The following is a 121,896-nucleotide window of genomic DNA, read 5'->3' as shown; positions in this document are numbered from 1 at the left end:
GCAGAATGGTTTCAGCACAGCAGTATACTGAACTCATATCTTAGCATTTGCAGTGTTTGAATGAGTGGGTGTTTATGAACTAGAGCAAATATTTGTATAGATGATTCTACTTTTGGATTTGTTGATTCGATAAGATTGGAACACACCTGTGTGTATGTTTTCCTCTTGTGCCACATAGCTGAGGCTCAACTCCAGAAGGCCATATGGGTCCTGCTGAGCTTCAGCCTGTTCCTCCTGCAGCCTTTGGCCTGCTGGTCCACAGCAGCTCAGCACGGCTCACCTCAACACACATTGCAGGGGCTGTCTGCCAGAACGCAATACAAACTAAAAACACACAGACTTTGGTGTCCTTGAGTTTAAACATTCTGCGGCATTGGAAAGCATAATCATCTTGAAACCACTCACCCGCCTCCCTGTCCTGATGGACTTCTGCTAGGTGTTTCTCTGTCATATATGGAAGTCTATTTCTGCCACATGAGAAAAAAAAAAAAAAGTAGGTAAATCATAATAAATACATATAAAGTTATGAAGTAAAGTCAATTATTACAAAATTTGATGACTTGGTGTCATGATTTTGACATTTTATCTTAATTATGACTACTATGTCATATTTTTTATTTGTCCTATATGTCATAATTATGATTCACCAAAGCATGATTTTTTTTTTCACTCATATAACTGAAATGGGCTTCCATGGTCATCATACTGGAAATAAATCACTTAAATCACATCAAATTTTGAAGCATTTCCCTAATTCATCACCTGGTATCTGGTCTCCTGTCTTAAGGTAATATGAGTCTAGCTAGTCCAGAGACCTGTTTGCAAATATATAATATTATGAAAATAAAATTTGAGTCTTGCCAGACCTCACTCCCTCAAATCATACTTGGCAGGTACAATCTATCGCAAGAGACATGAAAGGAAACCAGGAACAGAAGAGCAGAAAATAGTCCTTTCAACGAAACGAGGGGGAGGAAGGTTGCCATGAAGAAAAGGTCCACCAGGAGCGGTTCCTGTCATGCACTCGGGCCATGTGGAGTGGGGTGGGGAACCAGGAACAATGAAGACAGTCATACAGTGAGGCAAAACAAGGCCCAGATGTTTCCAATCAATTCCCTGTACGAGATAAGGTTTCATATGAAGCCATAGAGAAACATGCCTGATAAGATTATTTAACATGGAGGACTTTCAGCCTCTCCCCTCCTCTCCTCATCATTTTGACTTCACTGTGACTGTACGCCCTCTTTCGTCGTCCAGTGTGGAAAGACTGGATGAACAAAACATCTAGGTGAGCCAAGTTCTGGTTCAGGGTGGGGGAGTGCGCGCGCACACACACACACACACTAGACCAGATGTGTATTTAGGGATGGGCAAATGCAAGGTTAGAACGTGACTGGAGGAAAAGATTTGTATTACTCTCATTGTTCTCAGGCTTGTTGGAGTCACTTGAAGCACTTTTAAATCTTATTTTTGTGAGCATGCGCAGAGCAAGGCTGCTTTCTGAACACATAGTTGACTTTTCCGTGAAAGATTCAGCTCATAGCGTCTTGTTGCACGAGTGGGTGAGGTCCCTCAGGCGCACTTCATGAGAATTTGGAGCTGTGATCTAGTGTGAGCTGGAGCGCTGCAGAGCTCCTCATAGTGGACAATCAATTACAATGCATAAAATGCCTCCACTGTACGCGCAATCCCGAGCAAGAGTCTTCGCCAACACTCTTCAGCGCTGGCGAAACACGCACTTTTAAAGGGAGTTTACCATAACAGCAGAAAAGATGCCCTTCTGCAAGAGGACCATAGTCCCTAAAGATGTGTGCAAGAGCGGCGGCAAGAGTCGCGGTGCGATGTTCACGGATCTGGTGGATGTGTGCGGTTTGACTCTGTGCGCGGTGCTCCGGCAGCTGTCGGATTTATCCCGTCAGTCGGTGAGCATCCTGGAGGAGCTGGAGGGAGAGCTCGCCTCCATCTGCTACCGCTCCGGAGCTCTGGAGAATAAACTTATCAGCCTGCAGAAACACATCTCAGCTCTGGCCACCAAGCCGCCGGTCAAAAGTAGGAACTTTTCACTACTCTTGCTGACTTAAATACGTACGTGGATGACTTGTTTGCTCACTTAATTGTCAAGTTCAAGGTCTTCTTAACTGCATGTTTACATTCACCGTGCAGCATAAAACATCTCTTGACTTTCGTTTTTGGGCTGCTGAGCGTATTTTGAGAACAATAACGTCTTTATTAATTCTATAGATTTTGTGTTCAGTCTCTAAATGTAGCTGTTTCTCCTCTGGCTGTAATGTAAATATGTAGAGATGGAGGGATAATGGTCCAGTTGGGAAGGAGCAACAAATGTTCTTTTGTTCACCACGTGAACCTTGTGTTTCGTTCTACCGAATAAACCAATTGCCAAGTGACCAAATAATAATAACAACCCTTGTCAAGACACTTACCATGGTAAACTGTGGTTTCTGCCAATAATTGCCTTAGTTTCAATAGTTCTCGTTTTTCCTAAGGATCATATGGTCAAATTTGACCCTCACTGAAAAATGGAAAACTATTAAAATTCAAATTACATTATTGTTGAAAATTACACTTATAATATTGAATATTAATGGAGTAACACAGTAAAAGAATTTGCATCAATGTCAGCAAAAGGTGTCAGTTTTCCTGGTTAATTTCTATCACTTTTGGCATTTCATCATATCTAATTTATATCAACTTCTACATTATTTCACTAATCCTCCAGTGTAACTCTGTCAATTAATATTGATTCATTGCAAAAAAAAATTCAGTTCCTCTTGTGCTAAACAGTTTGTTTATGTACTACAGGTGTTTAGGAAAGTGCTTTATGTTTTTGCCATGTAGTATTTTAGGAGAAAATCACAGCTCCATTGTATCCCATCATGGAGAACAATATGTAATATGTGCCATCTTAGAAAATATAAAATATTTTTGGGTCATACACTTTAAAAGAATAAAAAAAATTAATTTCATGCCAAAAGGTCAAAGGTCATAACTGGTTCTTCAAATGCATGTTGAAATTGAATTCTAAAGCCACAGACAGAACATATTTTAGTAGGCCTAGTTAATTTTATGAAATATTTCTAACTGCGTTTATTGTGTTATAGTCTTTCCATCATTTTGTTTAACTGACTTTTTATAACTATTGCCAGTTTTAAAGCATTAACAATAATAACTGTTGTAACTATGGTGTTTCAGAAACTGTGGTCACCATGAAAAAATGTATGTAGGAGAATGAAATCAGCTGTAGTATCTTTTTGTAGATTAATTTGTGACGTGCCTTCTCAGTTTTGACTGTTATTACTGCTAGTGTATCTAGGCTGTGTTGGAGTGGGAGAAAGATTCTGTAAAACTGCAATTGTATGTCACTGCCACAAAAGCACTGAACAAACAAGAGATGGCCTTATTGTTTAAGCAGAAGAAATCAGTGTCATTTGACAGCTATTCAAGTATTAGGATAATGACCAACACTTTCTCTTCTTAATGAACAGTAAACAAATGCTTTGTCCATGCCACAAAGACTGTTTTTTACCAAAACATTCACACTTGGCTTTGTGTTTAACTTTCACATTATAATGTGTTGTTTTTAAATCTTTCCCATTTGCATTTGAGATGCATTTGGCATCTACTCCCCCTGACACCTCCCACACTGCTCTGTGCACTGAAACAGGATAAACCCTGCCAACTTTCTCCATCTGAAGATGTGCAGAATATTTCCTCCGTCCATTTCCTTTGTCTTATCAGAGAAAGCCTCTCTGTATTGTTTAGCTTAACCCTGAGCCCGGCACATTTGGCAGTCCTTCTTTTCCTCCGTCCTTATCATTTTACAGTGGCAGACCACAGTAGAAACAAAGTATGGAGATTATCCTCCAAGTTCAGGAGGAGATCACTGGTACTGTATTTGTTTAAAATTGTAATGGTGAAGCATTAGCAGTTTGAACTTCTGCCATGCTTTGACATGTTGAAGATAAATGATGTGGATCTCTGTATGCAGCGGATTCTTTGGCTGGGAACTGTTCTCCACTGCGGTGTGGGGACTGAGGTCAGGCCCCTCTGGAGACTCTTTGATGGGGACAGGAGGTGAAGGGGCAGACTAGAGGCTTGTTTTTACAGTGACTGAACCAATTGCATTAAAACTGACAGTTGATTCAGCTCTTCCTGAGTGAGTGTCAGTCAACTCCAGTGATTACGGCCTCATTCCTCAGGCAATCACGTGAAAGTCACAAGATCAAGTGTAGGTATACTGTACTGTGTGTGTTAAGGCAGAAGACAGAAGGATCAAGTGGATTTAAGGAGTTCTGACCCTTAAACATTTCCTCTCTCTCTCTCTCTTTTTTTTTTTTTTTTTTGGTTATATATTTGGGCTTTTTTGCCATTATTTGACACGATTGTGGAGAAACTTAAAGGGATAGTGCACCCAAAAATGAAACTCATTTACTCACCTTCAAATTCTTCCAAACCTGTCTGAATTTCTTTCTTCTGCTGAACAAAAAAGAATATATTTTGACTCCCATTTTTCCCCATACTGTAGAAATCATTAGGGGCCCATCAACTGTTTTGTTTCCCATATTCTTCTTTTGTGTTCAGCAGAACAAAGAAATTCATATAGGGTTGAAACAAAATAAGGGTGAGTAGATTATGGCAGAATTTTCATTTTTGGGTGAGCTATCCCTTTAAATGTTTAAAAACACTAATAATTTTATAGCACTGTCAAATGTAGTCTTCAATTAGCAAATCAATTAAAGGCACAATCTGTATTTTTCGCCGCTAGGGGTCGCTAACCTCTTCAAAACAATAACAGAGGCGTAGATTGATGACGCAGTGAATGAACGTGGAATCATGGAACCTGTTGTCATGCCGATGGATCTAATAATGTTTATGGGGAAATAATGTTTATGGATGAGTGAATGCATTCATGTTTTTAAAGGTGCTAAAGAGGATGTTTTGTTTTATACATTTTTGCAATATAACTTGAAACTGTCTTTACTAACTGATAAAAGACTATTTATTAGGTGCACTGAAAGGAATAATATTAATATACATAATCTGTGCACAAGGTAGGGCCTTAAAAACATCAGCCAATGATCACGTAAACGATTGGCCCTCTGGCTTGTCAATCACTGCCATGACGTTCCTTGTGAGAGACGAGCGTTGCTGCGTGCTCCAGTAACTTTCCACAATTCACAGGCGCCGCATGCAATGTTTTTGTCCGGAGACAGGAGTAACAACTGCAGATTATGAGTTACCTGCGGTGAGTCCGACATAATGAATCCACGAACACGATACAGCGAATGCCGGTGGTAAACACTCGGCGTTCCCTCAAAAGGTTGTTCTTACGCATGGGCTCATTTCAAAAACTCAGTAACAGTCTTTGGTTTCTCAGTCAACGAAAGATCCTCTATAGCACCTTTAACATGACTGTGTTATGAAGCAGGGCGTGGCCGAGAATCGCGGGCGCGATTGCTAATGAGAGACAGATATCAGTGCCACACGAGTCCCAGGGGATATAAAGAAACGAGGACATTTCATTCTACCGAACTAACTTATTTGCAAAGCTGAATACTTCTCATACATGTCAGTTTACTTGACGAATTAAAATTGTGAGGTACACAGTGCTGTTTCACTTGGTCTCACGTTACACTATCATACTAAACTGCATTTGAGTGTGTTGAAAATTGTAATATTATTCTATTTCTATGTACATGTATTAGTTTGTTGGCTGTATGAGACTAACAGTAAGCTAGATCAACATTAGAATATCATACTGATGATATTCTAACATTTCATTGTGTTGAGCTATATAACATTGATTAGTCTTATGTAGCCTACATTTGCTTACCTGTCTAATAACGTGCACGAGCAGCGTCTATTTCAAAGTGAAGTTTGTCGCAAAGCTCCGCCATCTCAAAAACGCCACGCCGATATTGATCCTCGTTCTATTTCTCCTTTTGTCCCAAAGTTTGCTTGCCATGGTCCATAATGTTTTAATAAAACAACAACAGTGTGCCACTAGACGGTACGCAGCTGCCCATGTCTGTTGCCATGGTTACCATGCAGTACAAGCGGAAACCAGGGATAATGCAGATATTACGTCATTGAAGGGCGACAAGTGACAAGTGACGGGCACTATTTTTAAATTGTGAATTTCTCAGAATTTACAAATTCTTGGAAGCATTTAGGATAATCTAAGTACACAATTGAACGATAGATTTTTGGACATTTTAATATAAAAATTGTACATATTGTGCCTTTAAAATAACTGATGTAAATTTTCATACTGTATCCACCTTATTTTGGAAAGTGGAAGTAAGCTAAAGAATCAGAAAAATAACAAAGTTGCATTAAACGGTATGACTTTTTGCGCTACAAACCAGTGTGTTTATCATTATGATGATGAATTAAAATAATATAGAATTTTAATATAAAAGAATTTTAATATATTGAATATAGTTTTTGGCCATAACATGAAAATGTTGATGATATCATTGTTTGACGTACATTGGTGGACTGTTCTTCCCAAGCACCACCAATAAGCAATTCGGAAGTTTTTGAAATTTACTTTGAAATGAATGAACATTATTTATTTTGAGCTTTATGAGTTTCTCCCTTGCTGAAAGTTTCATGTAACTGTGAATGGTTATGTGCGAAGTGTCATGGATCTGGTGCAGATTATGGATGTAAATCTTGAAGTGACTATCATATTAATGTTTGAAGATTTATACACAGAATATCCCTGACTTTTAGAGCCGAAGTGCTCTGAACTGAGTCAAGCCATTGCTTTTTTTCAGTGTCTTTTATAGTCTGCAAGATTAACTGGAATTTTAATAAGAGTGTGTGAGAGAGCAAGAGAGGATAGATGGAATGAGTGAGACGGAAGATCAGAGAAACAGAAGATGGAAGGAGAAAGCAAGTGGGCCAGAGTGTTCAAGGACAAAGTAGCAAGTATAAATTCAGATGAAATGCAAAAGAAACTTCATTGTCTTATTTTTGGCCTCTTTTGCTCCTTTTGCTCTCTTGGACTGGGCTCCTGAGTTGCCATAGAAATGATCCTGTTGCTTTAAATGACTAAAAAACCCATGCAGACCTTTTCATTTCACAAACTAGACCATAGTTACGAGAAATTGTCACCTCTCATGCTGTATTATGACTCAGTACAACCCAATATTCCCTTCTCACCTTGGATTATTTCTGACTCTGGCCTTTAAAAACAAAGATAAAAAAAAGCACAAAAGGAATCGATTTGTCTGAAATGCAACAGTTGCGCAACAAGTCCAAGAGCTTCCAAAAACTCTATTTATTTCTACCTTTAATGTGCTTATCATTTCTTGGGTTAGCGCCGAGAAAAGGTAGAAAGGTCGACACAGGTATCGACACTAAAGATGTCTCGCAGCTGTGACAAATTCAGTAACTTTGTGCGTGTCTGTCTTCCAGATGCCTACAGACATAACTGGAGAAAAACTCAGCTCTAGCACATTCTCTCAAGCCAAGGTTGTGCTGTGCAGACATTTTGTGTGTGTTTTTATGTTGAACATATGTAAGTCACTGCTCGCCTTTCCTGTACTGGCGTCCCATCTCTAGGCAGTTGTGCAGCTCTTGGCAAGAAAGTGTTTGGCTCTGAGACTAGACCAAAGAGAGTATGTGTAATACACTACAGTCCGTCCAGCTCTTACTATGACACAATAGTGTTGTAATGTAGCAGAGGTCGACATGCTTTTGGCCCCCAGACACATTGAAACATCACTAAAACAGATACACTTTTGCTTAACTGCATTTTAAATGTGACAGTTCTAGTGTTACAAAATGCATACTCTTGTGAAAAAGAAGTGCGCTTAATTGTATTAAATGTGCACTTATAGTGTACTTCAAATCTTAAAAGTATACTATAAAAATAACTTCTATTGCAGATAATAAAATGTTGAAGTAAACTAAACTTTGAACATTAACTGAAATGCCACTTAAGTGTACTTAGAGAGACTACACTTTCATGAGTGTTTCTTAACACACTTAAAAGGTTAGTTCACCCAAAAATTCTATAAAAAGTTACTTTTTATGGAAAATAATGCATTACATTACTTTTTTGTTACTTTTTCTCACCTAGACTGTTTGTTTGCTTTACATTTGCCAAAAATAGAACAAAAAAGTTCTATTTTTGGCAAATGTAAAGGCCCTTATACACCAAAAGTGAAATGAATAAGCTTCAGGCTGATCACAAATGTGATGTTTATCTAAAATAATTTTTGTTGAATTGGATCATTGAAGGTCAGCAGCAAAGAAATTGGTTAATAAAGTAAGATTAAATACATCAAGTATATCTGTTTAATTTAATGTATTTAATTTAATTATTCTGAGATTGCATTTCACTGTTTTGTTATTCATTTGGAGGAAAACTGAACTGTTTTTGTGCAAGTGAGATGAGTAAATGCAAACATTTAGTCTAGAATTAAAATAACCGTCATGTTCACACAAAACGCCTCGGCACCTTTACTCCCGATTTCTCTCAACATGTTGACAGGAGAGCTGTCAGTCAATAAATGGGAAAAAAAGTAAATTGCGTTACTTGTTTGAAAAAGTAACTCAGATATTTTGTTGTAAAAGTAATGCGCTACTTTACTAGTAACTTGAAAAAAAGTAGTCTGATAATGTAACTCAAGTTAGTTGTAATGCGTTACGCCCAACACATCATTAAAATAGACCATGTGACTGCAGTGGTTCAACCTTAATGTTATGAAGTGACGAGAACACTTTTTGTGTGCAAAAATCAAACAAAAATATCGACTTTATTCAATAATTTCTTCTATTCCATGTCAGTTTCCTACGCAGTTGATGTAGTACACAGTGCAGCACTTCCGGGATCTACGTCCGAACGCTGGCTCAGCATTGGCCAACACTGTTAATGCTTTAAAGAAGTACACTTGTTTTGATGTGTTGACTAAAATACTAAGGGGCAGTCGTGACCTAATGGTTAGAGAGTCAGATTGGTAACACTTCACGGGGCAACTTTTTGAGCAATGTTGCCAAGTGATGTTGCTTGGGCACTTTCCCATTGAGAATGGGCAACAAATTTCGATCTAAAGTATCCAGATAGAAATTTGTTACCCATTCTCAATAGGAAAGTGCCCAACCAACATCACTTAGCAACATTATCCAACAACATTGCTCAAAAAATTGTATCATCACCTTTAGGTTGCAGGTTCCATTTTCAATACCGGCAGGAAATGACTGAGGTCTCCTAACCCCGATTTGCTCCCTGGGTGCCACAGCAAAAATGGCTGCCCACTGCTCTGTGTGTGTGTGTGTGTGTGTGTGTGTGTGTGTGTGTGTGTGTGTGTGTGTGTGTGTGTGTGTGTGTGTGTGTGTGTGTGTGTGTGTGTTCACTACTTACTACTCCTTATACATACTTGGATGGGTTAAATGCAGAGGACAAATTCCAAATATGGGTTACCGTACTTGAGCTTGAGTAGTCACTTTCACTAAAGCACATGCATGTGCAAAATTGAGACTTGATCATTTTAACTGTAGTGTGTTATTTGATATTACATTTAAAGTTAATACATAGTTAATTTAAAAGTACTAAATTGCAGCTTCATCATTGCAAATGTGTAATTACAAATATATTTAAAAGCATGACATACAAGTTTCAATAGACATACATTAAATTTTAGGTTACCAAAAATGCTTGCCATTTTTATGAGATGCACTTAAGTCCTACTTAAGTATGTCAAAGAAGCACTATTAAGTCAAACTAATTGCACTTAATAAAATAATATTTAAATGATTATACATTTCCTTTAAATGTAATTAACATACAATTAAGTGTCAGAAAACATTAAATTCAGTTATTTTAAATAAAATATTTCCATAACAACAAGTACTCTTTTTAAAAGTATGCTAAAGTGTACTTCTTTTTCACAGGGGTACGAAATTTTAGCTGTGCTTTTAGTTAATTTCTCCATATATATATTTTTTCTTTCCATTCTTGATATTAATACGTTTTGAAAAGAGGCTGGAAAATGTCACACACAATGTTCACACACTGTGTGAATCCCGTAATGTGTTTACTCTGTCTTCTCCTTTAAGATTCCTATCGAGAGAGAGGAGCTACATTTCCTCTGGGCCATGACACACACACACACACACCCCACAGACTTAGACCAGCCACTGACATTTGAAAAGTGTTTGTGTGAAGTTTAGCAGCTGTTTACTGTTGCATCATACTGTAATGTGTTTCATCATCTCCCTCACCGTTTTTGAGCATGATTAAACATAACTATTGTGAAAAGCTGTGCCAAAGCAGCTGTTTATGTGGAGGTAGCTGGAGATGCACCAGAAATATCCATACCATCTCATAAACCATCCACGAGCAGACTGAAACTATTAGCCACTTGTTACCATGGCAGCCAGACAACAGGTCTTCTTTTATGAGTACTGAGCATTAGCTTTGACTGAAGTGACCTCATGTTACCTCAAAGGGGGAATAATTCTGGGTCATGTGACCTGTGATAGATTCATGTAGCAGCTGCCATTTCTATGGAGACATTTCATACTGGGACTTGATTGGTGGAGATCTTTCCAATTCCAAGCAATGCTGCTTTACATGTTGTGCACTTTAGTCTCAGTCTCTGTTCATGGTCTAAGCACCAGGCAGCCAAAGAAAACAAAATCCCTCTGTTTATATTGTATGGACTTCAGATGACCCACCACTCACAAGGGTAAGATAATGAGAATGAATAAACATGGCAGTGCTCGAAATGTTACAGTGCCTTTTTAAAATTCAAATCTAGTAGTTTGTCTGCATCTACACCTGATACTGGTACTGTGGTGTTTTATCAGCACACAATTACTTAGCAATGAAAGAATCGATATTTAGTTGGAGAATGGCTCCTTTTCAAGATCAACAAATGGCCTGAGCCTGGCAGTGTTGTAATAGGTGAGAAATGATTTCCAGATGTTGTGGAGTAAGTGGAGTGGCTTATAGGAGAGGAAAACATGGAAGAACCAAAAAAAAAAAAAAAAAAAATGAAGAGTAAAGCTGTAGGATCCATATGATACATATTTATTTTACTGCTAAATGCAAATTAAATGCAATACTCAGAGGATTTGAGTAAATGCATTGCCTTATAGTTGCTTCTCTCTAACAGTAGTAATTGGGGTTGGTATTGTGTTGATGAGTGAAGTCTGCGGTCAAGACAGTTCCTGCATCTTTGTTGATCCTGGAACAACATTCCAATCAACCAATCAGATTTAAGGGGTAAATTACAGTTTATGTCAGATTTGGCTTACAGCCAGGGTTAGGTGCTTCTACATCAGTGTTATTCACCTCATCATTTTCTTCTGATTTTAAGGGATATGTTATGGTTAGGGTTAGGCTTAGGGATAGGGTTTTTGTTCCAGGATCAACAAAATATGTTTATTCAAGAACATGTTTTACTTGGCAAAACCACTGCGAACTGGTTTGGTTAAAAAAACAAGGATATTAGTAGATAAAACCTGAAGTAAGCAAACTAATGTCCAAAGTATCGTAAGAAATCAGGTTGTCCCCTGAAAATGGGTCACTATTTGGACCCCAAGTGATCCCACTGACTCTTTTAATGGGGACTCTCTATAACGCCTGATTACAATTTCCACAACGTTGTGTAACAATGATTACGATATATAATTTGAACTACTTTATAATGACCATTAATGTTTTAGTTAGCTTAAGTTCTAGCATAACACAGATACATGATTAGCCTGATAGCTTTACTTGTACACTACACTTTTGCACATACCCTACATGCATTCACGACATTCTTTAAAGTTTATGTAAATGTTAAATGTCCAATTTTTTCAGTTATTAAAAGAACTATGTAATAATGTTTAATTAAGCTATTTGTTTATTATTAGGGGACAAGCACCGAAGGTAGAAACCAAATTTCTTTCCCTCTGATTCCTTGGCTCAAGACGATTCGATTGCACCCTATGACGTCATTTTCCGTCTTGAAAATTTTCCCGCCATTTTGATTTTTCCGAAAAACGTACTTTTTCTAACTCCTCCTAGCCCGTTACCTTAGCAGGTTAACTATATGCTAATGCCCAAATGTCAAAATTTTGAAAGAAAGTGCCAAAAAAATTAAAACAAAGTCGTCCATGGGTCATTTTTTATGTTCTCATTCATATAATTGTTAGTCCGGGGGAGGGGAGCACGAGATTTAAAGGGGCCGTGCAACCTAAATCGGTGCATAGTTAATAATGCCCCAAAATAGGCAATAAAAAAAAATGAATTAAAAAAAATCTTTGGGGTATTTTGAGCTGAAACTTCACAGACACATTCAGGTGACACCTTAGACTTATATTACATCTTGTAAAAAGACGTTCTACGGCACCTTTAAATAAGTCCTGCTTATTTGGCAGTACATGCTATCTAAAGCATGGTGCTCCAATAAAAGGCTCAAATGACTATGAAATCAATTTACATCCACCAAACACGTAGCTGTCACTGTTGACAGACACTGTCTGAAATGTCCATTATGGTGATTAGTGTTCCATTAGTGAATTAGGTATATTCATTTCAAATCAATTTTCTTTTTGCATTAGTTCTAGAATCATATTTCGAGATAGAGTGCAAATTGCCGGTTGCCGGTTGTTGCCTTTAACAGCATAAACAAAGTTCAAACAGCTAATATAACCCTCAAAATGGATCTTTACAAAGTGTTCGTCATGCAGCATGTCTTATCGCGAAAGTACAGTGTTTATTTGGATGTTTACATTTGATTCTGAATGAGTTTGATAGTGCTCCGTGGCTAATGGCTAATGCTACACTGTTGGAGAGATTTATAAAGAATGAAGTTGTGTTTATGAATTATACAGACTGCAAGTGTTTAAAAATGAAAATAATGACAGTCTTGTCTCTGTGAATACAGTAAGAAATGATGGTAACTTTAACCACATTTAACAGTACATTAGCAACATGCTAATGAAAAATTTAGAAAAACAATTTACAAATATCACCAAAAATATCATGATATCCATCTGCCATTTTTCGCTATTGTTCTTGCTTGCTTACCTAGTCTGATGATTCAGCTCTGCACAGATCCAGACGTTAATACTGGCTGCCCTTGTGTAATGCCTTGAACATGAGCTGGCATATGCAAATATTGGGGGCGTACATATTAATGATCCCGACTGTTACGTAACAGTCGGTGTTATGTTGAGATTCGCCTGTTCTTCGGAGGTCTTTTAAACAAATGAGATTTATATAAGAAGGAGGAAACAATGGTGTTTGAGACTCACTGTATGTCATTTCCATGTACTGAACTCTTGTTATTTAACTATGCCAAGATAAAATCAATTTTTAATTCTAGGGCACCTTTAATCTCAAACTAGTTTGGGCATTTGTAGGGAAACTTATAAATATTTCAATATTTATAAGGCAGAAGTTTCAAATATAAGAACAACTATTTTTTATATATTTCAACTCACAAAAATAAGTACATTTATATTTTTTAACTGCATACACCACTTGTCTTCAATAAGTGGTGAGAACTAATTGTGAAAATATGATTGTATTTGGTCAAAATACACCAGTGCTGCACAGTGTGCTGGCTACTGTAGGCTTTTAATTGTACACTTAAGCCTAGGATATACATTATTTCACACTTGTCAAATTTGCACTGGTTTTGACCACTGGGGTATGAACGTCTGGAGTAGTGTTAGAACCACACTGAAGCCAAAAGTGCACAATGTGAATTACAATAACCCCTATCAATTTCATTTATAAAAGCCAATTATTTATATGTCTTCTTGGGAGTTGTTCCAAACATCTTAGCACTGTACAGGCAGGTTCATCAGTGTGTTCTGGAGGAGAGAGGTGTCAGAATGCAATAAGAGAACAGACAGTACCAGCACTGAGGCTCACACTGAGTTTTAATTCTGGTGCCATAATGAGGACCGTATGTGTGAACGCACCCCTGTGCTGTGAAGCTACAGGCCTCGTGCTCCACCCAGTCCACACACACACACACACACCTGCCTGTTCACACTGTGAACATACACAAATATGTGTGAACATTTCAAGGATTATGGCTTTTAATTATACACTCATCACAGCGTGATAGTAGCCGAGGCATCTGATAAATGCATCAAAATGATCGCAGTGATTCAGAGTGCAATGATTTTGTTTAGTGGTTTTTATTCCTCATCTCTAGCCAAATCACCAAACCCACATTCCTCTGGTGGGTCCAGCATGTTTCTGTGTAAACGGGTTCCACTGGCCACTAATTTCCAGTCTTTGGAGCACTTCCGACCACAACACAAACACAGGGAATAGAGGCAGATGCCATCACATCACTCAGAATGTCAAATTCTGCTGTGGATTTAGAGTGAAAGAGAGTAGCTTGCACTTTCCTTCAGCCAGACACCATGAAGTGTATAAAATTTGATATTACTGCCAATGTAGTGATGAATTAAAGTGACAGGCTGTGTTTCAGTATAACATATATGATTTTCTTTTATATTTTCTACTCAATTATTGTCCTAAACTTATGGAAGGGGGAAATCAGCTTTGATTTGTTGTATGATTTGTTTATGATCCGTACACATTTTGTTCATCAAGATAATCTTCACTTTACGAATTTTGAAGCCTAAATACAATCAACAGATGTAAAAATCAAAAGTTAAGCTATAAACAAGCTATACCACAGTCGCATGACTTAAATGTCACCATCATTAATCTTCCGAAAACGTGTTCAATCTTTATTTAAAGCTGCAGTCCGTATTTTTTATTTATTTTTTTGGTTACAAATGATCCAAAATCAATTTTTGAGCAAGTACATAACCAGCCAGTGTTCAAAACAATCTCTTTACCTTAGCCTGATTCACAACGGTAAACTTGTAATAATGTTTTCTAATAAGAGCGGTACTGGTGGGTTTCCACTGGAAATTCGAGCATGCAGCCGTTCATCTTTGCATCATTACTTCTTAATTCTTACTTCATAATTTCATACAATCTGTGATTCCGAAGTACAGTATCCACACCAATGTGGTGACTGACAGCAAACATTAGATTCATCCGCTCTGAGGAGCCGTGCACAACCCATGTAAAGACGATAATTCCACAAATAACTGCAATTGCAGGTTTCAAACAGAGATGGCGACAAAGAGGCAAAACTTACGGGCTGTAGCTTTAAAATCTGCAAGCTGGAAAATTCAAATAATAATAGTTTGCATGAGCAGGATTATAAATGCAACAAGGATGTAAAAGCGGACTAGTGCGTAGATGAGTTTACCTGTTCGGTGTCCAACAACCTTTATAGTCCCATTTAGTCACTTAGTCACAACTTATTTAGCAAAAACCTTTTTCAAGACATGTGAAAGCCTAAAAAAGTCACAAGTGGGGTTTTACTGATGTATTCTTTACGTCATAAAATAAAATGTTAAAATGTCTTCAGCTTGTGTTAACCACAGACCTTTTTGTCAGGCATTTAACCGAAAACTCATTCAAAAACCAAAAATGCTGACTCATTTTTGAGTTTTCCTACTGCACTTTTTATCTGTTGATATCCAGCTGAAATTTAATTAGTGCGCTTTTTTTCATTTGTCTGACTTTGGGCACACATGATGGTTCATGTTTCTTCATGTGAACAGTTTATGATTTAGATCAGTGATTCTATGAATATAATGAGCTCTGCTCTGATTGAGTCACAGACAGCAGAAAAAGCAATGCTAAATGGAAATAATCATGCATAGCTTAAATAACAAATCAATAGCTTTTAAAATGGGGGAGATCATCTTTATTTGTTGTTAATATCAGGCTGTGTGTGTCCAATCAATCTCTGCGATAATTAGTCAAAGATTTTCAAATGATAGAAGAAGTCGAATTAGACAGATGCCAGCATGGACAGATTGTGTGATATTGAACTATGAACAAACTATGCAAGGTAAAAAAAAATAAAAATGCTGTATTGCATCACTATTTGATGTAAAATCCATTGTAAAATCTTTCCTGAAGCACAACCATTTGAGAATCACTTATGTAGATGCTGTAGATCCATCAGCACATGATGTGAGAACAGCAGGTGTTTCATAGTGGTGATACAGTGTGAATGTGCTGTTTGCTAATTTTCAACTGTGTAGCTTTGTTTGTGCGTGTGTGTATGTGTGTAAGCTCTGATTTGAGTCTGACGCCGCAGAATTTGCTGCAGTGAGGATGGAAAGCCACCGAACTGATGAGAGAGAGCGAGAGGGAGAAAGTGTGAAAGGAAATGCAGCTGCATCCTCTCGTCCTGACTCACTGTGAACTCCTGTGTTAGGTGTGTGTGTGTGTGTGTGTGTGTGTGTGTGTGTGTGTGTGCGTGCTCAGAGTATGACGCCGTCCATGAGAGAAAACGCACATTCCTGACTTGTCATTTATTCAGCACAGACAACTTTACAGAGCATCGGCAGGCAGGGTTTGTGTGTTATCGGACTGTACAGTGATGCGTTGGAGGAGGCGGAGGTCTCCGGGACAGGGCAGGCAGGGGGAAACCAGGGGATCGGAGGCACCATTCACCATGCCCTTCTTCAGAGGTAACAAAGCTATTAGTGTGCTCATCTGTGTACTACTCTTAACAGTGTTTGGTGCATGATTTGTAACGTTCGGTGCAATGCTGTGTGTTTGTATGTGTATGTGTTGTAGTTTATAGTCCTGTGTACTGATGTGCTGCAGTCTCAGGTAAGCGCTGCTCGCTCATTCATCATGCACACTCTTTTCCATCACACACACTGATCGGCTTGCCCACTTTTTACACGTACACAGTTTACTATTTAGCAAACTCATTAGCTGTAAAAAGTTTATGTGTATTACTTTTTAATGACTTTTTATATTATATTATTTAATATTTTAATTTAGTTGAATATTTTTAATATTTAATTATAATAATGATGATGATAATAAATGTTTTATTTATGAAGCTATTTTAATTTATAAAAATTACATTTTTAATTGGTTGATATTAGGGGTGTAACAGTACACAAAAATGATGGTTTGGTACATCCCTCTGTATTAAAGTCAGGTTAGGTATGGATTTGGTACAGCAGGAGGGAGAAAACTAACCATAAAATAGCTTTTAATTGTATTAATTGTATCTCTGTCTTTAAATAAATTTAATTAAAATTTACTTAAGGATAAAAAAATGTTTCTCTGCTAATGCTGTAAACTATATATAGATAGCCCTTTCTTGCACTTTACTATAATATTAAAGGTTACGATTAACAACAGAGCCCAAACTATTAAATTCAGTTGCTATTTATTTTTAGATATAATAATCAATACTCACATAAAAATTGTATGCAATCATGTGAATTGAATTTCAAGGCAGTTTTTGCATTAACTTTTAAATCTAATAATAAAAATATGTTTCTACTCCAATTCAATGTTAAAATATATTCATTTACACTAGTGGCCATCATAACTTGTTTTCATGACAGATTTATTTAAACATACACTCTAAAAAAATGCTGGGTTAAAAACAACCCAAGTTGGGTTAAAAATGGACAAACCCAGCGATTGGGTTGTTTTGACTCAGCTGTTGGGTTGAATCTTAAACCCAACCTGCTGGGTAGATTTATTTAACTCAACTAATGTTTAAAAATTACTTTATTGATCACTTAAAATGAACCCAAAATAATATGTTTAATTAATAATAATTAAATAATAAACATGTATTAAATTGCTTTTTAATGAATGTTCACCTTTTGATATTATTGTTGCCTCTAGTAATTATGTGTCTGATTTTTAATTTCCAACATATTTTGGGCTCATTTTAAGCCAGCCATATAGTCATTTTTAAACAATAGTTGAGTTAAATAAAAACTACCCAGCAGGTTGGGTCAAGCATTTAACCCAACCACTGGGTTAAAACAACCCAATCACTGGGTTTGTCCATATTTAACCCAACTTGGGTTGTTTTTAACCCAGCATTTTTTAGAGTGTACATTAAACATATAAATTAAATAATCAAAACAGGTTAAGTAAAATATAATGAATATCTAGGCTAATATAGTGCATATATGTAGCGAAAGAGTTCATAACGAGCTGTGGACACTGAATAGCTTTTCTGAGGTAGGCTAAATGCTACATTACATATTGTTTACAAGCTGCATTGACGTCTTTCTGCGGTTGAAACACTGATTGAGCGATTACACGAGATATGAGATGTTTCAGTAAGTTATACTGTATCTTTCGACATACCTTGAGATGTTCATTTAAGTTTGTTCTGTACTAGTATTAAAGAGGAAGAGATGATCACGTTCACTTGCTCTCCACGCAACCCCTTGAAATGAGGCGCCTGTACAGTGATCTGTCACGCCACATCAAAGAGTGACAAAATGGCATTTATTGTTTGAATTTCGTGATAAAATGAACAGAATTTGAGGGATGAGACTTTGTTTCTTATTGAAAGTGACAAAACACAGAGCTTATTGCGATTATTGGTGGTTAAAAGTGGTTAATGGGCTTCAACTCTGAACCGAAAGACACAAACCGAAAATTCTCTGTACGAATAGGAGTACCGTCACACCCCTAGTTGAAATAGCTTTTATACAATTCTCAGAAGTTTAACATTCATTGAAAATGTTGTCAGTGATACAGTAAGGCCAAGAAATGTTAACACTTTTAATTTGATATTTCAACAGACATTATCAACCATGGAATGGTGTTGATTTTCTGGTGATTTTCTGGCTTCTTTCCTCCATCTCTTACATATGTTAACTAGCGAATGAGGGCTGGTATGTTGGTCTCATGGCTGCACTATCAGTCTACTGTTTATCAACCAGCCAGGCCTCATATTTCTGCTCAGTGACTCAACATCTGCAGTAATTGCTTTGTGGAATAAAACAGATAGAAAGCAGCAGAATAAAGCAGAGCATTGAGCTGTGCCCTCTGGGCATGGGACATGGAGACCTTCAGCGCCAATCATCATATGACACTATCAGATGGGAGTATTGCAGCCAAAACCAAATTTTTATTTTTTCACGTGTGCACTCAGTAATGGACTGAACAGTTCACGCGGGTATTTATCTTTGGTGCAATTAAGCTATTTGCGAGTGAGTACATTTGTTTGGTCTATGTAGTTAAACCTGAGAAACGTGTTTTAATTAGTTTAGCTGCTTGTGTTTTCTTTTTAGGTACTGAGAGACGGATTTGAGAACAGGATGTTTTTGGCTCTCTGAGTGAGATTCTTGCATTTCATTTGATCCATATTTCATGAAACGGGTTTCTCAAAGTCTTCTGATTGTGGTCCAGGCAACGGCTCCAGAATGTTGAAGAGCTGAGATGCTCTTTCATTCTCTCTGTTTGTGTTACTGGATGAGATTGAAAGAGAACTTTAGTGTCTGGTTAATACTGTATTGTTTTACTATTAACTCAAAACAGCCGGTTTTGTATTGGTTTCTGCAGAAACTGTTGTTACACATTGATTGCATGTTTTTTTTTTAATGGAATTTAGCTGTCAGGTTTCATTTGAAGTTATAGGTCATTCATTACCTATAAAAATTACCCATTGGGACTCTGTATATCTACTGTAATTTGGATTCTTGATCACATAACAACAACTGGCTCTGTACTACATTTTTATAGTTTATATGAGTACCCATGGACTGCAATAGCGAGGAAACAATTGTTCTTGTAAGTTTTTTTTTTTTTTTTTAAACAAATTTAGCAAGGATGTATTAAATTGATCAGAAGTGACAGTAAATACTTTATAATAAAATATACAAAAAATCGATTTCAAATAAATGCTGTTCTTTTGAACTATTCGTCAAAGAATCCTGAAATAGTATCACACTTTCCACAAAACGATTAAGCAGCACAACTGTTTTCAGCATTGATAATAATAAGAAATGTTTCTTCAGCAGCAAATCAGTATATTAGAATGATTTCTGAAGGATCATGTGACACTGAAGACTGGAGTAATGATTCAGTTTTGCCATCACAGGAATAAATTACATTTTAAAATATATTCAAACAGAAAACATGCATTTTAAATGGAAATAATATTTTACAATATTACTGTATTTTTATTCAAATAAATGCAGCCATAGTGAGCATAAAAGACGTCTTTATAAAACATAAAGCCAAACTGTATGTCAATACATTCAAAATGTCTTTTGAGTGAATATTTGATGAAAAATCACTATGGATTTTTGTCATATTCAAGTAAACCAACCTACCTGTAAGTAACTGAAAGGCTTTGGCTGCACTATTTTTTGCAGGGAAAGTAGGTTATGTAGTCTGGGACCATTTCTTTACTCAGTTTAAGTCTTTATAAACATTGAGGTCTGGTCAGATCTGTGGTAATGCTTTGAAAGGATTTTACAGAGTTACAACAGTGTTTTGAATCTCTAAATGTTTCTGGTAGTATTTAAATGAGTGAGGTAACTCTGGATGGTTTGGAATTAGATTATAAATGTGGTCCAGGATATGTGGTTGTTTAACTTCTTGAATTCCTCGAATTCCTCTAAGGTGACATATAAGTTGCTTCTGACTTTTTTTGCGCTCCTGACTAATGGCATCAGCTCATATTTGGCAGACGCAACTCAGCGCAAACCCCGGTGTTTGTTGTTGTCATCTTTGTTTATTTTTAGAGGTAACTGCTGAGTGTTCTGCCGCTTTAGTGCCATGCTACGACGGACATGCTGGGATAGCTAAATCCCCAGGCCTGCTGACAAGACTCAATAGTATGTGCCCAGTGTGGGTCTTATAGCAGATTTGTGGATTCTTTTATCGTGATTAAAATTTAGATAAGAAAAAAACATCCTAACAGGAAGGGAGATCTGAAAACATGTCTACAGAGAGTCTGAATCATCTGCTGTTTGTTGGAAGTTTGGTCGTTTTCTCACAGCCAATCATCTCCATGGAAACAGACAGAATGACTTTCAGAAGTCAGTAGGATGGTTGCCTGATGCGAAATCACCTGGTGTGAAAAAGTTTTAGTAACCGCATTACATGCATAATGTCTCCATGTTGTCTACATTAACGAACGTCATGAGCCAAGTTGTGAACTGATGCTCAACACTCATGCTTGTAATTACATCATCTTCCACTTTAAAGCACTCTGCCACTCTTCCCTTTCCTCCATTTGCTATGATGTCATCCTCTCCATTTTGTTTTCGCTGGTTTTACATTCCTCAGTGAGTTAGGACTGATCAAGTATCTGGTTGAATAAGTGTGCAGATGGTGTGCTTATGTTTTACTGTATTATAGTGCTGATGTGGAAACGCCTCTATAACTTCCACTTGAGTTTCTGAAATATAGGGATGAGGGGGATGGGAGTGAAGGTATACAACGAGTCAAGAAACGGTGCTGACGGCCTGGCCCCACTTTCCAGGCAGGAAATGAGCACCGTGTGGATTGTGTAAGTGCTAGCGTGTGTCTTTTTGCACGTGTGTTTGTGAGGCTCCAAGGCGCAAGAGGTGCATGGGCGTCCCCCGACGGCTCGTAATGCTCAGCAGATGTTTTCCACCTTCCATGTTCGTATTAATCCAGTTATGTGGACAACAAAGAAGCAATCCAATACAGCTCTCTCTTTTCCAGCACAAAACAAGCCATTGCTCCGTTCTCACAGCGCTGATAGTTATCTCAGCTAGGCGGCCATTCCAGAGCAATAGCGTTCTCTCCTATTCCTCTCACACCCTCTTTCTTCCCTATGTGTCTGCACTCCATTGTTCCATTTTCTCAAATATAAGCCTGTTCCAGCTATCGAATTGTTATTGAAGTTTGCCCAGTGGTAAATAACCCCTTTGGAGCAACTGAAGTTCTCACTTTCAATACGGTCTGCAGTGAATTATGGGTATTCCTTCTTTATAACAAGTCCATCAAGTTTCTTCACTGTTTGCTTTGTTTACATTCTCCAAGAGGGTTGAGGCAGAGGGCGAGAGGAGCACCGAATCGCTTTTTCCATTAAACCCCTTTCATTAAATCCCGTTCCAAGATGAGTTTTGTTTATTTTGGGAGATTTTCAGGGTTAAACGGAAAGAGTTGACCACCCAGACCAGTGCTAGGAGACTATGGAAAACTTTTGTTCATACACCAGAGGGTTTGGATCGATTTGGACGCAGGTCATTCTCTTTACGCTGTTCATTCTTGAAATGTTTTCGTCTATGTGATGAATTAATTCATAAGCTATGTTTTTTTTTTTTTTGCCTCAATACGTGCCTTTCATTCCGCTCATCCTTTGAGTCTGAATCTTCGTGCTGGCTTCTTGTCCTGGCACATGCAGACTCATCTTGGATGCTGCAGGCCCACATTAGGAGCTTTTCCCTGACCACACACACCTCCCAATGGTGCAGTGAGGCTGCGGCCCTATTCTTTTTTGCTGGTTAACCCAACTCAGCTTCTTAGATCAGAGAAAATATCTTTTCACTGCTGCAGGGAAACAATGGCATCACTCAGTGTGCGTCAGTGCATATTGATAAAGCACAATGAAATGTTTATTTGCTGTTCTTTTCAGGTGATGTAAGGTTAATTCTTCACTCTATATTCATATTCATACACATATACACACACACATGTGTGTATATATATATATATATATATATATATATATATATATATATATATATATATATATATATATATATATATATATATATATATATATATATATATATATAAATATATATGCCTTACAGTTAATACATTAATATTTTTAAAATGAGTGTGAAATGAGCGTTGTGTATATTTGTGTCACTCTTGCATGTGTGCAATATAGCTGTCTCAATTATATCCTTATTGTGGAATCTCTGACACACTGACACACACACACACACACACACACACACACACAGGTCAGTGTCAGATTCAATAGTGGTGACAGAGGGATTTGTGAGTGGGTGTATGGGAAGGGAAGGCCTTTTCCAAAATGCCCTCTAGCTGGTTTGAGGGACACACACACAATAAGGTTTTTAGAGCATCACTCAGCATGTGCTCCATTAGCTGTAGGTCTGAGTGAAATGTTTAGAATCATAACATAATCAGTATGGAGTGTGTCTGTGTGTGTGTGTGTGTGTGTGTGTGTGTGTGTGTGTGTGTGTGTGTGTGTGTGTGTGTTTGTGTGTGTGTGGACCCATGAGGAATTGTGTGTATTACATGTGTGTTGTTGCTCAGTAATGTAACTGTTACAGTGTCACAGCACAACAAGCAGTGGACTAACTGGTTTAGTAAATACTGGAGAACCTCCAGTGGAATGTAACCTATCATCTTAAATTCCCCAGAAGTGATCTTGATCTGCACCCAGTTTTCATACACACAAAATGTTGCAGTCTTTTCTCTAATCTTTCTTTTGTTGCATGATCCAGTCATTGACTGATAAATGGATAGTGCACATCCCCCCCCCAATTTTTAGCGAATAAATGAGTAAATATTGTGTAAATTAATATTAAATCATATTAAAGTGATAGTTCACCCAAAACTGAAAATTCTGTCATCATGTACTCAAACTTTTATGTTCTTTCTTATGCTAACACACACAAAAAGTGAAGTGAAGAACACTGGGAAACAAAAACATTGGAGCCCAGTGAATTCCACTGTATGGTCGAAAAACAAAACACTGACAGATTTCACTTACTTCCTTTTTTATGTTCCACAGAATAAAGTAAGTCATACAGGTTTGGAACAACATGAGGGCAAGTTTGGTGGTATATTCAAATAAGAAATATCTTGATTTTTAGTTGTTGTAGCTTATTTTAATGCTTGTTTTGTTTTGTTGTTTCAAAACATTTTAAGTCATTTTGAGTCATTTGGACATTTGCTGAGGCCCCCTTGTGGGCCATGGTCTTCTAGTTTAGACCCACTGATGTTGAAACAGTTTGACTGTCTTGCTAAAACACTGATTACAATCACATGCCTCTGTTGACCAGTGTTTGAATTCTCAAAAACAGCTGACTGAAATCCCAAATGAAAAAAAAGTACACTTCCATTATGTACTTAAAGTGCTCTATTTTCAAGCACTAATTTTGTAGTTAATATATTAAAAATTATTCTTTAGTACTTCTTAAGATACTATTAAGATTATCTAAGTGTACTCAACTGTGCTATTTTGAGACACCATGAATATGAACTAAAATGTGTACACCTTGTGTACTATAAGTGTTAACTAAATAATTTTTTTTAATACAGAGTATGTTAAAAGCACATTTTAGTTCAAATTCATGGTGTTTCAAAATGGCACAGTTGAGTACTGGTTCTGGTGGGGAAAGAAAGGGAGGTTGGGAGACAGATATAGGAGGAGGGAGAGTGTCTGACAGGCTTAACTGAGTTTATAGGCAATTGAGAGGAGATAGGGGCATCTTTATATACCGGAGAACAGATCAGCCCAGTGCTTTACTGAAAGACAGGCCAGCTGGAAGCCTATGCACAGCTCAGTCAAAGAGTCACACCACCTCAGTGTGTGTGGAGGAGGCCTAACTCCTCCTCCTCCTCTCTCTCCAAACTTGTGTGTGTGTGCAGGCCTCAGTTTCTATATGTTTGGCATACTATTGGACTGTTGTTCAGCTGCATCTTTTGATCCTTGTGAACAGGTTGGTCCATTTGTTTACATATTTGATGTGTGTATACATTTATGTTTGTGTACGTGTGTGTGTTTGTGTGTATTCCTGCTCTTTTCGGATCTGCAGTATATGGATTGTTGCAGTTTGGATTTGCTAAGATGTGCTGATAGCAGAATACAGACAGAAATACACACACTTGTGTGTTATTTAAGATTATATGAAGTGTTATATTGCTAATCCAGCAAGAGTTCATTGATTTTAAGGCTGGCTCACATTTGTGCGGTGTTGCATCAGCTGTGTATTAATTACTGTTTAACTGTCTTTGGTTTGTTGTTTCTTCAGCGCGGTTCATTATATCTGTCCGTCAGTCAGTTTTGTGGGCGGGATTAGCACACACACCTAGAGGCAATGAACAATGGGCATGTAAACAGCAGGTGTGTGTTTATATACACTAATGTGAACTGTCGATGTGTGCATGTATTTAAATGACATGCTCTGTTGTTCTCTTGCATTTACTTCCCATTCTGCCCCCCACCCTTTTTGTTTGACCCCTTCAGTGGCCGTTTGTCGATTATTATACAGAATAAATGCAATTTCCTCTCCGTCTTTGCTGAAAGCAGCATCCCGACACACATTGCTCTCTGTAAAGCCCTTCAGAGCTCTGATAGTGTTGTGTTTTACTGCCTGATTGGCTTTCTGAAATAAAAAGAAGAAGCTCAGTTTGAATCAGTGACAGGGGCCAACTCTTAGTATATGAACAACATCTTTCATTAGAGAAATGGGTGATTGTGTTTAAAAATAACCAGTATTGTTGTATTGTTTCCCCTGGTTGGATATACTTCTTTGCCACTAAATAGTTAATCTTTTGTTTTTATTTTCTATAGAAAGTCTGACACCTTACCAAAATCCAAGCTATTTAGTGTGCACATTATAATCCCCCCCTCCCTCCATTGGTCTCTTAATAAATGTTTTACAGGTGTCCTCCTTATAACAACTGCTTGATTAATAAGAGATTACATTTTTTTCATGCATCATTTATACTTCTAATAACAAGCTTAAATCTCAGTTTTATGCTTCAAAAGAATATTTCAAAAACATTTTGCAATGAAATAGATGATATTAAATTAAAAACACATGATTTGACATCATTGTGATCAAATTTCCAGGAAATAATTGTAATGAGCATAAACTGTGCTGAGAAATCTGTTCTTTGGAGGTGAAAATATTTTTGCATTTCTACATCAGCACCTGCAATTCTATTCACAGCCACTAGAGGGGATAACAACACTGCTTATCACTGCTTTGAACTCTATGTGATCTGCCTATATTTGCCCTACTCATGTCCTTTTAACTTTGGTCTTTATTTTAAATCTCTGCATAATTAAGCACCTGGCATAACCGATGGATGGTTCACCCTCCTACATTCGTAAAAGCTGCCATGTACAGAGAGATCGGGTGAACAACAGACTCAGTGGCCCCGGGCTTTGGAGAGAAGCCCTTTTTTTACTGAGAGAGATTTTAGTGTCTGCACTGCTGTTTACACTATGAAGAGGAAGACAGAGAGAGAAAGAGGCAGAGAGCATTTGCCTTAGTAGGATATAGGCTGAAGTAGATTGAGGGATTGAGTTTTTCCTCCCTTTTAAGGGATTATATGCCAGAGTGAGGGGTTGTGTGCATAAAATTGTATTGGAAAGTGTATTTTAATACTATTTAATAGTCTTGCCATGAGGGATGCAGAAGACTGACTTCATGCATGCACGCATGCTCATTATTATAGATATGTGTACAATGATATATGTGTACAATGAAAAATATGTCTGCCAGGATGCATTCACGTTTTGCTACCAACAACCTAACAGGAAATGAGAGAGATTACGCTGCTTTTGTTCCATCTTCTGTTTACTGTATTGTGACTCTTGGGATCTGGAAAGAAAAAAAAAAGACGCAGTTCTTCATCAAATGCTGTCCAAGATGTAGCTCCAACTGTTGTGCCGTTTGATAAGGTCTGTGCAAACCAGTGGCGTGCTGTGGTGTTCTCAAATGAGGAAGTTTTTTTTTTTAATGTAAATTCATGTTCCAGTTACGCTTGATGTTGAATGTTGACACAATTTCCATGTTAAATAAATACATAAGCATTACTTACACTATCAAGAAAACAACAACAATCAATGCAATTCTGTTTTTAGTATTTTTACATTAACAAGGTAATTAATGTTCCTTTTTTAAAACAAAGTATATTTCTAATCAATGAAGTGCTTTTTAAAGCATTAACATTTATTCCAAAATAATAACTATAGAGCACAGTAACAAATTTCATTTTTATATATATATTATTTTGTTAACTTGTTACTTATTTTCAGATCATCAGTCATCAAAGCTCAGTAAACACCTCATGTGTCATGATGGTCACAGGCACGGAGATGAAGCCTACCTTTAATTTCACCAAACAGATTTCTCTCTTAAAATCCCTCACAGATCATGCTTTCAAGTTTGAATGTGACGTGACATTAAAGCTACAATATGTAAACTTTTCTCCGCTAGAGGTCGCCTATTCAAAACAAAGGTGTAGCTTGATGACACCGAGTTTGAGTGCGGAATCTTGGGAAATGTCATCTTTACCTCACAGCCAGTAGAAAAGAATCAGGATAGGACTCGGGCAGAAATCCTGTTCATGGATCAGATTATTAACGTTACTGTAGTCGGAAGCAGCGCAGAGGCTGCGAGAGATTGCTAATGAGAGACGAACGCGACATACACCTCGAGCAGCGGAACTTTTATTATGCCGCTTCTTCTGGTCAAGCGTATGAGGTAACACAGCGCTGATTATCATATTAGATACATTTGACTGTGTTGAAAATGTTATAATGTTACTCTGTGCGTTCGCTTGGCGGCTGCTGTGAGACACTTGTTGTACACTGCAGTAAGCTAGACCGATTTTAGAATATCATATTAATAAATGCTGGGTGGCTTATGTTGATAAATGGCATGCAATTAATTTTAAAATGTATTGTATGATGGAGAAAATGCTGTATTACTTTTTCTATGAGACATGGTAAAAGCATGGTACTCTCGGAAAATCAAGAAAACTACTGTAGATTTAAACAGTAAAACTAAACGTGTAGAGCTATATAACAATAATTCGTTTTCTGTCTATAAATGTAACCAAACAGTTGTTCCTTTGTCTATTAAAACATGTAATATATTAAAGCATCTTTAGTGTTTCCATGGTTTCTATACAATAAAACCGGAAACCGAGGGTAACACGGATAAGACGGCATTGACAGGCGACTCCTCACACGTCCCGGAGCCTTGGTTAAAATCGCAAATTTTTTCATGATTTACAATTAGTTGGAAATAGTTGGAAAATTGGAAGTACTCAACTGAACAATATATATAACACTGGCCTAGTGGTTTTTGGATATTTTACTGCAAAAAATCTTACATATTGTAGCTTTAAGCTGTGACATATAAGTGGGTGAGTTGACTTTCTTATTAATTAGTGTCCCTATTAAAGGGTAAGTTCACTCAAAAATTTAATTTCTGTCTTTAAGTACTCACCCTCATGTCGTTCCAAACCCGTAAGACCTTTGTTCATTTTCGGAATCAAAGTGCAATGGAAGCAGTTCCCATTCTTTCTCAATTACTCCCCACCAAACCCACAGCATGCTTTAGGAGGTCTGTTAAAACTCATTGGGCTCAGGGGAGGCAAGAGAGACGCTGCCTCCCACTGTTACCATAACCGCTGGTGTGGCATTGGGACTTTGACTTATAGACTTTTTAATGTCATATTTCATAATATTTTATTTTTGTACTGTGGATTATTTTCTTATCCAAATTTTTGGAGGAGCTTCTGCTTCCCTTGCCTGCTCGGACAAAGGGCTTCTGGTGCAAACTTCACTGGACATCTAGATTTGTGTGATTCAGGAGGGTGGTGGCAGAAATCAGTTATTTGCAACTTTTAAAACACTGAACAAGACAAGACAGTCCCGCCCCAAACAATTACACACTTCAGCTCTAAATGCTGTTTGTGTTTATGGGATTTTTCAGTGACTTTTTAGATGTTACATCATTACTTAAAGGATTAGTTCACCCAAAAATGAAAATTTTGTCATTTATTACTCACCCTCATCCCGTTCCACACATGTAAGACCATCGTTAATCTTCGGAATGCAAATTAAGATATTTTTGTTGAAATCCAATGACTCAGTGAGGCCTGCATAGGGAGCAATGACACTTCCTCTCTCAAGATCCATTAAATTACTAAAAACATATTTAAATCAGTTCATGTGAGTACAGTGGTTCAATATTAATATTATAAAGCGACGAGAATATTTTTGGTGCACCAAAAAACCAAACAAAAAAAACAACTTATATAGTGATGGCCGATTTCAAAACACTGCTTCAGGAAGCTTCGGAGCAAAAATGAATCAGCGTATTCAGTAGTTTGGCGGTTTGACATGAGATCCGAATCATGATTTGACACAGAAGAATCATAACGCTCCGAAGCTTCCTGAAGTAGTGTTTTGAAATCGGCCATCACTAAATAAGTTATTTTGTTTTTTGGGCGCACCAAAAATATTCTTGTCACTTTATAATATTAATATTGAACCACTGTACTCACATGAACCGATTTAAATATTTTTTTAGTACATTAATGGGTCTTGAGAGAGGAAATGTCATTGCTGGCTATGCAGGCCTCACTGAGCCATCGGACTTCAACAAAAATATCTTAATTTGTGTTCCAAAGATTAACGAAGGTCTTACGGGTGTGGAACGGCATGAGGGTGTGTAATTAATGACATTATTTTCATTTTTGGGTGAACTAATCCTTTAAGTTGGTGGCAAAAAGTGACTTTCTTTGAGTGTGTCATTGAATCATTCATTCAACCAGTTTGTTCAAAAACACAGATTCATTCAGAAATGACTGTCTTTATGATCGATTCTGTAACAAACTGCTCTGAGACATAGGTTGAGGATCCAAACGCAGCTTTTATTGGGGCAGTCCAGAATCGTAATCCATATAACAGGCGAGGGTCAAAACCACTGGGCAAACAATACAAACAAAGACCGTGTCCAAGACACAAGCAAACAGGGAAATCCAGGGAGACAAGCAGAAGATCAAAATCATGAGACAGAAAACAAGAAATAATGCTCAGAAATGCAGTGCAAGACATACGAGACTTCACAAAGAGTGACTGAGTTAACCAGGTCTATACAGACAGAGTTAACAAGGGTAAAAGAGAAACAGCTGAAACTAATCAGGGATAATGAGTCTGGGCAAAGGATTCTGGGATGTGTAGTTCATGGTGGAATGACAATGTTCTGGAGAGAAGTGCCCTCTGGTGGATATCCTGGGCACTCCAGCTGGTGATCGTAACAGATTCACAACTGTGTGTTGCTCAGTGATGTGTAGCAGTTCTGCTTTGGCCTTTTTTGGAATTATTTTCATTGGTGGAGCAAAAACAATAAAGGTGTGTTTAAAAATATTATAACAAGAAACATTATACTCAATATTAATTTCTTGTTTATTGAACTGTTGAATAAAATCTCACTCACAATCATGCTGTTTTTTTTTTCTGAACACTGCTGTGATTACATGCAGCGCTGCTGATATTCATGAACATCAGGACTCTTGCTTGTATTCACTTGCTCACTTGCAACTAACTTTACTTCAGTATTGTGACTTATTTCGAGTGAAGCCATCAAACTGACGTCATCAGAAAACCAATGCAATTCCAGAGAAGAATAAAGCAAATTTTCAGATTTTGACTAAAGACAAACTTTTTTCTGTGGATTAACTTGAATGGTTAATTGTTCACCACAAGTCTAGTAATGTGTGCTAAGAAAGTATATAGGGCTAATTTGATTACATGTGGACTTTAATCAGATATTAACAATATATATATTGCTTGCAACCTAAAATGTGGGCACAGATGAAGGTGAAGCATGTCATTTCAGAGTCACAGGATCATCTCAGTTCAGAGAAAGGGGTGTAAAATTGAAGGAGGTGTGCAGAGATCGTATGAGAAAGAGAAGTTCTAGCTTTAACCTCCAGAGCAGTTCTAATCCTCTCAGATGGCAGAGTGGAGGGCATTCTTTCTTTGGGTTTATTCATCCCTCTCTTCTCTCCTCTCATGTTACACTGTTTCTTCCTGCCTGTTGAAAAACTGAGAGGCTGATTGAAGGGCCAGGTGCTGTAGAGAAGTTGCACAGTATAAAGTCATCCTGATTGCCTCTCTCCACCCACCGCGCCCACCCAGGACGCTAGTGGCAGCGCTCGCAAAGCTACTGTAATCAGATCAAATGTGCAGCTTGTACATTGATCTGATAACATTCCGAATCAGTGCACTAATTCCCAGCCTTATGTTCTCTTTTAAATGTGTTTTCTCTTTCTTCTCTCCTTTTCCTATTCCTACTTCCTAGGCCACACAATTCACTCAGAGGCCATCTTTTTGCCGTGTTATGCTGTGTTTGTGTTTTGCCTCCAGATGGTGTAGGCATGTTTATGTGGCAGAGTTTTATTTGTGTGTGAATCTGAGGTCTTCAGAGTTTTGGCTCTCATCGTATAACAGTGACTGCTCTCACTACCTCATGAGCACCATAAACCACTTCTCATCCATCATCCCTCCATCTCTCTCTGCAGTACTCATCTGTTTCTGCTTAAATACATTGCACATTTTCTGTTTTGTTTGAGTTCCTAAGGTTTTCACTTCATCTTATAACACCCTCCATTTAAACAATATTATTTTAAGTCTTAAAGCTCCTCTGTGTTGGGAATGCGAAATGACTGGGAGGGGATTATTCATTTACTGCAAACAAATCTTCCAGCAGCTCCACATAGTTTCTGGGTTTTCTTCGTAATTAGTTTTGGTCTGGTCCTCCATATTCTTTCTTTCTTCAATAATGTCTGTGTGGTGAGGAGCTTTAGGAGGCCACAACCCCCTCCTCACTAATCTCTCAACAATATTGTTGGGAAATGGCTCCAGAGGACCGAGTGAAAAGGAGGGACCAAAACCAGGATAGGAGGAATAAAGTAGGCGTTCCCTCCTCCAAGGCCCGGTTCATGGGGTTTTCACAAGGTCTGCCATGAGTTAAAAAGCAGAGAAGAGAAGGGGGGCTCTCTCTCCTATTTCTCCTTCCCTTTTTCTCTTCACTCCACCCTCTTTCCCTCCCACCACTCCTTCTTTTTCCTTCTGTCTCTAAGCCCCCTAAATGTGACCGCGTTCTTCTGCACCCCTCACCCTCTGTTGCAGCAGAGCAGAACTGCACATGCTAGTGTCCTTTTCCATTTCCTTTGTCATTTTGTCCTGTGGGAATTGGAAAAGAGGGTCCTGGTCTATGATCCAGGTGAGTGTTGAACCGGTTTTGGGAAGAACTTTGTTTTGAATATACTTCCTAGCCAATATCACTTGTCAGAATGAGATGAAATAGTCTGAAAGTTTTTTCTACCAGTGACCATTTTAATTTTGTTTTTCATGCAACTTGCAAAATCTTTGTGGTGTGTCCTGGCAATTACTTCCACAGGTTGACAAATTGAGTTTGTGGGATTTGATGAGGCTGTGACAGCGAGTGAGAAGCGTAGATTTACAGTCATGTTTTTATGACTGACGGCTGGCTAATGACAGAAAATTCCCAGCATCTAGGCCGTTGGAGAACTTTGTCTATATGGAGCTGATGATTGACAGGCAGTGTATTGTAAGAGCCAGAGGGAAGAGAGATGTCATGTGAGATCTTCTGCGCTGCTGGAGTAATGAAACCTGCTGTGCTATCAGAGTTTCACCTCCCTTTTCTCATTCTGTTTCCCGTGTTGGAATGAAGTAATGATTTTCAAGCAACTCTGCAGGTTTGACAGAAGGTGCTGAAACTAAAGATGCTGACACAGCTTTTATGATGATTGAGGGAGCAGAATTATGTTATGGTCATAGACGAGTGTGAAGAAAAGCCAACTGAAACTATGTTGGTGTGCTAGTAGAGATGCCATACTAACACACAGTTTTGTCTCATGGGGAAAATCTCATGATCATTCTTCTGCACTATGTCTTGTCATTAACTCATTTTCATTATCAGTCCTGCTGGACGTATGATCATGGAAACACAGCATACAGATGTTCCCTAAAGCATTTTACTCTTTAGCTGTTTGGCTGTTTCACTCACTGTTAGTGTCAATGTCAGTCAAGCATTTATATGAAGATCAACAATATTGTTGTTGTCACATTTAATCACAGTAACAGTTGGTTGATGTGCTGCACTGGTTCACATTGCAGCTGGAGCCACTGCTGTCCAGGTTCTTCAAATAACTTGGTGAACCCATAATTAATAATATGGGGAAAAAGCTATGGACACTCATAGAAAATAAAGCCTCTTAAAGGGAATGGGATAGTTCACACACAAAAAAAATTGGTGCTTCAAAAAGTCCATACATACTCCATATCAATCAAGTGGTTTAATCCAAGTCTCCTGAAGACCCTGCTGAACAATCCAGCATAAACCAGCATGAATTCCATGTTGGTCCAGACTGGTTTATGCTGGTTAGAGCTGGTATAGAGCTGGACTAGACCAACTACACCAGCATAGCCATGGTGTTCTCAAGCAAAACTGAGCTGGTGTAGCTGGTCCACCAGCACTCCCACTTCCCATGCTGATAACCAGCAAACCAGCAACCAGCATCCTATGCTGGTCCCAGCATGCAAAACATTCCTTATGGTAAGCAATGCAGGATTTTGCAGCAGGGGAGACACAGTCACTTTATAGATCAGACTTTCAGTGGAGGGACAGACATCTCTGAGATTTCATAAAAAATCATCATTTGTGTTTCAATGATGAACTAAAATCTTATGTATTTGGAACGACATAAAGATGAGTAAAAGATGACACACTTTGCACTCTATTCCTAGTTTATTTACAGTAATCAAACTGTGCAAAACAACAGTGTTGTATTGCATGGTAAAAAGTTCCCTTGTCCGTTTTAATGTGCTTTTCATATAAAAAAAAAAAAAAAAAAAAAAAACAGAGACCCCTGGGTCTGAAGTTGAAGAAACACCCAGATATTACTATTGAAAGATATATTTTCTGTATAAATGCAGTATAATTTCCATACCATATTTTTATTTTTTTTATCTCAGCTAAAAGTGATAAGCGATGAGTTTTGGATATGTTTTTATGGTAACACTTTACAATAAGGTTCATAAGTTAACATAATAATGATCTGCACTTCTACAGCATTTATTAATCTTTGTTAATGTTAATTTCAACATTTACTAATACATTAATAAAATCAAGAGTTGAATTTGTTAACATTAGTTAATGCACTATGAAGTAACAAACTATGAACAGGTGTCCCCTGAATATGTCTATGAAGTTTCAGCTCAAAATACCCCATAGATTTTTTTTAATTAATTTTTTTTAACTGCCTGTTTTGGGGCATCATTAAATATGAGCCGATTTAGGCTGCAGCCCCTTTAAATGCTCACGCCCCCCCGCCCACGGAGCTCGCGTTTGCCTTAAACAGCATAAACAAAGTTCACACAGCTAATATAACCCTCAAAATGGATCTTTACAAAGTGTTCGTCATGCAGCATGTCTAATCACATAAGTATGGTATGTATTTGGATGTTTACATTTGATTCTGAATGAGTTTGATAGTGCTCTGTGGCTAAAGCTAACATTACACACTGTTGGAGAGATTTATAAAGAATGAAGTTGTGTTTGTGCATTATACAGACTGCAAGTGTTTAAAAATGAAAATAGCGCCGGCTCTTGTCTCCGTGAATACAGTAAGAAACCATGGTAACTTTAACCACATTTAACAGTACATTAGCAACATGTTAACGAAACATTTAGAAAGACAATTTACAAATATCACTAAAAATATCATGATATCATGAATCATGTCAGTTATTATCGCTCCATCTGCCATTTTTCGCTGTTGTCCTTGCTTGTTTACCTAGTCTGATGATTCAGCCCTTGTCTAATGCCTTGAACATGAGCTGGCATATGCAAATATTGGGGGCGTGCATATTAATGATCCCAAGTGTTACGTACAGTCAGTGTTATGTTGAGATTCGCCTGTTCTTCAGAGGTCTTTTAAACAAATGAGATTTATATAAGAAGGAGGAAACAACAGTGTTTGAGACTCACTGTATGTCATTTCCATGTACTGAACTCTTGTTATTTAACTATGCCAAGATAAATTACATTTTTAATTCTAGGGCACCTTTAACTAATGTTAACAAATGAACCTTATTGTAAAGTGTTACCGTTTTTATTTATATGACAGGGAAAAAGAGGTAGAAAGGACATTTCTGTGAACAATATTTATTTTTGCAATTACATGTGGTACTGCTGGTGGCGCAGAACAATAATTGCTGAAATATTTAGTTTAAAAAGCTGTTTGGCATTCTATTTCACAGTCATTTCACAGTTAAGAAAGTTCATGCCTCAAGACAGCCTAAATAATTACAGTAAATATTTATATATTTAATGAGTGTAAATGAGCTTTATTTTTTCAGAGGCAATACTACACAGTGGCACGATGAGTGGCAAAAATTAAAAAGACAGTATTTTTGCAAATTCAGCCAGCACTCACTAAAAAAACACTCACATACCTGCTCAAACCCAGACAACATAAGCCTGCAAGCCGACTGACACACAGTTCTATGACTCTGTTTATATGTGTGAAGATCTAGCATTTGGTTTTTCTTATTTTCTTTCATTTGCTTTCTGTCTCTGAACAGCGTGTCTTTTGTTAGATTCTTCTTACTGTGTTTAACAATGCATATGTGTGTGCTTCTGTGGTTCAGAGAGCGAGAACATTTCTGTGAGGGTGCATGTCATACAGATCACACACACACATACACACAGTTGAGAAAACAGACATTTGTCAGCAGTCTGTCATCAACGGTCTTATGTAATGGAGTATGTGAGTGTGCAAGTGGAGGGGACAGATCCAGGGTTCCTTACATAACTAAATGACTGGGGCACCCCAGTGATTGTGCCAGGAGCTTCTAGATTGGGGAGGACTGCTTCTCTGTGGAAATGTGATTTGATGAAACAGCTCAACAAAAGATCTAGATGAGGGTTTTTCAAATTTGAACCCAATGTGGCTGCAAGGGGAAAAAGTAAAATGAAGAACAAGAGTGTTGTAGTAGTTTAAACTTAACTACATGGGTTTGATTCCCAGGGAATAAATAAACTGATAAAATGTAAACCTTGAATACAGTGTAAGCTACTTTAGATAAAAGCATCTACCAAATGTCAAATTCTGTAAATTTTACATTTAGTTTTTTTGGAAATCATGAGATTAATAACAATTAATTTATTCTGTTGACAGCCATAGCTTGTTTCTTCTGAGGTTTATACATATAATCCAGTCATATGATACAGAGAACAAGGATTATTATGTTTATATTTCAGATATAATATAAAAGTCTTACATTTTTAAACAGATTAAAATAGAATTTATTTCTGTGAATTTTCAGCAGCCAATACTCTCAGTTATCAGTGTCACATGATTTTTCAGAAATCATTCCAGCTGCACCTTCCGGAGGTCGCATTTGTCGACTACATACATCATTGAGGTTGTCTCATTTTGGAAAGTTACCATTATAGAATTGACTGTTATTCCTTGTGAGGTGTAAATTACTGTATTTTTATCCTTACCTTGGAATATAATGAAGCAGCCTCAATGACGTATGCGGCTGACAAATTTGACACTCGGAGGGTGCAGCCTTTAAAAATGAGAAACAGAATCTAATATGCTGATTTGGTGAAACATTGCATCATTATTATCAATGCTGAAAATAGTTGTGCTGCTTCATTCCATTTTTATGGAATCTTTGATAGAGTTTTTATTTCAGGATTCTTTGAGAAAGAGAAAGTTTAAAAGAACAGCATTTATTTGAAACATTATAAACTTTATAAATAAATAACATAGTAACATTATAAATGTCTTTACTATCACTTTTGAAATTGAAAAGAATGAATTGAAAGCATTCTTGCTGAATAAAAGTATTAATTTCTTAAAAAAAAAAAAAATCTTAAAGACCCCAAACCTTTGAGCAGTAGTGTATTTTTTATTTTATACAAAGGTCTGTCTGAATACTCAATTCTGATTGGCTGGAAGCTATGCAATAAAACCGCCAGCACAACATGGATTATCCCTTACTTATTCCCCTTTATTTGTTTGTATAATTTGGTCTCTACAAACGATATATAATATATAGCTGCCTTTTTTTATTTAGGAAGCAGGTCTGTCACTAGTAGGGGAGTATCATATTTGGGGGTCCGTGGCATAACAAGGTTTGAAAATCCCTGGTCTAGATCACTAATTTTCTGGGAAGAACTCCTCTTTTCCAGAACCATCTGCATTAATTCCACCCATTCATGCCTAAGGATGAGCTTTATAAGTTTAGTATTCTGTATACCGCCATTTTGAGCTTCACACAGACATGAGTCAGAGCCCATATTTCCAACTTTCAAAGATAAGATTTGAGCATCTATCAAGCCATAAACAATAGTCAATTATAAGTTAATCAACCCACAGCTCTGGGTCCCCTTGCTCTGTTAGTTGTTTTTACTCGCAAGAAGCAAATCCTCCTGTGCTTCCGTCTCTGGCAGCAGGTCAGCTGTCCTCGTTTGCATAGAGACTTTTGATGTAGGATTTGAGCTGCTCCACCCCACTTTCTCCATCCTATCATAGCGTGAGCTGAACGACAAACCTGATGTCCCTTTAAACCTCCCCTTCTCTGCATGCAGAACACACTCCTCCTTCTCATTCAGATAAACTGAGCAGTTTAGCTGGAATTACAATCCCCTAATCCAGCTCTGCATGGAAGAGTTTAAAAGAGACGAACACACAGAATAATCAAATGAAATGAATAGAATGAAATGAGAGTTTGAAATACATAAATAGATAAAAGAGAGTCTGAGAATGAGATTACGGCACTAAAGAATGGTTTTACAGACGATTGTCGAGCACAGAGGAGAAATGTAGAAGTGCAGCCGGAGCACTGAACTGGTGTGTGTGTGTAATCCAGCGGGTGGATGGACAGTTAGGGGTTGTAATCTGCCATGTTCTTGCCCCTCTATATGCTGCCAGACTTTGAGTCGGATTATTAATCCACAGCCAATTATTCCAAATCTCAATCTGTGGCCAGATGTCCGCTGCTCTAGATTCAGCCCCCTGATGATAAATCATGGACCATCACACATACACACACATCTCAGTGACAATAGGACATCTGATTTCATGCTGAAAACAGGGACTACAGGATTGGGGCCGAATTGTAGTGTGGCTTGACAGCACTGATCTGAACGCTGGATCTGCACTAAGGTACCGTAAAACCCGATTTATTCCCTTTGTTCTGTTTCCTGGATCCATCAATCAGTGTTTTTCACTGCACTGTGCTTGAGATTCAGTTTGTGTGGAGGATGTCACAAATCTAGATATAGTAAGATAGTAGTTTATTTGTTCTGAGGTGTAAATCTGATTTGGTTAGCTCTTGGTATCTGAAGGGTGAGGTGCTCGCACACTCTGGCAGAATTTAGGTGCGACTAGCTCTTCACATTCCAGAGAGGAAATGTGACGCCATGCATATCCACTGATGGATCCCAGGGGCCGCTTTTTTTATTAAGTCCTAAAAAAAAATTCAGAGAGATATTCAGTAGGTGTTAGTGAAGTATTTATGTATTATAACATTTACATTGTTGTGAGTTAGCTTTTATTTTTATATTTTCAGTTTTCATTTTAATTCTAGTTTTTTGATGTAGTTGTATTTATTTATTTATTTTTTCAAATATTTCTAATAGCTTTAGTTTAGTTTGTTTTTAGTTTTAGTTAGCTTGTGTTACTGTAAAAGTGTGAATTTCACAGGGGTCACTCTTGAATGTGTGTGGTCTGAGAAAAGGACGAGAAGAGATGACAGCAGAGTGGCTCTGATCTCATCTCACACTCTCTCCCGTCAGTGAAAAACAATAGGATCAGTGCAGCTGTGAAGCCAGCTGTCACTTTCAGCTCGAGAGCAGGAGTACAGTGATAAGTCAGACAGCTGTTACTGTACAAGCTCTAATCGTCCTTACTGTTTCTCTGTGTCTATATGAGATCTCAAGCCTTCTTTTCTCTCTACTTATTTAAGCACATGTCCAGTTAGACATAAAAATCAATACTAGCAGATTCAGTGCTGGGAAGATTGGAGCTGATTGTGAGCCTTTTATACTGTACTTAAAACAAATTTGATTTTGACCCTCATTAAAATCTTGCTCATTTGCATATCATTTGGATTAAAAAATACATCTGTTTTCCTGTGATGTAATGGGGTGAAAAGAACAGAGAGCGAGAGCTGTGATCAGTGAGATGTGATGTTTTGGTTAGAGTTGAATTGAGTGATCTGGCTTTTGGTAGCAGTAGGATGTGCTGATTAATGTTGCAGGTATTGCAGTTAGTGTGAAACTCCCCTTTGGTCACATCATTGCACAACAAAAGTGTTTGGGATAGTTCACACAAATACAGTGTACAAGTATTCAGACCCCCTGAAATTTTTCACTCTTTATTATATTGCAGCCATTTGCTAAAATCATTTAAGTTAAATTTAAGTTTTTTCCTCAGTAATGTACACACAGCACCCCATGTTGACAGAAAAAAACACAGAATTTATGACATTTTTGGAGATTTATTAAAAAAGAAAAAATGATTATATGGCATGGTCCTAAGTATTCAGACCCTTTGCTGTGACACTCATATATTTAACTCAGGTGCTGTCCATTTCTTCTGATCATCCTTGAGGTGGTTCTACACCTTCATTTGAGTCCAGCTGTGTTTGATTATACTGATTCGGACTTGATTAGGAAAGACACACACCTGTCTATATAAGACGTTACAGCTCACAGTGCATGTCAGAGCAAATGAGAATCATGAGGTCAAAGGAACTGCCTGAAGAGCTCAGAGACAGAATTGTCGGGCCGTGGAATGTCTGAGAAATGGCTTCCTGTAATCTGGTGATTGTCTGTGTCTTTCACAAATGTTTGTAGAAGCAGTCTGCTCACCTGGTGCTTGATTTTATACACATTCAATGATTTGGAGGGGTGTCCCAATACTTTTGGCAATATAGTGTATCATTCAGTACCATGTAAAGTAAAACTGTAAAAGTAAAACTGATACAGAATGTCTAGTATTTGGTTTGTCTCTCTTTTGATTTAATGTTAGCAGTGCTCTGGCTGTGTGAACTCCACAAGTGTTTATTAAACCTGATGGTCTTGTTCTCTTACATGATTTTGAGATGATCTAAAGAGCATTTTGCGCTTCAATCGGATGGTCTGTACAAAGACTCACATGATCTATGTGATTCGATTATTTGATTAGTTACCTAGAAATGTTTGAGTGTTTCTTTGTGTTTCAAAATCCTAAAACATTCTGTTGAATTCCTGGCTTAAATTAGAATCACAGATTTCAATGTGGTGCCAGTCTTTTGGACCCCACTGTAAAACAGCAACATAAGTATTCATGACTGCATATGAATGTGCATGAATAGTACATGAACAGTCTTTTGTATGTGTAATGGGGCAGTGTATGTTTACTCAGGTAATGTTATTGTCAGTCAGTGTGTTTGACCTCAGGTTGCCCTGTGCAAAGTGCTCAACAACTGAGCCAGTCTTTGCCTGTGCACTTCCTCTGCCCCTTCCTTCCTCTCCCTCCTGTTTTTAAAGGAAGACTGTTTGATCAATGCAGAGGGTCCTGGAAACACTGACATGGTATTTGAGGTGAAAGAGTAAAACTTGTCTGTGTTTGGGTTTGAGGGGGAGAATGTCCACAGGTAGGAGGGGGTGTATTATAAATGTTTGAGAGAGCTGAAGGAAATCTGAATCCAGTGGAAATGTATTAGAAATTGTGGTTTTATTGTGCAGAAACTTTGTGTGTGTATATTGGCGTGGACATTTTTTTAGGTTAAATTTAATATGAATGCAAGGGAAGCATATGTATTAGGTGTTGTGACAAAAAAAGAGTTTTAAATGACTTTGACCTTTAAATATACTTTTTTATTTTTTCAATTTAAAATAGATTTAAATTACGTATATATAGAGACAATTCACACTGCAGAGCAACTGCAAAAGACACTTCGTTAGGTTTCATCAAATCAGAGTGTCAGTTTGTCAAATCAAATTAGTACCCCAGTGTGTCGGCGTCTGTTGGCATTGGTTTAGCTGATTGTACATGTTCAATCAGCGTTTTTAGGTCATGGAATGTCTGAGAAGTGACATACTGTAATTTGATGATTGTCCGTGTTGGTTGGCATCTGTTGGTGCAGTGAATTGGCCTTAGATAGCCACACTGCTAGACATGCCAACTACCTGTGCTGTGAGTGTACAGGTTTGGCTATAGTTTTGAGGGCCAATTTTCCTACTAATATTGTGAAAAATCATGATAACCTACTTGTGAGAACATTTTATGTGTCCTATAGTTAAAAATGTTCATAAATTGCCCATATCATGTTTATATTTCAATGATGTGCACTGGCTTCTGTGAGGGTTAGGTTTAGGGGTTGAGGTTAAGAGATAGAAAAGATAATTTAACCTGATTTATAAACGAGATCCTCACTAGTCCTCACCTTTGTGTATTATCAACATGCACAAGGCAGGCTGTGGTCACTGGAGTGTGTGCTCTGCTGTTTAATCATTGTGCTGCTGTTTGCAGTGTGTGTGTGTGTAAGATAGAGAGAGGGATGAGTGTGTGTAGATCTGTTCTTTTGGGTTAACAATATACATGATTCTCTGTCTGCTGTTCTTATAAATATTCTGTTGCAGAGTTTTAAGCTTCATATGGAATTATTCACTTAGATAAACTCACTTCCCCTGTCTTTTATCTATTTTGCAAGAAGGCCGTTGAATCTGTGTGTGCTACACTGCGTGAGTATGAATGCATGAGAGCATGTATCGATCTCACTGCATCTGGTGGTCTGTGTGAGCAGGTGAGTGTACATATTTGTGGATGTGACCTCTGTATGCGTGTGTGAAGGGGCGGGGCACGTGATGTTTACCAGACAGATGTCTGTGATGAATTGATAATGGAGAACAGTGTTGTGGCTTTGAATGCTAAACCTCCAGTCTGCAGTAGAGGGAGGGACCTGCCCTCTCCACTGCAGTGTGTGTGTGTGTGTGTGTGTGTGTGTGTGTGTGTGTGTGTGTGTGTGTGTGCGTGTGTGCAGCCAGCAAGCAGCTCGGACAGCAAGCTGCTCTCACACGCAGCCTAGGCTCATAACAGGATTTTACACTCGTTTATTATCCTCCACTATTTATTACTCCGTCGCTCAGTTCCTGTCTCCTCCTTTTCAGGAAAAAGTGGGCTGACAGTCATCTGTCCTTGGAAGCATCCTTCCTCCACTGATCACTCATTTTTTTAACACACACATAATAGCTTATGTGTTTGTTTTTGGTGGTGATGTTGCTGCAGTCGCCTTTCTCACCAAGAGTCTTTCTTAATCTGCCTTTCTCACTCATAGCGTCTGTTTTTACTTACCACGTCTCCTTTCTCTCCCTCCACCTCTTCTCTTCTCAATATTCCTCTCCAGCTCTCTGCCTCTTGTGATTCTCATCTCTCTCTCCCTCTCTTTTCCCTCACTCTCTTCGTTTGCCGCATCTTTGCTCCTCACTCTGTCCTCTTCTCTATCATTCCCACCCTCATCTCACACACTTTCTCTCACTCTCTCTCTCTCTCTCTCTCTTCATTGGCATGACTGTGCTACAGCGTTGCGAAAGCAATGACCATTTAAAACAAATACAATAAGTCTCACTAAATATCTGAAAAATGAAAACAAGGTTAAAGTTGCCATGAAATGGAAATAAACCCCGCCTTTTTCTAACAATCAACTGCCTCCATCCAATCAACAATCAATGGATAGAGCCAAGTCCCCGTCCTACATTTTTTGCTGGTTAGGCATACCTGGTTAGGTATGTTTTTGGCAGCTGGTTTGAGCTGGTGGTAGTTGTTAAGGACCAACAAAAACCAGCTCAAACCATGCTTCAAAACATACCTAACCAGCATATGCTGTTTTTTTTCAACCCAAAAATGAAAATTCTGTCATAATTTACTCACCCTCAGACCTTTGTTCATCTTCTGAACACAAATTAAGATCTTTTTAATGAAGTCTGAGAGGTTTTGTGTCTCTCTATTGAGATCCAACGCATTACCACTCCAAGGTCCAGAAAGGTAGGAAAGACATAAAGTTACTCCATGTGACTCCAGTGGTTTAAACTCGGTTTTATGAAGCGACGTGAGTACTTTGTTTACGCAAAAAATAAAAAAATGATCACTTTAATTTACAAATATTATCCAATGCGTGTTCGCGCTCAGTGCTTTCACGTGAACATAAAACACGTGCATCTTGATGCTCTCGTGAACGTGCGTTGGTAAATTATGTTTTTTTTTGTGCAAACAAAGTACTCACATCACTTCATAAAACTGTGGTTAAACCACTGGAGTCACATGGAGTACCTTAATGATGTCTTTTTCCTACCTTTCTGGACCTTGGAGTGACAGTTGCATTGGATCTCTATGGAGGGACAGAAACCTCTCAGACTTCATCAAAAAGATCTTAATTTGTGTTCCGAAGATGAACGAAGGACTTACGGATGTGATTACGGACGACATGAAGGTGTGTAATAAATGACAGAATTTTCATTTGTGGGTGAACTAACCCTTTAATATCTTTGTCTTATAGTCACATTTAGGAAATTAGAGCCCCGCAATAATATATATAGTTAACATTTTGCGATGATACAAGCGAGATTTGCTAGTATATATCGCTTTACATGAGTGTACTGTATGTATGTGGATATTGATTTAAGTATATTGTATGTACAGTATGCAGATTAAGTTGGATATATTATATATCCAACTTTATGTATAGAGCTGTTGAATAATATAGTTTACAGTTTGTGACAATGTAAACAAGCAGATTTTGAATTGAGAAGGTATTGAATTGAAGAACTGTTTTTGTCCATAGGCTACAATGAAACCAAACAACACTGAACCCCAATGACTTTCATTGCATGCACACAAAAAAAACAAAAAAAACAGACATTTTTAAAAATATCTCAATTTGTGTTTCACAGGAGAAAGTCATAGAGGTCATACAGGGTGAATAAATGATAGCAGCATTTTCATTTTTGGGTGAACTCTTCGTTTTTTCCTATTATGTGACTCAGTTTTGTTGAATGGTTTGGTGATGGTCACAGTGTAAAATATTGTTCATGTTCTCTGTCGCCCCTCTCTCTGTGTTTCTCTTTTCCCTTCGAACCGCAGCGGCTCCACCTCTCCTCAGAATCACTCAGCAGTGATAAAGCATCCACCTCCCTCCTCTATCTACACCCTCCCTCTTTCTCTCTCTCTCTCTCTCCTCGTTTTGGCATTCCCTACATCCATACGTTCAGCCTTCCCTGGCTCTCAATGAAATGAACGAAGAGCCTGTACTCTGACTGGCTGGAATCGAACTGGATTGGGCGCATGCTCTCTGTCTTTCTCTCACACTCACACTCACACACACACACACGCACCCTCACACACTCACGTTCATGCAAACAAACAGACTCAGTCTCGCCGACTGCTCCGTGTCAGACGGGCACACGCACATGCATGCACTGCCGTGCTCACGCACATAGACGCACCAACACACTCTCAGTCATTGTCAATCTGTGTGGCTTCAACCTTGGGATGAGGTGATGTTTTGGGACAGGAAACACGGAGCTATGGGCAATTCCCAACGTCGGGCCAAAGGGAGGCATAAAACCAAGGGGGCAACAGGTAAAGCGCACACACACACATACCTGTGTCACAACTAGACGTGTGCACGGATTTGCTCACATTCGAACTCTCGCACATGCACACTCCACAATGCCACAGATGTATTTTTCTGTCACTTCAGGTGTTATGCATGTCATCTCGTGTGTGTGTGTGTGTGTGTGTGTGTTTGCACATGAGAGGATATCAGTGACTGGTTTCATGTGACTAATCAGTGTTGCTGCTGTAGTCTGGGTCACCATTGGGTTTAAAACCACTGTTCGCCCTCTCGTTATCGCTGTGAGCTCTTTGAAACCTCTTGCTCTTTCTTCCCTTTATCGAGAAAAGGAAAGGACCAAAGAAGTGTATAGCAGCACACAGACACAGAGGACAGCCGGAGTCAGAGAGGATCAGAGAGAACGAGGAACAAAATAAAAGATGAGAGGGGAAAGGGGTGGTGGGAAATGGATTGGGAGGAGAGAGGTTTAAGACAGATGAGGAGTGATGGCAGTTCGAGAAGATGCTCAGGAAGGGGAGATGAGAGAGAGGGAGGAGGGGGGTGTGGATATGGGGAGCTGTCACTCTATCTCTTATCTGTGAATTAGAGAGGACACATGCAAGCACACTAAATGGGTACAAGCGAACATACACCGTCTTTAACACTATCACACTTTATCAAGAACATCCTAAAATGCAGATAAATTTCAGTGCTTTAATGACGCAAATGCATACATGTGTTAAGTAGAGATGAACCTACTCATGGCAACAGAGCTCACCAGCTGAGTGAAACAAGGCAGCTTCGAGGTATATTTAAGGAACAGAATCAAGCATTTATCGCTTTGTCTTGCAGTGTTGGCTTTTTTCATTTTGCTTGGCTGGTTTCTAATTCAGAATCCATTATGCAGTGTATTTGTTTTTTGTACTGGATGGTTCCCAAATATGTTCTAATTTATGAATCCAGCATGCATATTGTGTGGTGTAGTGTTCAGTGTAGTGTTAGAATAAAGTGATTCTGTTTGTGATTCTTATACTGAATTTTAGGCCCTGTTTACACCTGGTATTAAGATGTGTTTTGGTCGACCGGATCACAAGTTGACGACTCTAAATACAGTGTTAAATGGGGTCTAAAAAGTTTTGAGATTGTCCACTTTTGACCACTTCCGGGTAGCCGAAAACATATTGGTAAGACCACCTACACTCCTCCTACTGTCTCCGTCCGCATTCATATGTAAAAGGCTCAAGCTTATTTTGTCCATTAGATTAAAATAAAAAATACCCGCCCATAGACCCACCCCTCAAAGAAATCGGGAGAGAAGTGGTGGAATGTGGACAAAAGAGACGGATTAAAATACCAGGTGTAAACGGCTATGTGTCTGCCTCATCTGCTTGTGATCCGATTGACTTAATACCAGGTGTAAACAGGGCCTTATTTGATGTCTAATTCTGAATCTGATTCTGAATCCAGTGTCTGTTAAGTGTTTTTTCTTCAGAGTACTGGAAGGTAATTAAGAAAAAAGGACAGATTTATTTTTTGATTCTGATTACTGATACTAAATTCTGATTCTGCATCCAGTGTACACAAGCAGTGAGCTTTTTTGGTTGTTTTTGATGTTTTCAAATCAGCGATCTATGGAACCTTGTTTCTGTCACGGAATAAATAATTTAAAAGATAATTGTGACTTTTATCTTTCAATTCTTTTTTTATAAGATAAACTTGCAATTGCAAGAAAAAAAGTCAGAATTGCAAGATATAAAATAATTCTGAGGGAAAAAAGTCAGCTCACAATTCTTATATTTTCTTACAATTGTGAGTTTGTATCATACAATTCTGACTTTATAACTCGCAATTGCATCTTATAAAGTCAGAATTGTGAGATATGAACTCATAATTGTAAGAAAATGTCAGAGGTTTATATCTTAGTATTCTGACATTATAACGAGTTTATATTACGCAATTCTGGGGAAAAAAATCAGAATTGTTAGATAAAAAGTTGCAGTTACCTTTTTTTCTTTTTTATTCAGTGGCAGAAACAAGCTTCCATAGTGATCAGAATAAAGTGATTCTGTTATTGATTCTTATTCTGAATCTTATTTGATTTCTGATCGCAATTCTGAATCCAGTGTTCACTGTAAAGTATATTATTCTAAGAGTACTGAAAGGTTCTGAATCATTGAATCATAAAAACTGATTCTGATTCAGTTTTAGATTCTGATTACTGATACTAAGTTCTGGATCACACTATGGCAGTGATCCTCCTCATTGTGAATTTGTATTATAATTGTGGTTCTTATTTCTGATGTCTGTGATCAAGTTATTGATGGCCTAGCACAGTTCTAGTACTCAAATATTCAAATGCGTGTGTTTGTGTAATGTCTGGAGTTCACAGTGCTCTGTACACACATTGCTTTCTATACAACATTGTTTTCATTCATACTTTTTCTCCTACTCTGACGTCATGCTCTCAGTGAAGGTCCGTACCCCGACATGAACAGAGAGAGAGAGCTCTGTGTTGCTGTGCAGCTGTTGTCATGGCAACGGACAGGTGGTATTGCCAGTCAATTGAAAGCCTGTTCAATGCTGCCTGTATAAGTGCGTGTGTGTTCCCACACTGCGTCAGTGTTCCTGTGTCAACCTCTGAGACGTCTTAGTTCATTTTATCTCATAGAACTATATAAATGATCATCTGTATAGAAATTGAAATTCTCAACATTCAATCAGGTGATCAGAAATACACGTTTAGTGTTCTTAACAGAAGTGTGTGAAAATACTATTGAGTTATGCACATCCACACACTGAAAACTGTATTAGACAAGTACAACATGTGCCGTAGTTGAAAGAGCGTTTTTCACACCAATGGTTTATCGGCTTTGATTGTTTTGTACAAAAACACAGTTATATCTGGAGTGAATATTTGTGTTTTTGGTTTTGTGTATGTGAGATAGTGGACCTAATCCATGTGTCTTTGACCTTGCATGTCGCAAGCTGCTTTGAGACATAAACACAGCTGTTGGTCAGATAGCAGTCATATACTGAAACTTTTAATGTTTTATTGTGTAGGCTATTTGTTACTTATTTTTAAGCATGTGTGTTGTATCTGTATTTATTTGATAATAAGATTTTCACCATACAACATTTAACTTTTAATTTTGTCAATATTAAATCATAATATTGTGTTCAGGGTCTAAAATTCACTCCCCATTGCCACACCTGGGAATGAACTGAGAAGATTTACAACCACCCCCAAACAACTACTTATTGGCCATGGTATTTTGGATTATTTTTTATTAAAATATATAAATAAAATATTTGTACTTTTCACAATCATATTAATATATTTTAGTAATATATTTTAAAAAGAAACTTGTTCCTGTGACGATAAAGCTGAATTTCCATTACTCCAGTCTTCAGTGTCACATGATCCTTCAGAAATCGTCTAATATTCTGATTTGCTGCTCAAGAAACATATCTGATTATTATCATCAATGTTGATGCTTAATTTTTTAGTGTAAACTATAGAGTAATCATTTTTTTTGGGATTCTTAGATGAATACAAAGACAGTACAAAAGAATGGCATTTATTTTTAAATGTTTTGTAAGTTCAATTCAATTCACATTTATTTGTATAGCACTTTTCATGATACATATCGTTTCAAAACAGCTTTACATGCATGTCAACATTACAACATTACAATTTAGAGAATGCAGTTAGCTAATAATGCAATAATTTAGGCAATTTAATTTACAATCACTGTTGGCAGTTTAGCAATGAGCTCCTGGAAATAATGAATTACATATCAACAATAATTATGATATATAGAAATTTGGGAATGTATATTTGGGAATAATATATATATATATAAATATACACCGATCAGGCATAACATTATGACCACCGTCCTAATATTGTGTCCATCCCCCTTTTAATGCCAAAACAGACCTGGCCCGTCAAGGCATGGACTCAACTAGACCCCTGAAGGTGTGCTGTGGTATCTTGCACCAAGATGTTAGCAGCAGATCCTTTAAGACCTGTAAGTTGCGAGGTGGGGCCACCATGGATCGGACGTGTTTGTTCAGCACATCCCACAGATGCTCAATTGGATTGAGATCTGGGGAATTTGGAGGCCAAGGCAACATCTCAAACTCACTGTTGTGCTCCTCAAACCTGAACCATTTTTTCTTTGTGGCAGGGCCCATTATCCTGCTGAAAGAGGCCACAGCCACCAGGAAATACCGTTTCCATGAAAGGGTCATGATCCGCAACAATGCTTAGATAGGTGGTACGTGTCAAAGTAACATCCACATGGATGATTCCCAGCAGAACATTGCCCAAAGCATCACACTGCCTCTGCCAGCTTTCCTTCTTCCGATCCACATGATGTAAAAGAAAACGTGATTCATCAGACCAGGCACCTTCTTCCATTGTTCTGTGGTCCAGTTCTGATGCTCACGTGCCCACTGTTGGTGCTTTCAGCGGTGGACAGGGGTCAGCATGGGCACCCTGACTGGTCTGCAGCTATGCAGCCCCATACGCAACAAACTGTGATGCACTGTGTATTCTGACACCTTTCTATCAGAACCAGCATGAACTTCTTGAGCAATTTCAGCTACAGTAGCTAGCTAGTCTGTTGGATTGGACCACACGGGCCAGCCTTCGCTCCCGCACATGCATCAGTGAGACTTGGCTGCCCATGACCCTGTCACCGGTTCACCACTGTTCCTTCTTTGGTCCACTTTTGATAGATACTGACCACTGCAGACTGGGAACACCCCACAAGAGCTGTAGTTTTGGGGATGCTCTAACCCTAGCCATCACAATTTAGCCCTTGTTAAACACAATGAAATCCTTACGCTTGCCCATTTTTCCTGCTTCTAACACCTCAACTTTGAGGACAAAATGTTCACTTGCTGCCTAATATATCCCACCCACTAACAGGTGCTGTGATGAAGAGATAATCAGTGTTATTCACTTCACCTGTCAGTGGTCATAATGTTATGCCTGATCGGTGTATATAATAACAGTGTATATTTTACCACAGACATGTTATCTTATTAGATAAAAGTTTGTTTTAAGGTCCTTAGAAGATGGATGTGCCACAGTAGCTGTTTGGGTAGCACTTTATTTTACAGTCCTGTTCCTCATGTACATACTATGTGCTTATTAATACAATAACTGGGCAATAACTAGGTACTCACCCTGAACCTACCCCTAAACCTAACCTTAACCCATGTAATACCTCATTTTAACCAGTACTTTCTTAGATAAGTACACTGTAAGTACACGCAAGTGCAGGTACTCTAAAATAAAGTGCAACTGATGTTTGTAATGTGTATTATTAAATATTATATTGTATTTCTTTATATAAATTTACCATCCACAGGCAATGAACTCCCCAAAGCCAGTTTTTACTCCTAGTTGTCCTACTTGTCACTGTCTTGTTAATTTTGGACCCTGTTAGTGTTTTGCTTGAGTAGTTGGTTAATGTTCAGTGTGGTTGTGTCCTGACTCCTGTTGGACTTTGTTGGCTTTATAGCTGCTGTGATTGCCTGTGAGCATTTCCAGACGTCTTATTGGCTGGTTGACTGTCACCTCCAGCAAGACAGGAAGGCACTCGTGAGCATGGGAAGGAAAAAGCAGTGCTGCGTTGACAATAGAGTGGGGAGGGGGACAACCTAAAACTCCGAGTGCTCATGTATCCTGCCTCGCTCTCTCCTTCCCTCCCTCTCTCACTCAGTGCCTCATTCCCACCTCACATTTTGGTAACTCTAGAGGTCTATGCCGCTAGACTTTTTCTTTCTCTAACTCTCCTTCCTTCTATGGATGTTATTATGGAGAGGCTAGATGTCTTCAGAGGAAAAACAGGTAGGGTTAGCAATCCTGTGTTTTCTGTATGTTCTTTGCAGAGCCACGAGTGCTTAATAGGATCATTTCTTAAATATTTTAAACTCAGAGACTCACCGTGACTGCTGGAAGTATAAAGACGCTGTATAGAGCGACAGTGAGGTCAGACAGTAATGCAGGAGGACGTCTGTCAGAGGGTTTCTTTGAGATAGGAGATCATCTTCTCTCCTGAAGCAGGATTTGTGAGCTTACACTGTCAGCATTTGTGTTGTAAAGGTTGTAATCTGTCATATTTAATACAGAGAGTGTATGCTGTTAGTCTGCACTCACTGTTGATAACTTCAAAATAGTATGTTTTGGTTGACAAATTTAATGGGATTGATGTAATATGAATGCCGCATGTGAATGTACTGTTTTGTATGCCATTGTATGTGTGTGTGAATCGCACCTTGGTCATGGGATCATAACACACCTCTGTGAAAGTGATCCTGGGTCACATAGATTCATAACAGTCTCACATATATACAAAACATGCTGAAGCTCAAGACATGGGGCTGGTGCCCATTTGCCATTCCAGTTTTCACTTTCCCTTGGGTTCATATTTCAGCACTGAATTCCAGCATAGACCCACAAACGCGGAATAATAAGCATAACACACTCACACGCTGTACTTTACAGACACACACACAATGCCAGTTTTGAATACAGACCTGCAAACATGCAGAAGCTGAACACATAAACGGTTTTCATGAAAACATACACAAGAACATTGAGTTTCCATGCTTTATGGGAACGTTCCATAGATGTAATGGTTTTTATACTGTACAAACTGTATACTCTATTGCCTTACACTAACCTACCCCTAAACCTACCCATCACAGAAAATTTTCTGCCATTTTAGATTTTCAAAAAAGATCATTCTGTATGATTTATAAGCTTGTTACCACATAGGGATCAAAAAATGTCCCCACAAGGTCAATATTTACTTGGTATTACAATACTTGGGGGGACATTTGGTACCCATAACGTAGGGAATACCAGGACCACACACACACACACACACACACTCATATGAAAGGCTTTCAGCTCACTGGCTAATTATGCATGTAAAATGAATGGGAGAGAAAATTAAGCCTCATAGAATTTTTATGCAAACGAGTTTCTAAATGAAGCCTTTGAGTCCAGGCGGCCACACAGCCTGACTGACAGTCTAAATGCCTGAGAGGAGAGAGCTGCAGCGAGGGTTAAACTACTGTCTGTATGTGTGTGTGTGTGTTGTGCTTATGTTTTCCAATATGCATTTCAGACTTCTGCCAAACCTGTCTTTATCAGTCATCTATTGATCCTGCCACTGACAGAAACGTTACAGCAAAAGCCAGCTCCTTAGAAGCACAAACTCTCCCCCTCTCTCTGCCCATCCTTACACTTTCACAAAAAACAGTCTTTATTTGTGGATTTTCACAGTTTGCTTCTTTGCACATACCTTGCCTCGCACGTGATCTTTACATTTTTGTCTCTCACCTCGCACCTTCTCTCCATCTTTTGTCTCGCACCTTCTCTCCGTCTTGAGCCTGTATACAGTGCTAGAGGCTGGAGGAGATTAACAATATTTTTATTGCTGTAGTCAAGTAATAATGTAGTTAGTATTAATATTTAAAAAAAATTTGTGAAAAAAACAATTAAAAAATCTGTTCTACAAATCAGTTGCTTGACACATGAGTTTGTTCTGGTGTGTCAAGCAAGCATGTTTGAGCTTCCGTTTACCATATTTGATGTGCTCTACGTATGTGCATTCATCAATGTTTATATGTAAATTAAGCCTAAATTAAATCTGTTGAGCAAATAAAGTGATCTTGTCTCTTCAGAAGACTTGGATTATATCTCTGTCCAAATTGATTACTTTTCTTTTTTCTTTTTTTGATGCATGAAATGTTTGGTTGTGGGAACTTTAAAGGTGCCACAGAATAGAAAATTGAATTTACCTTGGCGTAGTTGAATATCAAGAGTTCAGTACATGGAAATGACATACAGTGAGCCTCAAACTCCATTGTTTCCTCCTTCTTATATAAATCTCATTTGTTTAAAAGACCTCTGAAGAACAGGCAAATCTCAATATAACACAGACATCAGACGTTATGCAGGTAAGCAAGCAAGGACAACAGCGAAAAATGGCAGATGGAGCAATAATAACACATGATCCATGACATGGACATGATCCATGATAACATGATATTTTTAGTGATATTTGTAAATTGTCTTTCTAAATGTTTAGTTAGCATGTTGCTAATGTACTGTTAAATGAGGTTAAAGTTACCATCGTTTATTACTGTATTCACGGAGACAAGAGCCGTCGCTATTTTAATTTTTAAACACTTGCTGTCATTCTTTATAAATCTCTCCAACAGTGTGTAATGTTAGCTTTAGCCATGGAGCATAGCCTCAAACTCATTCAGAATCAAATGTAAACATCCAAATAAACACTATACCAAAGTCCCTTTAAGACAAGTCATTTCACTCGGCGGCCATCTTTGAAACGCCTCTCGGGCATTCTGGGCATTATGCAGCTCCTATCTCTTTGAATGGGGAAACATCAGATTCTCCAAAACTGTTCGTCAACCTTACGATTAAATTTCATATTTGAAATCACCAATGAAATCTAACAACAACCGACTCATAAATTTAGTTTCTAAACGCTCGAATCATGACAAAAAAACTCTATTTTTTTCAGGCTGGATCAAGCTAATGCGCATGCGCAGACCTAAATGCGCGTCTCTTCGGAGGCGCGCTTCTGACTGTTTCTATAGAAACCGGTGACTCTAACGGCCGCTGAAGTGACGCGATGACTTTACCAGTCGGCGATTGGCTCTTGGCTTTAGAAGGTGGGACTTATTCCGCCATATTGGGGCCGTGCGTTGAATCGCCGCATTTCTAATTATGCCCCAAAACAGGCAGTTAAAAAAATTAATTAAAAAAAAATCTATGAGGTATTTTGAGCTGAAACTTCACAGACACATTCACAGGACACCTTAGACTTATATTACATCTTGAAAAAAAACATTCGATGGCACCTTTAATGGACAAACATGAGAGAATATAAAAAATATTTGTGTTTCAATGATGAACAGAAGTCTTATGAATGACATGAGGGTCAGCAATTGATGACAGAATTTTCAGTTTTGGCCAAACTATCCCTTGAAACATTATAAAAATTGGTAACGGTCAGTGTCGCTCTATCTATATAATGATGGTAGTACCATGTTTTGAATAATTTGCACGGTGCATTACCATGGTAAAAAAAAACCTCATGGTATTACCATGATAATCTCATGATACTTTGTTTTTATAAACGCCACAGGCTTTCTCCATAACCTCTTCTGTCTGTGTATCTCTAGAGGAGATCAAATTCGATTAATCCACCCTCACATGTTTCTTCCTGAGCAGAAAGGAGCTCTGAAGGAGTCCCTTCTTGCTTTACTATTTATTGAGCGCTCATTTATTTACCCCTCAGTAGGTTAGTATTGAGCAGAACACCTTTTGTGTCGGACAAACTTTAGATTGTTTAATCCTGATGTCAGCACATTAGAGCTGCGTCCTCCAGACTTTGTCTGTCTTTGACCTCTGTGTTCAGGCCCATGCGAGTCCTTCCCTGAGGAACGAGCTGACAGCTCACTCCCTCCGTATCTACTTCTCCTGTTACTCTCATTCATCTACACCTTCAAAGATCTCTTTTCATCACAGACTGTGTGTGCAAGCTGTGACAGGAAATGGATGAAGTGCAGTTTCCTGTCAGTACTGTTGTTGGGACAATAGACCCTGGAAGTTATCTAAAGGCCATTGGTCTCTATTCTTCTTTATTGTGTGTATAAACTGTATGTCGAAGTATTAGCAGTGATTATTACATGGCTCACTGGAATACTTTATTTTAATTGGTCAGTTGAGGCATACTGGGATTGAATATTTTTGTATAATGACTGTTAAACTGACCGTTAATTAACTGTTGTCCCAGGCAACCGACTTCCTACATAGCTGTGCTAGTTTCATGTCTCTCAGATCACTCTTTCTTCTCATGTAATGAAATCATTTAAACTCGATTACTATTTATTTATTTATTTGGTAAGTAGCTGTGTAAGTGGAAAAATGTACAGTCAGATATGACATCAAAACCTGGAGAACTAATTTGCCACTGGTTCCGTCGAGATTTTCCTATGTGGTTTATAATGGGTTTTTTCAATTTATGAGTGAAATAAGGTCTGTGGTAAACATAACTTGATGGTACTTGAACATTTTGCTCAGCAACATAAGCTGCATACACCCATATCGAATCCTTTGTATCCTAAAAGGTGCATATTAGTAGTACTAGTACCTTGCTACTATGAACCTTTTAGGGTAGATAAGGTACAAGTTCATTTAAGGGTACTGCTCCAGTGACAAGCTGTCGCACCCCTAAAGGTACAATTTTTGCTCATTTTTCTGAGAGTGTACATACTGTACACACACACACACTCTCTGAATGCTTATTCACACAGGTATAATGTGTGGTTTTGAGCAAGTGCAGCATGTTAAGATCCTACTGTAAATAGTAGGGATGCAACAATACAGTTAGCCCACGGTTCAATACATACCTCGGTTTTTTAACCACGGTTTTCGGTTCGGTTCGGTTCTGATGGCTTGACACATAAGTGTTTTTTTTTTTGTTATTCTATGCTTAGGCAATAGGAACAGTAAGAGGTTAAGAAGAAACAATAAAAACGATTTATTGCAATACTCCTTTATTTTACTTAAAAGCAAAGAAAAGTCCACTAGTTTCTAGTGTATTGTATAATATAAAATAATTTTTATTTTAAAATTAACACCGACATCTCACAACTGTTGGTAGCCCATGTACAAACTGTACAAACAAATTCTCCAAAGCTGTTTACCAAGCTTTCGATTAAATTGCATATTTAAAATCACCAATGAAATCTGACAACAACTGCCTCATTTTTTTTTTTTTCCCAAACGCTGGAATCATCTAAAAAATCTGTACTTCTCAGGCTGGATCAAGCTAATGCGCATGCACATACCTAAATGCTCTTGTGCCTCATTTTGGAGACGCGCGTCTGACTGTTTCTATAGAAACCGGTGCTTCTAACGGCCGCTGCAGTGACGCGATGACTTTATCAGTCAGCGATTGGCTCTTATTTAGAAGGCGGGACTTATTCCGCCATATTGCGCGTTACACTTGCGTGGACACAGCGACCCCATTGGAACTCAATTGAGGCAAGTGAAGCCCATTTTTAGCGATTTTTAGCACTTCCTTTCCGACGCGCAGACTCAAACTAAGCTTGATGACGTCAGCAACCTGTCTGACAGATGTAAATCTTCTAGTAGCTGTGCGTGCAAACTGCCATCGTTAATCTTGCAGAGACGGCGAGCTTGAGCGGGGAGTTCTTTGGCGTGAGTGAGCAGGAGTAAGTATTCTGATTAATTAGTTTGTATAGTATTTTAAAATGTAACGCCAGTACGCCATATTAAGATAATCTCCCCGATTGCTTGCGAGCTTCTCCTCCTGTCTGTACGGTAATTTCTCTACTGTGCGACAGAGAGTCGAGTGGTTATGACGCAATCGTTAGCCTATTTTTACAAAAACTGTTTTCATAATGTAACATAGAAGGTAATGGAGCCCTTTATACATTGTCGTGTATGTTTAGAAATAAATAATGGACAAACCGCCGCTCGCCATGTTAAAGTTTGGAATGATGGTTCAGCGCCCCCTAACTTTAGAGCATAGTGATTGAATATATACTCGCGGGGAGGAGTACTCGTAAACTTACAGACACACACAAACAGTCAATTCGGAGAGAAATAAAACGCACAAATTATTTAAACGTAAAACCGAAAAAAAAGCAATTCACAAGCGCGTATTGAACCGTGGATGTCGTACACTGTTAGCCTGGATAAGTTGAATTTACTTAAAAAATTTGAGGAAACTGGTTGCCCTAAAAAAATTAAGTAATGATTAAGTAATGTGAACTTAATAATTCGAGTTCATTTAACTTAAAATGTTTTGTAATATTAATTACTTTGTAGTTATTACAACTAGTATATTTAAGTTCAATGTACTAAGCAAGTTAACTTGCCACCAATCAAAATTCATCCATGCCTCCCATCATGCATTGCTGCATGAATAAATTATGAGCTGAATTGTCTTAGTAATTTTCTTTATTCTCACTATTTAAATTTTGCTGTTTTTCTGTGACTTTTTAGTAGCTTGTTTTCTAATGTTCAGAGTTGATCTGTTTATCAGAACATGTTGCTTGTCACCGTCGTTGAGATTCACAGGCTGATTCTTGATGTCTGTGTGTGCCTAAAATATAATTTTTTTTTTTTTTGTGATAAGGACAACTTTAAAAAAAAAATAAAAAATTGTATTGTAGAAGTTGATCCTCAGCTGTAGAATCACAGTGCTGCTGTAATCAATAATGTAAATCTAACTCAGAGATTGGGCTCTAAATGAGTTCAGTGATTCAGATCAAATAATGATTATGTGAAAACATAACCAACATCACCTGATCATCTTTTAACTTTGCTTGTCTGGTTGGTTTTAAGGCAGTTAAAATTACCCAAACAAAATCTATTATTAAAAAGTTAAGGGTCAAAAGCTCAACTAAAACAAACCCTGACCCTCCATGATGGTAACTTGAAAATTGTGATTTTCTCCTTTGGTGAAAAACTATAAAAAGGTAAATGTTAGGAAAAAAATGTAACAAATGTTCCAACTGCTCATCAACAGCTCCTTGAATTCACACACACCACGACAAAATGGCGTCATTACCTGCCGCAAACCAGTGTGAAGGAGGCGTGGTCAGGAGAAAAACTTCATTATTTAAGTGCATTTAACTTACATTTATTAACACATAAAATATAAGTAAATTCTACTAATTTGTGGGTGTATTTGAATAAGTAATGCAACCAAACTTAAATATTTTAAGTATATTGTAATTATATTTTTAAGTAAATATAAAATCCGGGCTAAGAGTGTACCGAACGGTTCAATATTATATTGAGAATTGTGGCATAGGAATGTGATTAAATGTGGTGCCTGTGAAAGCTCAAAGAAGCCTGGGATTTGCTGCCCAGTTTGAAGTCAGGTTGAGTGGATACTTCAGGACCCAGTGCCAAAATAAACCAGGTCATCAAATGACATCATAATAATGCTTTCCTGTGAGATTGTTCTAGATTTTTGTGTCAACACAGCAAGGGACGGAAAATAGGGCTCACCTTTGCCAATCAAAACAATCAAAACGTCAATTAGACTACTAGCCTTCAACCCTGACTGATTCCCTTATAAAAGCCGGCATGAAATTATACAGGTTTTTCATGTAATGCAAACTACTGATTTCACATGCTTTCGCATTTCTTTTTTAACACATTAAAGTATGTTGTTCACAATAAGCAGTGGTAGCACTAGAATGAACCATAGTTTTCTTAGCAGATCAGCTTGTAGCCAGTGTGATTCATTCTCTGTTTGGACATCATTTATAAAGCTTCTCCAAATTAGAGTTATGATGGTGCAAACTGCTATAAGCAGCAGATCAGGCTTTGGCTCTCACACCACAGTATGACTGTACAGCCATCACCAAAAGCAGAAATGGCAGCATTTGTAGCATGATCTTATTCTGTTTTTGGGTGAAAAATGGCTCTTGCCCTTACTTTTGATTTAGTCATTTCTGGCCCACTCATGCTCGCACACTAACTCTCTGCTTCAGACCGGTGGATTTTCTGTGGGGATTTTAAAACATTGTGTCAGCTTGTATATGTACGTATATCTGCTTCATCCTGCTATCTGCTTTCTTAGATGATATCCCACTTCCTTTACACAGGCTGTCAGAGCTTGTACTGTCTGTTCTTTAAACTCTTTTTACTTTTAGTGACACAGCCGTTTCCTTAAAGAGATTTTCTCATCTCTGTTTAACATGTTTTTCCCTGAGAAGAGGACCTGTGAGAAACACACTATCCCACTTTCTGTGCATGTGTGATCTGATTCTGCTACTTAGATTATTTACAAGGTGAAGACATTTGCACCAAACACTGCATGGAAATCATATGGGACGGTTTATTTGCCAACCACACTTTCAGTGTTTACTGAAGTACTATTTATTTGTGTTTTATTCCAGTGCTTTAAGGGATGTGTGGCTACCAGATCTGATTTGAGGATGAAGGGTGTAATTTTCTTTATTTTGATTACAAAATATTTTATATGAATTGTCTTTAACTGTTATGTACTAACATTTAAATTAATCATTTGATACAGTACACTTATTGTGTACATGCATGTGTTTACATTGTACTTATATTTAAAAAAATACTTTATTTTGATTAACTTTAATTAATTTCTAAAGTCACATCTATAATTACACTGTTGACCATTCCCTTACACCTTAACAAACCCTAATATGAACCAGTTGCAATGTGAAAAAAATAAGTACACTGTAGGCTACCTAACACTTATTCATGTATTTATTTATTTATATGTAAGTACATAGTAGTTTAAGACACATAATATAAAGTGTGACAAAATACTTTTATTCCAGGAAGCTTAAAGGTGCACTTTGGAACTTTGAACTCTCTATTGCCATCTGTGGTTGAAACATAAAATTGCATGTTATTAAAAAAAAAAAAAAAAAAAAACTCAGTTGTGCTTTGGCACTGCATTTCTGCAAATATAAATTTGATGATCATTGATAGCAATGATAAAGTCCTACAAGACTTGTGGAAAATATGTTGTGTGGGCAATTAGCATATTGTCACAGATCCCTTGTTCCCCGGACTCCATTCCCCATGATCCTCTTGTCTTCTCACCTGCACTCACGTCCCTTGTCAGCTCCTCATCATCACTCATCATATACACCTAGACTTAATCATCAGCACTCCCTATATATATGGACTCACTCCCTTCATTCCTTGTCTGTTCTAAATGTTATATTGATATGTTTAGTTCTGTTAATCGCCTTCGTTGCTAATAAATACCTATCTTTGTGGATATCTGTGAACGCCTTATCTTTACAACAGCCGTACGTAACACATATCTGCTGCCAAAGCAGCTGGATGTTCTTTTTCGTTTATGAACATGATTATAAACACAAAAAAGATGAATTATGTTAAATTTTTCCACGAAATCCAACCGATCCAAAATCATTATTGAAGGCTTATCGCAGTGAGTCGGACCATTTTAAACACTTAAAGGGTTAGTTTACCCAAAAATGAAAATAATGTCATTAATTACTCACCCTCATGCCGTTCCACACCTGTAAGACCTTTGTCAATCTTCGGAACGCAAATTAAGATAGTTTAGTTGAAATCCGATGGCTCAGTGAGGCCTGCTTAGCCAGCAATGACATTTCCTCTCTCAAGATCCATAAAGGTACAAAAAACATATTTAAATTAGTTCATGTGAGTACAGTGGTTCAATATTAATATTATAAAGCGACAAGAATATTTTTGGTGTGCCAAAAAAACTATATAATAACTTATAATGATGGCCGATTTCAAAACACTGCTTCAGGAAGCTTCAGAGTGTTATGAATCTTTTGTCGAATCAGCGGTTTGGAGTGTCAAAGTCACGTGATTTCAGCAGTTTGGCGGTTTGACACGCGATCCGAACGCTCCGAAGCTTCATGAAGCAGTGTTTTGAAATCGGCCATCACTATATAAAAAATATTCTCGTCGCTTTATAATATATTGTAGTATTGAACCAACCCTTTAATATAAAATAGAACTTTTGAGATTTTGTTAATTTTTACCCACCTAAATTTTCCAGAGTGCACTTTTTATATGCAGAAATAAAGATATAGGTATATGCAATAAAGGCCTGTTCACACCAAGAATGGTAACTACAACGATAACTATTTTAGTGGCCACACCAATAGATGACAACTTGCTGCAGTTATGTCATCTGCCACTTTAAATGCTTGAGCTCTTTAAAGTTGGGTGGATTCTGATTGACTATCAACATTCATTATATTATTTTTGAAAATTATTTTGAAACAATCATCATATTCTGTTTCTTTGTTGATAATTGTGCACAAAGGACACTGAAGCTTTAATGTGTCATTTTGAATAAAGGTCAGGCCTAATAAAAATGAATCACTGCATTTTATTCTGTCAATAAACAGAAAAACGGCTTCTGCAATCTGTGCTGTAGCCTCTTGTCAAAGTGTTTTTGTAATGCTGTCTAATCTTCACTCTTATGAATAATTTAACTACATTTGGGACTCATCTGCAAGACAGTTTGTACTTATGAAATCTTTGTGTTCGTGAGTAGATGGATAAGGCCAAAGGGTATATGAGGGGAAGAGTATTGGAGAGGATGAGAGGAGGACCAGGGAAGGATTAACTCCAGAAGGCCAGTGGTCACATTTCCTATCCTCCGCACACTTCCTCTTTGGGAAGTGTGCTAGCATGTGCGTGTTTGTTTATCAGACATACTGACACATAGACACACTTTCACTAATAGTCTGTCTTTTAGCACTTGTCATTCACACACGCTCACTGGCACCAGAGGAAACAGACGGGGAGGGGTGAAGCAGTGCAGAGCGGGCCTTGAGGAAGCGGCAGTCACTACAGTCAGCACTGCTGGGACCAACACTGCAGCATATGCAAACACATCACAGCCTCACCAGCACTTAGTGCCATGTTTCTGTGGAAAACATGTGGAATGGAGGAGGTGTCATGGAATCTGTGTGTACTAACTCGTGGGCTGCTCACCACTGGGAAAGAGGAGCTTGTGGTCATGAGAGAAATTATGCCTCTGTTGTGTGCGTGTAATGACTAGAGTCTATCTGTCTATCTATCTATCTGGATTATAGTCTGTGTGCTTTGTGTTCTACTTTTGGTTTTGTCTGTCTGTGTGTTTTGAGTTAGTTATCTTATTAATTCACACCTATTTTATGTATTTCTAGCCTTGGTTTTGGTTCAGTCTTTGTCCGTTCTCGTCGATGTACTGTATATTTGGTTGTTCTGTTTTAGTATTTATATAGTAAAATACAGAGTATTTTGTTGATTTTGAGTTGTAATAAAGAAAGGAGTGCTTTGATTGAATCCTGCTCTTTTATTTCACCCTGCCGCAACCAAAGCATGACACAAGTTTATAAATTTCCCTTAATACTGAATTTAGCCGATATAAGTTTTTAAAACTGAAAGTCTTTGGAGCCATACAAACAGAACACTTTTTTTTGAATTTCACTGCACTGCTTTGACCAACAACAACATCAACAGACGGCAAACGGGTTACATGTCTCTAGGTCTAGAGTGTTTTTGTTTTTTCTTTCCAATGCCCTGCATCTTCTGTGTGTGTGTGTGTGTGTGTGTGTGTGTGTGTGTGTGTGTGTGTGTGTGTGTGTGTGTGTGTGTGTGTGTGTGTGTGTGTGTGTGTGTGTGTGTGTGTGCTTTTGTTTATATTACATTGTGGGGACCAAATGTCCCCATGATGTAATATAAACCTGAGTTCACCTACATCGTGGGGACCAGCCAGCGGTCCCCACAATGTAAATGGGTTTATAAATCATATAGAATGAGTTTTTGTGAAAAAGTAAAAGTTTGCACAGTTTCCTGTGAGGGTTAGGTTTAGGGGTAGGGGCAGGGTAGGGGGATAGAATGTACAGTTTGTTCAGTGTAAAATGCATTGAAGTCTATGGAAAGTCCCCACAATTCACAAAAACAAACATGTGTGTGTGTGTGTGTGTGTGTGTGTGTGTGTGTGTGTGTGTGTGTACGTAATCCCTTATAAGATTCCCATGAGGAAACAAGCTTATAAATCATACAGGATGTGTTTTGAAAATGTAAAAATGCAGAATGTTTTCTGTGATGGGTAGGTTTAGGAGTAGGGATAGTGTAGGGGGATAGATGGTACAGTTTGTACAGTATAAAAACCATCACGTATATGGAATGTCCCAATAATGATTGGAACACTAGTGTGTGTGTGTGTGTGTGTGTGTGTGTGTGTGTGTGTGTGTGTGTGTGTGTGTGTGTGTGTGTGTATATTTTTGTTATTTATGAGGACACAAATTTGTATAATGACATGGGTATTATGTGAAATATGAGGACATTTCATGAGTCCTCATATTTAAAATAGCTTTAAAAAACATACTAAACAATGTTTTATTAAAAATGTAAAAACACAATGTTTTCTGTGATGGGTAGGTTTAGGGGTAGGGGTAGTGTAGGGAGATAGAATGTACAGTTTGTACAGTATAAAAACCATTACGCCTATGGAATGTCCTCACTAAGATAGCAAAACAAACCTGTGTGTGTGTGTGTGAGTGCGTGTGTTTTTTTGTGACATATCAGGACACATGTGTATAATGACATGGGTATGACATAGGTATTACAAAAAGAGGTGATTTATGAGGACATTACCCCATGTCCCCACTTTTCAAAAGGCTTATAAATCATACAGAATGAGTTTTTGTGAGAAAGTAAAAATGTGCACAATTTCCTGTGATGATTAGGGGTAGTGTAGGGTGATAGAAAATACGTTTTGTACAGTATAAAAACCATTACGCCTATGTAATGTCCCCACAATTCACAAAAACAAACGTGTGTGTGTGTGTAAACGTTCTGTGTGAATGGCCCCTTTCTCCTCTGGGAACACAGTCAGAAAATTTGATGACTTTTACATTTTTGTCCAATAGAACACTCTAGTATAAGAATATCTCTCTCTATAAAGTATAAATATTCCTCCTTCTAGCAATAACAAATTGCAAATCATGATTTGTTTGTGTGTCTTCAGTTGTGTGAACTCTTGTACATAATTTCCTTATTTTGGCTGAGAATGAGAATTCATTTTGAAAGTGTCTTCAATGCTTTCATCCCTGATGGTATACCTGATGGTATACGCTGTCAAGTGTAGCTTTGCTGGGCTGTGATGAAAAAAAAAAAAAAAAAAAAGGACTAGTCGGGCCAGGCCCTTTGATATCTCCTGCCCATCTTCCACACTGTACATACAGTTACCATGGAGAGAAAGACAACAGAGAGACACATTTCCATAAATGTGAGCTGTGTCCATGTACTGTGCACATTTTGGTTTACACTTTTGTGTTGATTTCACACTTGCATCGCTTCCAAACCTCAAACCTCTTTCTGTGCAGATGTGGCAGCTGAGACTGGATGTTAGTGTTTTCATCATTAGCTGATCGATTTAATTAAGTGAGCGGCTGTTTTATGTGATCACCGTGAGAACTGAGATTGTTTTTGTCTCGTACACACCATCTGCTGGTGTAAATCACCTTCATTCACTGCAGTGTTTCGCAGATTTTTATTGGTGCTTGACTAGGTGTGGTGGTGATGTCGTCATGAACCTTCTCTTAACTCCATCAGACATCTTTAGATCACTATCGCCTCACGTTCGGTGCTGCTGTGTACATTCTCTATGTGCACCCAGTAAAAAACCCATCAAGGGCTCTAGTCCTGCTTGACGGTGTGGAAAGGCTTCAATCTCACACATCAGTGAAAGGAAAGAGGGAAAGATTGGGTGAAGGGCAGAAAGAGTTTGGATTGGGATTCATGCCACTACAATTATCCTGTGAGAGTAATTGCTTTTGGCAGCACTCTGTACGATCACAGAGCAAAAACACAATTTGATCCTGCGTGTATGTGAGAAAATTGTGCAAACCGATATGGTGAGGGACATCATTTTACAAGTGTATTCTATACTCATATTGGATCTGTGCAAGCATCTATCATCATGTTTCTAAACACGGCACTTCAACCCCCACGTGTGAAGTAAAGCGCCCAGTCGAGCTCGGGATAAAATTATGAGAACATCTGAATAAAAAGGTAATCGCTCATTAAAGCTCCCAGCATTGGCTAAGTAGAGAATATTTAATGGAAGTTGATCTCAATTTTATGCACTATTTATTAGTTTATGTACATATAACCAAGGGGTGTTTGAGAAGGGAGGCAGTGATTCCTCAAAATAACTGGGATGAGAAAATAATTGAGTCAACATATTATGAAATATGAGATGAAATGGTGTATAAAAGTAACACTGTCCAATAGCGACACATTCTATTTAAGCTCCTATATTGTGCCGTGGATGTGAGGGAAGACATGTGAGAGCTGATTGGCTGATTACCAAGTCAATAATGTTGCCTTCATCACTGATTTCATCTAAGATTTCGTCACTGTCATGATCATTTATCAATATGGTAAATGTAAGCTCAAACACATCGAGCAAGCATGGTCGAGCTTCTGTTTACCATTGCTGGCGTGCTATGCGCATTGATCAGTTTAAATATGAATATAAGCCTAAATTAAATCTGTTCATCAAATCTGTTCAAAACACTTGGATTAAACTGCTCAATTCATATGATTTTATTAAAAATAATTTAATTTGGGTTTGACGATGAATGAAAGATTTATGGCTTTGGAACAACATGAGGGTGAGTAGTATCGGTGAATAAGTCACGTGTTATTATTAAATAAAACTAAACATGTACAAACTAGAGAGATTTATCGCTCTGCTGATTTTATGGGGCGATATGAGCCTGTCGCAGATATCTGCATCAGCGTATATGCAGCATATATGCCACTGATATGAACATTTTCGACACGCACTTGCAAATCAAATCTGTCAACGCATCTATAATATGGTTTGTTGAAAATAGCAACGTCTAAAAAAGACAGACAGAGTTCAGCTAATGTATATTTTACTCGATGAATATGCATTCCCAATACGTTACAACAGCGATTATCAAAAAGCGTGGACAAAACAGTCATTCTTTGTAAACCTGGTTCACTGCGAGTGCAGTCATTTACGCCGTCATCACTCGGGTGTTGATAGCGTGCGAGCGCAGGTGAGACATGAACAGCACACGATGCTGTGTCTAAACTAAACTCATTTAAGCTTTGCTAATTTAAACATTCATGAGCAAGATGCAAAAGAGAACTTGCCTAGCTGTGAGAAGATTTGTGTGTGCGCTCATCCGAAGTTTTCTAATTCCGAGTTCTCTTTAAAGTCTTGCGCTTGAACAGAAAAATTCACATAAACGTAATGTTAACATGCCAATTTTGGCAAGTATCCTAGCAAACATAGTCGGTTATGTCTTAAGTGAACGTAACAGTCAAGAAATACAATGCATGTATAGTATGTACTGGATCGTGAATTATGTCTTAAAGGGAAAGAAGCCTAATATTCCTGCTGTCTGTGCTTTTAATGTTAATCAAACAACAAATAACTGAATAGCTTTTGTAACTTCAATATTGATTAATCTTTATTTAATTTATACAGTGAAGATAATATGCAGTGTTATTTCATATTTCATATTCTAATTGTGTAAACAAAGTTTTACTTGTGTCCCACACAGCCAACTCCCCAGAGAACAGCAAACTCTGCTCAGAGAACATATGGTCCCTTTCTACATAGAGTTAAAATAACACTGAAGCAGAGTTAAAGTTAATGAGATAATATGCTCTTTGTGGAGTTGTTTAATCAGATCTTGAGAGATTTAATGTCTTTTATCTTCAGTTGATTTCATCTAAGGCTGTGGCTGGAAGTCCTTTGTTGTGTTTCTCTTCAGTGATTATGCTTGTTAACAGCAGGTGTTCATCACTAATGCTCAATCATAACTTAATCACTTAATTATCTCATTAACTTTAACTCTGCTTCAGTGTTACTTTAACACTATATAGAGAGGGACCATATGTAATCTTAGCAGAGTTGATTTAACTGGGGATTTTGCTGTGCAATATCCATGCAAAACAGCAAACTTTACATGTGCAAACGTGTTTAGCGTACCATTGCAATAAGCAGAGATCCTTACAACACACAATTTAAATTGAGCAGTTGAACTTTTTTTACTGTTTTGTTGACTGCATTTTAGTTTGATGATGAATAGGCTGCAATATCAAGTAATGCTAAAAAATATATGTAAAAAATGGTACTGATGCCAGAATTTAGATTTTTGGGTGAGCTATCCCTTTAATTGTATAAATGTTTAATATATCCATCGGGAGATTTATGTCTTATTGAAATATTAATTTCATAAAATACCTTAGGAGAAATATAAACATTGACAATTGTAGACATATAGCTAATAAAAAAATTATAGAGCTAAAGAATTTGATAAAAAAATATTTGACTTCATACTGAAATATTTGGTTTTTGTCTGCAGCAAAATCTTGGCAGTTCTGAGCACAGTTTGAGACATTGTTGAGATCTCTTCTAAAAACCCTAGACAAAGGTATAATATATGTACAATTACTGGAGATTTTTTCTCCTCTGGGCTATAAGGCTTTAGTTACAAATTCTTCTCAACTTTCAGCACTTTGTGCTGTTTATGTGATGTTGTACCAGCAGACAAGCCTGACAAATATCCTCCGGATTCATTCTGCACAATGACAATGAGAAGAAGTGAGACAAAATGCCTATAAATGTTAAAGTGGGTAACAGCAGCAGCCTGGTCGTTTCACTTTGTTTATCTTGGCCGTTGTCTTCTTTTAACTGGATATGCCACTTAGAAGAGCAAACAAACATTATATAGAGTTTCTGGAGGCAGGCCTATAACCAAAATATACAAAAAATATGCTTTAAATCAGCACATCATGTTTGTTATGGTCTGCATGACATGCTATTTCTGCATGTGAAAAAGCCAAGCAGTTTCTCAAATAGCTTCTGTCATTAGAGTCGTCATGTAAGGGTCTTGCTGCAGAGACGTCATGCCATGTTTAATGTCCTGTAGTTCAAAGATTCAGCTCATGCAAGTTAATCAGCCACTAATGAAGGTGAAAACATTGGGCTAATTAAGCATAGCATGCATGTGACTGAGTACAGATCAGATGGTGCAGCAGGAAATGGAAATATGGAAAGATTTTTTACAATAGTCAGTAGTTTAAATACAATAATCATGAAACCGTTTTTCTTAATCTTACTGTGGTTGCACCACTACAGAAGTAATTAGGAGTGAGTTTTTCCCTTAGTTTTTTTTCTGTGGATTGAATGTATTTTACTGATAGCCCAAATCAAATGTAGGCTACATGTAGGTTGTTTGAAATAAGGTATACTGAGCCTAGATTTTTATCTTAAAAGTATTGTCTGATCCAGACAGAAAACTTACCATGAACATCAGCCCAGGCTAACAAGTCTTTCACTTATTCACCTTTCTCATTTTCTCATTCCTACAAAACACTATTTCAGTCTTTGTACAAAATTTTCATGTTTAATTGAATGTTTTTCTTGCTTTTTCTTTGTAATTAATTTTGACGTTTATACACCATTTTTTTTAGTGTATAGCCCCTTCTGTTTGTCCTGATGCTCAACATGTTGACTTTGCTTTGAATTCCATCAATCTTTATGCTTTGAAGATCAGTCAGCATTACGTAAGAGGAAGAAATAGCATATTAATTTCCTCTTGGAGAACTAGTGCTGAAGTTGTAATTAAGTGTGCTCAGTTAACCTCTCGGGAGACAAGTGAGTGTCCTTTTTCATCAGTGTCTTTTCTGTCTCTCTGCTCTCTGGCAGTAAGCTTTAAATAAAGATGTGTTGTTGTTATGCAGGATTATAAAAGTAGAAAGTAAGAATCATTTTGCCCTCATCAATGCATTAAAACCTCGCTGTGTGACGTTTTGTCAAAATAGGGGAATAATTTGTTCTTTGGCTATTATGTTGATTATCAGTCATAATGTAATCTCATATTCGGATTCTTTTCTATTTAACCAAACAAGTTTCATAGTTCAAATAATGACAACTCTCAGAATAGTTTTAGCATGTTATTAAATATGACAAATGTTAAAGGTGCCCTAGAACCTTTTTTAAAAAGATGTAATATATGTCTAAGGTGTCCCCTGAATGTGTCTGTGAAGTTTCAGCTCAAAATACCCCATAGATTTTTTATTTTTTTAACTGCCTATTTTGGGGCATAATTAGAAATGAGCCAATTCAGGGTGTGTGGCCCTTTAAATCCCGTGCTCCACACCCCAAGAGCTTGCGCTTGCCTTAAACAACATAAAAAAAGTTCACACAGCTAATATAACCCTCAAAATGGATCTTTACAAAGTGTTCGTCATGCAGCATGTCTAATCAGCGTAAGTACAGTGTTTATTTTGATGTTTACATTTGATTCTGATTGACTTTGAGGCTGTGCTCAGTGGCTAACGGCTAATGCTACACTATAAGAGAGATTTATAAAGAATGAAGTTGTGTTTATGCATTATACAGACTGCAAGTGTTTAAAAGTGAAAATAGCAACAGCTCTTCTCTCTGTGAATACAGTAATAAACGATGGTAACTTTAACCACATTTAACAGTACATTAGCAACATTTAGAAAGACATATTTACAAATATCACTAAAAATATCATGTTATCATGGATCATGACAGTTATTAATGCTCCATCTGCCATGTTTTGCTATTGTCCTTGCTTTCTTACCTAGTCTGTAGATTCATCTGTGCACATCCAGACATTCTGCCCTTGTCTAATGCCTTTCATCCAGACGTTAATACTGGCTGCCCTTGTGTAATGCCTTTGAAAATGGGCTGGCATATGCAAATATTGGGGCGTACACCCCGACTGTTACGTAACAGTTGGTATTATGTTGAGATTCGCCTGTTCTTCGGAGGTTGTTTAAACAAATGAGATTTATATAAGGAGGAGGAAACAATGGAGTTTGAGACTCACTGTATGTCTTTTCCATGTACTGAACTCTTGTTATTTAACTATGCAGAGGTAAATTCAATTTTTGAATCTAGGGCACCTTTAATGTATTGGGTCTTGCCAGACTACATCTGCTATGTATGATGCTGTTGCTGCTGCTGATTATCGCTGCAGCTACAGAGCAAGTATGGACTTGCTACTGCTAATAGATGCACAGACACGCTGCGAATTTGAATCTGTGAATTTGTAAGATATGCTGCTGCTGCATAAATATACATTACATTTACATTTTTACATTTAGTCATTTAGCAGACGCTTTTATCCAAAGCGACTTACAAATGAGAGTAGTAGAATCAATCAAATCAACATGAGAACAAAGTGCTGAGTGAAGTCACAGTTATGTCAGTAAAGTGCTCATAGCAATTTTTTTTTTTTTTTAATAAATACACAGATAGGAGAAGAATATTAGTCAAGGTAAGTGCTGCTACTACTACTGGGTCAAGTGCTGACGAAAAAGATACGTCTTTAGCATTTTTTTGAAAATGGCTAGACTCAGCTGCTCGGATAGAGCGTGGTAGGTCATTCCACCAGCCAGGAACAGTCCCGGAGAAGGTCCGTGAGAGTGATTTTGTGCCCCTATGTGATGGCACCACAAGGCGCCGTTCACTTGCAGAACGCAGGTTTCTGGAGGGCGCGTAAGTCTGAAGTAGTGAGTTAAGGTATAGCGGTGCAGCGTATATATACATACATAAATCCCATAGCAGTTCTAGGCAGGTGGAGCTGACCAATCAGAAGCCTTTTAAAAAAGGTTTATTACTGGTTCCAGTAGGCTAACAACATTGTCATTTTATTAAGCATTTTTTTACTATTATTATTAATTCCATAAGCCAAAACAATACAATGAGATGTTTTCAAAGTAAAAAGAAACATTGAAGCAGTGACCTGCGTAGTATGGCATTCTGACACCTCTGTTCCGTACAGAACTGTGCATGTATCTGTATGCATGTTGTTATAAGCCCTGTTAGCACAGTTATTAGCAGCAATATTTTGGCTATATCCTTAATTGCACAGACTGGCCTCACATTTTCAAAAAAAGTTCAGTTTCAGTGACCGGATACTGCGTTTGCGTGTGGACGAACGGCCAAACCGCATAGAAAAAGCTGCGGTTTTGAAAATACCCGTGTTCGAACGATCGCTGTCCAGCACTCTTCTTCGTGAGCATTTGAGTGTGAGGTTTAAATCTAGCCTAGAGCGCCATCTGCTGTTAAAACTAAGCTCAGAATTGATTTGAGGGAGAAAATATCAGAATCGATCCAGAATAATTGTATCACTAATTGAGAATCAATGTATTGTCCCAGCCCTAGTAATGATGTGATTGCTTGAAGATTGCATGTAAAGGACCTATCACCTTGCGCCCTCTAGAGTTTCATAACTGAAGTTGAATAGATATTTCAACAGTCTTTATGTAATATGTAAACACATTTTTCTGAGCTGTCAGAACTAAATCTGGTCAGATAACTAACGCTAACTACATTAGCATCCACAACAAAAGATGATAATGTTCCATTTGTTATTAAATGCCTTGAGTTCTTTAAAGTCAGTAGATTCTGATTGACTGACAATGCTTTAATCGTTGATTCCAAAAGTGATTCCAATAACATCCTTGGTGTGGACTTCCCTATTCTCATAGAATTAGAACAATTATTAATAATTTATTGTTATCATTATGTATTATCATTCTTTGTGTGAACGATCTTTTATCTTTTACTATCTGGGCAGATCTTTACAGATGTTGCAGCACTACCATAAACCAAAAGAGTAAAAACATTGTTTGTTTTATCAACGCATGCCAGCATGTTCTTTCTCTTGGGTGTCCAGTGTAATTTGCCAACACAAAAACATATTAGGGTTGTAATAAATTAATTGTAATGATTATGAGATTGCAGCCTTTTGATTGCAGATCTAGTGTACGGTTGCTTGGTAGGATGTCTCCACCTTTCTAATACAGTAGTATGCAAATATATAAAAAGATATGCACAATGCATCAGTTTTTATTTATGTATCTTTTTCCTCCTCTCCCTCCTTTCCGCATCTCTCTCTCTCCTTTTCTCTTGCTCTCACTTACTTCCTCTATCTGTATCTCTTGTTCTTCTCCCCTCCCTCTGTCTCTCTCTCTGCCAGCCGCCACCAACTTGGACTCGGAGAGCAAACGAACGGCCCACTTCCAATCGTCATGGCAACAGCATGTGAATGTGTTCGGCTCGTGGAGTAGGCCGGAGTGTGTGCAGGAACTGCACCAGGAGGCTCAGCTGAACCTACAGAGTCTGCTTCAAGGTAGGAGAGTCAACTGCAGGCGCTTCATCTGTGTGTTTCGGTGCCATGAGAGGTTGTGTAGCCTAATCGTCTCTGCCTGCCTGGAACTGCCTATCATGTGTTTTCGTTTTGTTTTTGTGGGTGTGTGTTTTGCTTTACCTTGCATGCGTGCTGTCTGTGAATATCCTCCACGTCCATTCCCATTCCGTGTTTCCCAGTGCGTGTAAGAGAGGCACTATTTGTTTTTCTCCTCCTCTGAGCATCCTCATGTTTCCCTCATCTCGTCTCCCGTCATTCCCCCTCTATTTCTGACTCATACTTTGTTCTTCTTTATGATCCATTAGATTAATTTCCATTTGTAGAGAATACACACAGTCTCCCTTTCTCTTTTTGCTTTTTTCCTTCGCTGAATGAATATATCAATGCTCGTGACTCCTGCCGCTCTGCGTGTGTGACTGTACATGGTTGAATTTCCCTCTTTTATCTCTTTCTTGCTTGATGCCAGCTATTAATATATATCTGTGAGATATGAGATGCTATTCTGGTTTAAGTTCCCATCAGATCGACTGGGCAGCTGTTGTTTAAACAACAGTGAGTGGGTGGTCAGTGTTTACGAATGTGTGGCACTGTTCTATGTGCATAAACAGCAATTTGCCATTGCATATACCTGTCTGCCATTCAAGGATGTAGCCAAATATCAAGACTGGGTGGAGCAAGAAAAGTTTAAGAATCTGTCGTTTGACTAAGAAACCCGTTCATTGACTATTAATCTGAATATTGAGGGAGACGTGTTCCCCTCAGTGTCTATAGTGTTTACGGCCTGACAGAATTTCTGCCTAGATATTTATTCCTTGCAGCTTTGAGAAAATTTGCACAAAATGTTGTAAACATAGGACTTGTTTTGGAAAGCTCAATTAGTTGCAAAAGAAAGTCATGTTTTATCTAAAGGCTAACTGCCAGCTAATCTTGTTGACTATGAATATGTGCCAATGATACATTTGTGTATTGGAATAGTTGGTTGCTTTGATCTTTTTGTTGCATGTTCATCTATTTATAATTTCCTAAAAATTATTATATTATATTATGATTCTTTTTTTTCCCCCTTCATAACAGAAAAATAGTATGGCTATCATTACAATATTTGATGGGAAAACAACACTGTGTCCTGTCCTTATTTTTCGCTGTCATACTCATATTATGTTTGCAAACTAAGAAGCACAGCAACATTGAAGAGATCAGGCATCAATCGTGCTTAAGCAAATCAGAAGTATTGTAAATATACCCCCTCCCCCATGGTTATAAATGATTTGTGCTCAGTTATGAATGAGAAACAAAGACCAAATGGAAAATAGACCAGACACAAAGTGCCCAAATTGACAAGAAAAGGGGCATTGTTGCTCTTGACCTCTTCCATTCCTCTACTGCATACACAAGACAAGGAGTGACCCATATTTAATAAATGGTTGGTTTTCAGTGAGCATCTTGTTAAGCGATGCTTTGAGGTCATTCATGGCCACTCATACACGCTTGAGTGGTTGGCATCTTGTCTAGGGAAGCCATTTGATTGGCTGATAAGAATGGAGATTTTTGAGTCCCATTAGTTTTACTGACTGGCCCAAGATCAGGTCAGGGTAGGGGAGGGTGTGTTTGAAATAGCTTCCCACACACATACACACACACTCACTCATTCTCACTGTTACTTCTGGTACCCTCTCCATCATCTTTGAAGTTTTGATATAGGCCTTTGAAGCCTACCCTTTCACAGAGGCTTGTGTGATCCAACCACTGTTTTGGTGAGTTTTGGTCTAGTTTACTTTCTTCTCTCTTGGTTGGAACTTACTTTAGTATGACTTTCCATGAATGCATAGCTGCATCCATTGTATTTCTAACATTGTGCAAATATTTATATTAACATGATCAACTTTAAAATCTCAATACGATTCAAAAGTTAGGAGATAGGAGTTAAAACATTTTGTGAAATATTATTACAATTTAAAAGAACTGTTTTCTATTTGAATATAATTTAAAATGCAATTCACTCCTGTGATGCAAAGCTGAATTTTCAGCATCATTACTCCAGTCTTCAGATTCACATGATCCTTCAGAAATCATTCTATGCTGATTTAATGCTCAAGAAACATTTCTTCTTATTATCAATGTTGAAAACAGTTGTGCAGCTTAATATGTTTTGGAAACCATGATAGTTTTTTTAGGATTATTTGATGAATAAAAAGTTAAAAATAACAGTAATTATTTTAAATATTGTTTTTGTAACAATGTAAAAGTCTTTACTGTCAAATTGATTAATGTAATGCATCCTTGCTGAATAAAAGTATTCTTAAAATTTTTTTTTATTGACCCCAAACTTGAATGGTAGTGTATATACAGTGGGAAGGTTATTGCTTTTATAAAGCAGAGCGTTTGGAAAAGTGAGGATAGTTAAGTATATTAAAGAGGAATTTGGTGTGTGGTTTGTGTGTTGAATGCTTTGCATGTTAGCCTGTGTTTGCAAAAGTTGGTCTTGTTACAACTGCAGGAAACTAATAGTCATAACACAACCGTCTTTTTTATATTTCACTTTGCTTTCCATGGGATTTTACACATCAGATTACATAGTTTGCTCCATTAGTCTTTGCAATGCATTCAGCGCATGTGTCTCCTTGAGTAACTTGAGGTCTAAGGCTAACTGCAGGATTGTCTTTCTGTGTATTTCATTAGTGTGGCTATTTGAAAGCCATCTGGTCAAGTATCATTCCTGGAACAGAACTGTCTCCATATGACATGATGAATAAAATGCCAACACATATTCAAAAGTTGTGCATGTGGCAGTGCACAGCTGTAGGCAGTAGTTTTGCTGCAGTCTCACTCTTGTTTTAGTGGAGGTTTAGGATTTCAGTGTGCTCTGTTCAGCTCTGTCTCAGCATGTGAAGAGGACTCTACTCAATGAGGCTAAACTTGAGGCTTGGGGCTATTGTTGACTCCGGAGGTATGCCATTGTTTTAGACAGCCCGACATTGCTAGGCAACCCCAAGTCTAAGAGTGCGGCATCCCACTTCAGAAAAAGAGGGAGCAACCCCCCCCCAAAACACCATCACACACAGACCATATTATTGAGGACTATTATTGATAGACCGAATGTTTTTTTTTTGATAGACTGACTGTTAACATTAACAATTTATAGAGTATAACGGGGATAAAGGCACACCTTAAGAAAAATGGCTACCATAGTTTATGATTGCAGAAAAAAAGACATTTTATTGAACATTGACGGAGCAACAAATTTTGAGTGAAAATATTTACATTTACATTTACATTTAGTCATTTAGCAGACGCTTTTATCCAAAGCGACTTACAAATGAGAGTAGTAGAATCAATTAAATCAACATGAGAACAACAGTATGTAAGTGCTGAGTGAAGTCACAGTTATGTCAGTAAAGTGCTCATAGCGAATTTTTTTTTTTTTTTTTTTTTTAAATAAATAAATACACAGATAGGAGAAGAATATTAGTCAAGGTAAGTGCTACTACTACTGGGTCAAGTGCTGACGAAAAAGATACGTCTTTAGCATTTTTTTGAAAATGGCTAGAGACTCGGCTGCTCGGATAGAGCGTGGTAGGTCATTCCACCAGCCAGGAACAGTCCCGGAGAAGGTCCGTGAGAGTGCCGTTCACTTGCAGAACGCAGGTTTCTGGAGGGCGCGTAAGTCTGAAGTAGTGAGTTAAGGTATAGCGGTGCAGAGCCAGCTGTCGTTCTGTAAGCAAACATCAGAGCCTTGAATTGGATGCGAGCAGCTACAGCTACAGCTACTGGCAGCCAGTGCAAATATATCATAACATTGGTTTGTTTATATAAAAATCAATGAGATCCCATAATTTAATATAGCGTTACAGCAGTAACAATAAATTAATTATTTAATATGATAAGTTAATATATTTTTAAGTATGGTTTCATTATAAATATGGTGATTATCTCTAAGGTGGACACTCAACTTGATATTTACCATCTCGATCTAACCATGTCATGTCCACAAATGGAGCATTTTCTCTTACCTTACCCCTCAACCCTCACAGAATCATGTTAACATTTTTTGATTAAAAGCTAAACATGATTTGGGGCGATTTATGAGCCCCAAAGTAGTGAAGACAACTTAAATGTCCTCACAAGCCAGTAGGCCCTATTTGACATTTGAAGACATTTTTGAAAACTCGGTTCTCACAAGTGTAGCCTAACCAGTACACAGTTGCTGATCAGTAGAGGACAAAGACTTGGATAAGTGAAGGACAGTGTTTTCGTGTGTGTGTGTTTTTGAGTATATAGTGGGAGGGGTTAAAGAGAATGTTTTGGGGGATTAAAATGGCTACAAGAATGGGGTGGGGTCTTGTGAGGGGAGTCCTTGGAATGAATGCAATGGTAATCATTCTGTTTACAAAAGCCCTAGGGAACATTTCTGACAAAGAGGGAGAAAGATTTCATTAATTGATTTTAGCGTCTCTTAGTGCTTTAAAACCAGCATGTTGTGTCTGTGTCTACTCAGATTTTGAGGAGCAGTTGTATGATAACAGAGTGACAGGACAGACATTCAGACACCCTTCCTCTCAGAGCTCGGAGGATACGTCAACCACTCTCAGCCGATCCCCTTCCTCACTCAACAACAAGAAGACGGAGTTCGTCTTTGTGGTAACTACTTGTATGCTTTCTTATGCTTTCTCTTACACCTAAAAAGTAGTAACTTTGGGTTTTATTGAACATTTTGATGTCACTGGATTCTGACTTGTGTGCCACCAACAAACGTATTTGTTTGCTGTAAAGCATTAATGTTTTGTAGAAAGTTTGCAAATCTAATCAGATGTGGTTTGTCCCCTCAGTGAAAACAGCTACAAGCTTCTCTGTGTCAGTTATTTTGAGTGTGTAAACAAACAGTTGTTCAAACATCTTGCAAAATCAATTACTAAGAAGGAAAAATACCCAGTTCAGTGTTTGAATATAAGGGAAATTATTTATTAATATAAATGAAATAATCATTCACTAGTACCAGATCCCAATTTAACATTTACCAGTTCTACTATAAATGGTTAAGCATTTGAAATATTATATAATTCATTACAAATACAAATTCTTTCTCTCTTTAGCCTGCAAATAAGCAGGTGTGTGAGGATGAGACTACAACTTTAGGGGTTCGGGCACAGGACCCAACCCCCTGTGGTTCAGAGAAGTCCCTTCTAGGCTGGAATGCCTCACTGAGTCCACCTGTTGCAGAGAAACCTCGCTGGTACCTGGGCCGACATACTCCCGCTCACCTTGTACCCATTGAGATCACAGGTAAAGGTGACTTGGCACACTGTCATGTTGAGTATATCTGCATATGTTTTGAAAGTCTTTTTAGAGTCTAACAAATCTGGCCTGTTTGGAGGTGTCATTGACGTGTAGTTTATGTTCATTTATCGCTCAACTTTATCGCAAAAGGTTTTACAACAATTTCCCAATTTATTCGCTGTATTAAATTTTGCCTTTTTAATGGAATGAGTGAATATTATGGAATGAGAGTTTTTATTGTGTACAACTGATGTTCTGTACAATTTGGGAAAAACTCAATCATGACATAGACTGATCAATAGTGTCTCCCCACTAAGAAAGCCCTAGGTCACTTGAAATTGTTCTGGATGTTTCTGGTCTTGCAAATCATAATATCATCAACATCATCACAGACAACCCCATTTCTTAGTTCTTACGCTCTCTTTCCTAAGAGTTTACACATCAGATAAGATTGCTTGCATTCACATTTTATATGTACTTAAAATGTTAAAGCATTTGCTCCTTTCTCAAACTTTCACCCTATTTTTTTAAAAGCTCTTGTTGTAGTGGTGCTCTTGCTCTCCTTCCCTCTTTCTCTGTGTCAGCTGTCCCACACCCATCTCTCTAAATCTCCCTCTTGACTACCTTCCTGTTCCCCTCTCTGGCCTAGACACAGTGGAGAGGTGGCTGGATCCATAAACACAGATAATGCTGTGCTTAGGCAGCCTGGAGTCTGATTCCCAAAGTGGTGCTGTTCTTCACCCGCTAAAGATAATGAACAGGTAGCTGTTGCCATGGCAACATGCAGCTCTCCCTCCTTTGCTTAGCTAGGAGGTGCAGAAAAAGCTGCATAGAGTGAGAGACAGACAGAAAGTGAGTGAGAGAGAGAACTGTAGTGGAGGGGTGGGAGCAACAGGGACGGAGAAAGAAAGATTTTTTTTCACCTCCCTTTTGTTGGTATTTTCATGAATGAAGCCAGCTCACACGTTGAGTGCCAATGAGGTTTCGTTAGGTTTTTTCCGGAGAGCTGTTTTCTGAGAGACATGTAAAGAACATAGTTAGAACTGGGCTTAATTAGTACATTATGTTCAGTTCCTTTCATCACTGTGGAATGGAGGACCATTTATCACAGCGCTCCCTCCTGCACCGGGATTAAACGCCCAGTCCGATGCAGTTCTTGAAAATACATCAGCATTGTATTATCCCACAGAAAGGAAAGAAAGTTACATAGATCTGCCATTGGGTATTCCTTAGTCAATACCCAGCTCATGTTTTGATGTATTATCCAGTGTCCATTGTCTGATTTCATTTCTCCAGATCAATCAGGCACCATGATCAAGTCTCCAGCTAACCATCTATTTCACGTTGGCTATTGCTTTTATCCATAATATACTTTTTCCTTCATAAATTTACCAAAATGCTTGTCATTGCATACTCAGGTCTGATTAGGCGGTCATGGCTAATGTTTTTCAGCCCAATCATAACATGTATAGAATAATGTAGCTTTTATGCAACCATTTTAAGGTCATAAAAATAATTCATAACAACAAAATTTATCTGACTGAAGACTGTCAGTTAGCCTGACAGCTGGTATCTCATATCTTGCCTCAGGCCAGAGCTTTGATAAGCACTCTGCACGGCACAGCGAACTGCGGGCCCCCTTTAGAACTGATTCAGCGGTCAACCCAAAAACCATTCGCCGCCCGAGGAGTGTGGTTGCAGGCCCTGATGTCACGCTGCACTGCCAAGGTGACTAACAGGAAGTTAGGCAAGTTACTGACAGGGTTTCAGAGTGCAAAAAGAAATAAACAGGAAAAGGACAATGGGCACTGACCAATGACTTGTATCTAGAGTAATTTGTAAATCTAAAATTTAATGTTTGTTAGAGCCACATAGATGCTTTGACAAACTGTCACACAAATTGCAATTTGTTTTAGTTAACAATGTTCTGATTGAAATACATCTTTCAGAATCTTTACAAAAATTCTACTTATCTAAGAATGAAGGACTAAATCCTCTTTTTAAACTTTTTTTTTAAACTATTTTGTTTTTAGGTGACAGCAAAATTCTTGCTGTTGATCTAATACAAGGTGCCTGTTCCCCTGGATCCTCTCAACCCAGATCTTTGGAGCCTACCACCGAAAACACAGGCCAACAGCATATTCCCCTTCGGAAGACACAGAGTGACTTGGAGTACAGTGTCCCCCCATCCCCGAAGACCTCATCAGGCATGATGGATCATGCCACACTGATGTGCCCAAGCCCCTCCTGGAATGGCCCAAAAGGTTCCACTTTCTCTCCTTCCTGGAATGACTCCTACAACTATGCTTTGGTTACGAACTCTGCTTCCAAGCAGCCAATATCTAAAACTGGAATGTTAACACCTGGAGGTGAAGGAGGTGGTCTAATCTGTCCATCCCAGACCAGTTCAGGCCTCTCCATGAGCTCAGGGTCACATTCCAGTTCTTTCACCTCCATCTCGGAACCATGTGGACACCGGGTGTACACAGTGTCCACACAGGGCAGTGGGGTTGCTATAGGGAAACGGAATGACACCGAGGGGGCAGCTTCCACTGCAGGCATGGGAAATACCAAAAGTGAGCAGGAGAAGAGATCAGCCAGATCCAATATATTCAGGTTCCGTGAACGTTCACTTTCAACACCAACAGACTCTGGATCATTTTGCTCAGCAGATAATATATGTTCTCCAGGTGAGGCTGTCCCTGTCGTTCCAGAGGGTGAGAATTATGCCCTGCTATATCCGAGCAATAGCTCGGAGGATAGCACGAGCACCGATAATGTTTCTGTGACCACAGGTTCAGACTTTCTTCCAGATGGTCGACTGAGGACACGCTCACGTAGTATCTCACTAAAGAAATCTAAGAAAAAGCCACCGCCTCCAGTACGTAGTGTATCCCTGATGAAAAACCTATCAGAGGTTGGAGGAATGGGCTCTTACCACAGTGAAGGGCACTTCAGAGATGGCAGACCCAAGAGTCTCTTTATCCCTCGAGATCACCATATTCAAGATTCATTCCAGCCCGAGTTCCTAATTGCCAAGCATGAGGACGACACAGGTCAAGCCCACAGTAGTTTGGAGACATCTTCTGATATTTCTCAGCCTGCTGACAGGGAAACAGAGCTTGGGTTTCCTCCTCATTGGCAGCTCAATGAGTGGAAGTCCAACAACGACCCCTACCGCTCACTGTCAGGTTCAAGCACAGCCACAGGTACCACAGTGATTGAGTGCATGAAGGTGCGGGGCAGCTCAGAATCCCTGAATTCACCCTCAACCTCACGAGCCACATCTCCATCTCAGCTCTCAGTTGAGGCTGAGACCAAGGTATCCCCCTTCAAGCCCCCATGTCTCATGTCTCCATCTAGTGGCTACTCAAGCCAGTGTGAAACTCCAACCCCAACTATATCAAACACCCTCATCTCTGGACCTTCGCCAGTTGGCTGCAAGATGCGCCCAAAAATTCCAGAGCGTAAATCTTCCCTCCCAGCTTCTGCAAAGGATAAATCACGATCACGTCTATCATTTGAACTACCTGCGAACTCTCAACTGGATTTGTCCTCTGTCAAACCCAAGCCTAAAGCCAGCCGACGCCATTCTGACACATCTACAGCCAACAAACCAGGTAAACTGAGCCCCAGTCAGTCTTCTCTGCCTGTGGTTACCACAACAGACTTGCGAAACATCCGCCTTCGTTCAGTAAGCCGCTCAGAACTTGAGGACAGTCCTGATGGCTCCTCTGACATAATAGAGGAAGAGCAAATTCGAGATCTCAGCCCTCCTATCACCCCTTCTAATACAAAACAGTCAAAGCCACCAGTTGCAATGAAGCCGCCTCTACCTAAACGACCCATGAATTTGATGCTTAAATCTCCCTCATCCTCCCCGTTGGCACCTGAATCTCCTCCATCTTCCCCTGTGGACCGACCCATGCCTGTAGGTAACATCTATATGGTTGTAAGAAAGCCCAAACCTAAAAGACCAGCTCAGTCATCACTCAGCACATCTGCAATAGCCCCTCAAGAGACACTCCACAGATATGTACTTCCTCTTCCCGAGTTGGACCTGGAGCATGGGATTCCCATTGAAGAAGATCTTCCATCCCCAAGTAGCCCAGAGAGAGAGGACAAAAGCAAGACCCTTCCAAGTAGAATGACAATATCCTGTTTAGCAGAATTAGACAAAAGAAAGCCCAAGGTACCTCCTCCAGTGCCGAAAAAACCCAATGTCCTCCTTCTGCCCTCTCCAAGCACCCAGACCAATGGTGGGGCAGAGAGGCAAACTCTACTTTCCGACAACATCTCCCAGTCACCTACAAGTCCATCAGCATCTGAGATTGAGGGAGATTTGCTTAAAGATGAAGATCAAGATGATCCTTCAAAGCAAATTTTACATGGAAACCATAACAATTCTGAAAGTTATGAGACCTTTGAAAGTCAGGAGAATGATGTGCTAGTTGAAGAGAATAGTTCAAAAGATTCAGGTTCTCATCAAATTACGGAAAGAGAGACACCTCCAGCAGAGACAGTAAAAGGTTAAAAAAAATTTTTACATTTTCAGTTAAGATGTTAATTTAAACAAATGCTTTTTTAAGGTATTTTTTAGGTAAACAAATGTTTTTTTTTTTTTTTTACCTAAATTTGTGGTTTAATTTTTGTTCTTTTAAATATGCTGCTCCACAGAAACTTATGCAGAAACAGAAATACTGGAAGAACACAACTCTGCAATTGACAAGACCGAACTACACATTACAGAGGAAACAGACGATGATGTATTTGTCCACACACCCACAACTCATACCACCGAGGACCTCTTCACTATCATACACAGGTACAGAATTTGCAGTTTTACATGCACACTAATTCATTTAGCTATTTCTGTCTGACCAAAGTTACTCACAGTTTGGCATAATAGAACTGATAGCTAAAAATTATCTTTGTTATATACAGTTGTCAACAACAAGTGGATCAAAAAAGCTCATCAGAGTTGTCCTAAGAACTAAGTGATCCTAAGAAGAAGGTTTTAGGACAACTTTGATGAAAGGTTTTGATCCACTTTAAATGTTGACTACTGTATTTAAAAATTCCTAGTCATTATATAAAAGTCATATTGTTATACCTGCTAATTTAAATAATATTTATCAATTAAAGATTTATTAGAATTATTCACAAATTAACAACTCTTAAGGTAAAATTTTGACTTTTTACAGTTTATATACTGGATATGTTTCAGAGAGACTGTTTAGATTTTATTATATTTTTCTTCTACAAAGTACTATTGCTGCCAATGTGGAAATAAGTTTATTTCACAGTAATAAGTTTTGACAAAGTATACTTTGCTTTTTTATGTTGTGCTTTACCTCAGGGTACGCACACAGAAAGCTGCCTATACTGGAAGTGTTCGAGTACTGAATTGAGTTCTCTTTCGTGGCTTAACAGACTACATTTTACGACAATATGTTACTGATTTGGATGTTAAGTTTGACCTTTTTGGGTAGGATGAAAGAGCACATCTGTAAATGAAAGGGGTGCATAATTCATATTTACATGATAAAATGAGTGCATAAAACAATTATTGTATCTCGAATCTTTTCACAATTGTTGGAATCCAAAATCAAAATAGCAAATACAATATGATTAATCACCCAGCCATATTTGATACCATCGTAAGCTCTGTGAATTCATTATAATCAAATATATCAAATACACTATGTAACCAAGTGATACAGTATGTCAGTGTGTAAACAAATTTGTCAGTGTAAACAGGTTTCTCAAATGAACCTGGAGGGCCACTACCTTGCATAGTTTAGTTCAACAAACTGAACAAACTCACCTACCTATAATTTTTTAGGAACTCTGAAGCCCTTGATTGGTTTAATTGAGCTTGCTCAGGTGTCTTTGATTAGGGTTGAAGTTAAACTCTGCATAAACTTTTACACATAAACATTTGTATTGTTCTGGCTTTCCTAGGTCAAAGAGGAAAGTTCTAGGTCGCAAGGAACCTACAGATTCATTTGGAAGCAAGCAGTGTCTGGTCTCACCTGTGAAAAGCAGTAGCACAGACCTTCGAACTCTGGGCCTTGGGACTACTCCTAGGTCAAGCTCACGAAATGAAAACTTTATGGCTCTTCTCCAGAAGAGGAGCAGCAAAGCTAGCAGTGGGACCCGAGTTTCTGCCATGGAGTTGCTGAAGAGCACAAACCCCTTGGCACGACGAGTCACTGAGTTCTCTCAGTCACAACCAGAAGGGAGTGCAACGAACACACCAAAACCAGCTCAGCAGGACCAGTGATTCCACTTGTAGAGAACCACATGCTGGCTATCAATATGGCTGGTTTTCCGTATACTCTACTGCCCATTTAAACGGTTTAATTTACAAAGACCTCATGCTGAAGGAAATGAAGTGGGTTTGAGTTGTTGCTTTCAGACAAGGGGATCACACTGATGATGTAAGATTATTGTGGAGTATTAAAGGAATCAGTATTAAAGGAAACTGAGCCCACCACTGATAGAAAATTCTGGCGTAGAAATCTGCTATTTTGGAAATATGAATGCGGTGATGAAACTCTTGAATGGAAATATTTTCAGATTGCTCACTATTTTGGGAGCCCAGCCTATATTTGTGGCCAAAGTCTGCTCTGCCCATTTCAGTGGTGGACTAGAAAGTGTCTTAGAAAGTAGGATAATTGTGTTTTAAAAGACTGCACAAACTCGCACAGAGAGAGGAGTGTATGACGTGAGTTGGAAACATTCCACAGAGGTTGTAACAAAGTTTGGTACCCCTAAAAATTGAAGCACTTTCACCAGTACAGGAACTAGTTTACATGACAAAAAGCTATATTTGTTATTTTCCATTGTTTCTTTTTCGGTGTTATTTTTTCAAAAGATATGAAAGGCCATATAAATGTCTTGAGTTTATTTAATCTGTACAAAACTATGTATACGATATATCTATATATATATATATATATATATACACACACAAAAATGTAACTGCTTGATCAAAGACGCAAGGGACACAAAGCTGTCCATATCTGTGACAATTCTTGGGAAACTGCCTATTATTTTATAAGCTCACAGCACACAAAGGATTGAAGTGGTCATATTGAACCATTATCATGCAATACACCCTAATGATCTTCCCAAACTGCCAGAAGTGTAAACAGGCAGCATATAGCTAGGATTGTGCACAACATACAAAAAAATCAAAATTGACATAGGCAAAACTTACCTTAGAAAAGAACATTTGTGGATGGTACAAAATGAGGGAAAAACACAGGAAGTGGGAGACAAAAGAGAGGACACTGGGCTGCAGAAGAGGGGATAGTAAGTGTTACCACAGAATCATTGGTTTGGTGCTGGCCGTACATTGTGTCAAATCTCTCAGGGGTTTCTTTGCAACCCATGAAACCCATAATGGCTACTGGTCAAATTATATAATCTCTTGACAGAGATTTCACTCAACTCAAAAAAGTATCAGGGAGGAGATTTGCTAAAGCCTATGGACAGTAAAAGATTACTGGATTCATGTGTCTCTCATTCTTGTCTCCACTTTTTTTTCTTCCAGAAAATCATACAGCGCTAAAGACCACAATTCCAGATCATATCACAAGACGGGATCATTCAAATCCAAGTGCAAAGCTTCTTACTTTGTCCATTTCAGACTATGCATCAAAGCTGAATCAAACCTGCCCTTCTGTCTGCACTGGCAGTGAACGCCTGTTAATGTTAGGAAAGGGTGAGGCAGAGCTCAATGGTTTTACATTTAGATTAAATTTTTGACCAAAAAGAACATGGTAGAAAATAGTTTTTTAATGGTTGCCCTCCATGTAACTGCAAGACCGGATTGTAGATCGATGTTTGAATGCACAAAGACTTTGCAGACTTTGATCAAATGTGATAATTTACTCAAGAACCTGAGAAGGTTATCTCTGGTAACTGACCGCCATCCTACTTTAAGGGAATTTTGGAGACTACTGCAAACTGAGAATCTACAACAGGCAGCCACAGAGACTGAAACTTCAAGAGACTGCTTCTTCTTACCATTCCGTATGAAGCTCCCCTTCCTCGTGTGACTGTTCTTCTGGCTCCCAATCAGACAATGGACAGAAACCTGGTGCTATTGAGCCGGAGCGCCCTCAGCAGTCCAGGAGAGGAAGTGCTTGGCAAAAATCTGTTCTAACTCTGTTCTAACTTCATCTTCTCAGACTAGTCGTTCAGGTATTCCGACAATATGAAAAGCATAACGCGAAAAAAGAGACAGAATACCGCCACATTAAAATAGTGTGTTTTAAATATTTAGTGAATGAAAAAAAAAAAAAATCAGACCAGTGTTTATTTGCCTTGTACTCTGGCGTGAAGCCTCTGTGTTTTTAAATGCCTTGGTATTGCACTTCCGTAGAAGTATGCAGAGTTTCTTTTACTCTTTTTAGGATTTACTACTATGATATTTATCACTCTTGTGTACTCTGTGCTTAACCCTATCAATGTCAACAGTACTCTCACAGGTACAAGCAGAAGAGAGAGGGAGGGACAGTGGGAGAAGGGGGAAAACAAAATAGAGAACTCAAGAAATGTACCTTAGTGGACTGTTCGAAGCCCTGTGCATCATTAATGTAAATCCCAGAGAGGGGGAGACAAGTATCCATTGGAGAGACATACTTTATTATAATCACATTAGTAGTGTTTGACAAACTGACATGAAAAAGTGAGAAATTCTGACTTGACTCGAGCCATTTTCTGCTCATCTCCTCTTTCCTCATATAACCTATAGGGATTCATTCTGAATCCCATTTCGGTATACAGAAGAGAGTCAAATGTGCCAACTAAGTGAGAAAAAAGGGAGTCCTTAGTTTATCAACCATCTGTTTGCTTTCAAGCGAAACCAACAACTTTTAATCAATTCTTGTCATCGCAAGTTGACAACTCCCTGCATCACACACTTAGTTTAGTAGTCTAGCACAAAGGCCCTTTGACAGATTGCCAGATTGAATGGGAAAAGCTTTAAAAATTTCAGATTGCCCTGTTCATTGGGAATGAAAAAAAAGGGTAACAATGAGAATTATATTTTTGTTATTTTTTTTCCTTGGAAAGACATTTTAAAATTTGCATATTATAGACCTCACCCTCCAGCGGAAACGAAGGTTGCTGCGAGATCTCTAATCAGCTGCAGTATGTCTTGCCTATGTGGTAAAAGGTATATCATTAAAATAAATTATTTTTCTTGCATAACAGTCCTTTGGAGTTGTGGTGTTGTTTTTCTACTTAAAAGTATAGTACATACATTCTACTTTTTTTGTATATTTTATATTATATTAAAAATCCTATTTTTAGAGTTGTTGTTGTTGTTGTTGTTTATAGGTCATTTTCCACAAGATTTTGAGATCTTAGATCAGATTTCACTTCCAAACTGAGAATCACACAAAACATTTTATTAGAAATTGTTATGCAAACTTAGACAAACTTATGCAACCACTTCCGTTATGAGAAACCTGAGCAATATTGCCCCCTTGTGGGTTTTACTATTACTGTTCAATATAGGGCTGTTTATCAAACTTGCAGCGGTCACCTCAACCACCGCAGCAGTTTCATAAACACCTGTTTTTTGCTGTGCACTGGAAAATGTTTCTGATCCATTAGCCTATTATGTGCATTCAAAAAAGGTCACTGAGGTATTTTTTAAAATTTTGAGTGAAACTGCCTTTCAAAATTTTGAGGTAAGATTATATTATGCTCACCGATATGTCATTTATTTGATCACAAATACAGTAAAAACAGCATTATTATTATTAAAATAACTTTTTTCCATTTTAATATATGCTAAAATGTAAATGTGTGTGTATATATATATATATATATATATATATATATATATATATATATATATATATATATATATATATATATATATTAGGGGTTTAATGTAGACAAAAATTAGGGTTTGGTACTTACCTCGGTATTGAAGTCACAGTTTGGTACAGATTCGGTACAGCAGGAGGGAGGAAACTAAACAAAAAATTGCTTTTTTTCCCCTTCTTTTTAGTAAACAGTGGTTTGCTGAACAAACTGTGTCTCTGTCTTTAAATAAATTCAATAATAATTAAAATTTTATAACAAATATAACAAATCTATCTCTGCTATTGCAACTATACAGGGAGCACTTTCTTGCACATTACTACAATATGCTATTAAAGGTTACAATTAAAAACAGAGCCCAAATTATTAAATTAGCCTAAGTTGCTATTTATTTTTTAGATCTAATAAAAATTGTGTGCAAACATATAAATTGCATATAAGGCAGTTTCTGCATTAACTACTCCAATTCGAAGTTAAAATATATACAGTGGCAACTGTAACGGCATTTATTGTTTGAATTTCATGATAAAATTGACAGAGTTGGAGGGATGAGACTTTTTTTCTTATCGAAAGTAACAAAACACAGAGCTTATTGTGATTATTGATGGTTAAAAGTGGTTAATGGGCTACAATTCTGTATTCTTCGGTATAAATACAGTTGTACTGCTTAATAATTTTGTAGAAACGGAGATACTTTTTTCGAGATTCTTAGAAAGCACAAAAGAACAGCTTTTATTTGAAAGAGAAGTCTTCTGTATTAATGTAAAAATATTCAATATATCCTTGCAAAATAAATGATATGTCTTCAAGAAAGCATTATTTTTACAATTTGGTTGCTTTATTACATCGTATTACATATGTAATTGTATTACATATGTAATACAATATGACTGATCTGTACAGAGTACAAAAAGTTATTTGTAGACCATTTATGAGCATGCATTAAGTGTGTCCTCACAGAGGACTTTGAGCGTGCTTCTTGCAACTTATTTTACTGTAGAGTAATATAAATTTTTGTAAATGTGATTATATAAACTACGATAGGGACTGTAAAATGTTAAAGAAATCAGTCTCAAAAAGGCTTTTTTTTTTCTTTTCTTTTTTAACACACACCTTTAACTACTAAAAAATGTGATCAAGTCATAGTACTTATTCTAGTATTTCATTCAGATCAAGCAGGTCATGGAGCAAAGTTCAGTTATCATACTGCAATTACTACCAACATTAAAGCTGAACCGACTTGAACCTTCAGACCTTTTTATGGCATACGCAGTTAAGGAGGTTGGAATGGGAGGATAAGTGAGACCTGATCCCAGCCCATGCTAATGCATTCCCAGTGCTTCCTGGTGCTGCATCAGACAGAAGGCTGTGAGCTTGTCAAACTCTGAGCTGCCAGTGGCACATTTCCTGTTGTTGACAGGCAAAGAGAACAGCAGAGCCTGCGCTGAGCTGCATGTAAGGACTCGCATTTTATCAGCTGGAGTGCACACAAGACATTCTGAGAGCACCCTTTCACAGGAAGAGCTGCTATCACTTCTCAGATACACAGACGCAGAGGAAGCACTGACACTGAACCTCTTACCAACGGCCCAGAAAGAGAAGCTGCTCCACAGATGGACTGACTCCCTCCATCAAGAGTCTGACTGATGAAAACAAGTGGGATTTGCTTTGTTCTTTGTTACGTTTTCACCTGATCTGAGTGTATCCAGGAGGTGTTATGGTTTTGTTCTACATGGGATCAGGTAAAACCTCATCTACAATCATGCAGCCTGAGGACCCTGTTCGCCAGGACATGCAGTTCTACTATGTGGTGAGTGGGGGAATTACCTACAGTCTTATACAAGTTCTAAGGCAGGGTCAAACTATATGATAATGTTTTATATTTAAAAAGTACTGTAAGAAGTGTAAACTAAAGTTACTTTGATGCTGTCAGTACACAGAAACATTTTCCTGCAGAGACTCGTATTCAATTACACGAGCTCTCAACCATGTGCCCAATTGTAAGCAACCTACATAAAGGTTGTTCCACTAAAATATTAATATCTCTGGCTGTAAATGTCAGTAAATATTAATTATTTAAAGCATCATCTTTAACAAATATTAATATAACCCTTTAGGGTCAGCAGTATTGGTTAACATGCTATAAAGCAGGTTGTCTGTATACTACTGCACTTTGATCCATGGGTTGATCTCTAGGAACAATTTAAAAATGGATATAAAGCTAATATGTACAAGTTTGAACTAAAGGCCTTTTACAAAACTTTGAAATGTTCAGTATGTACATGTTTGTAAAAAGTAGCCCGTATGCATTATAGTTTGGCTGCTAATGTACTGTAATTGTGGCTGGCGATGCAAAGATGCAAAGATTGCAGGTTCAGCTATGGATGCCCTGCATGTGGACCGAAGAGCAGAAAATCCTGGCACCGTTGTGCTGGACATTTAAAATGGCTCCACAAGGACCGTCCTTGCAATTCATGCAAAAGGTTTCTGCCAAATGAGCTGTAATGAAGTTTAAGAGAATAAGCGATCAATTCAGAATGAAGGCTTTGTTTCTAATGGCTGCTTTAATAGGTTCTTCACCCGTTGGGTCAAGCCAATTCGAACAGCGCAAATTTAATTAAACTCATTGGGACATCAAATAAGCTAATGAGCCAATATATAGACTACACACTTACCGAAATCTCAGGATTTGCGTCAGCTGCTCTGATCATTTTGTTGCTCTCGGTGGTAAAAGATTAGGAAGTTGCTTTAAAACGGTGCGCAGTGGAAAAGTACAAAGATTTGATGGATTGGCCAACATCTTGGACAGTGTGCAATATAATGAAGACCATATGCTGTGAGTGTGGGGGAAGGGGACCCCTTCTTTTTCATTCTGCTGTCAGCTGTCTACTGATAGCCATCAGCATTCGTTAGTAGAAATAGGACAGGTGCAAAACCAGCTTTACTGTAAACATCTGCGCTAATTTATGCCCCGTGTCCAACAGCATTTCTCACAACATACTTGTGTTGTTCAGTTGTTCTGTCAAAAACAATTAACACTATGCCATTGCATTGCAAGAGCGATTATCTGTTCATTAGCAAAGGTAAAACATGCAAGGGTCTGTTCTCTTAGGAGACAAAACAGGGCCAGTTTTCACATACTTAAGAGCTTCTGGATAATGATTAGAGTCATTCTCTGACGTTGCACATTCCTGCAGTGTTAGTTAAGGTAAATCTATGTCTAATGTCAGTGCTTGATCAATGAGGGGCTTATGCTTTATAGAGGTGTCAATTTATTTATTGCACATGGCCAAATATACTTAAAACCGGGTATGGAAATATTATTGCCAACAGACTGTAGGGAAAAAAAGTAAAATATTTGCTGGAACATTGGAAAAATCTGCATTGGGGTGTTGGAAGGATTGGAGCCAGGCAGAAGAGGATTAGATTGTCCCTCTGTGTCCAAATTTACAGTTTGAACCAATAAAAGTAGCAAAAAAAAAAAAAAAAAAAAAAACTAAACTAAACAGCACACAAGCTCTTGTATTAAACAGCCAAACTCTACCTGGGTTAGATTAGGAGGCTTACTTTCACAGATAGAAGGATACAAAGTCAATTGGTCAAAGATGATGTCTAAGCACTTTGTGTCCTAATGCAAGGATTCCCCAAACATTTTTTATAGGATCCATCTGGTGTAATTTCTATTAAATTTCCACAAACTTTATCTCTATATCCCAAAATCTTTTGATAAAATATGAGGGATAAAATGCATTTGTTGCTCTATTATTTTTTACTTTCTTTGTCATTTCATTAGATTGAGTATATCTGCTTATCAATTTCATGTCATTATAACAAGGTTTATGGTAAGCTTAAAAAAAAAGAAAAAAAGAGGGCTATATTTTTTCTTCATTGGTAGTACAACATGTGCTGATGCATTGCAACATAATATAATGATGTCCTGAAATGAAACTTGCAGTTCAGTAAGTGACTCATATGCTTGATTCAGTAGCCACTTTAATGAATTCAGTGATTTTGTTCAGTGAAGGATTTGTCAGACTGACCAGTAACTGAGATGGTGGCCAAATTCCTAATGCCGTTTTTGCTCCCTTGAAGGGCCCTGTGAGAAGGGGATACCACACCTAGGGTAGTTCTAAACAGTGAGCATCTTAACTCCTTTTAAAGTTAGCAAAAAGTACATGCCATGGTCAAAATTAATTTGACCATTTATTTTCATGAGATCCAGTGTGGCGAGTCCTTGCAATTCACATACATTTAAGAACAATAATATAACTAATATATATATATATATATATATATATATATATATATATATATATATATATATATATATATATATATATATATATATATATTAATTCATGCATGAAAACTATTTTAATATTTTGTTTAAATAAGTTTTGCAGGGAAGAAATAAAGTAAATGACTAAAGAGGTTTTCCAAAAAAAGGGGTTGGACCTTGAGTAGAGTATTGTCAAACCTGGTTGCTTGTTGATACCGAAAAATGAGGCTTGAAAATCAGTAAACAAGACAAAGAACAGAAGCTAACTGCAGGGTAAAAATACACAGTCAAACAAAACAAATGAGCAAATGAGATAATTAACAAGGTGATTAACAAGGCACTGGGGAATGGGATGAACCAATGAAACACATGGGGAAAACAAGGTCAAAAGGAAAACAAGCCCACCCCCACACAAACACACCTCCCAAAAGTCACGAACTCATGCCAAAGAGAGTCTAACAGGGGATAGAGGGCGATCGTCCTGGAGTCGTGGCAAGTGATCAGGGAGGCGCCAATAGCTCAGTGAGCCAGAGAGGTTCAGATAGCTCAGGTGACCATGGCGGTGCCGGTAGCTCAGAGAACCGGGGAGGTTCAGGAAGCTCAGGGAGGTGCTGAAAGCTCAGGGGACTATGGTGGCGCAGACAGCTCAGGGACCAGAGGAGGCGCTTGTAGTGCAGGAACGCGTGCCTTAGGGACGGCCTCCGTGGCCATGTCTGGAAGAGCAGATGCCTCTGGAACGGCCTCTGTGGCAGTGTCTGGGAGAGCAAGCAACTCTGGGTCAGCCTCAGTGGCCGGGTTGCAGAATACAGGAGCATAGGAATAAGGAACGACCACCGTGGCCGTGACGAGGAGGCTGGTGATGGCCATAATAACCCCAATGAAAGAGCAGGGTGAACTGATCTGGAAGCTTGGCTCGACCACTATGGCTAGACTATGGCAGGCTCATTGGCTAGAGTGGACTCTGGGTTGAGCTCTGGGCCCAAAGTAGCAGGCATGTGTGCTGCCCAGACACACAATAGCCAGAGCCATTACATACAGCGCTGCAATCTCTGTACTTAACTCTGGGGCAGACTCTAGATTGGACTCTGAAACGGGACTGAACTCAGGGGCTGGAGCTATCTCTGTACTGTGCTCAGGGGTTGGAATTGTCACTGGACTGTGGTCAGGACCCAGAGCTACCACTGGACTCTGGTCAGGGGCTGGAGGCATTACTGGACTCAACTGGGATACTTACTCTCTGAAGCAGATTCGGGGACTTCACTCTCTGGAGCAGATTCTGTGACTTCACATACTGGAACGGGCTCAGAGATTTCACACAAAAGAACAGACTATGAGATTTCACACACTGGAACGTACTGGTGAATTTGCCCTCATGGGAACCGACTGGGCTGAAGTTGGGGGGCTTGAGAGTGAAAGGTTTGGGATGCTGGCTGCTTGCACTAACATCAGTGGTGGATCCGCCACGCTAGATACTAATCTCTTCAGCTTCAAGACGGATCTGGTGGCAGGCATGTTTGAAGGCCCTGGCAAGGCAGCCACGATGGATGAAGACATTGGTGTGATGGCCATGACATGAGGAGGCATGATGGGTACTGTGGGAGTAGGGTACTTTGTCTGCAATTCCCATTGTAAATGGAGAGCCGCTTAACAGCAGAGCATAATCCAAGTACTGAACAAGGGTCCAGCTAAAATTAAGGTGATGATATACTGGGTAACTTTTTGAGCAATGTTGCCGGGCGCTGTTGCTGAGTGATTATTCTTGGGCACTTTCTCATTGAGAATGGGCAACAAATTTCTATCTGGATACTTTAGATAGAAATTTGTTTCCCATTCTCACTGGGAAAGTGTCCAAGCATCATCGCTTGGTGTCATTGCCCGGCAACATTGCTCAGAAAGTTGCCCAGTGTATCATCACCTTTAGAGTCCAAGCCACTCCAAAAACAGCCCATCAACTGCACATCAACCTATGAAGCCATATGGCTATACCTGAGGAACTCCACGGAATTCTCCACTGAATGACCATCCTGATAAATAGAGCATAGTTACTCCTCTGAAAAGCTACTTCTTGTCAGGTAATCCATATCTCTCTATTATTTGGCAGTCTTGTGTTCTGTCACACCTGCTTGCTGGTTGATAGGCTGCCAAAAGATCAGGCTTGAAGATCAGTTAAGTAGTATTTAATAGAAATCAAGAAACAAACAGAGATAATCCAATAAACAGACAACAACTTCCAGGTATAACATTAAAGGATTAGTTCACTTTCAAATAAAATTTTCCTGATAGTTTACTCACCCCCATGTCATCCAAGATGTTCATGTCTTTCTTTCTTCAGTCGAAAAGAAATGAAGGTTTTTGATGAAATTCCAGGATTATTCTTCTAGTGGACTTCAATGGGCACCAAACAGTTGAAGGTCAAAATTACAGTTTCAGTGCAGCTTTAAATGATACAAGACAAGGAATAAGGGTCTTATCTAGCAAAACGATTGGTCATTTTCAAAAAAAAAAAAAATGTAAATGTATACTTTATATAAACAAATGATCGCCTTCCAAGTGGTTCCGCCAAAACTGCACTTTCGTATTCTTGAAAAAGCTTACGCTGAATGTCCTACACCTTCCCTATTCTACTTACGGAGCAAACGCAGTGCCAGTTCCATTTTTTCCGTTTCGCTAGATAAGACATTTTTTCCTCGTCTGGTATCGTTTAAAGCCCTTTGAAGATGCACTGAAACTGTTTTTTGACCTTCAACCGTTTGGAGGCCATTGAAGTCCACTATAAGGAGAATAATCCTGGAATGTTTTCATCAAAAACCTTCATTTCTTTTCCACTGAAGAAAGAAGGACATGGACATCTTGGATGACATGGGGGTGAGTAAATTATCAGGAAAATTTTATTTGAAAGTAAACTAATCCTTTAACACAGGACAAAGAACAGAGGCTAACTGAGGGTATAAATACACAGTCAAACAAAGGAGCAAATGAGATAATTAACTAGGTGATTACCAAGGCACATGGGAATGGGATGAACCAATGAAACACATGGGGAAAACAAGGTCAAAGGAAAATGAGCAAACAGAAAGTGAACACATTAGCTATGTTTCCCTCCAAAGTTGCAAATTTAACTTATGTGCAAATTTAGAATATCGCATAAAACATTTGCGAATAAAGCACAAAGTTTCCATCCAGTGAGAACAAAATCGTCACTTCCTGATAAATTGCTGCTAAATATCACTAAGAAAAATGGAAGTTGCTGCAGTAGAAGCCACTGTATATAATAATAATAAATATAAATTACTTGCCCATCTTGCAACGAACAGCAATAAACGCTGTCTACTTGTTTCTATATGTTTCATTTTTAATTTAGAAAAATTAATACTTTATTAAGTCAATCTCGACTTCTCTCTGGTGGTGCATACCTTTTTTCAGTTATTTAATACAATTGACGACAAGCTCACATGCAGTCAATAACTGAACCAAGTCCCCACCCCACATTTTTTCTTCTTTTGATAATCTGTTTCACTCAGATGTACTTTCTTAAAGCTGTACTTCAAAGCTTGTCACCAACTTCCGCTGTGAGCTATCACATGACTCAAAACATTTCCAGTTGAAAGGTTTTTATCATATGATTGATGAACATTAAAAGAACAAAGGAGGTTTGACAGTCTAAGAATTTCCCTTTCCTCCCCTCTTCCTGGTACGTTTCACAGTCAAGCCCATTGAAAGTTATGCTCACTAAATGATGGGAGGTTTAATGGAGGACACCAATGGACTTAACTATGATTTTAATTGGAAATAATACTACTGCATTATCTCAGGGGATTTGTGGAAAGTCCATTCTGTGGAATGTGAGAATTCAAAAGTCTTGTCTTCATTAGAGATTCAGCTTAAATCTTCTGTGTTGTTTGGAATTAGAAGAGAATGGCTTAAGACCTTTGAGCTGCATCACACACAGGTCAAATGTTGCCAGAAAGAGTTTAAATCCTTGTATTCTCTTGAGAGTCTACAGTCCTTTGGACCATTCTTAGATCAAACTGAAGTTTCTGACGTAAAGGACAAAGAGGGTTTTCTTTTTTCAAGTGTTTTTATAGACCATTATGCACTCATAACTGAATAATTTTAAACCTCAAAGCAAATTCAATCTTCTTTATTTGAAGTTCAAAAACAGCATCTTCAGACAGTGTGTCACCATTTCATGTCACAAGCCTCTGCAAGCTAAAAGGGAATAATTTTATGTGTTTTATTTAAAACCTCCATGAGAATAATTTGGATAGCTAGGATTGAATTTACTTGACCAGCAGAGATAAGCAATAATGAAAGTCAAATTAATCTAGAATGTAGGGCCAGAAGTCAAGAGGTGAATTCATGCATTAATGGAGTGTATTCAACCAAAATATATCTAACAATCAGTATTACATCACTGGAAGCTCATAGAGAACACTAGGCATGTGTAAATTGTCATAGCTAATTGACTGACTGATCAATAACAAGCAGAGAGAGAAAGAGAGAGAGACATTTCAGACTATATAGTGACTGCAGCCTTCAGCAATATTGTTATGATGTCTTTCATGATTGTGACCCAAATGTGATTTCTATATGGCAAGATTGATTGTCGATACCATTTCTTCATGTTTGCAAGGACTGGTAATCCACATGACATGAATAAATCTGTTCCATGATGAAAAGATATATTTGGCTGTTGTTTAGCAGATGCGTTCTATCTAAACTGAGCAAGGTCAAATTGGGCTAAATGTTAAATCAAATTACCTCAAATTTAATTTTTGTTGTTGCATGTGATGACCTCGAGGTAAATTTCGCAGTTCATAGTGACAAAAACAGGTGTTTAGGAAAATGTGTGTTTAGGTTGAAAACACTAGCACCACCATTCTCAGGGGTATTATTTATTGTGGATGTCAGTTAGTGGTGTTTGGTGATCTCTTTCCGAATAATAAGCAGAGCAGTAGAGAGTTGTGCCGACGGGTGGAGAATGTCCTGTTTAGAGAGGCATGGCATCTTTGCTGAATGTTTTTGTAAATGGCATTTCCTCTGTATGACCTCTAGGGATATTTTGAAGAACAGATTAATGTTATGATAAAGCAGAAAAGATGAGAGGATTGAGAGGATAAAAGGAAAAGGAAACCAGACAAGTTCTGACTCATGTTATGCAATCCGTCACCCTGTAAGGTGAAATGAGACCACACTGGCCCACACACACCTTGAATTTCTGATTTACTGTAACACGACTGATATAAGCCAAGTGAATTTTTAATTTTTTTTCATGATTTTGACTGCTCTATTCAAATTTAGTTATGTGTCACTTTGTGTTTCCAATTAAAATTGTTGAAGATTAATAAAGGGTCAGTAAAAAATTGTTTAAATATTTTTTAAAGGTGCCCTAGAACATGTTTTCACAAGATGTAATATAAGTCTATTGTCCCCTGAATGTGTCTGTGAAGTTTCAGTTTATTTTAATTAATTTTTTTAACTGCCTATTTTGGGGCATCATTAAATAAGCGCCGATTCAGCGCGCGGCCCCTTTAAATCTCACGCTCCCCACCCCCACTCTATATACATTGCATAAACAAAGTTCACACAGCTAATATAACCCTCAAAATGGATCTTTACAAAATGTTCGTCATTCATGCTGCATGCATGCTTCGGATAATGTGAGTATAGTATTTATTTGGATTTTTACATTTGATTCTGAATGAGTTTGATAGTGCTCTGTGGTTAAAGCTAACATTACACACTGTTGGAGAGATTTATAAAGAATGAAGTTGTGTTTATCAATTATACAGACTGCAAGTGTTTAAAATGAAAATAATGACGGCTATTGTCTACGTGAATACAGTAAGAAATTATGGTAACTTTAACCACATTTAACAGTACATTAGCAACATGCTAACGAAACATTTAGAAAGACAATTTACAAATATCACTAAAAATATCATGTTATCATGGATCATGTCAGTTATTATTGCTCCATCTGCCACTTTTCGCTGTTGTCCTTGCTTGCTTACCTAGTTTGATTCAGCTGTGCACAAATCCAGACGTCCTGCCCTTGTCTAATGCCTTGAACATGGGCTGGTATATGCAAATATTGGGGGCGTACATATCAATTATCCTGACTGTTACGTAACAGTCGGTGTTATGTTGAGATTCTCCTGTTCTTCGGACGTCTTTTAAACAAATCAAATTTACATAAGAATGAGGAAACAATGGAGTTTGAGACTCACTGTATGTCATTTCCATGTACTGAACTCTTGTTATTTAACTATGCCAAGGTAAATTCAATTTTCCATTCTATGGCACCTTTAAAAGTCTCTTATGCTCACAAAGGCTGCATTTATTTGATAAAAATAAAGTAGAAACAGTAATATTGTGAAATATTATTACTATTTAAAATAACTGTTTACTATATTAATATCATTTAAAGCCAAATTTTCAGCATCAGTACTCCAGTCTTCAGCAGTAACACATGATCTTTCAGAAATCATTCTAATATGCTGATTTGATGATGAAGAAACATTTCTTATTTTTATCAATGATAACAGTTGTGCTGCTTAATATTTTTGTGGAAAGTGTGATTTTTTTCAGTATTGTTTGATGAATATAAAATTCAAAAGATAAGCATTTATTTTAAATTTCATTGTCACTTAATTAATTTAATGTGTCCTTGCTGAGTAAAAGTATTAGTTTCTTTCAGAAATGTGACACATGACTTGACCTAATAGAGCTGAGCTAGATGTTAGTATGGATATATTTATTATGGATGTGTAGTGTGTGTGTGATTGTTCTGCTGTTCTATATTTATTTTTGTAACATCATTGTTGACGATGGTCAGGTTGAGTCTGGCAGTAATAAAGATTATTAGATCAACCCCTATTTTTGAGTTATGCTTAACCTGAGCATTACTCCAGATATTCACTGTTCTCTCTTTCTGTCTCTAGTATTTGCTGATATACACACAGCTTGTCATTGCAAAAGAAAACCATACCAGTAGAATTCAGAGAGCTATAAACATGGATCATTGCCCATGTTTATGACTGTACTGCAAAGTAAGCATGAGTTGCTACCTTTTCCCCTTCAGCATGTCTAGACAAAGCTTTGACTCTGCAGAGGACATGATACCTACTAAGAAAAGTATGAGGGTGACAAGAAGAACAGGTGAATGTCATGATTCATAAGCAACTCGTGATTCAGAAAAAAAAAAAAAAGTTGTGATTTTTAGGTTTATTATTTTAAAATATCTTTTATATAGTTTGGTAGAAATGTATTTTTGATGGTTCATGTGTTGTAGGACTTGCCAACTTTGACCTGTAGTGGGCAGTGTAGTCTATAGCTGTAAGTCAGTCGGCTTCCACTAAAGCCACAACACAAACATTATAACCAGTCATTTCATGCTGTGTTGACTATTGGCTTACCTGATAAGTGTAAAAAAAATCATCATAAATCAGATTTTTCATAAACATCACGAGAAAGTGTAAATTTAGTTCAGATATGCGTCATTCTTCCCTCATCATCCGAGCATCCGCACCAAACCTGCACACACTGGATTTTACTCCTGTCCATTCTATTGGGACAGGTCTGTTCCTGTTCTTGTCCATCCTGTATCAGAGTCATATGACCCTGTATATTCACCTAGCAGCACTATGTTACAGCCAAAACAGGAAGAGAGCATCCTTGATGTTAGGGTCAGAGGTCAAACACGTGAAACTGAGGGACACTTCTCTTTTAATGGCCGGATATAAACATTTGCATGTGTATGGAAAACCGCTGGGACAGTCATCACTTTTTTTCAGTGTAGAAGGAGAGTCCAAAGTTTTTCACGGTGTGTTTCTGCCAATGATTTATTAGATCTCACTTATAAACACAAATCAAAATGAAAAGTTAGTTTTTTTTTATTGAAACACGTCACTGAGGACGAATATTTTATGAACCTTACACGGTCCTCTCTAAAATCAGCCAAAAAGGGTTTTTGTTCAGCACCCTTCTTAAGTGATGAAGGCTCTTTTGGCAGTCCTGATGTTGTGAAAACAGTATGACTGTGGATGGATGGTAAAAGGGATGAAGACATCTGGACTGTATTTTCATCCCTGATGGAGATGGAAGAATCCCCAGAGAGCTCAAGCACATCCAAGCCCTGCAGATGGTAAATTAATGGCAAATCCAAGACATACCGCACACAGCCTCACACCACATTCCCAACGCATTATTCAGAGCCTCACATTTATCAGCCTGAAATAATATGTCTACTTTTGGTGCCACTGTAGTTATTTTAGGTCAAAGAGGTCTAAAATACCAGGAGAAAAGCTATCCGTTGGCTAGGCATTTGCTAAGCTGGCATACGACCCCTGTCAAAAGTACAAGACAGGGATAAATATCATCCAAAAATCAGTCAACTAATGATCTATAGGTGATTTATATGTTGCTAGTAAAAATGTTATTCCATCAGAATACACAAATAAATCTGGAGATATGGTGTAGTTACGACATCTTCCAGCAGGGGCTCACTGCTTCACTTGTTCTAGGTCCATATTTGTCTATAATAATACTTGGTTTTTACCTTTGTCTTGTCCAGTTGTCTATTATTTCCTGTTTGTTGTGTGTTCAGGCTTGAATGAAGACTAGTCTGGATGTTGCTAACAGTAACTTCTATCCAGGAGCTACTCACTAATGTGCTCAATCTGTTAGTCTGTCAGCTAGCTGCACAGAACTGCTCTTAATAGGATCATTAGCTGAGCCGTCAGGCACTGACCAAACAAACATCACACAACACGGGCACTACTAGTGATAATGCGTGTGTTTTGCATTCTTTTCTTTATTTATGTTATGCTCAATTTTACTGAATTGGTTTTCCTAGTAATTAATATGTACTCGAAAGAAGCACCACGCCCATCCAAACTACTTAGTTTATTTAAAAACAAACAACAAAAAAAGAACTAATAAGTTTTGACATCGTGTTAGGGTGAAGTCATGCCTAGAGCAACAGGTGAGTCAGAGCCACTAGCGCCCCTTCGAAACAAAATGGTGCATGACGCCCCTAGCACATGAGCGCCACAAGTTTGTACAAAGCCTGATGATCATGTTATCCAGCATGATTTGAGAATCAACTGATGCTGCAATGGAATCAAGCATATTTTTTAAAGGTAGGTCAGGCAATTAGTTTTATAAACACTTTTTAGTTATACTGGTTGAAGCTCTCTTTACATCCTGATAGCAATCAATAATAAAAGTGGTCTAAATATTAAAACATATGTCTTGTGTGAAGTCTCAGGACCAATCATTGCATTCCATCCCAATTCAATAATACGATGCCCTACCTGTAACCTGCCCGCGCACCCTGCTCGCGCTGACATCACATGTCATCATCATCGCGTTAAGGCTATGCAGAGTTGTAGACAGACAGCCACCGAGCACCACAGACAAGCAGCAGCCGCCTTTTCCCGTTCCTCCTGAACCAAAACGAGCTTATGTTGCGTTCACGCCATGTTGCAACAGTTTAGGAGATGGCAACCCATGACGTTCAACCCGGAGCTGTTCTCCTGTCAACACTATCTACGCCGAAATTAATCTGGAGCAGTTAATAAGAGCTCTGTAAGTTGTTTACTTTCATTACTATTGTAGTGTTATGTGCGTTGAGACATGCGGTAATTTAAAGGGTTATTTCAACCAATAATGAAAGTTCTGTCATTATAATGACAGAACTTTCTTTATTGGTTGAAATAACCCTTTAAAAAGCACACGTACATCTCGGAGACGTCTATTTGATGTGCGTGTTTACGTCTGGAAGACGTATTATTTAGGGTGTTTGCTCATCTGGAATACTATAGGACGTATCCTGTCAGATGTCAAATAGACGTTTAGAAGACGTCTTTAAGATGTTTATGATTTAGAATGTATGTAAAACTGACATCTTAAAGACGTCTATTAGATGTTTGTAAACAGCAGATGCTTTCCAGATGAAGTGATCTTTAACAGACGTCTTGCAGACGTACGTGTGCTAAGTACTCACCATGTTTTTCTAAACCCATATGACCTTCGTTCATCTTTGGAACACAAATAAAGATATTTTTGATGAAATCTGAGGGCTTTTGAGGTCCAGACAGGTAGTAAAAAATAGCTAAAATAGCGCAAAAAGTATTCCCGACGCTTCACAACATTAAGGTTGAAACAAGTGGCAACCTCCCCCATTCTTCTTGAAGCCAATATGGAAGTGACTTAAACTGCAATTCATCGACTAGCCGCTAGGGACAGGTTCCAAAAGAGAGCAAAATCACATTGAGCCCCATGTTAAAATGCCCAACTTTACAGCAGAAAAAAAAAACATGTTTACAGCCTGGTTTTTGTCTATACAGCTAATTTTGCCCTTCATGACAACTGTATATTTTTTTTATAACTTATCCGTTTAAATTATATTAAGCCTTAAAGTTCTGCACAATAGCTTCATATTTATACCTGTGAATGATTTGACAACGGATGAAGAGAACGTCTGACAATTCCACCAAGTGGTTAAAACGTATAATTTGTATTCATTAAAATTACTTTTAACATTTAAAAACAGACATGTTCAAATTACAAAGCTTGTCAGTCTTACCAACAGGAAGTAACAAGTTTTGGAATTTGAACATGTCTGTTTTTAAATGTTAAACAAAGTCATTGTAATGAATACAAATTATACGCTTTAACCACTTGGTGGAATTGTCAGACGTTCCCTTCATCCGTTGTCAAATCATTCACAGGTATAAATATGAAGCTATTGTGCACTCAAGTGATTTTGAATTAATATTTCATGTCGATATACAACGTTTACATACTTAAAACTAATCATGGTATTGATATCTTTGTAAGACTGTCGACTTTATAGAACATTGGCAAGGAAGCCCCCTAGTGGTCGGGAGCATTTCCGTTGTGTTGTGGCTTTATTTCGTTGTGTTGTGACTTTATTTTGTTGTGTTGTGGCTTTATTCCGTTGTTTTGTGGCTTTCGTTGTGTTGTGGCTTGTTTCCGTTGTGTTGTGGCTTAATTTCGTTGTGTTGTGCACTACTGGGCCACTGTAAGCATGGCTTTGGAGAGCACTCTGAAGGGAGGGTGGGTCTTATGCTTTCAATTAGCATGAATGCATTAAATAGAGTGCCTCAGGGAGGACACATTTTTTTAGGCAAAACCCGGAAGCGAGTTAGCATTTTAGGACTTCCGGTTCCAACGCCGTCAAGTCTATGGGTTTTTTGAATGCTAAATTGTTTTTTGCTAAATCGCCTGAAATAAGATATGTGGTTAACAAAGCCTCTAAATATTTTCATGTTTTGATCTATGACATAAAACACACCAGTTATTACCTGCTTGTGATTTTTTTTTAAACTTTTACTGTGTCTTAAAATCGGCGGTTGCTAACAAATTGCTAAAAGGGACTACTTCCTTTGGCGGGGACTTTAAACGTCATCATAACAAACAGGACATTTGGACTGCATTTCTCATGAAAAAGTGGATAAGTATTAATACACAGCACAGATCATAATCAGCGAGCATGTTTTTAAATAAAGTTATTTTTTAAATACAGTTTGAGGAAGCTTGGTGGTGACGACGTTGATCCGCGATCATGGTATGCTGTAGTCCATTTATAGCCTATACTGTTAGCTTTTTATATCTGACGACTTTATTTAGGCTTCAAAATCTATAAATGTCATGTTAACTTGTAAAGATTATCTTGATAGACAAAACGTGTAAGTGTCATAACCCTTTGTTAATCACAGAGCTTATTTTCTGCGATTTTCCAAAAGTCTATGGGAAAAATGCAAAGGCTTTCAACCGAGGGAACCCGTGCGCCGCTAACTTCCGGGTTGGCCTACAAAAACGCGTCATCCCTGGGGCACTCTATTGATCAAAAGTGACAGATTATTAAATTACAAAATATTTATACTTCAAATAAATGCTTTTCTTTTGAACTTTCTATTCATTAATGAATCCTGAAAAAAAGGTTATGGTCTCCACAAAAATGTTAAGCAGCGCAACTGTTTTCATCATTAATTCTAAGAAGAAATATTACTTGAGCACCATATTCAGGCTTAGTATATTAGAATGATTTCTGAATGATCATGTGACACTGAAGACTGGAGTAATGACTGCTGAAAACTCAGCTTTGCATCACATGAATAAATAACAGTTTAATATATGTTCAATTTGAAAACAGGTACTTTAAATTGTAATAAAAGATCCAGTATTACAGTTTTTTTCTCAAATAAATGCAGCCTTAGTGAGCATAATAGACTTTAAACATAAAAAAATATATCTTACCAACCACAAAATTCAATGTGGTGTCAGACTTTTGAACTTTTCACTCTCTGACTCTTATTGTATATATGCCTTTGGCAGAAAGGTTATCATAAAAGTGGAATTTGTGTAACAGATAAAACTTTGTGAGGTCAGCACAGTTGAAAGGTCAAGCTTTATTAGTATGTGCTCATCATGAGGCAGCCAGTTTGTGAATAGTGTGTTTAAGTTTGATCACTCCACCTTCTGCCTGAAGCTCTCATTTTCTCATTTTTGTTTTTCTTCCTTCCTTCCTGCTGTCTCTTTCACTCTTTCTTCATTATCATGCTCTGTTTTAATATGTTCATTGCTGTGTGTAGAGAACAGGATTTCAACAGGAGTGAACCCATGAACACACGTAGGAAGGAAAAAGGAGTAGAAGCCCTGCAGTGGGAGGTGGGAAGGGAGGACAGTGTGTCTTGTGTGTTTATTATGCTGATGATGAGTGACAGCCTGACAGAGGAACTGGTTCAAAGCTCTGCTGTATCAGTTTTAGGCTCCTCCCCCTCTGCTTCACGTCACTGTGTGAGTGTTTACGTGAAGTTTGCTCTTGGCAGCACTGGGGCTGCACTCTGATTTACACAAGCACATGGCAGATGGAGAGGACAGACCTCCCTCTCGCTCTTTATCCTTCTTTGCTTCTGTCTGTCTGTCTCATGCTCGGGTCGGACTGGCTGAACCTGTCTGAAGAGTCTGAGGAGATTGCTCATATTTACAGAGTGTGTGTTTCTGTCAGACACGCCGCCTGTCTCCCAGTCTGCAGGTAGAGTGATGGGTGTATGTGAGAGTCTGTGTGCAAGTCAATTTACATATTTAATGAGCAAAGTTTTTGTCTAATTGTGGCTGCAGTGTTTTAAAGTCTATTGAACGTGTAGAATGCATTCAGTGAATATGTAAATGCAATGATAAACAGTATGTGCTTGGGGGAATAGCATTACTTGTAACATTTTATTTTAGGGTCTTTTAACTAGTTGTTTATTAGCATGCATATTACTAGAATAATGGCTGTTTATTAGTACTTCTAAAGCACATATTAGTGCCTTATTCTGCATGACCTTATTCTACATTCTTAATCCTACCCAATACCTAAACATAACAACTACCTTACTAACTATTGATAAGCAGTAAAGTAGGAGTTTATTGAATGAAAAGTCACAGTTAATAGTTTATGTGTTCTCTATACTAAAGTGTAACCACATTACTTGTAGTGTTTAGAGAAGTGTGAGTCTATGATGCCACTATTTGCCACATGTGTTTGAGACGATGTACAGTGTGTTTTGTGTTTGTTACGTGAGTGTGGTTAAGTCTGGATTTCACATGCTTAACTACCAGCTACTGCACACTGTTTTAAGTAGAGTTGTACAGTCCTGCCGCTGTATCATTTTTATTTGTCTATGTATATTTAGTTATTTAAAAATGCAGTTCATACAAAAATGACTTGAATAATCTTTTTCTGTGAACATATTTCAGTTGTTTCTGAATTAAGAGTCAATTTAGATATTTTTAGTGTGGCTTAACTTAAGTTAATAGTTTCTAGTTGGCGTAACGTCTGGTGTAATATTATATCTAAAAAATGTTATTTTTTTTTCTTTTTTCAAATTTAGCATGGGAACTGTGTGCCAGGGTCAGTACATACATACATTTAGCTTTTTATAAAAAAGTATGCGTTGTTCAGGTCAATTGGTGTAACCCTAAGAAAACCTTTAGAGAATATTTGGTTAAAAAAATTACACCAAAACTTTTGGGTAACACTTTAGTTTGGGGTCCAGTTCTCACTATTACCTAGTTGCTTATTAGCATACATATTACTATTGAATGTTTATTAGCACATATTAATGCCTTATTCTGCACGACCATATTTTACATCCCTTAATCTTACCCAATACCTAAACTTAACAACTACCTTGCTAACCATTGATAAGCAGTAATTATGAGTTTATTGAGGCAAAAGTCATAGTTAATATTTAGTTAATAGTGAGGATTGGACCCTAATCTAAAGTGTGACCAACATTTATATAAGGTCTTAAGGTGCAAGGGAAGTGTTTTACAATTTTTTTACTTGATGGGTGAATTTTTCAATGTCGTCAAATTTTGTGACGTCCTTGTGTATGGAGCTAAGTAAAGATACAGCAGTCTGACTCTCACTACTACAATAGCATTGTGTCTGTTTATGAGACTGTACCTCCTCTGCAGTGAAGTGGTGTTTAACATTTTTTCATGTCAGTTTCAATAGCCTTAAAACATAGAACAGACCTCAGATTCCTTGGGATTCAGTTTTCTTTTGTTGACTTTAACCCATCAGGTACATGAATATAACCACCGATTAGACCACCATTACACACAGAATGATCCCTGTGGCGAATAATACATTCTTAATTTCAGTGCAATGGAGGGATGCTGCCAGCCTAAATCAGTCAGAGGAGTGAAAAGAGCACTTGTTTGAAATCTTTTGGCTTCTTTGATGCTAAGACTGTCAGAGGTTTTCTGGTTGTTTTGGAATAAGGAGGTCATCCTAAAGGGATGCTCTGTGTGTGACGGCAGATATCGTGTTTCCCTTTTTGTTTTAGTTGTTTGACACAGTATAGCTTAAATGGATCATTCAGAAGGGCTGACTGTTGGTGTTTTGTTTTTGCACTTTTCTTTCAGTTCTCTAAATGCACAGAGGTCGGTCTTGGGTTTGGGATGTTGCTCAAGAGCAGAGATGTTCTCTGTAACTTTCCATTGTATGTGGACGCTTAGCTATTCGAATTGTAGAGCTGTTTATCTTCACTCACATTATTATGCGCGCACAATTATGTACTTTTTTTATATATATGCGTGTCGGCACACCCAAACAAGCAACTGATTTAAATGCTCTCCAGATGTAAATGAAACTGAATCAGCAACAGTTTATCACACATATATGCATGTCGTCATCATCACAAGAATAATCTGATTGTGTTCCTTTGATGGGAACACCAGGAACATTACTGTTTGAACTGTTACACAAACACTTTGAAATTATTTAAAAGGGGCATCTGGGAACCATCAGCATGTTTTTAAATACAAGTATTCATGTCGAAGTTCTCATAAGGGACCATGAGCCAGGTTTTAAGGATCAGGAGACAAATATGGTCAGGGCTCAAGAGGTACATGAAGTGGAAATCAGACAAGAATTCTGAAAGGAAATAAGAGCATGGACTGGGAAAGACTTTTTAAGGAATAAGCTATTGTTTGCTCTGGATGGCTAAGAAAATCTCTTCAAAGTCAAGTGAAGCAGTTTCGCAAAAATGTTTACTTGATTGTTCTAGTACTCATGAGTGGTCTTGCAACAATATTTATGGACCTCTGATGTTTTTGTCTGGGTCTTGTCATGCACTCAGGTATGTCTGCACATGGATTAGTTGTCTCAGATATGAATGCATGAATATGATTTACACATCGACATAGCAGCCTGTCATTTTCATGTTCCCTGTCAAATCATCTTTTTTTTTTTTTTTTGTCATTGGAGGAACATTGTGTTTTAGCACAATAAATGCTCATTAATAACCAGTGATTTTTTTTTTTTTTTTTTTTCCCAGGATGTTAAATTTCCATTTCCCTCCCATTGTCTATTCTTGATTTTCCATTGATTTCAGCTATTATACAACAGCCAAGATGAATATATTTGGCATAATAACATACTGATTGTTTTAAATTTCATTGTTGCTATTATGTTTGTGCAAACACCATCTATTTTGGCACAATCATTATTATTTCATTGTAGATTGTGTGAACTCATCTTGTGTAAAATGGTCCCCTAAGTTTTCCACTTGATGGTAATGAAATTGAAAGACTAACACCTGTGTAAGTGATCTAATTGTTTTAGTTTTTAATTTTTTAGATTTGGAATATATTTCAATATGGTATTACTGTAGAATTGTAGAAAATTGCTTTCTTATTCAGTTTTGTATTATGTTAGGGTTTGAACAGTAAATGATTCACAGTATAGCCCACATAGACTGCTGTTGTGCTCATTGTGTGAGGATTTTTGAAAAAGTGGTCTTTTCATGGAGTGATGGAGCTTTTGTCTCATTTCTTTTCTTGGGGTTTCAAGATGTGCTTGGGTTAGTATATATTATATTTAATGAACACCATCTGCTGAACTTTTTAGAGCTCTTGTATAATTTTGTGTACTCGTTTTTATTCAGAATGGAAGTGATACTCTCACTGTTCTTGTGAGTTGTTCTGTATTGTTTTTATTTCCATTTTTGCACAGAGACATATAAGGTACTATCCTATATTGATACTAGTATATATCCTGTAATCACTTTTATATCAAGTGTTGGGTGTAATTCATTACTAAGTAATTAATTGCTGTAATTTAATTACTTTTCCCTTGAAAAAATGAAGTAAGGGATTACTCTTAATTGTTCTGTAGTTTAATTACAGTTACTTCTGATATAATTGAATTTGTGGATTTAACATCAAAATTTAACGTCTAATGTTAAAGGAACACTCCACTTTTTTTGAAAATAGGCTCATTTTCCAACTCCCCTAGAAGTTAAACAGTTGAGTTTTACCGTTTTCGAATCCATTCAGTCGATCTCCGGTTCTGGCGGTACCACTTTTAGCATAGCTTAGCATAGATCATTGAATCTGATTAGACCGTTAGCATCGCGCTTAAAAATGACCAAAGAGTTTTGATATTTTTCCTATTTAAAACTTGACTCTTCTGTAGTTAAATCGTGTACTAAGACCGACGGAAAATAAAAAGTTGATGCAGCCATGATACGGCAGCAAAGTTCCTTGATTATTACGCCTGAATGAGAGTATAGTTCCTAGCCATATCATCCTAGAAAATCGCAAATTTTCATTTTCTGTCGGTCTTAGTACACGATTTAACTACAGAAGAGTCAAGTTTTAAATAGGAAAAATATCAAAACTCTTTGGTCATTTTTAAGTGCGATGCTAACGGTCTAATCAGATTCAATGAACTATGCTAAACTATGCTAAAAGTGGTACCGCCAGAACCGGAGATCGGCTGAATGGATTCGAAAACGGTAAAACTCAACTGTTTACCTTTAGGGGAGTTGGAAAATGAGCCTATTTTCAAAAAAAGTGGAGTGGTCCTTTAAAATGTATGTTTTTAATGTAACCTCCTCCCTTTAAATACTTTGGTCAGTTCAAGGACAATTTATGCAATTTTATATTATTTATTTGAAGAGCAGTTTCATGTCTATCCTTGTATTGTTCAACTGGGCAAGGCTAATATAGGATTTTGACAGTCATTAGTTATAATGCAATACTTTTGAGAGAGAGAGTAATTAGTAAGGTAATCGAATTACACTGTTGAAGATGTAATTATAGCTAGTAATTAATTACTTTTTTAGAGTAACTTACCCAAAGCTGTTTATATCCTATAACAATTGATCCCAACTGGAGTGTTTCTTCCTAGCTGATATACACTAAAATTGGCCTATGATTGAATTAACCATCATGATCTTAAGAATGTACTTAATTTATCCTGAATCGTAACATGAGTACATTAAAAATGTTCTTTTTTGTCCATGATTTGAGACAATAACCCAAAATTCTTTATGCGTCATTTAGGATATGTGTTGCGTTTGTTATGGCTGTTTGCTTTCTTGAAGGCAAGTGTTTCTCACAAAAGCGTTTGTGTCCAGTAAATGAGCACAATGCTCCTGATGATTGATGGTGGTTTAGGTTTCAGTGGGCTTTGAAGTATTTCCTAATGCTTCATGTGTTTGTGTTTTGCTCTTCCCTTCGTGCATGACCTTTCTTTTTGTTTTAAAAGAAGGGACAGTGTATGTGAGAAAGAGAAGGGCATAGAGTTAGGAGGAGGGGGAAAGGAAAGACTTTGTCTTGCATTGCCCTGAAGACTCTCTTATTCTCCCACTCTGAAATGGCATGATATTAATGATGAACAAGTTGCTCCGCCAATCAACACAACAGTAGCTTTTCTGTTGTTTTACAAGTACTTATCCTATAAAAGATTGTACATGTATAAGGGATGCTTACAGTTCCATCATATAACACCTCCTTTGTTTGAATATGAATTTACAATAATAACTCAGAATGCATAATGAAAAGAGATGGCCTCACCAATAAGTTTACAGTTTGTAAATTATAGATAGTTTCATCATGCAATTGGAATACTGGTATCCACAGGGTATTTGATGGATGTCATGCTGTTTTCACTGATCCCTCCTATCTGCAAAATAAACAGAGCGCAACTTGTGGCCTCTGTCCTTTTCACGACACCGGTTGGCATGTTGCGTGACCACAACTCGAGTGGAAAGTGACCGCCCACGTGTACACAAGGAAACAGATTACAGACACACTCATGCTTTCAATTAAACCCTAGTGAGATGACATCTCACACATTCATTTAATCAGTGAATAATTTGGGCTTTATAACCAGAATCAGGCTAAATTGCCTCATGTAGTTTTTCAGTCACTTCATAATTAGTTTTGGAGGCATAGATTTGATTCTAACAATTTAAGAGTACTTTAACACATATGATACTCTAAAATTAGATACGCACACATTCAAGTTGATATCTTTCAGTTACAGAGGACAAAATTTTGAATTTTGATCTAGTTATTCTAGCATTATTCTAAGCATCAAGGTTGATCTGCTGCAAATTTCCTTTCAGTAATTGTTTTGGCTTTCAGTTCTTCTTGTTGTTGTCATCACATCAGATGTGCCAACACATATGACTACACACAGGATGTAAGCTGTCAGAGGAATTATGGGTCAAAAAATGTTCACTAGCTATTGTATGTTTACTCAATAGAGTGCTGCTGCCAAGTCTAAAAGTAGCCATCCTTGAACCCAAATGAAACAGTGTTTTTTGCATATAGCATGTTTTAAGTGCTTAGACCTTTAGGCTTTTTGTGTTTTTAATATCCCAGACAGAGCCTTTTAGGGCATGTTAATCTAGGGAGAAATATCTAAAACTATGAATGTCTAAAAATGTCTCTTGAAGACTGTTGGGAGTGATTTTTCACCCTTTAACCCTAACTTTTACTGTACAATATTTGATGGTTGGTTTGAAGGAGGTGTGCTACGCGCTTTAACTGCAGTATATCACTTTCAGCAGGGTAAATCCTGGAGATATGCCTTGTTGTAAAATTCCAGCTCTGATCAAAAACACATGAATCAGCTTCCCTTTAAAATGACAAACAGGTGTGTTTGAGCTGGGTCACAACCAAACTCTGCAAAAAGGCAGGCTGAGACTGAAAATAATGCTTTTCTTTCCCTGTCTGTCTCTTTCTCAGGGTGACCATACGTGGGCCACCATGCTGGGGCAGAGCGTGAGGCTGCAGCCGGTTTCCATCCAAAGCCTCTCGGAGCTGGAGAGAGCACGTCTGCAGGAGGTGGCCCTTTACCACTTGGAAAGAAGAGACTTGGACTTTAAGATCAGCATCCCTAGAGGTATATTTCTTTTAAAATGTTTTGCTCGTTGAAACACTGTTTTGTCATGATTTGTGATCATACATACCAGAAGTAGTGCATAGATTTACATCCACGATAAATTGCTTGAGTCACAGTCCAGATATGATTGTTTCAGACCGATGCTTATCGAATGCCCAAGAAATCCATGCAAATATATCACAGTCAATTCATAGGTACTCAAGGGGGATTTCCAAAAGTAAATTCTTCAGATAAGACTGCTACGAGGAAAAAGAGAGATATGTGAGATGGACTACAACAACAACACATAGATTGTTGTTGAACACCATAGTATTGTGCATAGCTATAAATAGACTCATATCTTGTGGCGTCATCCCCGCAAAGGCTGTGTCTCCAATCAAGGTGTTTTAATACAAATTCATCTGTCACTTGGTAGAAGCAGCCAAATTAGGCAAACGCCAACCTGGACAGATTGGGTGACATGGTATTGGTATTCAGTGAACATTTTTGGTACTGTTGAGTCGCTATTTGGGTCACAAATCAAAATCAGTTTGTTGTAGACAATTCACAATTAAACATCAATGAGTAACAAAAGAAAACACGTCTGTTTTTCATATGATGATGTGAAATTGCATTGTGTTGTTGTCATCTGTTATTTTATCTTTCTTTGAGTCCTCTATGCAGTGCTGTGTTTTTGTGTTTTGAGGTATCATGCGAGAGTCCCCTTATGTCCTACCATGGAAAACCACATTGTTTTGTGGGAAGTGGTATTCCCAGCACGTACAAGCAACTTCACATCAGGCCAGATCAGGAAAGGCCATCCTCTATTCTCTGTAGTGAAGTTTTCAACTGGTCATCTGTGAGAAGACCTCAGCCGGCACTCTAGCTGATCCATGGGGAAGCAGCCACCACAATTTATGGGAATATTTATGGAACATTTTCCTCCCAAAGGAGAAATCCGTCAGATTCAGCCTGGTGGTTTACTCAGCCGCTCCTCTCGGAATTGTCATCAATGTGTTTGGCAGCTATTTTTGTGGAAGATGAATGTCCTTTGGAGAGTTAAATTAAACTTCGTGAAAGACACTTGAGAGAATTCAGAAAGCATGTCATGAGCGATTGACCTCTGCTTTGGCTTTTTGATTTTCTGGTTAGCTGGTGGTTATTTGAAAGTTACATTCTTCAAAATTGCTGCATGCTGTTTGAAATACTGTGATTCTTAATCTTTGTAAACTTTAGCTATATGCAGGCTGAAGCTTGTTGTCATTGTTTTGTTTCAGTCTCTTGCTTTATAAAAGTGGCTCCTTTACTTTGTTTTCAAACTCTGCTTTGGCCTGAAGAGATTATTTATCCTAAACCAGGCAAATACCATCCCTCTCATCCTCCCTGTGATGGGAGCTGATGGGGGCTTTAGCCCATGATGTCTTGGCGTGTGGGGAAGGTTGGGGGCAGTTGCCATAGAAATAAACTCTCATTTCCTGCAGTCATGGGAATATGACCCCACCTAAAGCCCATCTGCTTGTGCTACAATCCCTTTTTGTTTTCTCTATTTCTCTGGACATCTCAACAGCATCTTTACATTTTTCTCCTCAGCTCCATAACTCAGACCTCTTTATGAATTAATTGGATTCAAACCAGTCAAAGTATCTTTAAGTTGAAGACACAGCAAAATGCTACCAACATACCAGAACTTAAGGAGGAAAAGGTTTGATGGTGTAAACACAACTATTGGTTTGACTTTAAAATGTTGCTGCTCTGTGGAGGAAGTTTTAACCCTCCAAAGGGAACAGCAATTTATCACACTTTTACTGTTCTCCTGAGGGCCGTATAGACAGAGTACATCAGGGTTATGAAAACAGACAGGCAAAGGTGTTTTAGTTTAGCTACTTATTTTCAGCTCCAAATTTGGAAAGAATAGTCTTTCTCTGGCAAAAATGAAGGATAATTGTGGCTGTTTATCTATCCAGGAAATGTTTTTGCTGCTAATTTTATCTTCCTCACAGCCTTCATAATATGAAGGTTTTATATAGTGCTTGCCTTGCCAGCTCTGTCCCCATTCTTGGTGCTCAATAGGTTTTGCTACACTATCAGCCATCTAAATGCTATTCATTTTAATTTTGGGAATGGAACACTTGTTACATGCATATGTTTAGATGTTTGTGTTACTGAATGTGCCACTAGCTATTTTATGTATTGAAATGTGTGATACATTTCATTTGGCATGCAAATCAGATGCTTTAAGCATTAGAATTTTATACCATTTAAAAGTTTGGAGTCAGAAAGATTTTTTTTTTTTTAACAAATTAATACTAATTAAATAAGAATGGATTGATTAGAGTAAAGAGTAAAGACATTAATAATGTTACAAAAATTATATTTTAATACTGTTCTTTTTTTATACATCAAAGAATTCCGAAAAAATATTATGATATATAATATATTTTACTGTATTTTTTGACCAAATAAATGTGGCTTTGGTAAGCATAAGAAAAAATTTGACCAACCCCGAACTTTTAAACAGTAGTGTATCATTTAATTTAGTAACATAACATTTTTAGAAATTATATTTTGTGTTATGATATATGCATAATGTTGTTCTCAATAGGTATACAAAACCAATCATAATTTTCCCCCTTTTTTTCTGCAGAGATTCATAAGAGGAGGAAATCACTACGGAGAAAGTTTGACTCCTTCTCAAAAGAAAAGAAAGAGCGAGGTAAGAGATAATCGTGCTTTTATTTAATTTTTCACATATCTTTAAATCTCATGTAACCTGCATGTAAATAAAAACGTCTCACAAAAGAAAATTCCAAAGAAAAATGCTTTGTCTTTGTGATCTTTAATCAAAATTGAATAACTGAATAATTGAATAATCTTCCTGCTAAGGTCTACCAACAGCCACATAACTATATTGTACTGCGTTAGCACACTAGTCTGGCGCCACTTGTCATGATGGATGAAACCACCTCACATTTTTTATTGTTGAATATCCTGTTTTACTTTTAATTATGTCACATTACAGAAGTAAATGGATTAAGAGTGGGGATTGTTTGTCAGGCAGCATTCCTGAGCACATTACGATCTCTTTAATCTTTGATAAGCATCCAATAGACATATACTTTGTCATGTCTTCAAGCAATCTCTTTTTTTTCATCCAAATGTCAACTTATATATGTCCACTTATCTTCATGACATCCTTGTTACTACCATTACTGTAACCATTACTACTGTAATAATATAATAGTAATAAGACACTACAAAGTCTTTCTTTAGTGAACATGGCAGAATAGAGACTTAACAGAGACTTAAAAATGTCTGTTTGCTCTGTGAATCCTCTGACTCTGGTTGCCAAGACTGTTTGGAGAGTCACAGTTCTTGCAAATCTCCCATAGGCCTTTAAGACACACAGCTTTAAGACTTTAAGACAGGGACACTTTACACATTAATGTAGCTTTACTCTCAACAATCTGCATCCCTGCAAAGCATGTTCATTACTTTCTATTTATGTGTTCTTATGTGTTCATTATGTGTTTTTGTCTTTTTGTAGGGATCATTTTAGAGGCTCTAAACATGCTAAAAACAATCTAAACGATTCTGAAACTGTTAACCATTGTATAAAATGTAAACAGTAAAACCAGTTTGCGTGAAGATACTCATCAAAGCCTGGAGAGCTGCTCTTTCCAGACTTCTGAATTGTATAGAATTTTATTTACACTGGATAATTTAACTTAAAGGATGAGTTCACTTTCAAATTAAAATTTCCTGATGATTTACTCACCCCCATGTCATCCAAGATGTTTATGTCCTCTGTCGAAAAGAAATGAAGGTTTTTGATGAAAACATTCCAGGATTATTCTCATTATAGTGGACTTCAATAAAAATGGTTGAAGGTCAAAATTACAGTTTCAGTGCAGCTTCAAAGTAGGGCTGTGTATTGCCAAGAATCTGGCGATACGATACATATCACGATACAGGGGTTACGATACGATATATTGTGATATATTGCAATACTATAAGAAAGGCGATATATATATTGTGATATTTCTTGGTTTTTTTTTTTTAGAAAGAGGATATCATTTTAGGAAACACTGTCATAAAGAACACACCACCATAAAACCTGACAAAAAAACCTTCCTTTATTTAATCAAGACAGTATCATTTGTATTTATATCACTAATCAGTTTCTGTGCAATCTAAGTAAAGGGAAAATAGTAAAGTGACTGCAGGATTCTTTAGGTGTATGTTTGAAAGGTTCACATTATAGCAGTTTTTAATTTCTAAGGTATTTAACAACAGAAAGTCATAGTCCATTCCATGACCGCATGACTGTTTTTTCATATTTAATGCTGTAAAGCTGCTTGCTTTAAAGCAATCTATTGTTTAAAGTGAACTTGCATTCACTCTAGTGCTGAACAGAGCTGGTGCAAACATATCCACATCGCTATGATCATATGCTTTCTTTCTGCTGCCCCCGCTGTGTTTATTTTGTTATTGAGAGGAAAGTGTGCAGTACGTATGTATATGACATATTCTATCGAAACACCTCTCTCAGCAGTACGGATGACGTCGGGATGTTAAGTGAGCTCTCAGATTCAATGAAAAATTTTGCCAACAATATTTGGCCTATTTTGCCAACAACATGACTCTTGTCAATCTCCTTAGTGGTTTCCTTATAGCTGAAGCCAAAACGAATTTCAGCCTTGTACACCGCGGCGGGAGCCAGAATAATTCTATTGTCGTGTGAGCCGGGTTTGCAAATGCTAACACTTGCGATGCACTCACCTTGCTCTTCTTCGTGTCAGTTTTCGTTCTGAGATAATGCTGCCATCTAGCGGTTGGATTTAAACCGAACACAAAGCCACAATAAATTAATAATAAATAAATAAATAAATATCAATACAGTGTTTTTTGAGAATCAATACAGTATTGCCAAACATAATATTGTGATATTCACGTGTATCGATATTTTCTTACACCCCTACTTCAGAGGGCTTTAAACAATACCAGACGAGGAATAAGGGTCCTATCTAGCGAAACGATCGGTCATTTTCTAAAAAATAAAAAAAATAAAAATGTATATGCTTTATAAACACAAATGATCACCTTGCAAGTGCTTCCGCCAGACTGCCTTCCACTGTATGTCCTACACCTTCCCTATTCAAATTACGGAACGAACGCGGTGCCAGTTCTGCACTGAAACTGTAATTTTGACCTTCAACCGTTTGGGGTCTATTGAAGTCCAATATTAGGAGAATAATCCTGAAACCTTTATTTCTTTTTGAGTGAAGAAAGAAGGACATGGACATCTTGGGTGACATGGGGGTGAGTAAATTATCAGGAAATTTTCATTTGAAAGTGAACTAATCCTTTAACTACACTACCAATCAGAAGTTTAGGGATGATAAGATTTATTGTTGTTTTTGAAACAAATCTCTTTTCTCACCAAGGCTCATTTGATCTAAAATACAGCAAAAACAGTAATATTGCAAAATTACAATTTAAAATGACTATTTTTTGTTTTAAAATGTAATTTATTTCAGTTATAGCAAAGCTGAAATTTCGGCATCATTACTCCAATCCTCAGTGTCACAAGTTCATTCAGAAATCATTCTAATATGCAAATTTGTTACTAAAGAAACATTTTCTATTATTCTCAATGTTGAAACTGATTTTTGTCAGGATTCTTTGATGAATAGACAGTTCAAAAGAACAAAATCTATTAGAAATAGAAATCTTTCGATCAATTTAATGCATCCTTGCTGAATAAATGTATTAATTTCTTCTTGTATTAAAGTCTTACTGATCCCAGTGTATGTTTGAAACACTATAATATTGTTTTGTACATAATAATGTAAATAATAATGGTAATGCTTTATTTTAATGGTCCGCTTTAGACAGTCTACTAGCTATAAGTAACTTTGCAACAGTCAACTAGCAGTCATTAGAGTATTGGTAGACTGCCTGTTTAATATCTGCACTAGTAAAAAAATAAGATACTACATTAAGATATATCTGGATTACAGTCAGGACACTTTCCAAAGGGGGAAATTTGAAATTTGAACTGCGTTGCATAGATAAGATATCTCCGGAAGGGGGATTAGGGCTGTGTGACGAGGTGTGAGGGTTGAGGTTTGTACAATGCACATTTTTTTATATTATGCTTAAAAAAAGTGTTTTTAAATATCACTTTTAATAAGGATTGTATGATTTTTGTATAATATCAGTCTTTAAATGCAAGATATTTAAAGTGTACCTAAAATATACTTGCAATAGTTCCACTTTAGCACAATCAAATATACTTGAGTATATCTTTAGTTGGACCTCATAACTACTTCTGCACAATTAAAGTTCATTAAACAAAATGAACTGTTCAAATTTAGCAGACTTTAAGTAAACCAGTTTAGTATACCAAAAAATACAGTTGCAGGGTATTTTTATTCAGCACATAAATATGTAAATGTATTTGTAGTATACTTAGCACAAAATAAATGTATTTCAAATACATTTTAGTATATTCAGACATTCTACTAATTATAAGTAACTTTGCAACTACTTGCCAACTTATTCTAAAACCCCTAACCTAACACCTAACTCTAGCCTAACAGTCTACTCCAGTCTACTAGTACTCTAATGAGAGTATTTGTAAAGATGTAGTTGTAAAGTTACTTATAGTTAATAGAATGTCTAAGTGTAACCATAATCATAAACTTACTTGCTGATTATGAATCAGTATTTAACTTTTCTCAAAGAGCTAAAACTGATCTCAGAGCTGCTCTGAGCAGTGCCGGAGTGAAAGCTGCACTGATTCTTCAGTCAGTCGGATTTGTTTGACCAAGTTCTTGGCGTTCTGCCAAACGCCTGCCACCTGCAACCACAGTCTGGCACTTGTTTCCAGCATGTGCGTCAGCGCCAGGTTCAGGCACAGTATGGTGGGAGGGGAGGGCTGAATGATGAGGAGTGGATGCTGATAGGGTAGAGGGAGGAATATCTTTAAAGAGCACTCAATCCCCATATCAATCCAGCTTATCAGAGGACTAGCGGCCAGTGGACCAGGCTAACCTGACCCGCCACCAGATCGTTAAGCCTTGGGGCAGTGATAGAAGAAAAGGGATTGTGATGGAGGAGGGAGGAGAAGACATGGCTGCTTTGCTTTTGTGTCGCTTTGCCGGCCAAAACAGATCAGCCGTAAGCTCAGTGTAGTCCTTTTAGAGTGTTAAATTTGCTATTTAAAAGTGTGTGCTTTACGTATACATCACGTCTTTGTACCTCCCCATCGATATAAATAGCTGGGATAGGTTAAGTTCAATTACAGTTAAGCTGCTTTAGAAGAATGTGTTAAATAAAGCTTTCTTTGAGGCAATGCATGTGGGATCCTGCAGAAAAGGCTTTTTAAAGTGCTAATACGTCTCATGTTTTAATTAGTTCAGAAGTCAGTCAATTAACTAAATTGTTAACTGTCTAAAGGGATTACCTACAGATACACAAAGGGACAAACTTGTAAGTTGTTTTTATCATTGCAATTTATTGATTAAAAGACAAGATAATGTCTGAAACATTATAGTTTTTATATTAAACTCGTCTTTATTTAAAATTCAAATATGTTATTATTTAATTTAACAAATAAAGAACGCTTTATTTAACATATTAAACAAAAAAAGTGCAGTTTTTTTACATAGGCCAAACAAAACAAAAAAGCCACACGAGACAGTAAAATATTAACATAAGGCAAGACATTGCAGGCGAATATGGTAAAAAAAATTTTTTACTAATAGATATTGCTATATTTTCCCCAGTTGATTATTCACAGTACATTAAGACAACTGTTTTGTGAAATGTTATTTAAATATGCAAATAATGCATTTTCACCACATTTTTAGGAATAAAATGGTACATTAATCAGGTGAATGTCATATGAACAACTGCGGTAAAAACCTTCAGAATACAGAAATAAAATGTTTGGTGAAAGTGCTGGAGTGGAGATTTTGAGAAAACTGTGTTTAAAGATATGCATTGTAATCTACAGACATAAACAGATAAAGTGTAATACAATAAAACATTTAAATGTGTATTTTGGATGTTTTCTTTCCACTGATCTGAAAAAAAGACAAGTTATGTAAGCAAAATAGCCCAAAATCACAAAATTGACCAGTGAATAAAAAAGCAATTGTTTTGCCTGTAGTGTCTTGCCTTCAACTAAAAGATACAACAAATTGAAACTTGTAAAGTATACCTTTCCTCTTAACAAAATATGGCTTTGCTCATGTACAGGATGTAAGCAAGTACAAAAATAGTGCTGTAAAGTGTGAAGTATCAGAGCGAGAGAACCGTAAATGAACAAGAAGAATAGACTAATTGTGGGGTGATGATTGAGGTTTTTGTAATGACATTTGACATCATTTACCAAGATAAAGAATGACTATGCCATTTTGCGCACACTCCCTTCCTGAAATGTAGTGTAAAAAATAGCAGTGTCCTTTCAAAACATTTGACATGTTTGTTACATCTAAGCAAGTAAATTGATTTTGAAACAATGGAAACTTGAAACTGTGCAAATCATCTAAATATCAAAATGCATCCATATAAATATAGATGAATTAAATGGTCCATAGGCCAACTGTTAAGATAATTTCTTTGTTATCTGTTTGTATTCTCCCACAGAGTCTGCAGCCAAAGCATTCGGTATCCCTCTCTCCCAGGTAATAGCAAATGATCGTGCATACAAGCAGCGTCAGGATGCTCTAAAAGAGAGCCGACGGGACTGTCTGGACCTGGAGGCCAGCGTTCTTCACTTCCGGGCTGAGAAATGGCAGCACAATGGAAACCGGCCAATGGGCAATACAGCTTTATTACCTGGTGCTGCCTCAACACCAGCAATGGAGGTCCACAGCAAACCTCCCTCTTCAGCGTTCATGGACAACACCTCACGCACACACAGACGGGTAAGGGAAACAATGTGCGCATATTCCTTAAGAACTACTGTATACCAAACATCCTCATGACAAAGCTCATCAAAAGTAATATTTCTTTAAAGTTGGTATGTACAATGTAACTTTTGATTAAATAAATATTAAAATAAATAAATGAATAAATAAAAATAGGTGAAGCTTTAAGATGATTTAGGTCTTTTGATCTAGTAATCAGGAGCTTATTATTAAAACACAGCACCCAGGTCATGTTGAATTTCTAATTTAAAAAAACATCTGCAATTGACCTTTCGCCGGGAGTTTGATTGACAAGCGATCTAACCAATCAGAACGCCGCATCCACCATTTTGTCCGACAAAGCAGCCAGTAGTTAAAAGATTAACCTCGGTGGAGTTAAACTTGAAAAATGGTGTGTATTGACGTCTTTCCGCGTTTGAAACAACATTCATTCTCATGTTCATGGACTAATAGGAAGAGATGATCGGATTTTACGAGCGGTTGAGCTGAGGATCTATTCTACAGCAATCTGTCACGACCATGGTCACGACAACGAAGAGCAACAAAACGGTTTTTATTGTTTGAATTTCTTAAATTACTACACGGTTTGAAAGCTGGGACATTGTTTAATATCATGAGTAACCTGCTCTGTCTTGTCTGTCGATGTGTGGTCAGTATCCTCTTTGTTCCGCGATGTATTTTTCACTGCATGTGGAGTGACAGCGCCACGTTTGTCGGACAAAGCAACAGTAACTAAGGGGGGCGGGGCTCGGCGAAAGGCTAATTTCTTATGCATAGCATAATATGAATACATAACGTTAGGCCTGACAGCTGTACATGACAACACAGTTAATTCTGCATTGTTGCTGACATCTCAGAAGTGAGCAAATGAGAGGAAAGGACACTATCTGCGCAAATATAAATCAGAGCCAATAAAAACTGCTTGATATCACTAACCTGGCATCATTTCATTTCAAAGAATTCCCTGCAGTCAAGTGCTGATATGGTACATCTCACAGATAAAATTCTGGTAGAGGCTTCTAACCCAATTCGAGCAACAAAAAAAGTGAAAAGAGATAATTCATTTACTCTGTCAAGAACAAGTTATTCAGAAATACAAAAAAAAGCTGCTTTGAAACAATCTATTGTATAAAGTGCTAAATAAATAAATGTGACGACTTTAAAAAATGAATGTTATGAAAACTTTAATAAATAAAACTGTTAATTTGGTCAAGTTACAAGAACATAGACGTCAAATGTAGATTATGAATAAGCAGGCAATATCTTAAACATTTTGGTATTCCAATAATGGCTAAGATGTTTGTTATTACCGAGTCAGGCAGCAGTCAGCGCGATTCAGGTTATTGTTTGATGCCGTATGGGAGATTTCCATACCTCTCTATGGGTGGCTACATATCAGCAGGAGGGAATGAGATTTATGTCTGTGTCTTTGCCAAATCAAACTGTCCATTCTGTCCGCCCAAACATGGAGAGAGAAAGGAAAAAGAACAGATTACGGAGTTATTCAGTCATCACTGTGTTGACATTTAAAAGGCTTTTAAAAAATCTGTGTACATTTCTTTTGTATACATAGCATAAATAGATTTATTGTGTTCATTTTTTTCTCACTGTCTTTGAGCTCTTTTAACCACTGATCAGTGTGAAAGTGTTTCAGGTGTTAACCTGTTTTAATAATTCATTGTGAATGGAACAGTCTTTTGCTCAAATTTATGTTGTCATTCTGACCTTAATCGTTTAAGCCTTACATACGGCATATACCTTATCCGTCATTCCTGTGGCTATTGTCTATGCTTTCACTGTAAACTCTCTTTTATTTCTCTCTGTCAGGGAGGGATGTCTGTAGACTCCATCTCTGATCTGGTTGAGAGTCAGTCCAGACTACTGGAAGCTCTGCAGCTCTCTCACCCTAATGAGCTGGAGATGAAAAAGGCTGCTGGTCGTACACAGGCCAAACTCAGTCTCAACCCCATCTACAGACAAGTTCCTCGAGTGGTAGAGCGCTGCTGTAACCACATTCAGACCTACGGTGAGCTGCAAACAGCATTACAGCACAACATGTCCAGTCGTTAAGTTTGAATTTGCACAGGAATTGAAAATTGAATTAGACTGGCAGGCAGAGAAATTGACTGAATTGCGATTAAAACAAGTTTGAAACAGTTGTACAGTAGGTAAATTTCATTTGGCCAAGACAACATGCATCATTAATTTGATTGCCTATACTATGTATAGTACATTGTTTGTATAGTAATTTTTTGCAGTCTTTACCTGATTAACGCAAAGTCTCTCAGGGGAATGCAAAAGATTTGCGAGTGAACGCAAATCTTTTGCATTCCCCTGAGAGACTTTGCGTTTGCTTGCAAAGAACTCAAAATTTTTGTTTCTTGGGGGAATGAAAACATTTTGCAAGCGCAAAGTTTCTCAGGTTAACGCAAAAGATTTGCGATCAAATGCAAAAGATTTGACATTTAATTTTTCCACCCATCTCATATTTTTTCCGTCACCATGTCCTTTTAGGGACTCTGTAAAGTTCTGGAAAGGTGCTGTTAAAGTTATGAACAAAAGTTCTTCCAGTAACAGTAATAGAATGTTCAACGTCAGTGTTCAGTGTTATCTGGTCTTTATTAATGTTCTTAAAATATCAGCACAAAAACATTCATGGAACTTTTTTCGTGAAACGTTCGTCTAATGTTTTTAAATGTTACCACTTTTTTCAGAATATTAAGAGAAAACTTAACTCAAAAGTAACATTCCCAT

At 37.7% G+C, this 121,896-nt stretch overlaps 2 protein-coding genes across 9 annotated transcripts in view; both read left to right on the top strand.

Annotated features, from left to right (window-relative positions):
- Window positions 1-1,510: 1,510 nt before the first annotated feature.
- Window positions 1,511-85,624, top strand: nhsl2 (NHS-like 2). 5 transcript variants are annotated; one of them, XM_067401916.1, is made up of 8 exons: window positions 1,511-2,049; window positions 70,929-71,081; window positions 75,595-75,737; window positions 76,190-76,379; window positions 77,964-78,101; window positions 78,407-80,902; window positions 81,051-81,198; window positions 82,338-85,624. In XM_067401916.1, the coding sequence occupies exons 1-8, from the start codon at window positions 1,773-1,775 to the stop codon at window positions 82,657-82,659; spliced, it is 3,867 nt and encodes a 1,288-aa protein (XP_067258017.1). In that variant the 5' UTR covers window positions 1,511-1,772; the 3' UTR covers window positions 82,660-85,624. The 5 variants fall into 5 exon arrangements, with proteins under 5 accessions (XP_067258017.1, XP_067258018.1, XP_067258021.1 ...); XM_067401920.1 differs by lacking the exon at window positions 1,511-2,049 and adding an exon at window positions 16,497-16,554; XM_067401918.1 differs by lacking the exon at window positions 1,511-2,049 and adding an exon at window positions 44,154-44,302.
- A 1,994-nt stretch (window positions 85,625-87,618) lies between these two features.
- The window catches only part of arhgap36 (Rho GTPase activating protein 36), a 42,301-nt gene continuing 8,023 nt past the window's right edge, over window positions 87,619-121,896 (top strand). For 2 of the 4 annotated variants that reach the window (XM_067401912.1, XM_067401911.1), the window contains exons 1-5: window positions 87,619-88,032; window positions 110,068-110,224; window positions 112,848-112,916; window positions 118,859-119,139; window positions 120,970-121,168. In XM_067401912.1, the coding sequence (XP_067258013.1) occupies window positions 87,940-88,032; window positions 110,068-110,224; window positions 112,848-112,916; window positions 118,859-119,139; window positions 120,970-121,168 (799 nt within the window). In that variant the 5' untranslated portion in view covers window positions 87,619-87,939. Of the gene's footprint in view, window positions 88,033-103,369; window positions 103,568-106,011; window positions 106,167-110,067; window positions 110,225-112,847; window positions 112,917-118,858; window positions 119,140-120,969; window positions 121,169-121,896 lie in introns of those variants that run through there. The other 2 variants (XM_067401913.1, XM_067401914.1) reach the window with 2 other exon arrangements.

This window comes from Chanodichthys erythropterus, chromosome 11 (assembly GCF_024489055.1).
Source record: "Chanodichthys erythropterus isolate Z2021 chromosome 11, ASM2448905v1, whole genome shotgun sequence".
Lineage (NCBI taxonomy): Eukaryota > Metazoa > Chordata > Actinopteri > Cypriniformes > Xenocyprididae > Chanodichthys > Chanodichthys erythropterus.
The sequence above is the reverse complement of the archived record's forward strand: the minus strand, read 5'-3'. Positions and strand labels throughout refer to the sequence as shown.

Excerpts from the sequence above, each read along its gene's own strand:
- nhsl2 (XM_067401916.1), top strand. The coding sequence starts at position 1,773 with ATGCCCTTCTGCAAGAGGACCATAGTCCCTAAAGATGTGTGCAAGAGC. Across the intron at positions 2,050-70,928 it reads CACCAAGCCGCCGGTCAAAA|CCGCCACCAACTTGGACTCG; the intron begins GTAGGAACTTTT and ends TCTCTCTGCCAG. Across the intron at positions 78,102-78,406 it reads TGTCACGCTGCACTGCCAAG|GTGACAGCAAAATTCTTGCT; the intron begins GTGACTAACAGG and ends TTTTGTTTTTAG.